The sequence below is a fragment of the Cibotium barometz genome, chromosome 44, assembly GCF_041138505.1.
Source record: "Cibotium barometz isolate CiBa-2024 chromosome 44, ASM4113850v1, whole genome shotgun sequence".
Lineage (NCBI taxonomy): Eukaryota > Viridiplantae > Streptophyta > Polypodiopsida > Cyatheales > Cibotiaceae > Cibotium > Cibotium barometz.
In genome coordinates, this window is record NC_141089.1 from 37343688 (window position 1) to 37487866 (window position 144179).

The 144179-nt window shown below is 42.9% G+C and overlaps 1 protein-coding gene across 1 annotated transcript; it reads right to left on the reverse strand.

Annotated features, from left to right (window-relative positions):
- Positions 1-15036: 15036 nt before the first annotated feature.
- Positions 15037-105990, reverse strand: LOC147613246 (uncharacterized). Its single transcript, XM_086782519.1, has 8 exons — positions 105405-105990; positions 57734-57808; positions 57110-57656; positions 56636-57021; positions 38866-39092; positions 38642-38780; positions 38335-38527; positions 15037-15202 (listed from the first exon to the last, which is right to left on the reverse strand). The coding sequence occupies exons 1-7, from the start codon at positions 105816-105818 to the stop codon at positions 38393-38395; spliced, it is 1923 nt and encodes a 640-aa protein (XP_086638645.1). The 5' UTR covers positions 105819-105990; the 3' UTR covers positions 15037-15202; positions 38335-38392.
- Between the last annotated feature and the right edge of the window lie 38189 nt (positions 105991-144179).

Genomic DNA, 144179 nt, shown 5'->3' on the forward strand with positions numbered 1-144179 from the left:
CATGGTTATGGAGTAGATCACTTCTACAAAGATTTCTCTTGTAAGCAATAGCCAACTCCATAATCGAAGGCTTGCCTATGAAGAACTTAATGTGTTAGGCAATCAATGTGTCCGGATAACCATTGTCTCTTTGAACCTACTCACACAAATTTAGGCCAAACAAAAGAAGATTGTGGTCAAAGAAGTTGTAAAGCTTCAACCTTTAACCTGGCTAAAGACCTATGTAAACAAACAACAAGCCCACCACAAATGGAAAAAAGAATCAACTCTCAAAACATATGGGAAAAGGGCAATGATAAACTTACCATGTAGAGCAAAGATCAGTCCTCTTTTGAGCAAATTTAAGCATGCTCTTCTCCAGAATGGGGTTTGGATACTCAACCAAGAATTTAAGCAAATTGTCTAGATCAATCTGAATTTTCTCCTCTTCATTTCTTTGGCTCTCTCGTCACATGAGTTTGGTATAAGAATGCCAAGTGCAAATGGAAAGTGTACCCTTACCAACTTCAATTATACGAGCACCTCTTGAAAAGGACACCACTCCTACTAGACTTAGTTGAACAACTTGGAGAAAGAACCAATCCTCTCCCAAGTAGGAGAAGAACCAAATGAAGACCACACAAGGTTCATGCAATCCAACAAGAGGAGTATACCTATGTTGGGTAAAGTCATGTTCCTAAATGGGAGCACGAGAGGTGTTACAACACCAGGGATCTCCTAAATGCAAGAGCACCACACAAGGTTCATGCAATCAAACAAGGAGAGTATCGACCATGCTTTACAAAAACTCTACCTCCTCTTTTAGATCCATCTAAGATGGGAGAAGGAATAGACATGTGACCTTGCCTATCAAATCCCAACTCGTGAAACCCCACCAAGCATTGCCACAAGTGTTTGAGGCCATTTATGAGGAACCCACAAGGACTCCAAAAATGAGTTCGGATTAAACGAATGCATACATACGCTTTGAAAGAGAGCATGACATCCCTTCCTACAAATAAGGATGAAATTGAGATTCCTAACTAGCCCAAACGCTTTGAAAAAGAGCATGACATCCCTTCCTACAAATAAGGATGAAATTGAGATTCCTAACTAGCCCAAATTATGCACCTAGTGAAGGAGAATACAAATGCAGAGACATTACTTGTCTTTTGTCTTTCATATCCTCTAAAATTAAACTTCCCATTGGTACATTGCTATGTGCAAGCTCAAGGCTTTGGAAGTCTTTTATCTTTCATATCCTCTAAATTCAAACTTCCCATTGGCACATTGCTATGTGTAAGCTCAAGGATTTGGAAGGATTTATACAACTAAATGGAAGAACAACTATGAGTAAACATAGAAGAGTCAAAAGAACATATGCCACATCATGGGGAAAATCCATAGTGCTGCATCAAGCACTGCAAAAAATGAACTATGCAAAATACCACTTTATAGGCACAAAGCACTATTTTGAAAGTGATGCCACAAATGCAATCTTACCTGTAGTTTATAAAGGCAAAGAAGGCCAAGCCATCTTGGATGGTGGTGCTAGAGTTAGCATCATAAGAAAGAATCATTTGGGAACAATGCGGTAAACTACTACCCTTTGGCCAAACCACCCTAATATTGAGGCTGGCAGATGGAGTAACCATAAAACCCTTGGGTCTTATCTGAGATTGGGGTTAAGTTTTAGATAAAATTTTATGGTAATTAACTTTGACCAATAGCCAACCATGAGTATATGACATGTGGCATCCCATGCACGAGTCTCTAATAATCCATGATTGGGGCACTAACCACATATATATTCGAAATAAGCACAAAACTCTACACCTAGAAAGCACACCCCATGGGTAAAAACTTTATATCCAATGAGTCTATCACACAACTGCAAAGATTTCGACTCTTAACATTGCAGACTTCTTGCCAAGACCTAGAGGATGAACAAGAGAAGGATCCACACCCCGGCTTGACAAAGATGAGCCCAATGGTTGGATGAGAATCCTAGCAATGATTGACACCTAGCCTATTACTAGAGCCATAGGCACACAATATCTGGATTCAAGCCACAACAACATGTTACCACACCTATACACATCACTCAACACCTCGACGACGAGTGTTAGAGAGATGACTCCTTGCCACTAGAAACATCACCTCTTAGAGTGTGGCTTAACTTTCCATTTGGAAAAAACATGAAAGAAAGGGAGCTCTGCTTAGATCAGAGGCTAGCCACAACCTCATGCTATGGGAAGCATGGTATGAGGTGGGTATCCCTAGGCCAACCCTCTCTGGGTGTTGTTGTACACATGAATATCTAAATGGTTGATAAACAAAACGTTCAAAGCTTGGGGTGCTTCACACAAATTGTTCATAATATAGCTAACTCCGTTTACAAATTTCACGTAGTCCCTAAAGGTGTAATCAAAGAGGAAGTCCTCCTGAGAAGCTGCTGTGTGGACAAAGTAGAATGCTCAATTTACTCTGTCCGCAACATGGTGACCCTAGAGCTACCCATCACAGGGAGGTGAGGGAACAACAACACCAATACTTGTAGGTCACTCAAGTACAAGTAAAGACACAGTATTGATAGCTGGTAAGGTCCCTACTACCCTCATAATAACAAAGAACAACAACACCAATACTTGTAGGTCACTCAAGTACAAGTAAAGACACAATATTGATAGCTGGTAAGGTCCCTACTGCCCTCATAATAACAAAGAACAACCAACAAAACATCACACCCATGCAAGTGTGGCTTGGCTTCCCATTCAATGACACCTTGCAAAGGTGGCAGACCCACCTACATCCATGAGTTAAGCCTAGCTTTCTGTTTTTGGGAAACGTAGAATTCACTAGGTCAACCAACACTTAACCTACACATTAATAAGGACTTTATGTAATGCAGTGTGTGGCTTAATAAATTTTCCTTTTAATCCTAGTTGCTCTGTTAGATGAATAGCTTGAATATCTTTCATCTTGGATACTGGAGGTGAATCCCTTAAAAGTCTTAGCTGTGATGAATTGAGTGGAGGACCAAATGTTGCACCACCTAAATCTCTCTTATTGGTTAGAGGCTTTCTTAGTTGGGATGCAATAGGAAGGATTCATGTTCTATACTATGATATTGACCATTGATGATTATGATTAACCCATTCCTCAACAATTTCTTTAACACTATCCCAATCAACATGGCCTTCAAACACAAGTAATTGTCCATATCGGTTGGTCTCTGTCGTCACACTGGGCACATCACAAATTCAGGTTTTCTAAGTTAGGGTTGGAGAATATTTACCAAGAAGCCACTTCAAGACTCCTAAAAACATGTCACATGATCTGTGTGAGGACGAGTACATTGATACTCTTGAACATGCTCATGTAGGACTCATTGTTTGTGAGGAACACTTCAAGAGTGAAATCATTACTTAAAAGGTTCTCTATGTCAGATTGTGGTGGCCAACATGCCAACACCCTTTGGAGATTCCATAGCAAATATCAAAAGATGTGACAAGTGTCAGCGCTTCACAATACACCAACACAAAGACCTTACAACTATAATCATGTCTGTCAGACCATTTGCTAAATGAGGAATGGATTTTGTTAGCCTTGTAGGACCTTGCTTTTCTAAATCCCTTAATTCTTTGAACCACTCACCTTGGTTGGTCATGTGGTTAGAGACACTCGAATCAACATACCATACATCTCCTATATTTGGTGCATTTGTAGTGAAAAAAAGCATATGACGCTCCGTCACAAATAGTTCCTCACTTATATCTTTAGCCTGCTTACTTGACAATGCATAGTTTCCTTACTGTAACTTCTCACTTTTTATGTCATTTTTCTTTTTATAGTAGTCTTTTGCTATATGTCTTGGTTTCCCACACTAATAGCACTTAACACTCTATGCTAATTTTACTCTAATTTCTTTGCCCTCCACCTCATCCTCTGTGGCTCCCCCTGCCTCTAGAGTGGTCTTTTTTGCCAATTGGAATCTTATTGTTATTGTCTATGATTACTATTTCCATATCAACTTGCACCTTGACCTCTAGATGAAGATTGGTAATGCCTATGACCCATAAGAAGATAAAACCCTATATGCTCCGGATGTGTTGTGGGGGTGAAATTTGGTAATGCACTATTTCCCACCTACCCTATATGCTTTGGGTGTGATTTGGGGGTGAAATTTGTTACTACCTATGACTCATAAAAGGAGATTAAACATTGTGTAAAGACGATCCCTTTTTTACCAGGCATAGAAAATTGAGCCCCCTTGAACAAAATGCATATTATCCAAAGACTTCCCTATCTTGTTTGGATCATAGCTTAGTATTTGTAGATTGGAAAGCTAATTGTTATCCTAAGCACTAAGGGCTCACTGGTTATGGTACTTTGGTATTTTCTTCAAGCTTTAGGTGTTTTTCATGGATTTTGATGCCCCAATCATTGAAAGCATATCAGGCTTTCATATGGCCAGTTAAAAGGGCTGGTATATCTCCCTCAAGCCTATGGGGGAGTCCATCCTAGTAGTGGTCGTGAACAACGCCAAATGCTGAGCCATGGGTTAAAGTACCATTTCTTTTATTTCAAGCAATGGTGATGCAAAGAAGTTGTCCGATGTCCTTTATGTTCTAGACATCAAGAGGAATCTAGTCTTTTTGCAGCCATAGTTGACTGCGACTTGAAGGTTCTCTTTTTTGATCAAGCTGGTGCAATCATTACAGATATCAACGGGCAATGTTGGGAAAGAAAGCCAATGCAACAACTTGTATGAGTTATCGACTTTTATAGCCCGAGTCGATAGTTATGGCATGAGAGATTTAGGCACCTGAGCTTTGTAGTCTTGAAAGAGATGTAAAGGTATGGGATTGTGGCACATCTACCAACATTTTCAAAGATGTCAGAGGTGTGTGAAGTTTGTTTGATGGGCAAGCAGCATCAGCATGCATTTCCACAGGAAAGAAAGAATCATGCAAAGGCTCTTGTATAGCTTCTACATGTAGATCTCTGTGGTAAAATGCCAACCATTACATTGGGTGGTTCTTTTTACTTCTTGGATTGATCGATGGGACTAGTAGGAAAATGTGGGTGTATTTTCTTTGGGATAAGGTTGAAGCTTTTAGAAAGTTCAGAGTATGGCATAACTTGTTAGAGAATGAGACATAAAATAGGGTAAAGAAATTTCAAACAGATTGAGGAGGAGAGAGAATTCACATCAAGTGAGTTCAATGTCTACTGTTTTGCAAGGAGCATGGGATCAAGAGAGATTTGAAAACTTTTCATACTTTGCAACAAAACAGTGTTGCAAAGTGCAAGAATCATACAGTTGGTGGTGAAGGCATGAATTATGCTCAAAGGTAAAGGATTACATAATTCTTTTTGGGCCAAGGCAGTTAACACTATAGTGCATATCCTTAACATGAGTTACACAAAGGAAGTGAAGGGCATGAAACCTCAAGAAGCTTATTTAATACCAAATCCACAAGAAGTGGATTCATTAGATGATGAAGAAGAGAAGCCTATAACACCTCATAAGGGTCCATGTCCTAACTGGGTGAAGTGTCTCTTAGATAGGAAAGCTTCTTCAGCAATTATAGAACAACCAACAACTGTTCATAGATCCAAGAAAATAGAGGAGTAGTAGAAGAGGTCCTTTGCTCACATTGTCAATATGGCCTTGATGGTGTGGCTGAGATAATGAAAGTATAGGAGCTAGCTAGCTTAGAGGAAGCATTAGAAAATCCAAATTAGAGGGGGGACATGGAGTCAGAGTTTGACTTAATTTTAAGAAACCACACTTGGGATCCTGTGGATCATAGCACCAAAAAGTGGGTTTAGAAGGCCAAGTACAAGTCTAATGGTACATTGGGCAAGGCTTGTTGGTTGAAAGGTTTTGTATAAGAGGTTGAAGGGTTTGACTTCTAGGAGACATTTGCCCCGATAGCTAGATTGGCCACTCTTAATACATAGTACTTGCCTTGGACACTCATGAAAAGTGGCCAATATTGCAAATGGATGTGAAGTTTGCAATACTAAATGGCCATCTCAAGGAGAAGGTTTATGTGGTGTAGCCATCCAGGTTTGAGATACTCGATTCTGAAAACAAAGTGTATAGACTCTGCAAGACATTATACGAGTGAAAAGGGACCCTTGGGCTATATATTTCTATTTGGGGATAGAGGTGTGGCAATAGTAAGATGAAATCTTCACTTCTATGCAAAAGTATGCAGGAGAAATTCTGAAGGCATTTGGCATGGCTAAATGTAAGCCAGTGGTTAGATGGAGGTTGATGCGAAGCTTTTTGCTCAAGATGCTTCTCCACTAGTGGATATTATGGCCTATTGCACCTCCCAAGAGAACTCCACACATTCAGCACAATGGAATAAGTAGCAGACAACAACCGTCTCATAGGGTACTTACCATGTTTTGAGCTCACGTCTCTTGAGGCTCTCCAAGTTTGGTGTAGAAGCTCCAATCCTTCGATCTCCACTCTGTCACCGTCGCAGAGTCGCTCACACCACAATGCAAGGCAACTGTCCTCTCACTCTTCCACACACAAGCATAGAAGAGGCACATGCACTAGAGTACACACTATCTCGCTCACACATACATAAGACAAGACAAGAGCTCTCATAACACAAAGGGGATTGTGTCTTTCCATTATGAGAAATTGCCTTATATACAACTCGCCCTTGTTCAAACTTGGGCACCCAAAACTTACTAACTAAAGTCTTTGTTGGTTGGCCAGTATCTCATAATGTACAAATTTATAATACCGTTACATAACACTTATTAATATCCTCAATGGGAGGAGCATCTTTGTTAATCCAAATGGGGATTCCCTACCTGATGTAGGTTATATCCTCATAACCTCTTACTTAGGTTGAAAGACTTGGTCTCACTGAACTCGTGCCTGTAGAGAAGTTACGGTGTGATTGAAGCTTTTTGAGGATGTGTAAGAACCTCCTCTTCTATCTCTTGTAATCATTCTTCCCTCAGAAATGAAAAAAGGTCTTGTTTCACCATGTTTTGGTCTAGAGAGAAAATTTCTAGAGAGAGAATTCAAAATTGAGATTTTTTTGAATACAAAAATTCTTCTAATATCTAAGATGAATTCTCCTTAAACAGAAGTTCAAAATGAACTTTCCAATGTACATTAGGCATTAATTGAATATGTGTATAAGGGACCATAGCCTAAGGACCCATATTTTCAAAAAAAATTGGATTAAGATCCAAATAAGGTTTCAGAGGACCAATAGGATTAATCCAAGTATTGGGATGAGATAAATACAATGAATAAAAGAAAATAGCCCAAAAATGAGTAAATGCTCACATAAGATGAAGAGTTGACTGAGTACAAGATTTATTAGTTAAAAACTAAGGTATATTAGTAAAAAAAATAAGATACTTAAGTACAATGATGCATTTTTGACATCTCAGGAAAATCCACTTGTGGTAGGTGTATTTTTTCTCATCATTACTTGGTTTTTTTAATTCAAAAAAATCAAGATATTTTATCTCTCCTCTCTTCTGGTGCAAACTGGATCAAAAAAGGGAGCCAAACTAATCCAAATCTTATCCGAATTACGTCAAACTAAAGCTGAAAGACTCTAGAGCCCAGTTGGAATTGGTTAGTGACCTCCCTCACCTATAAATAGATCCTCATTCCTTTGTATTTTCATATTGGAGCAATACCATACTAGTATTATCTCTAAATTAATATATTTCTATTTATCTCTCTAATTTACCTATACTCTTTAGAGCTTTGAAGCTTCTCTCTCCTCCATCCTCTCTTGGAGACTACTCTCTCTCTCTCTTGGTGACCAATGTCTTGCTTGGGGGCTTCTCTTCTAGCCAAAGAAACAAGCCCAAATCAAAGGTAAACCTAATTTAATGGTTTATTTTCAATTCTCTCAATGATAAGATTAGTCATTCCTATGGCTAAATCCTTGATAAAAGAATGATTCTTATTTATAATCTCTTTATCTTAAGCCAAACTCTATGCTTGACAAGCTAGAAAAAGACATTAGTTATTTTCATGATTTGTAATCTAGAAAAAAGAAAGATTAATTCTTTTAATCTTGTTTATGGTATAAAAAAATCATATAAATTCATCCTAAATTGAAAGGAGGTTATGCTAAATTTTTAAAAAATGAGGAATGAGTATTTTAGTCCAATCTAGAGAATTAATCATAATTATGCTTATAATTATGATTATAATTATGCTATGTATGCATAAATCTAATTTTAGTTTAAAAGATAAGTTTTTATTATATTTTCATTACAAGTTTTTATTTAAATAGAAAAATAAATATTCTTAGTAATTGCAATAAAACTATGATAAATTTATATATATATATATATATATATATCTTATTTTTATGCATAATTTCAAATAATACAAAAAGAGAAATTCTTATCATATTCTAGATATAGATATTATGCAAAAAGAATAATTTTTATCATTTTTATGAAAAATACTTTTATAGTAATTATGCATATTTATTTAATAAGAGAAAAGAGAAAATTTTGATATAATTATTTAAAAGAGAAATTTCCATGATATTCTAGATTCAAACATTTAAATGTTAAAAGAAATTTTTTTAATATATTTTAAAATATGAGTATTTTTATTTATTTATCAAAAGTATTATCATTTTATGAGGATAAATTTATACAAAATAAATTTTATGCAAAAAGAGGAGCTTTGAGCATTATTCAGTTGTTAGAAAAATAAAGAAAGGTATGCACAAATTTTCTAAAATCATTCAATTTATAAAAATTATAAAAATAATTTATTTGATTAGTGTTTATACTGAAAGAAGAAATATAGGTATAATTGATTTTGTAAATCCCATGAATCTCTTATTCAAAAGGAAGAATATTGAATATATCTTATTTTGAGAAATTTGAGAAAGAATGTAAAAATATCCATCGCGAAAACTTGGATAATTCTTAATCAAGAAAAGAGAATCTGGAATCCTTGAGAGGATCAAGGATCTAATACGTAAACGAAAATTTAGATTTAGTCTTCATTAATAAAGCTTAAGAAATGAAAACACAATACATAAATGCTCTTTTTGAATTTTTACTATAAATTTTTGATTAAGTTTATTTTTCCTTTTTAAACCTTCAACAACACTCTAATACTTAGATTTAATGGGATCGAAAAAAAGTTATCTTTAACTAAGTCAAACAATTGACAGAAACTTAAAAAAATTCTATCAGTAATATCGAAAATAGAGTAACCATACTAAATGGATTTGATGTGGATCCGGATGAATGTAAATGGATGTGATGTGATGTGGATCCAGATAGATGTGAATGGATGTGATGTGATGTGGATCTAGATAGATATAAATGGATGTGAAGTGATGTGATGTGAATCTTGATAGATGTAAATGGATATGATGTGATGTGATGTGGATCTGAATGGATATGATGTAATGTGAATGGATGCGATGAGATGTGGATGGATGTGAATGGATGTGACATGATGTGGATGGATGTGAATGGATGTGATGTGATGTGGATGGATGTGAATGGATGTGAGGTGAATGGATCTGAATGGATGTGATGTGGATCCAGATAGATGTGAATGGATGTGATGTGATGTGGATCTAGATAGATATAAATGGATGTGAAGTGATGTGATGTGGATCTTGATAGATGTAAATGGATATGATGTGATGTGATGTGATGTGGATGGATGTGAATGGATGTGATGTGATGTGGATGGATGTGATGTGAGGTGAATGGATCTGAATGAATGTGATGTGATGTGGATGGATGTGAATGGATGTGGATGGATGTGAATGGATGTGAGGTGAATGGATCTGAATGGATGTGATTTGAGGTGAATAGATGAAGTCAATCCTAAACATTTGACCATCCAAATGACATCAAAAAGGCTCTAGGTCACCGAGGATACCCACGCGTGTGTCGGGGAAGAAAATGAGTTGGAGTTGTTTTCTGAACATGGGCATGCATCTGGTTGATTGACCTTGCTAATCTCCAACGGATGAGTTCATGACCCTTTTATATGTATCTTGTTGGTTGATCTAGCTGATCTTCAACGGAGAGCCCATCTGGATTTTTATGTGATTATATTCCCGGATACTATGAGCTAGGAACTATTAAAAAGGCCTTGAGTGAGCAGGTGGTGAGCATTCTGGTTGCCAATGATGCCATAGGTACACCGATGAAGGAATGATTGAAAATTAGACTTCAAGCTAGATATTTTGAAGGATTATGATTAATGATACTATGGTTTTATTAAAAGTTTGCTTTAAAGATAACCGAATTTGTGAAAGGCAATTTTATATTGGGTGCGTAAGTGATGCCTGAAATGTATTTTGCATGAATCCGGCTAGGGGACTTGGAAACTCTTTAACCAAATTTTCATAATGGATCCTATCAATACAGTGGTTGGACGGTTGGCTAATCCATGGGACTGGATGGAGTAGGGCTAGACTGATGGATTCCTAAAATAAAATTCAATTCTGTTTAAGTTATGATAGTAGTTGAAGTAAATTACGGATAATTCTTGTTCTATGGAAAAGAATCAACGGGTGTGCCTCTTGACGGGCAAAAAAGCATTGGTCTCTATGATCCAAGTGTAAGTTCTTCCCTTGACCCGGCCATGTGACATGCAGGTTCGGTCGGAATGAAAAAGGATAATTTAAGGCTCTTGACTACGTTAGAATAATTTTTCATAAAGGAATCGCCTGTCTTCTGGATGAGGGAAGTTTTTTCAGGTTCGGTTTTAAAAGAACCTAGAGATTAGTCTCTTGTCCAGATATTCATGGGCGAGGCCTGAGTGGGAGACTTTGCCCTGCGCAAGAAGTACTACTTTTGCTGCTAGCACCCTAGAATCCGTTGCGCAGAGGGAGTAGGGATCTTTCAGCTGGTATTAGAGCGAATTGTCTAAAGTTGATAAAGCAAGAAGTAAGAAATGTCAAAAATTTATGAGTTACGAGTAAAAGATTGAAACCGTGTTGAAATTCATACAAATTGATATTCGGAATGAAGATTCATAAATTGGAAATTGAGTCTTCAGATGGAAGTACCGCAATTGTGTGGAATCCCTGACTTGCTTGAGGCCTAGATATGATGGTATTTACCCTATAGCTCTAAGGACCGTGACCACCCGTATTTACCGTGGATATACTGCAGCTCTTTATTAACAATATATACGAGTAAATCTAAGATCTTGAAGTTAAAAGCAAAAATGCTATCCTAGATGATGATTTCGGATGCTGGTTGATATGATTTTAGAATTCTGATTGAGAATTGATAAATTGATTTGGATTCTGACTGAAAGATTAGGATTTTTGATTTCTGGTTGAAAAAAGAAGATAAGTTGAATAAAGCTACAATGAGGATGAATGGAGAGAATCTTAGTAATGATGTTAATAACTTGAAAGACGATTATGACTTTCAAAAGATCACTATGAGATTAGTGGATTGTGCTGATAAATTGTTTGTCGTTCGCAGCTTGACCTTTGACCTAGTAGATCTAATTAAGGAATGACAAATTGAGAATATGTATAACTGAAATTCCCGTGAAAAATGTTCAGATGAAATTTTTGGTCTGATGGACCATTATTATATTAAGAATATAAATGAACTATTTTTTGATAATGAGTTCTGTATGTTCTTCTTATAGAAGGAATCTTTATCCCACGATTCTGTGAGGGTTGACTAGACCTTAAGGAACCCTAAAATCAGTTGGATCTAAAGTTAGATTCGAATTATAAATAAAGTGATCTTTTCACCGGAGTGTCTTGGTTAAATTGAAAAAAGGAACTTAACAAGAATTTTCGTATTGATAGGATCATGGATCGAGGTCATCGTGGTAGGAATATTAAACCCCCAACTCGATGAAGAAGAGCTCGACCCAGATGTTCGTAACTCTTCATAGATCGCAGCTTGGACCTTTCAAGGGTGAAGGAAAAAACTTAGACGAGCCTGTGGAGAAGTGGATCAAAGCAATGGAAGAATACTTCGATGTCACTGGATACAACGAGAAGAGTAAAATAACTCTTGCAAGGTTGAAGATAGTAGAAATAGTTAGAGTGGCACGGAGAAACCACTGCGAGACAAACCATCTGGATCAGAACATCCAGACATGAAATGATCTCAAGATTTACGTAAGGAAGAGATTCTGTCCTCCCGCTTTTTGAAAACCAAGATGAACGAATTCTTAGAGTTAACCTAGGGGAACAGAACTATTGAAGTGTATCACCAAGCATTCGCTCTCCTTCTTAAATACTCACCACCGTTGGATAAAGAACAGCTGATGACCAAGTTCATTCGGGAAATGAACGAACCTTTAGATATCCTGGTAAAGAATGCCAAGCCAGTTTCCATGGCTGAAGCAATGCGGATGGCGAAGGATTTTGCCAAGGCCTTTGTTGTCAAGTTTCCGCCAAAGCTAGCACCATCATCTTTCAACAGATTTCTAGCTCCGAAAGGTGATTCTAACTTTCCACCTCCTAAGAGACAACAAGGTCAAACTCAGGATGCGAGAAGTTCTAGAATGGAAGAAAGGTATTTTTTTCGAAACACAATCTCTTGAAATTTAACTTCAGAAGTTCGACCCATGAACAAAGAAGTTAAATGCTATATCTGTCAAGGATCGAACATCGCAGTGTAGATTACCCAACTCCTTTTGGATCAAGGTTTTCTGGGCAGAGAAGTCAGGAACCAAGATTTCAAACTCCAGCTCCTTTTCAGAGTAATCACGTTCCTTTCCGTCAAAATCAGGAAAACCTTAGAGATAGACCCTCTAACCAACCCTCAGCTTCAATGCAAAATAATGCAAGATCCCAGTCTAAGAATTGAAAGAATCAAAGAAAGAAGTTCTCCAACCAGCCATCCACTTTCAAGACAGTAACGCTGAAAGTGATTGAAGAAGAAGGTGATGAAAGAGATCATCCTTCAGTTACGAGATGAGGACATCTCACGTTTTTAAGTGAGGTAGGATGTAAGATTTATCTCCCCAGCTTTTGAGATATAAAGGTATAAGAACCTCTCCTTCTGTCTCTTATAATCATTCCCCCCTCAAAAACGAAAAAAAATCTTGTTTTATCTTATTTTCGTCTAGAGAGAATATCTAGAGGTAATTTAAAACTGAGATATTTTTGAATACAAAAATTCTTCTAATATCTAAGATGAATTCCCATAAAACAGAAGTTCAAAATGAACTTTCCAATGTGCATTAGACATTAATTGAATATATATATAAGGAACATTAACCTAAAGACCCACATTTTCAAATTTTTTTGAATTAAAGTCCAAATAAGATTCCAGAGCACTAATAGGATTAATCCAAGTATTGGGATAATAGAAGAGTGTTGAGCTCCCTTTATTAGAAAATAAAGTTAAGTTCTCCTAACATTTCATGTCAATCAGTGCTAGTTCCCATAGACTTACACTCATGCCTTATCCCAAAACAAGTTTTTCTCATCTCATTAGGTATAATATTTTTCACGTCTCAAAAATATTCATTTCAATCTTAACATTCAATTATATGAAAAAATACAATGTTTTTTAAAGTCTTGATAGTGGCAATATCAAAAGGATTGTAATACTCCAAAATTTTCCTCCAACAAGATAAATCCACACAGTGTATATCCATCCTATTACCAAACTAGTGTTAGTGTGCAATAAGTATTATTTTCTCGAAGTGAGGCTTTTGTGTGTGTGTGTGTATATATATATATATATATATATATATATATATATATATATATATATATATATATATATATAATATATATATATATATATATATATATATATTTTATATATATATATATATATATATATATATATATATAGAGAGAGAGAGAGAGAGAGAGAAAGGGGGGGACCAACAAAATGTAAAAATTAGTATATTCATTTCTCTTTGAACATTCCATTTACGAGGAAAAACATGATGTTTTTTGGCCTTAGCATTCCTTCAACGTTTAGAGTCTCACAGACTGCCTACAACCAGCCACTGGTGGAAAAACTACACTAGGAGGAATGATTGACCAAACTACATCATCTTTGTGAGAATACATAATGTAAAGTATATGACACATTTTAATACGGTTCGTAGCTAACTGGAAATGAGTAGAGTGATAGACCAGCTTTTGGATCTAAAAAACAAAAAATGTTGGAATATTAGTTTAGGATTGGATGGCTAAGAAAAACTAAAGTAGGGAATTAGATGGGTTCCTCATTCAAAAGAGGGGGCTATGACAAGTACTAAAAGCCTCATATCCAATATTCTGCAGTCACTAGCTGTGCGGTAACTCATCTCGTTGGAGTCAGTAGCTCTTGAGTGACAAGTGTACATGCAGAAGAGCTATTCTTTACTATCCTACATGCAGAAGATGGAAAATGAACATTTGCCCTTTCTATGAGTTTCTTTAGACTTGTGGGGGTCTTGAAAATAGGGGTGTACCTACAAAAGAGCTATTCTTTGCTATCCTATACGCCATTGATGGAGAATGCACATTTGCCCTTTCTGTGAGTTTCTCTAGCCTCGAGCCTCGAGCCTCTAGCACCCATGTTGTCTGAATTTTGTTTGGCACTTTGCAAAAGGGTATTTTCCATGTCTGGCATGCGTTATTTTGTTGGCATGAAGTATTTTTTTTGATATCGATACTATCAAGACTTTAGAACACATTTTTAATATTGATCACCCTAAAAAGAACAAAGTATCAAAGATATTGCAGTCACTTTTCTGTTTTCTTTTTCCCTTTTTTTTGGGGGCCTTTTTTTTTTTTGTGGGGAGGGGGGTTATTCTTTGGAGAAGTCACGTCTAAGGGACATCTGAGCCGTCAAAATCACCTGGAATTTACACCCAGCTTCAACCACACAACCACCGTGCAAATCAAACCCAAGATTGCAGTCACTATTCTACCACCTGGAGATACCTATCTCAGACCTCAACATAATAGGGAGGGGAGCTAGGAAGAGATTTTAGAGTAACTTCATATGCACACAGACATGGACATTGAGACGCATATAAATGGAAAGAAAAATACAGTGCCACAAAGATGAATAAATGAATCACTTTATTTTTTAAAAAAATGCAAATATTAAAATGGGACTAATGCAATGGTCATGCATAAAGCCAATGATCAATGCTGTGTTCTCCAATGACTGGTATAATCTTTTGGTTTTATGAAAATTCCTTTTGTAGCAAGCTCATGGGAAAAACCTCCGCCTGCAACCCATACAATCGGAAAAAACAAAGCTGTGTTAGAGAGGAGAATCTGACATGTTACATAATCATAAACTATGAGATGTGGAAAAGGAGGGTTGAAAACCTGCACAAGGTTCGAAACCTACATACGATCAGACCCAGGCACTATCCTCTTCTCCAGAGTTCCAATTGGTGATGCAAAATATGCAAAATGTGCAATGACATTAAGATGCTCATACATAGCGTCACATGGCCTAACTATAATGGAAGGAAGCACCCAGCAGACGAGAAAGCCGCCCAGGCCAAGCAAGCCAATGAAGAGTGGCATGGATACATCACCTGTATCTATGGGATTTGTAAGGATGGATAGGTAATAGGGAATAGCCAATTGGAGTAGGCATTAATTTGTGACTCATGGTTGAACCCGATTTCAGGCATTCACCTTAAAACGGACAAAATTAATGTTACCTCAGTCACTGGCATAGCCCTCTAAATTACCTATTACTTACCCGTCCTTGAGGAATCCCAAAGATTCAGGTGATGTAACAGGCACGTTCAGGCAGAGGTGTGGTAGTGCAAGCCACGAGGTGCAAGCCAACAGGTGATGCTCAAGTAACAAACTTCAGCTTGAAAAATCTGTGAAGCCACGAAACCACTTCATCAGCAACGCTCATTGCTTGCAAGAGAAGAAGCTGAAGCAGATTCTCATCAACATGGGAAGAAGACCAGAAGTGGGTCTAGAAGCCTCGGGTTATTTTCAACACGATGTCAACAGCAAGAGGACTTTTCCTGCCAGCAGACTAGCTTGCCCTTCCGAAGCACCTCAGAAGGTGGCCTTCACCTGTTTCTCTTTAAGCCAAGGAGCACAAAATGCCTCATCTCACCAGCTGTGGTAAACACACCAGATTGAAGATCACTCCAACATAGACATCCATCCACCTCCAGTCTCGTGCTGGGTGCTTTTCATTGAGAGGCTTAGCATGGGTGATATTACAAGGGAGCCACTGGAAATCTAGGTATCCTTCGATCCTTTGAAACAATTGCCATATCACACCTTGACTGGTATATGAATATTTGTTGTGATCCTGGTATTGCTACTGTGCTCATGGTGTCAGCCATTCAGCTCAGAGCAAGGTGATGCCCAAATTTACATGATGTGAACTCTCATTGGCCCCAACCGAGTTTCTTTGGCATACCGTGTGGTAGCACAATCTGTCACCACTCTCCTAAATTATGACGTGTGCTTAAATGTTAGAATTGGATTAGGGTTTCTTTCATAAAAGAATCCATGAGAAACTGACTTGGACGTGTGCATGGATTTCATGGATGGCATCCATAAACTAGGGCGTCCTTCGGCTTCATGGGCAGCTAACATGGAATACTGGTCTCGAGCCATTGTAAACGACGATGACCAGTTATGGAGCGTGGTGTACAGGATGATCTGATACGAAATTTTTCAAGACAACAACTGCATGTGCATGTTGCCTGGATATTGTTTTTGTTCATGTAAAACCGTCTCTTTGGTGTGGACATTGCCTAGTATTTATTGCCTGTGAATGTCCATGGAACTGGGGACGCCTAGATACTAGGCAATGTCCACACAAAACATATTTATCTTTATTAAACCTTTATTACTAATCACGTACGTATTACATTGCTGGAAAAGTGAAAAGTTTTTATAGCTTTTCACAAGGTGGGCAGACAGTTTAAAAACCGAGGACAGCAGAAGGAAAGGACACCTCACACCATGTATGTGTGTGTGTGTGCCAAAAGACTCTATACATCCCACACATGCAAGAAAAGCAGGTGAACGTCTAAATTTGGTGAATCTTTTTGGTGCGTTTTTTGCTCCTCAAGGCTCCATGACTTTACACCAGCTCCTCTACAGGCATACCCACTGTCTACTAGCTCTCCTGCACATTCTACAGCTGTTGGTTGCCCCTTTCCTGCATCTAGAGGTCGCTTTTATGCTCATTGTGCTGTACAAACAGCGATATAGGTTATGTGACATGTTTTGACTGCTTTGGGGCTGCATTTCCTTCACACGTGTGGCCCAAGGTGCTGTTTTTCAGAGCTAAACCTGTTGAACAAGGCAAAACAGGTTGGTTGAAGTTTTTTACACCCATCGAAGAGTGGACAAAACTGCCTTGACAGTCCACATTGGTCCAGGTGAACCCGGTGGTATATCAAGCAAACATGGGGACACCCGGAAGGTATTCCTACAGTATACAAGCAAGGCCGAAGTGTTGAAAGGTTGTGACCAGCCGTCATAATCTTTAGGCTGTACTTCAGTTTGTACTCCCTGTGACGGGCGGTCACATGTTTGTGTGTACTGCAACTGAAATCCCTGATTTTGCTCTATTTCATGTACTTAGAAATTCTCATGCACGCAGGCCCTTTGATAATAAAGATATGTATCTTAAGGGGGGGACTGGCCCATCTTCGGCCACTCGTGTGGTGCGATTGTGCATGTGTTGTAGCATGTACTTGTGTGGAATTTGTGTTGTTAATTAAGTTTACTGGTCAAGTGTTTGCAGAATCAAGCTCCTCATTACACATTCCCACAATGACAGGGAGCAGCCAGATTTGTAAATAATGAAGAATTTATGTTCTAGAGGAGAGCTTGTGCAAAAGTTCTGGAATGCCATCCAGACTGTACTAGATTGAGTAAAAACTGTTCCAACATAAGGAGGAGGTACGTTGGAGGGAAAGTCACATGCAGCATCCCCACACAAGGATGCATGTGCAATCCACATTGTCCTTGGGGAAAAGCCAGGTGCTAAAGGACGGTATTTGCAACCACTTTCGCACCTCTAATGTCAACTACAGTAAGCAATGCACCCCATCTCCTGCCTATTATGTTTGCAACAATGAAATTAAAGGTTTTTCCATTAGCTATAGTAAATGATAAAAAATAAGCTTAGTTATACAAATGTTTTTTTAATCATTATGGCTATAAAAAAAGCAACACAATGTAGCAAAACAAAAGCAACGTAACAATAAATAGAAGGCAACATGCAAAAGATAGCTCATATACTTGTAGAATGCAAGGGTAAACAATATGGCTGTGTAGCCTTGTGGTGGAGCTCATGTCACACTGACAAGAGGTAAAGGCTTCAAGTCCTCCCTTGCCCTTTTTGTGAGGGAAGGATGGGTCCCTTTGTAAGAAGAGCAGCTTGACTACAGTATACCCTTAGAAACGATTTGCCTTGACCAATTAATTAATTTGTAAAATTAAAAAAAGCCATTTAGATGGAGTACCATGAGAGATCAAGGTCAAACTTCAGCAGAATGCAATTTGCGACCCCTATTCTCTACAGAGGACACCAGCCTTGAGTGAAGGTGAGGTTACACGAGCAGACTATGTTCGCAAGTGTGACACCTTTCCAAGTCCCCAAGGCAGCTGGCCTATGAGAGATGAAAAGATGCAAGAGAGAAGAGAGCTTGAGCTCTTGCAAGCACACACACACTCACAAAACCCTAAAAGAGAACACACAAGGTGGGAGGCTGAAAATCTTCTTCTTCTTCACACAACACTCAACACACCATATACAAAGATAAGAGTACACACAATATGAAAAGGTACTCAACCAAATACATACTAGGGTTCTCTATAGTGTGAACCCAACTAAATGAGCTGGCGCTATAACTATGCCAGTCTCTAGAATGGCTGTCACACAGCCTGTCATCCCACTGGCCGCATATCACCCATGATCTCACCAACCATGCCAGTGGTGTAAGTGTGGGGCCTATCCCCCAGGCGGGTCATCAGTGTCCACCGCCTCACTAGATGAGCTCGATATCTCAACACTCCCCCTCGAGCTCAACTCCATCTCATCTACACCAAGCGAAGCCCAGAATCTGCGGAGCTTCTCTGTACCCAATGCTTTGGTGAAGATGTCAGCCACCTGATCCTGTGTTGACATAAACAAGGTCAATGTCTCTTGCCAAAACATTCTCTCTGACAAAATGGTAGTAGACCTCTATATGCTTCGTGCGAGCATGAAAAACAAGGTTCCTGGCCAACTGTATACTACTAATGTTGTCACAGAAAATGACAACTTGTCTATTCACTGATAGATCCAAATCTGCAAGTAGCTTTCTCAACCAAGCTACCTCACATGCTGCCATAGCAGCACCTCTGTACTCGGCCTCTGTACTGGATAGAGCAACCGTAGGCTGCTTCAAGTCACAGCAGCACTCCCCAAAGAAAACATGAAGCCACTAGTAGATCTTCTATCTGAGATACTACCAGCCCAATCAGCATCTGTGTACCCATGTACACATATCTCTCTCCCAGCTTCATAAAATAGTCCACAATGCAAAGTAGACCTTACATACCTCAGTATGCGTCTCAATGCATCCAAATGCGGCTTCCGAGAAACCTGCATAAATTGACTCACCAAACCAACAGCATAGCTCAAATCTGACCTGGTGATCGTCATGTAGATCAAGCTTCCCACTATGCGCCTATACATAGTAGGATCCTCCAAAATCTCTCCTGAATCTGCACTAAACTTACCATTCTGATCCAATGGCACTGAGATAGGCTTACAGCTTGTCATACCATACTTGGACAACATGTCCAAGCCATACTCTCTCTCCACTAATCCAATACCATGTGGTGACCTAATCACCTCAATGCCCAAGAAATATCTGAGCTCCCCCAGATCCTTCATCTCAAACTTCTATCTAAGCAAGATCTTTACATTAAAGATCTCTGCATCATGGTTCCCCGTAATGATCAGGTCATCTACATAGATGACAACAAGCATAACCCCTCTATCACTGTGTCTCACATACAGCGAGAAATCTGTATTGGCTACATGAAAGCCAATAGTGACAAGGTATTCAAAAATCTTGTCAAACCATGCTCTTGGTGCTTGTTTTAAGCCATACAAGACTTTCTTCAACCTGCAAACATGCTGGGGGTGACTCATATCCTCATAACCAGGTGGCTGCAACATATACACCTCTTCCTGCAAATCCCCATGCAAGAATACATTCTTTACATCCATTTGATGTAAAGACCATTGCTTTGACGCAGCCACTGCTATCACAACTCTCACTGTTGCCATCTTGGCAACTGGGCTAAAAGTTTCCTCATAATCAATGCCATATGTCTGCGCATATCCACTTTCTTTTTGCCTTTATGTGATGTACTAATCACATTTGCAGCATTGGTATTATGACGCAGCCTGCCTCTCCTGGTCCACTCAAAGACTGTGATTGGTGACTTGCATTCTGTGCAACCACATTTCCACTTACATCAGCCCCAACAGCTTCTTTTTCAGCAGTATACCAGCTGATCATCTCATCAAAAACAACATCCCTGCTTACCCTCAACTCACGTGTAGCAGGGTTATAACACCTGTATCCCTTTTGCTCAAGGGAATACGCAATAAACACACGGCATATTCTTCTCTCCCATCAATGCTCGCGCAATCTCAGCAATGTGCCTGTTTTTCCGCTCAGCAACTCCATTTTGTTGCGGAGTGTATCTGCATGTAAACTGTCTCTGAATACCATTCTTCTGCAAAAATTCAGAGAACTCATTGGAGAAGTACTCTCCCTCTCCATCTGACCTTAGGCACTTTACATGTTTCCCTGTTTGCTTTTCAACCATAACTCTGAAATTCTGAAAATGAGTGAATACCTCACTCTTCTCCTTCATGAAGTAAACCCACACTTTCCTTGTGTGGTCATCAATAAATGTCACATATTACCTGCTGCTGCAGTCTCCCATAGACATGGTCTTCGTAGGATCCCATACATCTGAATGCACAACATCTAGTGCATTTCTGCTCACATTTCTGTCACGTGGAAATACATGCTTTGTTTGCTTTCCAAATTGGCATGCTTTACATATTTTCTGCATACCTTCAACTTTAAACTTTGGCAGCCCTGTCACAATTCCTTTAGTCTACATAGACTTCATTCTCTGCACATTCACATGTCCAATTCTTTTATGTAAAATGTCTGTGTCTGCAACAATTCCTGAATCATTTGCAAACATCACAGTACTCACTTCAGGCATGTTTACATTCAATGTAAACATTCTGCCCACTCTATTGCCTTTTGTAACCAACCTGCACTTGTCTTTAAAGTCTTCAACATAACAACCATCAGGATTAAACCAAACCTGCAAACCCTGCTCAATCATCTGGCCAACTGAAATCAGATTCTTTGTTATGTTCGGAACATGAAGTACATCTGCAAGGTACTTCACTTTGACAATGGCACATCTCCAACATGGGCAATTGGATGAGTAGTGTCATCCCCTGTTTTCACAAAACCTGGTCTTTCAAGGTTTTTCATCTCCTTGAACCACTCCCCATGACTTGTCATGTGGTTCGAAGCACCTGAATAAATGTACCATACATCATCTTTATGTGCTGCTTCAACATTTTCAGACATGGCATTAACGACATGCTGCATAACAAAAACCTTTCATTATCCTCATTGTTTTTGCTCGAGGATGCATAGTTGTTGTGCTGCAATTTCCCATTTTGCATGTCAGCTTGCTTCTTATAACAATCTGCCTGCACATGTCCAAGCTTACCACAATAAAAGCATCCACGTGTATCATTATACTGCCTTTGCCAATTTCCACAACCTCTTTGACTCTCCCTGCCTTTGAATTGGCCTCTTCCACCTGCGTATTGTTGTTGTTGTGAATTCTGGGACTGTTGTTGCTGCTGCTGTTGGCCATAATTCTGATTACCTGTTCGGCCACCTCCTTGGCCGCGTCCACGGCCTCCTCTACCTCATCCTCTTCATGAACTTGTGTAGAAGGCCTATTGCTCTGAACTGTTTTTGTTTTGTGAAGATTGTTGGTCTTCACCCAAGCTCTTCTCTTCTATATCAACATAGACACCAAATCTGTGAAATTGGGAATGTTTTCCCGAGTCTGAATAGACGTCTTGAACGCCTTGTATTGTGGCCCGAGACCACGTAGACAAACTTCCACCGTATCATCATCATCTACTGAAATGCCAATAGATGCAAGGGATTCCACAATACCCTTGATCTTCAATGCATAGTCATTCACAGACATACTCTTTTTCTCCACAGTATGAAGTTCATTCTTTAACTCTATCTTTCGTGCCTTGGTATTCGTTTCATAGAGTTTTACCAAGGTGTCCCACACCTCCTTGGGAGACTTAGCATCCTGTATGTGCCCAACCGAAAAACGAAGGTCCTAACGCGCCCAAACGCGTTTTCGGTCCGAAAAATTCTGTCCGATAAGACTATATAGTTGCCCGATAGCTTTACTCCCGCAAAGAAAGCTCCTCAATCAGAGATCGTTTGCCGGTGCCTCCCATAGAGCTCCCAACAAGGGTGTAGTCGCCAACACAAATAGAGAAGAGTACATGAAGCTCTTACCCTCGTACCGCTTCCTGTGCTTCTCTTGCTTGCAACTCGAATACAATATCAAACAAGAGTTCTGATGTCGAGGTCAAGCTAAAGTCAATGTCAAGGCACAAGATATCTGATGCCGAGCTCACCACAAGGATGACCCACAAGAGTCTTACACCGGGCTAGTACCAAGATATGAACCAAGTCTTCGAGTTCACAAAAATCTCTCAAGGAACTCGTGGAAGAGATATTGAGAGAGGTGTATGGCTGTCCAAGACTTTTTCGCCAAAAGTGAGGCGGCAGTGGTTCTTCAAAGGGGGGCAGCCCTCCAAAGAAGGCAGCTAACAGGTGGTGGTGCTAGTGGTGGCATACGGCAACAGATAGGCGGCGGCAACAAAGTAAACAGCAACGAAATTCTACTACAGGCGGCGGAAAATGCCGGCGGAAGTGTCTAAGCAACCGGCGGAAGCGGCTGAGCCACCGACGGGGCGGGGCGGGGGCGGGGGCGGGGGGCGGGGGCGGGGGCGGTTCAGCCGGCGAAGGTGGCACTTAGCGGAATCAGCCCTGCAAAGGCAACAGTGGCTGAGTTGTAGGCGGGGTAGAGGCTAAGGGTCAAGAACATGATAATATGGATGATGTAGAGGGGAGGAGAAGATGATGACAAGGTTCATGCTCTCCCAAAGTGATTCTCCACGAGTTCTTCTTATATACTAGATGGGGGCTCCTCCTTTTGCCTTGCCTTACTTTTGCTTTGCCTCTTTGCTTTTGTTTTATTTTCTTGCTTTTGCTTTTGCTTTTTCTTTATTAAATATCATTAATAATAGCCAAAGTTCTTGATTTGTGTTTTTACAACTTCAGGGCCTGGAGTTGCTTTTTGAAAAAGTGGCTTTTAGCTTTTTGATCCAGGTCAATGTCTTCTGTCCAATGGTGCCCTCAGCTTTTGGTCAACATAGTTTGACTTTTTCCTTTTTCTTGCTTTTTGACCAATAATGATGCTTTTCCTTGCTTTCTGACCAAGAATGGTGCTTTCTCCTGTGCCAACCTAAGGATCCCTGCTCCCATGTGTCCATCAACTAGTCCAAGTGTCCGGGCATGAGTTCCATCATGTGAAAAGAGCTAGGAGGACGAAATAGTTACATTCCCTCCCTCTTATATCACAAATGTCCTCAACTGTGAGTGTACAAATATTCTATATAATTGTGGTACTAGCTCCATCTGGTGCTCTTGTGCATCTTGTCTTTCCTCATATATGTGGTGCCTTCTGCTCCATTGGCAACATCTTTATGCCTTTCTTTGAAGTTTGACTAATGTGCTTGTTCTTGATGGTACGTGTTCTTCATAGATTGTCACATGTGTTAGATATAATAAATGCATATTGTAACCTGGTTGAACACAATGCTAATCAATACACTTAAATACACTAAGATTTGATGGACACATGCTCAATACAAGAAGTAATTTGTTGAATAGACTTGAGACACAATGAGCCAGAACAACCAACCCCTCCCTCAAATAAAGTATATTAATCTTGGGAGAATCAAGCACATAGCGTCATGGGCATTTCTAACCACATTTCCATACCAATGCATATGAATACAGTATTGCAAACAAATGGTTGTCCTTGTAGACTTGCAACTCACACTACCCTCTCAAGTGCCCATGTTCCCTACTATCTGCTCTCTATTGTTCCACTAACACATGGTAGCAACAATCTGCAAGAAAGCACGTAGGACAAGAGAACACTACACAGGGTATGTAATCTTGTAATCCGGTTCCTCCCTCGTACTACTTGCTTCCATATTTAAGCATAAAAACTTACCAATTGCAAGTAGAGTCGATGACAGCGGAAGTCTTTGCATTGGAAGTGCTTCGCGTGATGAAATCTTCGATTTGTCGCAATTCTTCGCGACAAAGGTCTTCAAGAGGATGAAGGGAACCTTGGGAAAACTTTCCTTATGGTTTAACTTGAGAAAGGAGGGCTGAAATTAGGGTTTTCAGCAAAAACACCAAAAATTACAGTAAGAAAGAGCTATTTTGCTGAGTTTCAATCATTGGGAGTGTGTAAGAGAGTGCTTAGTACCCGGAAACACTCTTGGAAGCTTGGGAAACACCTTAGCAAGCTTGGATATGAAGTTGGGAAGAAAAAAGTGCAGAAAATACAGCCAAAATGGCCTCATGAAGGAGGCGCCTTCTTCTAGAGAGAGAGGGAAGAGTGAGGTGGTGAGTTGTCCACTCTAGGTGACAGGTAGGTGCTTTGTGAAGCAAGCTAGAACAGACACATGGCTGGTTACTCCCTTTGTACAAAGGGGATAAGGTCTGGGCGGTCGACATTGGGTTTTGTCCACCTTGGGACATCGGTGTGCGTGAACACCGGGTTGGTCATAATTTATAAGTGAGTTTTGGTCGCCCAAAGCTTAATGAAGTGTGTACACACTCATTTATAAATTAGTGCTAATTCCTAAGGCTAGGTTTATGACCAATACTTACTACCTCTCCATGCAACATAACCATGTCAGCACACAATTTCACACGCACGGTTTGGGGGTGGGCGTCTCCTTACCTGGAACTACACATTGGTCAAGTAAGCATGAAAACAACATGCAATTTCAGTTGCAAGCAAGCACATAAAGATGCTATGCAATGCAACATTGGTATGGACAATCCCTGTTCATGAGACTATACCAAAATAGACGTGCTCTAGGCAAGTACATGAGGTACCAGACCCAATGGAACACCAATCCACCAAGCATTTCCAAGCATGTACACAGACACAAGTCCCAACGGAAAGCCAAGTCCATAGTATCACATGAGTGGCATTAATCCCCAGCATATACAACTGCCATGGATACCAATCCAATGTACATACATGATGGGAAAGCACGGGTGGACCAATCGGATGGCCAAATGGTGACATCCCCCCTGGCTTCTAAACAGTTGTCTGCAACTGAAAAGCATCCAAATATGTCTGAAGCACATGCGGGCAATCTTTGAAGAACTCTTCATCTACCCATTTAGCATCAATGGGAGGATAGGCATCAATGGGAAGATAGTTCTTAAACTTCACAAGGTAACGCTTGACACCTTTGCCTGCAACAAGCTTGTGTTCCTTGTGATACACAATCTGCTCTGGCTGCAAGATCTCCTCAAGCTCATTCACTTCTGGTGGATCCTCAATAACCGTTTCAGTGGACTCCAGCCCTACATATGTGCCAATGACTAGGCAATGCCATGTGTATGTGCTAATGACTAAGTAATACCACTTTGAAAGCCACTTCATTGATCTTCTCAATCACTCGAAAAGACCCATAGTATCTAGTTGTAAGATTATAATATGCACTCTCTTTTCTTGGCCTCTTTGCAGGTCTTGCTTTCTCAAATTTCAGCACTTGTCCTGTGACCTTGCAATGGCTGTCCGCACCTGAGCAAAAGTAATATCCAAGTCTCTTACATACTCATCAGCTACAAATATCTCATCCTTTGTGCGAAGCATGGGTGGCCAAACCACCTTACCATAAACAATCTCAAACGAGGTCTTTCTCGTGGATGCATGCACCGTGTTGTTGTATGCAAATTCCACAAACGGTAAGTACTTCTCCCAAGAAGACTTCTGATCTGCCACATAACATTTCAAGAGATCCAACACGGCTAAATTTGCAGCCTCACTTTGCCCATCCGTTTGAGGGTGATAAGCTAATAAGAAGTCCAATTTGGTGTCCATGTTATTAAATAAGGCCCACCAAAAGAGACTTGTAGTCTTGGGATCTCTATCCCCCACAATGGACTTCGGCATTGATACAAATCACGCATGGCAGACAAGTCCGTATGAAAGGCAACCGAGATAGCTCCTAGATACGGCTTTCGTGACAATGCATCTGCCACTACATTCTTCTTTCCTGCGGTATGCAAGATATGAAAATGAAACATAGAGAGGAAATTGGCCATCCTCATATGCTTCTTTGACAATTTAGTTTGGGTAAGAAAAAACCTCAAACTCTGGTGATCTGTTTTCACAGTGAAATCAACCCCAAGAAGATAATGTTTCCATGTAGTAACACGTAAGTGCATGAATCACAAGCAAGAGCTCTTTCTCATAAATCCCAAGAGATAGCTCCGTATCATACAATCTATGGCTCTCATAAGCCACGGCATGTCCCTCTTGATTTAGGACAGCTCCTATGTAATTTCCAAATGCATCACATTCCACACTAAAAGGCTTTTGTAAATCTGGAATGATCAACATTGGACCATGAGCAGTTGCATCTTTCAATTTGAGGAATGCATCTCTCTACAATAGTCCATCTGAATGTGGCCTTCTTCTTTGTCAAATCATGGAAAAGAGAAGCAATTCATGCGAAGTGCTAAATGAACCTGCGGTAGTAAGAGCATAATCCAAGAAAACTATGGATCTCATGCACTGAACTCAATTCGGGCCAATTCCGAATTGCATCAATCTTTGCAGGATCCATCCGTACTCCATCTTTGGATACAATATGTCCAAGATAATGTATCTCTGACAAGAAGAACTCACTCTTCTTTGCATTTATGAAGAGTTTATGCTTACGGAGTTCTTCGAAAACAATAGCCAAATGAGCTCTATGCTCTTCTTCAGTCTTCGAGAAGACTAGGATGTCATCAAAGAAGACACCTGTAAATTTCCTGTACCCATGGAATATGCGATCCATCATTCTATTAAATGTAGCCGGGACATTCGTAAGACAAAAACACATAACAAGATACTCATAAAGTCCAAATGTTGTCTTGAAAGCAGTTTTGTGTACATCCTCAGACACAACAAGCACTTGATGATACCCACTCTTGAGATCAATAAGGCTAAAGCATGCCGATCCATCCAACTTGTCAAGGATGTCATCTATGCGTAGAATCGGAAACCGATTCTTGATGGTAAGCTTTTTTAAAGCTCTATAATCCACACACATACGAAAGGATCCATCCTTCTTTTGAACCAAGAGGACGGGTGAACAATATGGGGAAGAGCTTGGCTGAACCAAATCCTTCTCAAGAAGCTCATTCACCTACTTCATGATCTCTTCTTTTTGGCATGCACTTACACGATAGGCTGGCCTATTAGGTGGTGAGCTACTCGGCACAAGATCAATGCAATGATCTTTCGGTCGTACAGGTGGCAACTCATTTGGTAAGTCATCAGCAAAACAATCATTGTGCTCTTGCAAGAATTTCAGCCTATCATTACTAAGAGTGTTTACATGTACATTATTTTCCTCAACATGATCTCGTACAAAAATCAAGTATGCAAAAACACTATTTTTCATTACTTTCTTAATTTGTACATGAGATACAAGGGGAATGGTATCACCCTCTTCACTAGCATAAATTACATGCTCTTGGCCTTTATACATGAAGGTGATCTTGTTGGTCTTGTAAGCCTTGCACGGATCAATACGTGTATGCTAAGGCTTTCCAAGCAATACATCACAGCCATTCAAAGCCGCCACAAGAAAATCCTCATGATCCACATAGCCTTGAATGTGTATGCGCAACTTGCCAGAAATAGGCACGACTTGCACTTCTCTACCAACAAAGGCAACCCCTGCTTCAATTTGAGTATCCATGTCCTCCACGTAAATACCCAAAGCAGCTGCCATCGGTGTAGATATGAAATTCTCAGATGCACAATCATCAAACATGAACAAAGCGGGCTGATCATTGAGCAGTCCCCAAGCTTTACATACAACCCTGTCTTTGCTATCATGTGAAGTGTTGTACTGCATATCCGGAACCATATGCACATTAGGCTTTGATGCATTTGCATTATCACGCTGCTTCTTGTTTGTGCATGCCTTTGCAATATGCTCGGTGCTACCACAAGTAAAGCATTTTTCCTCGCTTATATATTCCTTTTTCTGCTTCGAAGTGAGACCATAGTCTCTAACTTTGAAGGGACGCTTCTTGGTAGAGTTATTTTCAGCCTTTGGACCATTTTTATCTTGGTTTTGGTCCTTTTTAGGTGGCTGTTCATTATTTTGCAGGTTTTGGACAGCCCTCTCTTTGCCTTGAAATGAGGGTTTAGCCTTATTGGATCGACTCAATTTGAGTTCCAATTGCTCCGTGGTAGTGGCAACTGCGATTAGTTAGTATAAGGTGTGACCAGGATACATTTGTAGTCCCGCTTTGTACACGGGTTGCAATCCGATTGAAACCTTCCCTTCCTTTCCGCCTTGGTGACATGCATAAATAGAGACACCTCCAAAAGCACTTTCCAAAACTTTTGTACATATGCATTCATTGTCCCTCATTTTGCTTCACCCAATCCCACTTCATTGTTATCTCATTCAATGCATTGGGAGATAAGAATTGGGCATAGAACCTCTCCTTGAACTCTTTCCATGATTTAACAGGATTTGGTGGGAGCTTCTCCGTGAGCCACCAATGGGCAGCAATGCCTTTCATGAACATGGTTACATGCCAGATCATGGATTTCTGAGTGAAATCCTCATCATTGAAAGCAATATCAAACTATGCAATAAAAGTAAGTACCTTTGATGCATCATATTCCCCATGATGTGTCAAACTTCACAGATTTGTCTCCGGCTTTGAAGTCATGAGACTTTCATGCATGTGTTTGCATCTCAACATGTTTTTCCCCATGTTTGTCCATTGGGACAGCCCCTGTGATTGGCATTATTTTAGGAGCAAAAGGTGATGCATAAGGCATAGATACATGTGCCCTGTAAGCATGAGGCATCAATGGCCCCTCAACATGCATTGGTGCATTTTCAGCCATAGCTTCTCCCTCCTCACGAGCACACTCGAAGGCATGCGTGGCATGAGAGATACGTGGAATACCTGCACCAATAAAAAAATTGTAGCCCATGTTGCATGTGTTGTGCATGTACGTTTTCAACCGGCAATGGCATTTGACATACATTTTGACCACTGTCATAAACATTGTATTCTTCACGGGCTACATATGGTACTCCTCCATGGCGTAAATTCGCCGATGGTTCCTCTCCCATAGCATGGAGATTCAACCTCTTAGACATAAGTTCTTGTTTGGGCACCTGTGGGGATTCCAAGACATGTGGGATGGTTGCCTTTTCTGCATATGCATCCTCGGTACGAGCCAAGTATGCATGTGTTGCATTCCTCAGTTGCATGTGCAACTCTTGAGCAATCATTGCCATTGCATGATCCATATAAGATTCAGCTTTCTTGGCTTTCAAACGGTCATGTATCAGTGGATCCTCGCAACGGTAGAGATTCAATTCTTCTTGTTGTGCACGGAAAAGAGCCTGCATACGAGTAAGTTCAGCCCTCAAGACTATGGACTATTCTTCGTGCATCTTCTCTTTGCCACGGGACGGCTGTCCCACGTATTCATGTTCCCTATTGTGCACCACATGAGTTTGTTCATCCTGTAAAGCATTGAAGGCATCAATTTCATTGTCCCCGCCTCTTGTGTTAGTATCTTCAACATTCACTGTATGCAAGGTTGTTTCTCATACTGGTACAAACCTATTCGTACGGAGCGGTACCATACGATATCGTGCGGTTCGTACGGTACGATTTTTATTTTTATTTTTAAATTTTTTATTCCCCCTCCCGTCCCAACCTCAAGAAAAAAATTCCAAATGCTAAAAGAAAAATAAAAATCCTGCTCAACGAAGATCCCAAATGCATGTAATACTTTGCAACTTTCGTGTCCACTCAGTATTCCATATGGAGTTGCTGAGAGATCTAAAAAATCTGGCAAGGTAGACTGGTCTTGATTGGTAGGATGTGAGAATCTTGCTACATCACTTGGAGAATCCCTGGTATAGGTAGGCTAGACAGTCAGATCCTCAAGTTATGTAGGAGGGAGAAGATTTAGACAGGGCCATTTTGATCTACAGAGGAGTCCCTAAACCTATCACCCTAGATGCACTGCCCGTATTTGTGCAAGGACTCTCCCTTAGTCATAAACGCTACAATGGGAGACCTTTGGTATCGCATTACCCATGCAGACTCTTTTTTGGAGACAATTGGGAGATCCAACAGGGAGAGACACATCTCCATGTTCTGGTTTCTCAAGCAGTGTAGACTCCTCGCCCCCAACATTTCCTCATTCTTTAAGTACTTAGAGACACGCTTTGGTTATAACTTTCTCATGATGAAGAGGTTATCCAAAGTACACTTGCCTTTGAAGCAGTTGGTTGTATGCAATGAGTGGATGGGATGGGCTCTTTCTCGGTCAAGAGCCGGCATAGAGGTTGTGAGAACCATACAAGACTTCACATTTTGGGATGAAGTCAACACTATCAATGATGTGATGAAGCTGATCATGCGCTTGATGCGGATTGCAGATGGACGAGAGCCATGCATTGGCCAGGTTTATGAGGGGGTTGACCGAATGATCGAGAAAATAGGAAAAATGGGCTTGTCTGATGAGAAATATACACATGTTCGAGAATTATGTGAAGCACAGTGGAATGGTTAACATTCTCTCATGCATGCTGCTGTGTATGTCTTGGATTTCGACCTCTGCTGTGTATGTCTTGGATTTCGACCTCCAAGGATGTGGACAAGAGGCCGATGATGAGGTGATGGATGGTTAGGAGACAGTGCTTTCTAGGCAAGTTCGTGATGCAAAAAAACGAAGGTTGGTGAAAGACCAACTTGGATTTTATCGTAGCAAGTTGGGAAGATTTGGATCGGCCGATGCACATAGAGACAGATTTAAGATAGGGGTTGCTTTATGGTGGAAGGATTATGGGGCTCGTACACCAAAGCTTCAATCATTGGCAGTAAGGATATTGTCTCAAGGTGCAAGCTCTTCTCCGATTGAGAAACTATGGAGTGTGTTCGGCCATGTTGCATCCAAGAAGAGAAACAAATTTGGGATAGAACAAGTCAATGCCTTGACTTTTTTAAGTGCTAATTTACGCTTGCTTGGTGATATGGCTTCTCCCAAACCAGATAAGTTTATATTGCTTAATGAGGAGTCCTCGGGTGATGAGGAGACACATGGAGGAGAATAGTAAGTGATCGAGATCCCAAATTCACGTCAAGATTCTGAACTGCATTCTTTGAAGCAGTAGGAGTAGATCCTGGTTAGAATGGGGTTGAAGTTTTGAATACTCCAGATGTTGGTCTTGATGATATGGCTTTCTTGGATGACATAGATGATAGTCTCCTTGAAGGCATCACTGGCAGGCCATGCATGATATCTCCTTACTATTTGCATGTCACCTTGAGGCTTGGACTCTGGACTTGCGTTGTTTCTTCTATCTAGGCCGTGGGTCACATTTTGTGTCTTTTGTCACTTACGTCATATATGATGTGGGCTAATTTATTTTGACTTCTGAGATCTGTTCGTATCCAGCCATGCAAACTATGTGGTGTTGTAACTTGGTTGAACACAATGCTAATCAATACACTTAAATACACTAAGATTTGATGGACACTTGCTCAAATACAAGAAGTAATTTGCTAAATTGACAAGACACACACAATGAGCTGGAACAGCCGACCCCTCCCTCAAATAAAGTATATTGATCTTGGGAGAATCAAGTACATAGTGTCATGGGCATTTCTGACCAAATTTCCATACCAATGCATATGAATACAGTATTGCAAACAAGTGGTTGTCGATGTAGACTTGCAACCCACACTACCCTCTCAAGTGCCCATGTTCCCTACCATCTCCTCTCTATTGTTCCACCAACACATGGTAGCAACAATCTACAAGAGAGCACGTAGGACAAGAGAACACTACACATGGTATGTGATCTTATAATCCGGTTCCTCCCTCGTGCTACATGCTTCCATTTTTAAGCATAATAGCTTACCAATTGCAAGTAGAGTCGATGACAGCGGAAGTCTTCGCCATGGAAGTCCTTGGAGTGATGAGATCTTTGCAAGTCTTGCTTTCTCAAATTTCAGCAATACCCAATCATTATCTAACATCCAATTGCCTTCTATGCTTGTGGCCAGCATTTTTATGCTTGTCTTGTGACCTTGCAATGGCTGTCCACACCTGAGCAGCAAAAACAATATCCAAGTCTCTTACATACTCATCAGCTGCTGCTGCAAATATCTCATCCTTTGTACGAATGGGTGGTAAAACCACCTTACCATAAACAATCTCAAATGGGGCCTTTCCCGTAGATGCATGAACCGTGTTGTTGTATACAAATTCCACAAGCGGTAAGTACTCCCAAGAAGACTTCTGATCCGCCACACAACATTTCAAGAGATCCAACACGGGTGAATTTGCAGCCTCACTTTGCCCATCCGTTTGAGGGTGATAAGCTTATGAGAAGTCCAATTTGGTGCCCATATTATCAAATAAGGCCCGCCAAAAGAGACTTGTTGTCCTGGGATCTCTATCCCCCACAATGGCTGTCCACACCTAAGGCATGGCTTGCCCCTGAACATGCATTGATAGATTTTCAGCCATAGCTTCTCCCTCACGAGCACACTCGAAAGCATGAGTGACATGAGAGAGATGCGGAATACCTGCACCAACAAAAAATTGTAGCCCATGTTGCATGTGTTGTGTATGCACATTTTCAGCCAGCAATGGCATTTGACATACATTTTGACCACTACCATAAACATTGTATCCTTCACGGGCTACAAAAGGTATTCCTGTTTTCATCCCCTTAGACATAAGTTCTTGTTCGAGCACTTGTGGGGATTCCTAGACATGTGGGATGGTTGCCTTTTTTGCATAGGCATCCTCGGTACGAGCCAAGTATGCACGTGCTGCATCCCTCGGTTGCATGTGCAACTCTTGAGCAATCATTGCCATTGCATGATCCATATAAGATTCAGCGTTCTTGGCCTTCAAACGGTCATGTACCAATGGATCCTCGCGGCGGTAGAGATTCAATTCTTCTTGTTGTGCATGGAGAAGAGCCTACATACGAGTAAGTTCAACCCTCAAGACTATGGACTCTTCTTCTTACACCTTCTCTTTGCCACGGGACGGCTGTCCCACATATTCATGTTTCCTATTGTGCACCACATGCGTTTGCTAATCCTGTAAAGCATTGGAGGTATGCATTTCATTGTCCCTGCCTCTTGTGTTAGCATCTCCAACATTCATTGTATGGCTGTCCATAATGTTCTAAGTGTAGAGATAGCTTGTGTTCACGGTGATCACCTCTCACGATAGAAGTGAAAGAGAACCGTATGCTCTGATACCAATTTAACTTGGTTGAACACAATGCTAATCAATACACTTAAATACGCTAAGATTTGATGGACACTTACTCAGATACAAGAGGTAATTTGCTGAATTGACAAGAGACATTTCTGAGACCAGATTTCCATACCAATGCATATGAATATAGTATTGCAAACAAGTGGTGGTTGATGTAGACTTGCAACTCACACTACCCTCTCAAGTGCCCATGTTCCCTACCATCTGCTCTCCATTGTTCCACCAACACATGGTAGCAACAATCTGCAAGAGAGCATGTAGGACAAGAAAACACTACACAGGGTATGTGATCTTGTAATCCGGTTCCTCCCTCCTGCTACTTGCTTCCATTTTTAAGCATAAAAGCTTACCAATTGCAAGTAGAGTTGATGATAGCGAAAATCTCGCGATGGAAGTCCTTGGAGTGATGAGATCTTCGATTTGTTGCATTTCTTCGCGACAAAAATCTTCAAGAGGATAAAGGGAACATTGGGAAAGCTTCCCCTATGAATCAACTTGAGAAAGGAGGGCTAAAATTAGGGTTTTCAGCAAAAAGACCAGAAATTACAGAACTAAAGAGAGTTGTTTTGCTGAATTTCAGTCATTGGGAGTGTGTAGGAGAGTGATTAGCACCCGGAAATACTCTTGGAAGCTTGAGAGACACCTTAGCAAGCTTGGATAAAAAGTGCAAAAAATGCAACCCAACAACCCTCATGAAGGAGGAACCAATCTCTAGAGAGTCCGAGGAGTCAGGTGGTGAGTTACCCAGTGTAGGTGGCAGGCAGGTGCTTTGTGGAGCAAGCTAGAGTGGACAAATGGCTGGTTACTCCCTTTGTACAAAGGGGATTCTGTCCTCAGAACCTGTGTCCACCATGTCTTCGAACGTTACGTGCATGTAAGCCGAAAGACACCTTAGACAATGGTAATAGAGCATGATGCCCCAGTCAGATGGCCCTTGATTAATGTCGAGCTTCAGTTGCTCAACTTCACTGCCATCATAGTGCTCTTTACGGTGATCAATCAGGACCACCAGCAATGTCAAAAATCTAACACTTGCCACGATTGCTGGGTCCGGAATTCGTTGCCATGCTTGTATCCATGTAAGAATTGGTTTCCTTTGCTCTTGTATGTCTAGAAATGTTACTGGCATGAAGATCGGAAAGTTGTAGCAGACATGGGAGTCACGCCGTTTGGCTTCCTGAAACTCCAATGGCGTCCATCTTCTCTTAATTGGCATGTATAATGGGTCAACCCGCTGTGTTGGTGGCGCGTCCATATAGACCTGGCTGTACTCTGGAATTGTTAAGTACTCTTTCCGCCAGTCTGGTTGTATTTCAAAATCCTCTAATTTGGGCTGCGCAACATCTGTGACAATGGTGGCATAGCCGTCCAGGTCGAGCTAAAGTCAATGTCGAGGCACAAGATATCTGATGCCAAGCTCACCACAAAGATGACCCACAAGAGTCTTACATCGGGCTAGTACCAAGATATGAACCAAGTCTCTGTGTTCACAAAAATCTCTTAAGGAACTCGTGGAAGAGATATTGAGAGTGGTATATGAATGTCCAAGACTTTTTCACCAAAAGAGAGGAGGCGGCAGTTCTTCAAAGGGAGACGGCCCTCCAAAGAAGGCAGCTAACAGGTGGTGCTGCTGGTGGTGGTAGACAACAACATACGAGTGGCGGTGGTGGAGCAAACAACAGTGAAATTATGCAAAACAGATGACGGAAATGCCGGTGGAAGTGGCTAAGCAATCGGCGGAAGCGGCTAAGTCACCGGCGGAAGCAGCTCTGGGGTGGGGGCAGGGGTTGGGGCTGGGGCTGGGGCGGTCCAGACGACGGAGGTGGCGCTCGGCAGAATCAGCCTTGCAAAGGTAGCGGTGGCTGAGTTGTAGGCGGGGCAGAGGCTAAGGGTGGAGCACATGATATATGGATGATGTAGAGGGGAGGAGAAGATGATGACAAGGTTCTTGCTCTCCCCAAGGTGATTCTCCACGAGTTCTTCCTCTATGCCTCTCCAAGAGGGTACAAGCTTCTTATATACTAGATGGGGACTCCTGCTTTTTGCCTTGACTTGCTTTTGAATTGCCTCTTTGCTTTTGTTTTATTTTCTTGCTTTTGCTTTTTCTTTATTAAATATCATTAATAATAGCCAAAGTTCTTGATTTGTGCTTTTGCAACTTCAAGGCCTTGCTTTTTGGCCTTGGAGCTGCTTTTTGAAAAAGTAGCTTTTAGCTTTTTGATCTAGGTCGATGTCCTCTTTCCAATGGTGCCCTCAGCTTTTGGTCAACATAGTTTGACTTTTTGCTTTTTCCTGCTTTTTGACCAAGAATGGTGCTTTTTCTTGTGCCAACCTAAGGATCCATGCTCCCGTGTGTCCATCAACCAGTCCATGTCCAGGCATGAGTTCCATTATGTGAAAAGAGCTAGGAGGACCAAATAGTAACAGTACAGTGGCTAGTACAAGGGTTAGTACAACAAGAACAATGGTTGGTACAATAGGTATAGTCCTCAAATCAGTCGATACAACCCTCCATTGAGCTAGTGAAGCATATAAATCAACCGGTACAGGGACGGTGCAGCCAACCCACTATTGAGGGGAGTGGATAAGTGTATAAACTCTCCATAAAGTGTTGTAGACAAGACCTCCATAAATGAAGAGAGAGGGCTTTAATTGATAGATTTGTGGCTCCCATGAGTGAAAATGAAAAAAGAAGACTATGATGACAAGTGGAAAGTGACACAAGAGCTGAAGTGACCAATGTGAGGTCACTTGTCTCACTTTAATCCACTTTCTAACAAGTGTGAGGCCACTTGTCTCACTTTGATCCACTTTCTTGCTGCATGTCCCAATCTAAGAGATGGGTCCTTATCTCTAAAAATATCCCAACCGGTATCCCATTTGTCATAGGTACTTTGGCAACTCTTGGTATTTGCTCAATTCCAGACGTAATGACGCGAATAGAATTTCCATCGGAGTCGGGCCAAAAATAGCAACTCTCCTAAATTTTAGGAGTGTGATCCTTTGTATTCTAAGATAATCCCCCATTCCCAGAGCTTGTACTTTCCAAATATTTAGATGTCCCGGACTCCACTAGACCCCTTTCCGGAAATGTCCAAGAAGATGATAGAGAGATTAAAGCTCTAGAAAGAATGTGTTGCATGACTCAATTATCTTGTTGATTAATTTGTTCAAGCTTACACCAAGTACATGCTTTTATAGGCTAAATGCCTTATCTTTCTCAACACTCTACTCATGTGGTAATGACACTTGGCTAAACCAATGACATCACTGCGTACACACACAAGCACTCTAGTGGCTAGAGAAGGTGGTTCACACACATATACTCACTTTATGAGTGAGTGTTCACACATACATATGACGGATGTTCATAAACAGGATACACATAGATGATGGATTCACACAATACCCAACATTTCCTGTATAGGTTTACTTGCTAAAGCAATTCCTTCCCTCTTTTCAGGGCACCTCAAAGCAAGATAGACCGGACTCAAAACATCTAGACATTCCCCTAATGAAAGAACCAAATATTTGAATCTCTTGGATTTCCCCTGCAAGGTTTCTTCTTGTTCCTTTTTTTTTAATCCTTTAAAAAACTTTCTCGACTTAGCTAAGCCTTGTCCAAAATCAACCTTGCCTTTCTTCATTGTATCATCAAAGTTATCAGCAAGTTTAATAGCTTCTTCCAATAGCTTGGGAGAGGCCACAACCTCCAAATTGTATTCAGGATCAAACCCCATACGGTACCCTGATTTCTGCAAGGCCCACCTATGTGTACCAAGTGGCCCCTCTAGACCTTAGTTTTCACAGCCCCTAGGCACTTCCTCAGGTAATTATGCCTAGCACCCAAACCATGACCACTTGCACACACATTGGCAAGCCATCTAGATTTCCTAATTATGTAACCACCTTCGGCCATAGGGAGATCCGGTCATTACATGGCATGTAACATAGCTTCCACATGTGGCCACTAGAGACACTTTTCACAGAAGCTCCGGTCATTACATGGCATGTAACATAGCTTCCACATGTGGCCACTAGAGACACTTTTCACAGAAGCTCCACGGCCATCTATTAAAGTAAAAATCACTTGGATTGTTACTGCTTCACCGCCTATACTAGATTCTAGAGGAGCTTACTGCTGAAGTTCATGACAAAGAGAAATCGAGGATGCATGGTTATATCTAAGAAGTACTTCCTTACCAAGCACACTGTCTAGGTCTCTAATGGCCCATTGTGATCATGATTTCATCCCCTCTCCTCGACACAAATCTTTTATGTTACATGTAACGTGTTGGATAAAATTAGATGAAATAACCATGTAATAGGAAGAAGGAAGGGGGAAAAGAGGGGGGAAAGGGTCGGAAGAAGGGGGGGGGGGGGGGGGGGGGGGCAGCACGAGAGTGAGCGATAGAGAGAGAAATGAAAGGAAATGTTATATTAACGTCTTCAAAAGGCCAAAGTGACCTATGAGACCAAAGTTACAACCATGTGACATCTGATACACTGTCTGGAAAAGAAAGAAAGAACTGAAGGTAAGTATCTAGCCCTACAATACATCAGTAAGGAGCATCGAGAGAGAGAGAGAGAGAGGAAGTTTCCAACTAACCGCTTGCCATCAGCACCTCTACACGAACTCCTTTTGCTCCACTCGTATGACTAAAATATCAGTCAGCTGTATGTTGCTTGCACTTACTCGTCCCAGAGCCATAGTGTTCAGAACTACGACGGACCATTTTTCTGCATAAAGCACAGAAGTGCTGCTGGCATGACCAACAGAATATGTGGTTGTTGTTGCCCTGCTGCTTTCAGTAAACATAGTAGTCAGAAAATAGCCTTCAAACTGAACTTGATGAAGAAAAGGACCTCCAAAAAAACAAGGAGGAAAGTATACCCCAGAAGGCTCTCTTCTTTACCTTGAAATGTCCCTGCCGACAATTCGGACAAGGCCGCCAATGGAGATCACCCCTTGCTTCAGGACCTGGACCCTGGCCAACATTCATTGCCATCTGCCACCGTTGGATTTCCTCATCATCAAAGAGAACACAACCCTCCCTGGACATCCGTACCATGTTGTTTTTAATATCCACACAACTATAGTTTACTGCAGGTTTTCGAGCAGATAAAAACTTCACAATACCGGAAATGCTCATAGCCTTTGATGGCCTTGTTGCATCGGTAGCAAAAATATTGGCCACAATTCCCACAAGTTACTTTATTACAACCTTCAACCTTGGATATGGCCATTTTGCAAGCAGGGCACTGCTTTGTCTCTTCTTTCATGTATTTCAAGTTCAAGAGCTCATTCAAATAGTCTTGCTCTTTCTTTCTCCTGTCTACCCCACTTTTTGTCCCTCGTTGGCGCTCCTTAAAATCCAACAAGTTTAGACAGATTAGAAGACATGTAAGGTAAAACTTCTTCCACCCTTCCCGCCCCCACCCCCCCCCCTTCTCTCTCTCTCTCTCTCTCTCTCTCTCTCTCTCTCTCTTCACACACACACACACCACGCGAGCCCTCCCGTGAGCTTGTTGAAAGGGGAGAGCAAGGAGATGCAGGCGCGGAAATAGCCCCGCCACCAGCAGATCGACGATCCTCTGCAGCACCTCCACAACATCACCCCCCCCCCCATTGCTCTCTCTCTCTCTCTCTCTCTCTCTCTCTCAACACCGTTGATAGAAAGGCCCTCAATATCAGGCAGCCCACAAGATTGTGTGAAGGAGCGCACAGGGTAAGGCAGTGAAGGCAGCGAGCAGGTGAAGGCAGTATTGTTTGAAGGTGGACAGCATTCGTGCACAGGCAGTCATGGGTATTAGTGTGCAGGTGGCTGACAGGTTCAGCTGTGCTCAGCAGCAGAGTTCGTGAGAAGCACTGCACAGCAGGTTGTTTGGCCCTGGCGGCACAGGTGTGTTCTGTACAGGAGACAAATCAGAGTTTCCATAGAGGTAGATACAGTGGGTGTTGGCTTCTTTGACTTGTCACATTGATTGACAACATGTCTCAATCCCGGGAGGGAGAACAGGATGGTGAAACCATCTTTCACACCCCCACGAAGGCACCAAATGCCTACCGTAGAAGACTGAGGGCAGGGATCATGTCCCCCAGCTCACGAAGGCTTGCAATGATGGCCCGACGAGATGAGGCCCTTTATGAGGAGATACATCTGCACATAAGGACAGAGATGAGCACCATGCGATAGGAGCTTGAAAAGGAATGGACTGGGCAGATGCATGCCCAAAAGAAAGTGATATACGAAACGCTGAAGGAAGAGATATATGGTCAAATTGAAGGGAGCCCAAGTACGGTTTGAGATGGAATTAGCCCAAGCTTTGATGCACACGGAAATGAAAAAAGAGATGCAAAAATGGAAGGATTACATGCTCCGAGAGATTGGCACAATGGTTGCATCGTACGAAGGCACCTTGAAGACATGTATGGCCGATCGCAAAAAAGACATCATAGAAATGCAAAACACTTTGGAATTATGTAAGGCAAAAGTGGTTGCCTTACATAATTATGTAAGGCAAAAGTGGTTGCACGTAAGAAGGAAATGCATTCATGGGCTGAAATTGCCAGTGCCACAAAGAAACAAATTGAGGAAGTAAGCCCATGGATTGAAGCAGTTAAGAAGCAGAAGAATACAACAATCAATAAAGTAGGGGTTATGAATGCTACATTGGAAGAGGAAGCCAAAAGACGAGCACGTGCCTTACATGTATGTGTAGTTGGTTGGGAAAATAAGGGGAATCCCCAAGAGGATGCAAAAGCTCTTGCAACAAAAATGGGAGCCATTAATGTACCCATTGCTGGAGCACGGCGAGTAGGCAGAGATGAAACCAGGGCGAAGATATTGATCATCAGGTTTGGTGACTTGGAGAAGAAAAAGGCCTTCCTCTCCAAAAGGATGGCCCTTAAGGGGGAAAAGATTTATTTGGATGAGGACCTTACACCGGCACAGATAGCACACCGGAAGGAACACATGCTACGTGTGCTTCAAGTAAGGAACGAGGGGAAATGGCGGTATACAAAGATGGCCAAGTCATGGAGACCCATCAATGCACAAACAAGAGGCTTCCTAACATGCAGGGTTATAGATGGGAATCAGTGTTCCGCCCTCAGCCATGCACAATGGGAGGTACCAAAGGATTTGGAGGAGTGGCAGTACTTTTCAGGGAGGAGCTTCGTGACAAAATACATGTGGTACATAGAGATGCACATGCGAGGTACATGTGGGTCCGAGTATGCAGAGAGGACCTCCGCGAGCTATATGTGGCGGTATGCTACTTTCCCCCAGCCAACTCCAGGTTTGCACCATCAAGAGAGTCGCCCTATACGCCACTATATAATGATATCATGAGGTTTGCCAGTATGGGAGACATATTACTATTGAGAGACTTTAATACACGTACAGGCACAGAGTAGACAGAGCTGTATGATACTCATGAGGCTATGTACCGAGAGATCACGGCAGAGGATGTAGGGTTGCAAAGATCAGCACAAGATGAGGGTGAGATTACAAAATATGGCAAGCATTTTCTCACACTCCGGACTGCTCATGGGTTGGTCATATACAATGGCCTATCGAGATGGCAGGGATCAAATGTTCTCACATGCTGGAACTCTATAGGGGGAGCGAGCATAGTGGACTACTTGATGGGATCTCCTTCATTGATACCTGATGTGCGGGATTTCGTGATTTCCAGATGGCCCATTGGCATAGCAGCTAATCATGCATACCTGAGTTTCACACTAGTAGGTAGATCCCCAAGAGATGGGCCAGCCACTTATCTACCTAGGTACCCGAGATATCAGTTTACATGTGGGGTTTACCGAGATGTAGTATCTGATGGCTTGTTTGCTTTAGACCCGCATAGTCCTCTGGACGAGATTATGAGAGGGTTGGCAGGTGTACTACATGCATCCGCCTCATATGCATTTCCCTGCACTATGATCCCTTCCAACACCCCCCCCCCCCCCAAGGCAGCACTGTCCCACAGAAAAGTTGGTATGATGATGAGTGTCGCGGCTCCCCGTGTAATGAAGTCAGCCACCTCATCAATGTATAACCCAAATAGCGTGGGGGAAAGTGGGCATCCTTGCTTCACACCAATGGTGCTAGCATTAGTCTCGGACATACCTCCTGGACATCTGACTCTCCCAAAAACATGCTCATATAATGCATAGATGCCCCATGTCATATCTATTGGTATGCCAAGAGACTGCAAGCGCTGAAAGAGCCTCTCTCGTGGTACTGTGTCAAATGCCTTGCGGAAATGCACAAAGCAGCAATAGAGCTTTCTCTTCCTCACTCTGGCCTTATCAATCATACATCTCAAAGTGAATACATGGTCAGTGGTAGAGAAAGCTCTCCTAAAGCCTGCCTGCCCTGATGAGCGTAAACCTGCTCGCTCAGCATATAAGCTAAGCTCTTGCTCCAACACTGCACCATAGAGTTTGGCCAGCACGTGGCCAACCATAACCGTCCTGTAGTTGCTCGGATCGAGCATATCCCCTGTTTTGTGAATCGGCACAATGGTGTGCATCGTCCACGTCGCAGGCAAACCCTCTACTAGTGCCCTGTTAAACAGGTGTGCAAGAAAAGGAGCCAAAGAATCTACTGCATATATGAGATGCTCACCCTGCTGCTGCAGGCCCATATGGTCGGCGGCCAGTCCATGCTGTAGGCGGCGGATAGCTTCCTGTACCATCGAGTGGGTAAAGAAGCTAGCTGTGGTAGGTCGAGGCTCCTGTGGCTGAGGTATAGGTGGTGGTTGTGGGGCGTGGTCTGCAATAGGTGTCGATGTCCGGGGCTCTTTGAAGTGCCGCCATGAGATAGAGCTATCTCTACTCATGAAGAAATGAAAGATCTCTAGCTCCTGTATCTCTGCGAAGGCCCGCCTTTTGCGGCGAGTTAGTCTCCTCATCTCTCTCCTCGACTCCTGCTCTGTGATGGCTCCCAAGGCTCTCTGTATGCGGAGCCGTGAGTATAGGACTCTGCACTCGTCATCATACCATCTGTTCTGGGACATAGTCCCAGATCTCACAGGCTCTCCTGAGTGGACACGATGTGGGAAGCTCTGTAGTGCAGCCGTGTGTAGGAGTGATGCCAGTTGGGCTGTAATGGTATTCATAGGTGCCAGGGGATCCATGAGTAGGAGCCCATCCTCTACTCTGCCAGTGTATATGTCTGCCATGTCATGTGTGAAGTAGATGGTAGTGTGGCGTCGGTATGTGGGGGGCTGGTGATACTGGTGATCCGGCTAGTGAAAATGCCAAGTATGTATGATCTGCCCCAATAGGACGAGGTGGAATGGAGAATGAGGTGTCTCCTCCTCCTGTGGCATGTCCTCTGTAATGACATAGGAGGATCCTGATGGAGGAAAGTAACATAGAGCTATGTATATAACCCTGTCCTGTGAGAGCTGTAAGCTGATCCACATGTATCTGGCCTCTGGGTCCTGTGCTACCACTCTCAGTCTCCCCTATAGCTCCCGTTTGAATAGAACTACTACTCTCCCCAACCCTCTCGAGGTACCCTGGCGTGTGGTCCTCCTGTATGCTGACTCCCACTGGAATCCCTCTACTCGAGGTAGCCCTCTCTCTAGGCTCTGATGTGTCTCTGTCAGAAGTATGATGTCTCTCGCCACCATAACATGCTCCAGTCGTCCAGGCTGCACCCATAGTGAACCATTACAGTTCCATACTGCCATGTGTATCTCTGTCAGTGGCCTGGTCTGTGTCCCATAGGCCCCAAACCGCTAATCCATGGGCTGGCTATCAATGATGACCCGACCATCTCGATAGAAGGCCTTCTTGCCTGCGTGTAAGACTCGTGGCATGCAAGCTCTCCTATGCTCAAGCTGCATCCTCGTGAGATCATCATCCAAGAAAATAGGAGCTCCCTCTAAACCTCGTAGTATGACCCTCTTCCTCATGAAGGTGACGCTCTCCGTCTCTCCTGCAAACTGTAGGATGAGGGCTCGCTTGCGTGTTGAGTCTTTCCCGGCTCTCCATGCTTTGGTGAAGGGGAGAGGGTGCTCTTCCCTGTAGCCGAGCTTCATGCATAGAAGCTGTCCATCTTTCGAGAGAGAGAGAGAGTGTGTTATTAACGTCTACGGAAGACCCCCAGGGCCTATGAGACTCCTAGATGATGCTGAGTAGAAAATACTAGAAAACGTATATCAAGTAGATCCACGTATGCTGATCAGTTGAAGTGCTACCCTCTCCTTAGATCAAATATCTCTGCCATGGGGCTATCTAGAATGGAGAGGTCGTAGAAGCGAGGTAGGCGCCTCCAATGCCGAGCAATAATGGCTCTGATCAGGCGATGATGAGGATGTCGTGGTCAGGATCCTAGTGGGCGTGGGCGTGGCCGACGAGCGCACGACACAAGATGACTGCTCTATCAATGGTGACTCCCTGGGAGCGTGGCTGACGAGCGCACGACATAAGATGACTGCTCTATCAATGGTGACTCCCTGGGAGCGTGGCCGGTGTCGTGATGTCCACTTTGACGATATCCATCCTAATCACGTGGTTCTGTTCTGAGCGGGTGAGATCCAAAGATGGACAATCCAAGCTGTACTGAAAGGGTGGGAGTGCCTCTATCCGCAAAGCATGTAGGTCAAAACATGATCTCATCTGAGCATGACAGCAATGAGTATCTCCATCCTCTGCCAACTATATGGATGAGGTCAATACCAATCGGGAGTACCTCTGTAAAGGGAGCTCCCATAGCTGCTGTGAAAAGGTAACTGCCTGGAATAGGGCCTTGGTCACTCCTGGTGCGGCACCCAACTTAGCCCGAACAATCTCATGTGGTACCGATGATTTGCTCTGAATCATGCGAGCAATCATCATAACCAGTGGTCTCTCTGTATGCCTCCATCCCTCATCCGTCCCTCTTTGAGATTTGTGATGTATGCACGTCCCCCAGATTAGAGCTCCGTACAGGAGGGTCGGTGTGACAAGTGTATCAAAAAGCCACAATTTGGTGCACGGCTCTTGAAATTGTATGTGTGCACACTGCCTCTCAAGTACCCCCAAGGTTGCATGCCCTCCAGCTAATCTAGCTACTGCCGCCTCCTTCAGGGCGAAATGTGGTCCTGTGAAAGTAACTTCCAAATAGACATATGACCTGACGTACTCAACCGGCTCCCCTCGGAAAGTGAACTAATATTCTAATCTCGTCACCCATGCCTGTGTCAGTGTGGTGTTAAACACCATAACCTTGGTTTTCCCAAGGTTCACTGTCAGATCTCTATCTGCATAGAATGCCTGTAATGCATCCAAATGTCTCTGTAATCCCTCCGGAGAGTCTGAGATTAGAACAATATCATCTACATATAACAAGATTGGTATCAACACCCCTGCCAGGCATGCCCCTTGGCCTCCCAATTTGTCTACATAATCATAGACCACATCCATGTACAGTCCAAAGAGGGTGGGTGATAGCGGGCATCCCTGCCTCACCCCTATCGTGCTGGTCACCATATCGGATAGTTCGCCTGGAGCTTGGACTCTGCTTGTCACAAACTCATACAAAGCATATATCCCCCACTGCATATCCTCCGGTACCTCAATGTCCTGCAATCTGTGCATAAGCCTGGCATGTGGAACGGTATCGAAGGCTTTGCGTAAGTCCACAAAGCAGCAGTATATCCTTCTCTTCTTTGCCATGCCCTCTTCAATAAGTGCTCGAAGTGTAAGTATGTGATCCAAGGTAGTAAATCCTCTCCTGAAGCCAGCCTGTCCTTGTGCTCGGTGACCATGCCTCTCTGCCCAGCGGCTAAGCTCAGACTCCAATATAGAGCCATATAGTTTGGCCAAGTAATGACCAATCATGATCGTCCTGTAGTTGCTTGGTACCATGGGGTCCCCAACTCTTAAAGAGTTGTACAATGGTATGCTCTGTCAAGCTTGGCGGGAAACCCTCACAAATGGCACGATTAAACACATATACAATCAGCAGAGCCAAAGTATCACACACATATGAGAAGTGCTCTCCAACTAGCCCATCATGATCATGTGCCTTTCCATTCTATAACCCCTCACAAATGGCACGATTAAACACATGTACAATCAGCAGAGCCAAAGTATCACACACATATGAGAAGTGCTCTCCAACTAGCCCATCATGATCATGTGCCTTTCCATTCTATAACTCGTCTATCGCATCTAGCACCATCCGCATAGTAAAAAAGGTGCTGCTAGCCGGTCTAGCTCCCAATGGAGGGGGGGTGGGGGGCTGTCCTGGTGCATCATACAGCTCTCTAGCATAAGCATGCCATGCCTCAGGTGGTGCAGTAATCGGAGTACCAGCCTGTCTCTCCTGAAACGTCTTCCATGCCCTCTTCCTGTCCTTCCCCAAGAAGAGTTGGTAGATCTCCTCGTCTAACTTAGCCAGGTAGGCTCGTTTCTTCCTCTGCACAAGGCACCGAAAGATCATCCCGGCCTGTCTATGTGTGAGTCCCAATGGCAATCTCACGTTGTAGTTGCTCTCTCTCTCTCTTACAAACAGCCGACAGGCTTTTTCTTCTTTTCTCTCTCTTTAAACTGTTCATATAGTTGCAAGAAACACATCTAGCCTTCTTCTTTGCAAGGCAAACAACCCAAACTAGACCAAAACCTTCTTCACGGGTTCCTACGATGAAAAAGCAACATGCTGAAATTGAAAAAACAGCAGTATGCACAAAAAAAAACAGCAAGCTTCTCGAACTCATACCTTTTCTTAGACCTCATCTTCTCTACCTACCGACTTGCTCGTTCACAAGGCTTGCTCTGATACCACTATCAAATCCTCATAGGATCTCCTCGTAGAACGCTCCTGAAACAAACCAAACAAACGTGAAGGGGGTGCAGGCCTGACTCACCTCCCAGCTTGACAGCCGTGGGCAAGCCCACAAGTCTTGGCTATCCCCACCGAGCCACGAGCTAAGCTAACTAGATGGACGTACCGACCAATCTCTACCTCGTGACGTCCCATACCGCCACGAAGCTACTCTCGCAGGCCTCGAGACTGCTGCCGGCCTCGGCTGCATGAAGCAAGTGCACGTCTGCACTAGATCCAGGCTCCTGACCATAGAGCTCTCACAAAGACACGCGAGACTCTATATGACTAATGACTAATCTTGGCCACCCTTTTATAGGCTCTTGGCCGGTCATCGGGCGTCCACACTTGGGTGTCCGCCCGTCCATACTTGGGTGCCCGCCCGTTAGTCTATCCCTAACTCAGCTCGTCAATCAGTCTGTCTAGCTCCAAGCTTCCCCAACCTCGAAGCTAGTCTTGTGTGCATGTAGCACACGGTAGATACACACTGTGCACATGACAGTGTGAACACTCTAGATGTGAACAACCTCTTAGTTAAGAGTCAAAAGATACAGTTTAATGCCTATAAAAGAGTATTATACTTGGTGGTTGATTCATCTCATATCTCATTCTCATTCATAATACAATCACCTTGTGTTGTGCCTAACTTGCTCTCTTTTCTCTCTTCTTCTTCCTCTTCAACCATGGAGACATTTTTTCTGTCAATAAGCAAGTAATTAGTGCTGATTATATTCATCAATTAGTGTCATTAAGGGTTCAATCATTGCATTGGGGACTTGCTATTGCTTCCCAAAGCTTCATATTGAGAAAGCCCCTTGATTTGCCCCTCCGATGGTGCTCTCCAAATCAAGGTATTTTCTGCTTAGTGATCAGAAAACTACTTTCACTAATTCCTTGATTAGTGCTAATCATATGAGGTTTTTGGGGCTATTAATGGTTCATATCTCACATTCAAGTGTTGCTTAACCTCTGTAAAGCATCAAATCAGATTTGCCCCTTGATTTGAGTGGTCAATTTGTTAATCCAAAATCAAGTATAAATTTGTATCAGCATTATTTGGGACAATGGGATTTCTGAGCTTATATGCTTCATGTACCGTATCTATCATGCTCATAAATCATTTGTACAAGGGCAAGACACTAGCCATTGATAAGGCTAAGACCTCCTTAAGCAGAAATTAAGGATGAAGAAGACCAAGGGCTACATCAACATCAAGATCTACATCGACATGAAGAAGATCAAGAGCTACATCGACATTACGAGCTAAATCAAGATCTTCATTGGCATATTGGCCATCAAGGGGGGACTCTCTCTTTATTTCTAAATTCCTATTTTATGTTGACATGGGTTCTCTGCCCGGGTCGTCCCCCAAAATCTAAATATTTTAGACTTTTTTGGGTTTCTTTATATAGCCTTGATGTTATAAAAGGCATAGGTGGCTTCCTAAACCAACCAAGGCCAACCCACCTCTGGTCACCCCTCTATCCTAAGTGAATTGTAATCATAACTAGATGTCTAGCATCTGCCATCATTGATTAGCATTGTAAACCACCATGAGTAAGACCTACGGATCCTTGGATGGTCATCATAAACAGCTTTGGAAGCAGTAACTAGACCTAGCATTGGCGTCATAGTAGCCATGGATATTTTGTTAAGGGAGGGTGTTAGAAATACACCAAAATATCATGTGACATTGGGGATACGGGCATCCAGTCATTAGGTTTATAGCCAACTTGGTGTGAACAGTCCTTTCTCTGAGCAACACCAGGAGGATATGGCATCGTGCATTAATGCTTTATGCCCTTTTCTGCCATATAAGCTTTGAAAGCATGGACATGTATTCCCCCCCCTCGATATGTACAAAAGGTTTGCACTTTGCAACCTATTTGACTTTCAGCATGTACCACAAAATGCTGAAAACATGCAAATACATCAGATTTTGCTTTCAAGAGACACACCCAAGCAAATCTGTAGTCATCGATAAAGGTTACAAAGTATACATGCTTTCCAATAGATGGAGTTCGCATAGGACCACACATCATTGTGCGCAAGCTGTAATTTCCAGACAGCCCTTGTTGATCCATCTTTTGGAAATGCATTTATGTGCATCTTATCCAACATGCACCCTTCACATACATGTTTTGGCAATTCTACATGAGGCATGTCCTGCACCATTTGATGCCTTTGCAATAGCATCAAACTGCCATAATTCACATGCCATATACCTGGAATGCCACAATTCTGCCTCTTGCATGGCAGGTGTAAGAGTGGTGACCACACGAGCATCATGCTCTCCTGTCAAACTTGTCAAGGTGGTATAACCCATGGTACAATGTGCCAATGTGAATAATGCATAGCCACCTTCACAGTCTTTGAGTGTGCACCTATCGTCCTCAAAGTTCACTGCATATCCTCTTTTAGCAAAAGAGGAGACGGACAGCAAGTTTTTCTTAATCCCAAGCACACACAATACATCTGGAAGATATAAGTCTGCACCATCTACTGTTGTGAGGATCACCTCAACAACACCCTAAACTAGATAAGAAGAATTGTTTACACATGTTACCGATTTGCCTTCAAGGGCAGCCATAAGCTTCTTAAACAAATTCCTCTACAAGGTAATGTGTTTAGAAGCACCACTGTCAAAGTACCATGTGTCATGTCTTTCATTGACACTGAGAGACATGCTCGAATGATGAATCACGACTGCAAGTAAGAAAAGTCCACTCATCTTGCACAAGATTTACTGATGAATCATCTTTCATTGCAAGTGATGAAGAAGAATCTACAACCATGTCGCTTCCCTTTTTCTTATCCTTTGCAAGCCGCTTTTTGTACTCATTCAAATAGTGACCTGGCTTTTTGCAGCAGTGACATTTGCGCCTTGTCTTAGGCTTGCATGCATCATTTTTAGCCTTTTGTGAAGGCGGTCCCAAATCAGCTTTTGGCTGAAAATTGATTTTGGCTTTTCCTTTGCCCTTGCCTTGGGCAACAAAAGCCCCATCATTCACACATGACGGAAGATTTGTTCTTCCGATTCGGCTAGCAACAAGCCAACCAACTCTTCAAACAAGATTGGTTCCACGTTCCCCCGCATAGAAAGAGTGAGCGATGTGTGGAAGTTCAAGTAAGTTTCTTGCAGTGATGATAATGTCCTGGAAACCAGCTCCTTTTCAAAAATGACCTCATCAATATTAAGTGACTACTCCCGAGGATCTTGGATCTTCGTAAGATGATCAGCCATACTGTCACCATCATTCATGTCCAAGTTCTCAAGTTCTTGATAAATGTAACCCTGGCCTCATTCTTTACCTGATACATGGTTTCAAGTACATCCCAAGCTCGTCGTGAGGTCTTGCAACACCTCATATGTGGTATGATTGATCACTTTACCAACAAAGCAATCAAAGCCATTGCTTGGACATCAAGAGTATCCCATCTGTTCTGCTCCTGTGAAGGAGGAGTAGGTACTGCAACTTGCTGAGTACCACGGCCAAGTATATTAGGTGCTATGTCTATCTGCAGAGCGTACATCTTCACCTGATACATAAACCCATAAACCTTTGGAAACAAGAAGGTTCTGGACCATGAAAACTCCAATTTGTCCTCTTGAGGAAAAACCCCGAATATATCGGTTGTATTTCCAACCATAATGATGAAATCTCTTTGCCAAGAGATATGCAAACACTTGCAACCAAGTATGCTGTAAAAAACACCTGCAGGTAAAAACCCAATGTACCGGAGTGCTATGCTAGGCAATCACAGTTTCCTCAGCAAACTTTTTGCCTCAATACAAGACTGTAGTAAATGTTTGAAGTGTCCTGATAACACAATCAATGCAAATCTCCGCACAGTGCATGAACATCCAATCAAGGCCTACATAGTGCATGAACATCCAATCAAGGCCTACACAATGGAAAGCCCCAAATTTTTATGCACTAGTGAGCTATATGATGTTCCAATTGCACACAAATGCAAAAAGCCCCAAATCTGTGTACCATGTAGCTGCAATTGTGCAATTAAGCACGAATTTTTGCAAAGCCTGCAGCTTTGATTTCTATGCAATTAAGTATGAATTTCAAAAAATCCTCAATTTGAATTGAACCTTGCACCTGCAATATTGCACTGTACTACTGCATGCACTTGGAATTTTGCAATGAAGCATGTAATTCACAAAAGCCCCAAGAATAGAACCCAAAAGCAAGTACCTGTATGTCTTGCGCCAGATCTACTTCTGCAGAGGTGTGGAGAGGGGCATGAGGCAAGCCGCCAAGGCTGAGAAGGTCACCTAATCCTAGGGTGGCTGCCCAACAGGTAAGCGCAAGTGTGGAGCACTTGCAGTGCCGGCTCGCACATGGACGGACAACAACAAACATGCACCGGAACGGAACCAGGTCGACGACAGTCGAGCAGGCAAGTGACAGACGGTGTCAGTAGGCATGCGGCCAAAGACGACGATGGCAACCAGAAACGGGGACAGTGAACATCTTAGATGGAGGCCGGTTGCCGGACATTGAAAATGCCGGACAAAAGGGGCTTCAAAGTCAAGTGCCACATCAGCCACATAATGGGCTGAGGGCCACCCACCACTGAGGTGAGAGCGCTGCCCGTCGGCTAGGCGGAGGTGGCCCTCTAAGCACTAGCGCCGTCATGACTGGAGGCAAGAATGGGTGGTTGTGGGCGGAAGATGGTAGAACGGGTGGCAAAAGACACGCGCACGGGAATGCCGGAACCATCGACAGATGTGAGTGCGCCGGACGGAAACCGCAGGCGGGAACGCGTCAGACAAAATCTGCAAGCAGTCCATGTCACAGCTCTGATACCACTATTGGCCCAAGAGGGGAGCCCCAAACTTACCCACCTCAAGCCCCTCCAGTTTGGAGGCCATTACCCCACTGAGATTCCTCTCCTGGTTCCCAGATTCCAGTGAGGCTTGTTGGCCCTACCGAACCTTTGACAGGCCTTTAATCGCACCCTTCCGCTTCCCTCTCCCTCCACACAGCCCAACCCCCCCCCACCCCCACCCCGGCCCCCCTCCCTCCCCAACCTTCGTCTTCGACTCTCCTCGCAGCAGCTCCCCCTTCCCCATCTCCTTCGGAGCCGCTCTCCCCCCTCCCTCTGCCTCACCGTCCTAGGTCTAGAATGAAGCTCTAGCATGGTACCTATACTCCACCCTCCTCTCCTCAATGGATCTAATCTCCGTCTGGGCAGAAGTAAGCTGACCCTCGATCCACAAGCTATCTGGGGAACTCTCCTGAAGCAGCGTTCACTTGAGGCCAGGCCGGTGTCTCATGTGAAGGGGCCAGTATTTTGCATAACATGGATGGGAGCCAGACTGGTGCCACCCGTGTGTTAGCAGGATGGTGTCGTATGGACGGAAGCCAAACTGGTGCCACCCGTGTATGACCTGGACTGTGTTCTATCCATGGGATTGTCACGCCATGGAAGAGCCAGTATTTGTGCCGTGTCTTGCCTATGGGACTGTCACTCCATAGGGAGGCTCGTGCCTGGATCTGTGTCTTACCTATGGGACTGTCACACCATAGGAAGACCGGGATTTATACTTTCTGTCGTGCCATCACTGTGCCCGACAGGAATGTTTAGTACTTGTTCCATGAACGGGAGATATGTCCATGATACTATTTGCACATGCATTCATGTTTTGCATGCTTGGAACTGTTTTCGTGTGACTTGTATTCTTGTGTTTGCCTGTTTGACGTGCCACTTACTGAGCGGGGACGCCTGCCAGTGAGTCGTGAAGTTTACTCTGTCTTCTAACGAGTTTTGTTGCATGTGAACAGGTGGTAAGTGTATTCCATTTGTTTATTTTATGGCATTATTTCTAACCTTTGTTTTTTTTTAAGGTTGCAGGTCCACACTCATTAATGAGTGGGCGGCCTCCCCAATATCTCATGGTGCCCTTTTCTAGGGTGGGCACTCATTATGGGCACCCACTCTTGGACCATGGTGGGGAGGGGAGCCCTCGGTGGGTGCATGGTCACATGGCCGCCTCCCATGCAAGGGGTGAGTCGGCCAGCTGTACGTGGTCGGCCACCTTTGCTCGCAAGCGACCCTCTCCACTTTTGCGTGCAGGCAACCTTCCCTTCGCTTGCCCACAGGCGGCTGCGCACAAGTCATTCTTCTATTGCCCGCACGCGACTGCAACGAAATGACTGCAACCCAACGACTCGTCTTTACTCTTGCCCCCAGGCGGCTGTGCCCAGGCGCCGACCATCTCTCTTGCCTTGCAGGCGGCTACGCACAGGTTCCCCCATCTCTTACCTTGCAGGCGGCTGCACACAGGTCTTCTCTCTCTTGCCACAGGCGGCTGTACTCACAGGCGACCTTCTCTCCTACTTGCGCACAGGCAGACTACACAACAGGCGACTCTAGCTCCCCATACTATCGCGTAGATGCTGGCAATCCATCCTCTATCCCTCAAGCTAGCAGCAACAGCAGTAATTGAGACTTCTCCTTTCATACGGGGGTGCCTAGTACTACTGAAGGCCATATTCATTGTTTTACAAGGTACATCGATTGAGACTCAAGCAAAGGTCTTTGGTGTAAATCTTACAAGGGATATTCACTGCTGCTAACACTCGTTCGGTGCCGGGTAGTCCAAGCTTTTGGAGAACCACCGTCCATGGGTGCTGAGATCGAGAGAGCCATGCGTTAGTACGAGAGCGCCTGTTTGTGCGTGGTCCTAGAACACCAGTGGGGCGCGCGGAGGAGAGACTACTGAGAAGTAAGGGGGAGACACGGGAGGAAGGGGGGGGGGGGAGAGAGAGAGAGAGAGAGAGAGAGAGAGAGAGAGAGAGAGAGAGAGAGAGAGAGAGAGAGAGAGGAAGAAAGAAAGAAAGAAAAAGATATATTAAGCGTCTACTAAAGACCCGATGGGCCTATGAGACCAAAGTGATACAATAATGGCCATGGCATATCTCATCATGGAATGGAAAATAAAACAAAAAGAAAACATAAACATAGCTATCTCACTGGGGTGATACAAAACTGTCCATGGAAACTCATCATGGAATACTAAGAACATAGAAACATGAGAGCAACATCAGCTCCGAGTAGATGGTATACCACTCTCCAAAATATCAGATATGGCCAAGAGGTCTCCCTCAGCTATGTCACGAGGAAAGGTAGCTCGATGGCAGTGGAGCATGTCCTGGATCTGGAGTTGATGAGGTGATCGTGGCCAGACAGGCGGGCCGAGGGCGTCGAGCACGCTGGAGTGCAAAGGCTCGGTCCGAGGTAGCTCCTCTCAAAGGCGAGGTAGGTCCAGAGCAGTTCGTGGAGGGTCCACAAGATCCACTATGTCGGTGTCCTTCACCTCTTGGGTCCGGAAGAAACTGGTGATGGTTGGCTGGCAAGGGAGGGGGCAGGGTGGCTAGGCCCGAAGCTCTCTCAAGAAGGTGTCCCTGTGTCTGCGGAGCTCAAGCAAGAAGAGGCCTAGGCAATGCTGGTCCTGGAAGTCAATGATCCTGGAGAGTGGACCAAATCCCTCACGAAATAGACAGTGAAACCTCCCACGGATCTCATAGTATACTGGGCAGTGGCATATGTAATGCTCTTCCGTCTCAACCTCTGTGTGGCATAGTCGGCAAATCCTCTCCTCTCTGGGTCTCCGTATGAGCTTCCCGGCTCTAAGGATGCGCTCAGCTCTACCTGTCTCGACTCTGAGGCGGTGGGGTGAAACCCGTATCTGGCCAATCGCAATCCGCATGGCATGGGACATGTGAACACTCAAGTAGCTCGACTGCTGGGATGAATCCATCCTCAGTGAGTGTGAGGAAGTGATCTCTGTAGAAGTGCATCTTCGTGGGGAGCTCTAGAGGTGTGATCCATGTGCAATGTGTGTAGAGACTGAGAAGATCTAACTAGATAACTCGGTTGGTATCCTCGTGAGACAGCCGGAGAAAAGGGGAGTCCAAATTGTACTGAAGGGGGGTAGGCGGTCCATGCGGAGCCCATATAATGAGAACCAAGTGGAAACTAGTGCATACTATACTCCAGAGTGGCCCTCAAGTGCTAGCTATCTGGAGGACTCCAGGGCAAGCCTCGGGTACCTATGGGGATCCATGTGATTGATGCGATGGAGGTATGTGGCTGTCTGGAAGAGTGCATCCACTACCATCGGGGCTGCAGCAAACTCTGACTGGATAATCTGGTGTGGGACTGATGGTTTACTGCGGATCATACGGGAGATCATCATGACCTGGGGCCTCTCAACTCGCCGCCAATCCTGGCCCCCAGAAGGCTGCTCCATACATCAAGGCTAGTGTGATGAGGGTGTCAAAAAGCCAGCCCTTCATCTTGGGCTCCTAGAGTGTGCCTGGAAGCACTGCCGCTCAAGTAAGCTCAAGGTTGCATATCCCCGCATCACTCTGGCATGTGCTGCAGGGACCATGGTAAAGCGTTAGCCACTGAAAGTGACACCAAGGTAGACATAGGATGAGACAATCTCCACATGATCCCCTCTATATGTGAAGCTCAATCTGGATGTGAAGGGCCGAAAGGTATTGAAGACCATTACCTTGGTTTTACCAAGCTTAACAGAGAGGTCCCGCTGAGTGCAAAAGTCATGTAAGGCATCCAATTGTCTCTGAAGTCCTTCGGCTGAGTCTGAGAGGAGGACGATGTCATCTACATATAGTAGTATGGGGATCAATATGCCTGCCAGTGTGGGACCAGCCCCACCTAATCCGTCAATGAAGCTCAAGATCTCATCAATGTAGAGGCCGAAAAGAGTGGATGATAGAGGGCAGCCATGTTTCACCCCAATGGTGCTAGAAATCTCCTGTGATGTAAGTCTTGGGGCTCTCACTCCTCCGGTGACGGACTCATGGAGGGCGATGATGCTCCAAACCATGTTAGATGGGACTCCGATCTTTTGTAGATGGTGTAGGAGGCAGGCTCGGGGTACAATATAAAAGGCTTTGCGGAAATCCAAAAAGCAGCAGTAAATCCTCTGATGTCGTGCTCTACCCTCCTTGATGATGGCACGGAGGGTGAAGATGTGGTCAAGGGTAGAATAGCTCCTCCGAAAGCCAGCCTGTCCTAAGGCTCTGCATCCCTGGCTCTCTGCAAATGAACTGAGCTCTGCCTCTAGCACTGATCCATAGAGTGCAGAAACAGAGGAGGGGGGGAGAACAGGTCATGCTACGCTTTTTTGTAGTATATGATTATCTCCTACTTGGATTCACGAGGACATAATCTAATAGAAGGGCCAGATATGTTACATCCCAAACTGGGCTAGACCAGTGTTAACCAAAGGTTGTAGACCTATGGTTAAAGGGGATGTGCTAATCCAAATTAGGGTTGGAGCTTAGCTGGGTGTAGGTGTTGATAGGACCCGCCCAAGATGCTAAAGGCTAGCAAGGATGAGACCTAGATTGACCTTCGGTCAATCAAAAACTATCATGAGGCTAATAATGGCTAAAAGCTTAATAATAAAAGTAGAACGTCAATAATAGCCTGGTTATTACTATATACCTATGCCTCGGGCTCACTTGTGATTATTATTAGGGATCCTCATAGTGGAGATGTCTACCAAGGTGAGAGACCTGAGGACCAAGTGTAGTTGTAGGTGGGTAGGTGGTCTCGTGGTATGGGACGCCAAGGCGTGCTGCTGACTCATGGAAATCTAGAAGACCTCAGGCTCGGGATGGTTCCGGAATGGAACCAATGGCTAGGAGATGAGTTACTAGAAAAATTCTATGGCAGTCATCGACTTCAGATTCAATGCGGGTCTAACCCTTATACGGTTTCCAAGTATGTGAAGCTAACATCATGGACATCCTCCAACAGCCTATATATGATGATGACATATGACTCCCCATCAGAATGGCTTTGAGGCCTTTTGCACATGCAGAGCCAATGTAATGCGTGCCATATTTTGTTATGCTTAAAAGTGTCACGTTTAGTTAGGAGCTTTTTCTTTCCACATCCCTACTTTCAGTCTCTCATGGGTTACATGTACTTTGGTCTCATAGAGAGTCAATTGTAGACATATCTTTCTTTCTTTCTTTCTAGAGCCCTGTTTAACTACAAATAAAACCAACCCAGGTAGTTTTGCACCTGAATAATTTGTAGCCTCGCCTCTGCTGAAATGCATTCTTGCCCAACATGCCGTGGCCCCCTACAAAGGCTACAAAAATTGAAGAGGCAACCTGCACACTGCGCATAGTGATCTTCATCCTCAATGCACACAACCTCACAGCGAGGGCAATAAACAACATCCACCATTGAGTTGAGTGTTTTCTGCAGAAGCAAGGTCTCCCACCGTATGAACTCGTTGTCTTCAAGAAGTTGCCTCAATATGGAGGGAGGTATAGAGCCCTTACACATATTGTCTGGACATTGCAACCTCTCAACTGTCCCTTCTTTCACATTGATGCTTGCGTACTGTTTCATGCACCCACCACAAAAGATGTGCTTGCACGGAAGTCTTACAAAATCCTTACCTGTAAAACACACAAAAAGCTTCGACACTTAGGACTCATTCTTTTAGCTTTTCTCTATGAGAAAAGAAAGGCAAGAAAGCCCTAATACCTAGTTGCTCGGTAAAGCAGATAAAGCAAGTGTGAAGTGACTTTAAGAAGGAGTCAAGCTTCCGGTCCTCGTTATAATGAATCAACAACGGAATGCCCGTTTCAGGAGTGAAACGGCAAGAAAGAACCCGACCATCTCGACTTTTGCTTTCATGTCCACTGTCCAACTCCAGCTCACTTGTGATCCCCAAATGTGAAAAGCAACTGGTCCACAGCCACTCAGCCCACGAATAGATCACAACATTTCCAACTTGCTCTTCCCACAATGCATCCAGACACTGACATAGGTTTGAAAGCGCATCCTCGCTCAACCAGCAGGCAGACAAAATAAAATTGGGGGGACAATGAGAAGGATAAGCTGGCGGCAGCCTGTATATCAAGTGAACCGGAGGCAGAAATTGTAGTGAACATGCCCGAATCTTCAAGTTAGCATTGCTAGCTTCCTCTTGAACATCACTATTGGGACCATCTTTTGGCAGCAAGTTTGAATCTTTAGGTAGTTTCATCATAACATCTAAACTGGTTGGAACTTCCACATGAATGGATACCTACACCATTGCAACAACACTGAGCCAAAAGAACTGACCGAATACCAGTTGCAGGCAGTATAATGTAGAGCATATACCATGAATGCAGCAGCACCCTCATTTGCTTCCAACATGACGAAATCTTCTCCAAATATTGCTTGTAAAGCAAGCACCTATGTAACACAAATTCATTTCAATGTCTTGCATACTAAAACCAATACCTCTCTCTCTCTCTCTCTCTCTCTTCTTCCGATGACCGGGAGAACACAATTGTATTATTTTTTTTGTCTCATAGGCCGACTTTGGCCTCTCGTAGACGTTAATATATCTTTCTTTCTTTCTTTCTTTCTCTCTCTCTCACACACACACACATCATCGACACATGTTCATAATATAGGTAGCTAGTTTCAGTTTTCAATTTTCCCATAAATCAGTGTCTTCATGGAGAAATTGTAACTTTGTTTGGTCTCATAGACCCATTGAGTCTTTTGACGTTAATCTCTCTCTCTCTTGCTCTCTTGGGGAAGTGCTTGAGGACATAATCAGCTCTGTGGCATGGTATTTGGGTTAAAGGGAGTCGATAATTTTAGGGTTAGGGTTAGCACAAATGAGAGAGAGAGAGGCTATGGAGGCTCAAAGAACACCATGGTGACTGTATGTGTATCCCCGCCCATTATTAGCCTACATCCACACATCACTACCATATGGCTACAGTATCCTCTTTGTAAATAGTGATATAAGTCATGCTTATCATGGTCGACCTCTCCCAAAGTTTACATTGAGAGTTCAAATCCTTGAGTCAAGAGACATAACCTCTCATTGATTCATGCTCTTTCTGCTTGATATTGTAGTGATGTGCCATTGGGCTCCACTTATCACTAATTCTTACAAAAAACTTGGTACGAACACATTCTTAAGCTGAGTGAACTTAGCTTTATCCTCAAGCTTCAAAGTAGTATTGCTGACTCAATGATGACTTCATTAGATTGATGTGATAATCAAGCTTTACAAAGTGCAATGCTTTTATAGCCTTAAGAGGCTCATCTGAATGACATCATTGCTTATGTCAAACACGTGTAATATCTAGATATTTATTATAACCACTTTAAGAGTGGGTTCACACAGACTTACTCACCTACACACAAGAGCTCCACAACGTTCTTGGATGTGGAACCAATTTGGGCTGCGATGTTGGGCCGAGTGCACGCACCTGGCGGTCTCTCAAGAGAGAGATGTAGCACTATTTGAATTCAGCAAGGTTGTCCACTCTCACTGAGACTATTAGCGCTATATATTGATGAGAAAGCATTCTTTGTGGACAGCTTTGGATGTCACCAACCTGGACATTTCCCAGTCTGAAAGGAGTCTGGTGGACTCCAGGATGTTTAAATATTTGAAAAGTACAAGCTTTGGGAATGGGGGATTATCCTAGAATACAAAGGACCACACTCCTAAAATTTAGGAGTTGCTATTTTTGGCCCGACTCCGATGGAAATTCTGTTCGCGTCATTACATCTGGAATTGAGCAGATACCAAGAGTTGGCAAAGTGCCTATGACAGAATGTCTACCAGTTGGGATATTTTTAGAGGTAAAGATTATGGAAGGACCCATCTCTTAGATTGGGACATGTGGCAAGAAAGTGGACCAAAGTGAGACAAGTGGCCTGACACTTGTTATAAAGTGGATCAAAGTGAGACAAGTGGCCTCACACTTGTCACTTCAGCTATTGTGTGGCTCTCCACTTGTCATTGTAGCCTTCTCTTGCCATTTCCCGGGCACCCGCTGCGAGTTACATTGGAGGTAGAGGATCACCTTTGGCCCAAACAGTGGTGCCTATATTGCTATATGTCAATGACATTGTCTTCATCTCACATTCAGAGGCACTGCCAAAACACTTAGATGCTTTGGACAGATTCAACAAGGAGAGAGACCTTATGCTCAATTTAGGCAAAACCAACGTGATGGTATTTGACACCAACCGTCCGAACACCTCACGGCTATCTTCCTAGTCAGAGGGGCGCGGTGGAGATTGTGCTATGACCCTTACATGTGGGACGTGTACACACTGATATGTGGGATTTACACACTAATAATGCATGGGACACACGGGTGTTGCGTGGGAAAACCAATGGCGGCATACTATTGCACGTCACTGCTTATATTAATAAGTGTGAACGGGTAATGTTCAGGGGTGACACTTGTAGGCCAAAGACCCAGTGATGTGTAGCATGGAGGTTTGACAAATTGTGCCAAGATATGTATACCTTGGATTCACATTCACAGGCCCCATGTTCGGTATGATTATTGCTGCCACTAACATATTAGCACGAGGGCATGCCTCCCAAACCCATTTGGAGAGAGAGTGCTTCCAGGCGCACTACATGTTGTGCCTTTGACACCTTAGTATGCCCAACAACTATGTATGGAGCGGTCATTTGGGAACCAAGATTGGAATGTTAGCATTCATCTCATGTCTGTACCATACTATACCGTAGGGACTGAGGGCCTCAAGTGTGGGCATGGTGGTTGCAGAGTCAGAATATTTTATGATTCACATGGGGGGTGCCCGGACAGCGTTTAAGATGTGTGGACATCCCTAGGTGTGAAGGGGGGGAACTAGGAACATTAAACTTTAATGTTTATTAAAGTTTGCCCCTAGGCCTTAGTGGCCCTAGGAACTTATTAAAGTTTGGGGCCCTAGGGATTAATTTGGGGAAGAGGGCCACTTTTGGAGTGTTTCTCTCTCTTCTCTCTCTCTCTCTAGCTTTTGGAAAAGAGGGAATCGTGGAGTTTCTCTAGCGCATGTACACAAGCGTGGAAAAGCACAAGAGGAAGAAGGCGGCTGCTGTTTTCTGTGTACTGCTGCTGTTTTCTTCTGCATAAACAGCTGCACTTCCCACGTGTGCAGTCCGTACAGTGCAAGTACAAGCGGCTGCTAAAATCTGCTGCAAGCGCTGTGTTCTCTCTGCTGGATACTCTGCGCACAGGCCCTGTACAGGCTGTACCAGCAAGTACACAGCCCGTACCATACTGTACGACTGCCGTACAGTGTACGGACAGTCAGGTACAGCAAGTACAACTGCTGTAGGCGGCATAAACAGGTGCTGGACAGGACTGTGTACTCAGATTCAGGCAGGTACAAGAGTGGACAGCGGACTGTGTGCGCAAGTACAACTCCTGGCACGTATCCTGAGGTGGTACAGACGGGTACAGTGCTGATTTTCAGATCTGTATTTTCAAGGACAGCATAAGAGTGAACATCAGGAGGAGGATACAGGCAAGTACAAGCACATGTGTGAAGCAGCGTTGTGGATACAAGTGCCTGCAAGTACAGATTGGTGTTGTTGCTTCCTCCAGTGCTGTTTCACGAGCTGAACTTGGTAAGCTCCGTTTCTATTCATCTATCTCTCTTTCTACTGCTTGATGTCTGTTGCAGATATGAGTTATCTGGCCCCTTGTGAGAGGAGGGGTATGGCAGATTGACAAGGGTTGAGACAGAGTTTGGACAGCACACGTATGTTTGAGCTGAGATGATGTATCATGCACTTGAGTTATGCCAGATGTATGCCCCGCTGGCCTGCTTAGTGATCTTGGCTGATCAGAGGGAGGCACAGTGTGCGCCCCTTGCGGTATTTCTTTATTCAATTATAATAAAATGAATGGCTGAGTACAACACAAAGATCAGCCAAGAGTTTACACCTGTAAGTCCAATCTGACGGCCCACAAATCCTTCTCAGCACAAAGGATCTATGCACACAGATCTGTGTCTCCAAATAAAAGAGGATCTATGCACACAGATCTGTGTCTCCAAATAACACACTGTGCCTCCCTCTGATCAGCCAAGATCACTAAGCAGGCCAGCCATGGGCATACATCTGGCATAACTCAAGTGCATGATACATCATCTCAGCTCAAACATACATGTGCTGTCCAAACTCTGTCTCAACCCTTGTCAATCTGCCATACCCCTCCTCTCACAAGGGGCCAGATAACTCATATCTGCAACAGACATCAAGCAGTAGAAAGAGAGATAGATGAACAGAAACGGAGCTTACCAAGTTCAGCTCGTGAAACAGCACTGGAGGAAGCAACAGCACCAATCTGTACTTGCAGGCACTTGTATCCACAACCCTGCTTCACACATGTGCTTGTACTTGCCTGTATCCTCCTCCTGATGTTCACTCTTATGCTGTCCTTGAAAATACAGATCTGAAAATCAGCACTGTACCCGTCTGTACCACCTCGGGATACGTGCCAGGAGTTGTACTTGCACACACAGTCCGCTGTCCACTCTTGTACCTGCCTGAATCTGAGTACACAGTCCTGTCCAGCACCTGTTTACGCCGCCTACAGCAGTTGTACTTGCTGTACCTGACTGTCCGTACAGTATGGTATGGGCTGTGTACTTGCTGGTACAACCTGTACAGGGCCTGTGCGCAGAGTATCCAGCAGAGAGAACACAGCGCTTGCAGCAGATTTTAGCAGCCGCCTGTACTTGCACTGTACGGACTGCACACGTGGGAAGTGCAGCTGTTTATGCAGAAGAAAACAGCAGCAGTACACAGAAAACAGCAGCCGTCTTCTTCCTCTTGTGCTTTTCCACGCTTTGTGTACATGCGCTAGAGAAACTCCACGATTCCCTCTTTTCCAAAAGCTAGAGAGAGGGAGAGAAGAGAGAGAAACACTCCAAAAGTGGCCCTCTTCCCCAAATTAATCCCTAGGGCCCCAAACTTTAATAAGTTCCTAGGGCCACTAAGGCCTAGGGGCAAACTTTAATAAACATTAAAGTTTAATGTTCCTAGTTCCCCCCCTTCACACCTAGGGATGTCCACACATCTTAAACGCTGTCCGGGCACCCCCCATGTGAATCATAAAATATTCTCACTCTGCAACCACCATGCCCACACTTGTACTGCTCCATTTTCACAGGGCCATGACAGCCTATGATGTGGGTGTGCCCACCCGCAAGAGTCGTCCCCGATTTTGTCCATATTTATCCCAGTTTTGTAGGCGGGGGGGGGGGGGGGGTTCTTTCTCTAGCCGCATTGCTGGACAGCCACCTTGCAAGAAAGTGCAGCCTCTCCTTCAATTTTTTTTCCCACCCACCCTCCCTTCACACGACCACGTGAACCCCCGAGATGGCAAATTTGCTCGAGATGGCGGATAAACCTATAAAGATCCCCACCCTCCCGACGTTCCCGGTGGACCGCCAGTTGGACAGGAACAACTATGGCATTTGGAAGGTGATGATGGAGTCTGTTTTAGAATCTTATGATTTGGCTGACTTCATCACGGTTGGAGTTCCAAGGTCAGATCAAGAGGAGGAAATTTCACTATCAGTCAAGAAAGAGCGAGAGGCCGAGGCACAGTTGTGGGATCGTGTCAATGCCCGTGTGCGTTCTTTCATCTTCCTCAACTGCACACCCCAAGTGATCAATCCAAGCACATCACAGTGGCTCGAGGGATTTGGCAGCACTTGGCCTCTCTATACAATCGGGTATCACCCATGAAGAGAGTTTCCTTGGAAGTGCAAATGCGAGTGATGAATCCTGCAAAGTCTTCGACGATGCAGGATAACATCAACAAACTCTAGGCTCTTCAACAGGAGGTTCTTCAGGATGGGAAGGAGATGTCATCATAGGACATGGCCATCACCATGTTGTCTCATCTATCCTCTCAGTACTCAGCTTTCTATTCCTCTTTGATCACCAACGGGAGGCTCAACACCATTGCTTGGGAGGAGCTTGTGCCGATGGACTTGGACCACGAGGAGCACCCTCCACAGGGCGTAGGTTCTGAGGCTTTGACTGGCCAACAGTCGAAAGGCCGCAACAACAACAAGGGCAAAGGGAAGTCTTCACAGTCGAAGTCTTCTAAGAAGAAGCCCGACACAGATTGTGATGCCTTGAAGGCCGGGCGGACCTGTAACCATTGTGGTCAAAAGGGTTACTACCCGAGGAAATGTCCTCAACGGAGCACCGAGAAAGGTGCAGATTCCTTAGCTGCAACCACAAAGACTCCAGCTTTTGTGCACTTGGAGATTATGGACACCAGAGCTTCAACTTCTTTGAGCAAGGAGGCGGTTGGTCTCATCGTTGGGGATACTCGGGAGTGGATTCTGGACAGTGGTGCTTCCAGGCACATGACTCCTTCCCAAGAGTTCTTACAGAACCTTCGGAGGCAAACAGGTCACATCTTTATTGGTGACAAGTCCACAATCCTAATTCACAATGAGGGCAGGTTGGAGATTGTTCCCGATGGTAGGGGGGAGAAGCATTCCTCACAAGTTCTTTATGTCCCATCTCTTGGCTTTCATCTTTTGTCAGTGCATGAGGTTTGCAAGACTGGCATGCAGGTGGAGTTTGATGAGCATTCACTTGCTATCCGGGACAAAGCAACAAGCCAAGTTGTTTGGGAAGGCGGAGTGGAGAATGGGATTTACAAACTCTCAGCACTATCGACTGTTAGCACATTCATCCCCAGTTTGTGCCCATGTCTGGTGTCCTTTTGGTCCCTTTTGCATGGCCCTTGATTGTGGGCTTGCCACCCTTATTTTATATATTTTTATGGGATTTTTTCCCAGCCTGGATGCCTTTTTTCCAGTCCGCCAGCTTCAAATGCCCAGTCGGCCAGCTCTGCCCACCTATAAATAGGTGGGCTGGCCTCTCAGTTTTGTATCTTGTCTTGTATCTTTTGCTCCCTCACTTATGAGACTACTTGTGTCTCTTGCTTGGGACTGTTTTGCTTCAGTATATTCAGCATAGTTGATCCATATATCTTTCTCTCTTGCACTCTCTATTCAGCACACTCTATTGCCCTTTTGCTTCCGCTCTGTGCACTCTTTCATGGTATCATCGCTCCCGGTTCAGCGATTCCATCTGCTGCCCCAGATTTAGCCCTATTTACAGCCCCTTAACCTCTGCGTTTTTCTCAGATTTGCAGCCCTCTTCTTGCTGTGTTTTCTGGACAGCTTCTGCTGGTTATTTCTACTTGGAGTTTGGATCTAGGCGGCCTGTTTTTTCAAGACAGCAGCCCCTCTTTGGCTGCGTTTTCCTCTCCGGTGGACATTCCCTTTTGTAGAGGGGGGTTGTGGTGGTTCGGGCTTTGGTGGCAACCTTGGTACCTGTGGTGGTGAAACCGGCCTCTAGTAGAAACCAAAGTGTGGTAGACTAGCAGTCACCCTTCCACTTGTAGTCTAGATATAAAAACAAATTTGATTGGAGCTAGAGTGCGAAATGAGAACGACACCTGTTGGCCCCAACGCTTGGCACCCCTTGCGGTATTTCTTTATTCAATTTCAAAACGATGTACAGCTGAATACAACAAAACCAGCCAGGAGAATACACCTATATGTCCAATCTGGCAGCCCACAAGACCTCTTAGCACATAGGATTCACACACAGATCTGTGTCCCACAAAAGCAACACTATGTGTTTCCCTCTGATTAGCCAAGACCATTCAGCAGGGCAACCTTGAGCATACATCTGGCATATCCCATGTACATGGTTCCACAACTCAGCACAAACATACATTCACTGTCCAATCTCTGTTTCCACCCTTTCAATCTGCCATACCCCTCCTCTCACAAGGGGCCAGATAGCTCAACTTTGCAGCAGACATAAGCCAATGGAAAGAAAGATAGATGAACAGGTTCAGAGCTTACCAAATCAACACGTGGTTCTGCACTCGTGAGGCCAATCATACCAGTCTGTACATGCCTTCTTGCAACCACCTGTCTGATGCACCAATTAAGCTCTGATACAGCACTGCCTGCAACTGTCTATACAGTCTCTACGCCTGCAGCTGCTGCCACCTGTACCTGCTGGACAGTACAGTTCTTGACACTCTGCACCCGTCCGTACAGGACCATAGCACCTGACTGAATCTGTCCGTATAGAACTGTACGGACTGTGCTGCGCACGCCAGAGTCTGCTTGTTCGCCTGCTGTACCCGATTGTACCAGCTGGTACAGTTCCTCCGTACCGGCAAACCAACCGCCTGTCAGCAGTCGTACAGCCGCCTGTACCTGCTGTACGGTTCCCTGATGGTTTCACTTGTACCAGCCAACAGCAAAGCAGCAGCCGCCTGACCTGCGCCGCCTGTACCTGCAACAGCCGTACTGTACCCTGTACTTGCAACAGTCCGTACACCTGTACTTGCTGTCGTACAACTCTGGACGGCATGTCTAAACAGCTTGTTCTTCTCACACACATCAGCAAGCATATGCAGTCGACCAGCTTCTCCACCACGCATGAGAACTTGCACGCTTTTCCAAAAAGCTAGAGAGAGAGAGATGAGAGAGGCGTGTAACTCCAAAAGTGGAGTGGCCTCTCTCCAAAATTGTCCTAGGGCCCCAACTTTAATAAACATTAAAGTTCCCTAGGGGCCACTAAGGCCTAGGGGCAACCCATGAATAAAACATTAAAACATTAAAACATTAATGTTCTTGTTTCCCCCTTCACACCTGGAGATGTCCACACATCATTATCTCTGTCCGGGCACCCCAAATGTGAATCATTTAATATTTTTGCTCAGCAACCACCATGCCCACACTTGTGCTGTTCCATTTTCACAGGGTCATGACATACCCTCCTCTTGAAAAATGGCAAGCGTCCTCGATTGCATTCTGGTGATACAGCAAAATATCCAAAGTGAAATATACAATATGGCAAGATCAGCGTCCCAATCTCTCTAAGCCATGCAATGTAACATCATTCACTGCAAACCAATGGCGTAGTAGTAGTCCAAGTTGTATACCACTGTGAACCATACACAACCACAACATCCAATGTGACTAGTACACATATATCATAGAAGTCTCATAAACAGATGTACTGTGAGCCATCAGTACCTTCGGGTGAGACAAAAACTGCACCAAGCGACCTCTAGATGTCATCTGAGCCTGTCTGTATCAAGGGAGTGGAGGTGCTACCCCCCTCTTGAGCATCAGGCAATGCTCCAGACCCATGCTCTGCTAAACCTGAATGAGCCACAACAAGAGTCGGCTCTAACTCAAAGGCATCGAGATAAAGCTGCAAGACCTGAGGTGAATCTGTTAAGTCACCTTCCTCCATCCACTTCGCATCCATCGGTGAATAGTTCTTGAACTTCACAAGATAGCGACGGGAAACTTTACCTCGTACCTTTCTTTCCTTATGTGCCAGTATCTGCTCTGGAATAAGAACCTCATCAAGTTCCTCAACTTCCGGCTGAGCCTCATCTGATACATCCTCAAGCACATCCCCATGGAAAGGTCTAAGGAGACTCACGTGAAAAGCATTGTGAATCTTCCAGTGATCTGGTAGCTTCAAGCAATAGGCCACCTCACTAATCTTTTCCAATACTTGAAAAGGCCCATAATAACGCATGCTCAATGTAGGGTATAAGCGCTCTTTACCCTTCATCTTCTTGAGTCTAGCCTTTTCAAAGCGCAAAAGGACCCAATCACCCAATGCAAACTCTAATGCACGTCTGTGACGGTCTGCTGATTTCTTTTGCTTCTGCTGAGTTTTCTGGAGTGCCAACTTAACTCTCCGATAAGCTTCATCCATACTCTCCACATACTGATCAACCTCAAAGATCTTATCCTTTGTATGCAAAATGGGTGGTACCTTCTTCTCTCCTTCCACAATCTCAAAAGGCCCTTGCCTGTCGAGGTATGAACAGTGTTGTTATATGCAAACTCCACCAAAGGAAGATACTTTTCCCATTGTTGCTTGTACTCTGACACATAACACTTAAGAAGATCACTATGGGGTGTAGGGGCATTCTGTCATGGTTATGAACCCCAACAAAATGTTGACATTCATGGGGCAACCTTTTATAAATTCTGTTGTATCTCCAAATAAGGTAAGCCACCACAAGCCTACTAATAAGACCTCAATAAGACCTTCTTTGCACTAGTATATCCTCCAGCAACACCGGAGAGTGGGCTTGCTTAAGGATGTCACGACATACTTGAACTCTTGAGGACGTCGCCTCATGATTCCATTTGGCCTAGCTTGTGTAATTGTCCCACAATCAACTGGCAGGGGGGATGCCTTTTTAATAAGGCATCATGCTCTATCTTGATTAAGGGGTCTATCTTGGGGAAGATTGTTAGTCCAAAAGTGGACTAAATAGTGGATGATCTCTTTAGTCCATTCTGGAATAATGCAAAGTTTAAATAGTGGGGTGTCTCTGGTAGTTCATCCTCCACTCTAACTAGCAATGGTGCGTGACAAGTGGCCAGCACGCACATGCTATGAGCCCTTCTGCACAATCACAATGATGAAATCAAAATCTAACAAGATCAAAAGACATCGAGTTATTATTTTTTACAATGTAGACCATTGTGAATCCTTCTCTTTCTGAGGTGGTGTAGGTCTTTTCCGTGACATTCAATTAGTGGGTTGGCAAAGTTAATAGGGAAATCTATGTTATGATCTTGGTTGTGCTAATACATAACATAACTGATGAACCAATGTGCACATGGAAGATGATCTTTTGGGTCAGGGCTTATGAGGAGGATGGTAGGGGCTAGCCCTTCAGGTTTCTCACCTTTACATTTCAGCAATACCCCTTTTCTCACTGATAGAGGTGGTGATCCCATTTGGCACTACAGACCACCTATCTTAGAATTGGTAGACTTGTTAAGGCTTTCTTGAGAATGTCATAGGCCTTTTGACACTCATCTGTCCACTCAAAGATGATAAGTAGTCTTTACTAGAGTCTTGCTATGTTGGCGTATAAGATTATGAATCTTTTATAGTATCTGATGTGTCCCATGAATCATTGGATATCCTTGAAGTTTATGGGTGGAAAAAACTCAAGGATCAACTTCACCTTGCTACAATCATTTGAGAAATGGGGTATTGACTTTGTCATACCAATTAGTCTAGCTGCTCGAGGTACTCAGCCTCTTCCGATTGACCATCTGTTTGTGGATGAAATGAAGATGAAAACTTGAGAGTTGTACCCATGTTGTCAAACAACCCTCTCCAGAACAAACTCGTCATCCGTGGATCACGGTCACTAATGATAGACGTACGCAAGCCATGATACTTGAAGATGTTCGCCATGAACAACTTTACCATACGATCCACTTTGATCGTCTTACGCACGGGAATGAAATGAGCCTTCTTACTGAACCTGCATATGATAGTCCAAATGCCATCATATTACCCGTTTGTGTCCGTGGAAGATCAAATATAAAATCCATGGCAATGCTCTCCCAAGGTCTATCTGGAATAGGTAAAGGCTGTAGTAACCCTGGTGTCTTTTGACGGTCAAACTTTACCTTCTGACATACAATGCATTGCCTAACAAAGGCATCAACATCTCTTCTCAAAGTTGGCCAATAAAAGAAAGTCTCCACTGCTTTTACCGTGGCGTCAATACCTCTATGACCTGCATACGGTGGAGCATGACTTTCAATCATAACCTTGAGTCGCAATGGCCTGGTAACACACAGTCTGCCATGCATCAACAACAACCCATCTCTGAGAGTATAGTGCTCATGCCGCTGACCCTCAGACATCTGCTCATACAACCTTTCAAAGTCCTCATCATGGGCATACTGCTCTTTCATTTCATCAAGCTCATTATGATAAGCAAGTGAAACTGCTGAGACCTGTGGCTTGCGTGACAAAGCATCTGCCACTACATTCTTTTTGCCTTCCACATGCACAATCTGGAAGTGAAACATAGACAAAAAGTTTGCCCATCGCATATGCTTCTCTGAAAGCTTAGTTTGCGTGAGGAAATAACGCAAGGTCTGATGATCTGTCTGCACAGTGAAATCAGCCCCAAGCAAATAGTGTTTCCATGTAGAAAGAGCATGAATTACAGCCAACATCTCTTTCTCATAAACCTGTAAATGCTTCTCGGCATCTTGCAATATTCTACTCTCATAGGCTATCACATGTCCTTCCTGCATGAGAACTGCCCCAATGCTACTTCCACATGCATCACACTGGACAACAAAAGCCTTTCGGAGGTCCGGTAACACCAATACTGGATCCGAAGTAAGCTTTTCTTTGAGCTTTTTGAAGGCTGTAATTTCCCGATCAGCCCATCTAAACGGGGTTGCCTTCCTTGTTAAGGCATGAAGAGGCGAAGCAATTTCAGCAAAATACCGTATGTACCGCCTGTAATAGGAACACAATCCTAGAAAGCTGCGTACATCATGCACGGTTCTCAAATCTGGCCAATTAAGAATTGCTTCCACCTTCGCTGGATCCATACGGACTCCATGCTTAGACACAATATGCCCCAAGAAATGTATCTCTTGTTGCAAAAAGAACTCACTCTTCTTGCCATTAATAACCAGCCTATGGTTCCTGAGTTCTGCAAACACAATGGCCAAATGCCTTCTATGTATGCTCCTCCTCAGTTTGTGAATGCACAATCATATCATCAAAGAATGTGCCCACAAACGCTCTCTGAGGCCGGAAAATCCTGTCCATCATTCTGTTAAATGTGGCAGGTGCATTTGTCAAACCAAAGGGCATAACCAAAAACTCATACAACCCAAACGTGGTTCGAAATGCTGTCTTATGCACATCCTCGGGTCTAATACGTATCTGATGATACCCGCTTTTCAAGTCAATGCGACTAAAGACTGTGGAGCCCTGTAAGCGGTCCAAAATGTCATCGATCCTCGGAATGGGGAATTGATTCTTGATGGTATTCTTGTTCAGCGCCCTGTAATCAATACACATGCGCCAAGAACCATCCTTCTTTTGCACTAAGAGTACAGGTGAGCAAAAGGGTGATGAGCTAGACTGTATCAACCCTTTATTCAAACGCTCCTGTACCTGACTCATAATTTCCTCTTGTTGGGCTGCACTAACATGGTACGGCGGTCTATTTGGTGGAGTACTACCAGGAATTAGATCAATGGCATGATCTTCTGGCCTCTCCGGAGAAAGTTCCCCTGGCAATGACTCGGAAAAACAATCTTGGAACCCACATAAGAAATCAGTCCTGTCCTTATCTAACATAGACAAATTAGACTTAGACTCATCATCTTGTGCATCCTTTACATAAATCAAGTACGCGGAAAGATGCTTTTTCATTACTGATGAAATTGCCGAAGCTGATACAATAGGAACAAATTCCCCTTTAAGTTTTACATCTAAAACATGTTCTTTCCCTCTATGAGTCAGAGTGATCTTCCTATTGTATGTATCCACCACCGCATGTACTCTGTGGCACCATGGCATACCCAACAAAACATCACATCCATCAAGTGGCATGATGAAAAACTCTTCGCTGTCCACATAACCCTGCAAATGAAGCCTGAGCTTCCCAATGATAGGAGTAACAGGTTCTGCATACCCTGGACAAGCCATGTTAGCCTCATATAACGGCCCCATCTCCTCTGAACGAATCCCCAATCGGCCAGCCAAATCCGGTGAAATAAAGTTGACTCTAGCACCTGTGTCAAAGAATATCAAGACATTTTGATCTCACTTTGCCCCATGCCCTGCACAACTCTGTCTCTTCACCACCTAGTTGACTCTAGCACCTGTGTCAAAGAATATCAAGACATTTTGATCTCACTTTGCCCCATGCCCTGCACAACTTTGTCTCTTCACCACCTAGTTGTTCCCCAACAAGATCAAGAACTAACCCTGCAGAAGGTTTTGGTTTCTTTGACCTGGGCTCTCCTTTATTGTCAGAGTCCTTTTGGGACTTTCTCTTGGGACAATTAAATGACATATGTCCCTCTTCTGTACAGTAAAAACATTTCCGAGCATCCCTCAAAGCCTGTCTTTCCTCATAAGTTCTCTTGGGCGTTGGCAACTTCTTATACCGCGTCTCTGTGAACCCTTTTGCATCACGCGAAGCATGCCCTGATTTTTCAGCTTTCTTGCTCGAGTTCTTATTGCCTTTAAACCCAGATGAGACTCCAGTGAGTAACGCATTAGCTGTCATAGCATTCTCTATCATCTGTGACATAATTGTTACTCGAGTCTTGATACAATAGTCACGCACTTCCTTGGGCAGTCCACAACAATACTTCTCTACCTGCTCAGACAAAGGCACTGCACGGTAAGAAGTAACTGGGAGTAAAGCTTCCCAAAACTTCTTGTTATAATCTTCCAAATTTTCACACTTTGAAGCATCCAACTTGTGCCATGCAGTCATAACATCCACCTCAAATGTAGATGTGAGCCATACGGAAGAGAACACTTGTTTAAATTGTACCCAAGTAGTTGGTGCTATGCCCTGTAGAAGAAGGGTAGACCACCACTGCAATGCATTGCCTTTGAGAAAAGTCGCAGCTTTTCTCACCTTTGAGGACTCCGTGTAATTACCACCAGAAAAAGCAGCATCAAACTGCTGTAAAAAGGTAAGTGCTTTTAATTTATCTTTGGCTCCACTGAATGTATCAAATTTCACAGCAGCTCCTCCTTCCTTATAATCCTTCGCCCTTCCCATAGGCGTTAGATTGTCGTATGGAAGTGACTTTGCAAGATTGCTGCCCCCAGCATTCATGCCCATCATAGGGTCAACATTACCAATTTCCACACCTGGCATGCCATACATTCCAGCCATGTTTCCAAACATACCATTATGCATACCGGGCTGCATGCCACCATACATATTTGCTTGCATTCCAGGTTGCATGCTCCCAAACATGTTTCCTTGCATTCCGGACTGCATACCACCATACATATTCCCTTGCATTCCAGGCTGAAAATTTGCTCCAAAAGTCCCTGGCATACCCATGCCTCCCTGAGGGTAACCCCCAGTCATAGATTGGAACACCGAGCCACCACCAAAATAACCTGGATGCATAGTCTACTGAGGAATAGATGGTTGTCCAAAGAAGGAACTCTGAGAGTTAGCACCATAAGCATGCTGCATGTTCGGAAACTGTCCAAAAGATGGATCCTGTGGGAAGGCACCACTATGACCATGAGGAAGATTCTTAGAACGCACCTTCTTCTTCTTCTTTTCAGGCTCTGTACGGGATCTCATAAATTCAGCAAACTTCTCACTTTGTGTGAGCTGCATAAACACGTCCATAACACCAGCCAAACAGTTTTTAAACTGAGCATCATCTTCCTCTTTACTAGACACATCTTCTGGTTGTGTTACATCCTCATATTGCTCATCATCTGTAGCCTGTTCTCCTGCAAGAATATCCTCGCATTCATTTCTCTCAGGAGAGGTCTCTTGCTCTTCCTCTTCATGATAAAAAAGTTGATGATAGGTCCCGGGGAAACCGGCCTCTAGTAGAAACCAAAGTGCGGTAGACTAGCAATCACCCTTCCATTTGTAGTCTAGATATAAAAACAAATTTGATTGGAGCTAGAGTGCCCCAAATCTGAAATGAGAACGACACCTATTGGCCCCAAAGCTTGGCGCCCCTTGCGGTATTTCTTTATTCAATTTCAAAAAGATGTACAGCTGAATACAACAAAACCAACCAGGAGAATACACCTGTATGTCCAATCTGGCAGCCCACACAAGACCTCTTAGCACAGAGGATTCACACACAGATCTGTGTCCCACAAAAGCAACACTCTGTGTTTCCCTCTGATCAGCCAAGACCATTCAGCAGGGCAGCCTTGAGTGAAGAGAGAGCTAAAGAAGCTCAGCTGAAACAGTGAGGGTTTCATGTGGGAGACACACACAGAGAAGAAGGGAGAGAGAGAGAGAGAGACATGTGGGGATAAGTCAACTCACAAAGTATGAGTGTGTGACTCCCCTATCACACATGTATATTTGCTCTGGTACACATAGTACACTTAGTACATTAAAAGTACTAAGTGTACTATGTACTATAAAACTTATGGGCTAGTACACACTATAAGGGTGGACATAATGCCTTTACCCCAACAACCTCCCACTTAAAGGCAAAGTGCCCTTAAATGAAGGAAAAAGAAAAAATCAGCATGTATATGATAATATACAAGGCCATATCAAGGCTGAAACTGGCCTCATCCAATGCCCATCAAGTGTCTGCAATGAGCAAACCGCTCTGGAGGCAAACTCTTTGTCAACAGATCAGCCGGGTTGTCATCCATATGAATCTTGACAAGCTGAATCAGCTTGTTCTCTATCACCTCTCTGATGAAGTGATACTTCACATCCACATGCTTCGTCTTTGCATGAAAAACAAGGTTCTTTGCCAACTGGATGGCACTCTGACTGTCACAATGCAACAATGGAATATCCCCTGTATAACCCAAATCAACCACTAACCAAGATAGCCATAATGCCTCCTTGCAAGCCTCTGTGGCTGCAATATACTCGGCCTCTGTAGTAGATAAGGCAGTGCACTTCTGCATCCTGGATATCCATGACACAGCACCTCCTGTGAATGTAAACACATAACCGGTAGTAGACTTCCGGTTATCTGGATGACCGGCATAATCCGAATCCGTGTAACCATGCACTAATGCATCCTGTTTGCCAAAACAGATGCACATATCCTGTGTGCCCTTCAGGTATCTCATGACACCTTTCACTGCTTCCCAATGCTTCTTGGCACGGTTGGCCATGTATCTAGTAACCACTCCCACTGCAAATGCAATGTCCGGCCTGGTAGCAACCATGGCATACATGAGACTGCCACAAGCTGAAGCATACGGAATCTTGGCCATATCAGCCCTGTCACTATCCAACTGTGGGCTGTCCATAGCACTGAGTTTCACATATGGAGGCAAAGGAGTACTAGTCTTGTTCCCCCCCTCCATATTGGACCTCTGCAAAACGTTGCCAATGTATTCCTTTTGAGACAAATACAACACATGCTGATTTTTGTCCTGAAGTATCCGCATACCCAAAATGTGATTTGCATCACCCAAATCCTTCATATCAAAGGTCTGATGCAGCTTCTTCTTCAAGGCATCCATCTCTTTACGAGATTTCCCGGCAATCAACATATCATCAACATACAAGATGAGGATCAATAGACTGCCATCCAAAGCTTTCTTGGTGTATAAGCAGTGATCTATGTCACTCCTCCTGAAATCCTGGGATTTCATGAATGTATCAAATTTATGATACCATTCCCTTGGTGCCTGTTTGAGCCCATAAAGACTCTTTTTCAGCTTGCATACAAGCTTCTCCTTTCCATTCACTGCATAACCCTCTGGCTGTTGCATATATATCTCCTCATGGAGATCACCGTGAAGAAAAGCAGTCTTCACATCCATCTGAATCAAATCCAGATCATCATGAGCAACCAAAGCTAATACAGCTCTAAGTGTGGTCATTTTGACCACTGGAGAGAAGATCTCATCAAAGTCCACACCATATTCTTGCTTGAAGCCCTTAGCCACTAACCTGGCTTTGTATCTTAGGCTTTGCATCAACTGCAACTTTGAGCCTGTAAACCCACTTGCATGGCAAAACCTTCTTGCCTGTAGGCAAATGCACCAACTTCCATGTTCCATTTTTGTGCAGAGAATCCATCTCTAACTTCATAGCACGCTCCCAAAGAGCCTTGTCTGCCCTCTGTAAAGCCTCCTTATAACATGAGGGCTCCCCACAGTCAGTGAGCATCAAGTACTCAACCCCTGGAACAAACCTGTCAGGGGGTCTGGAGGGTCTTGTGGACCTCCGTACCCAATGACCATCATTTGCAGGTTGCTGTCCAGCCTACATATCACCTATTGGTGGCTCCTATTCCATGCCATAAGGTTGAAAGATCATGCCCGGTATCTCCTCTCTAACTGTGGGATATCCATAGGGATATCTTCTGCCATCTCTGGCTGTCCATTTGGACCATTTTCAGCACCATTTAAGGACTGGTTTTGTTGCTGTAATGGCTGATTTACAGCCCTTGGTTGTTGTCCATGATGTCCATCACATCAAAGATGACTCTGTTAGGCTCCTGTTGCCTTGCAGTATCCTTATACATGCATGTTTCATCAAAAATGACATCATTGCTGCATATAATCTTTCTATTCACTGGATCCCAAAGTCTATACCCCATTTCACCTCTGTCACCATATCCTAGGAATATGCATTTGTGAGACTTAGGATCAAGTTTGGTGCATATTTCCCTGCATATGTGCACGTACGTAACGCAACCAAACACTCTCAAGTGCTTGTAGGACGGAGGCTTCCTTGTCCATACTTCCTCTGGCACTTTCCCACCAAGCCTCGTGTTAGGTGACCTGTTTATAAGATGAACGGCTGTCATAACAGCTTCAGCCTAAAAACCATGAGGTAACGCAGCATGTGACAACATAGAACGGAACTTCTCCTGAATGGTCGTGTTCATCCTCTCTGCTGTCCCGTTTTGTGGAGGATCATAAGGAGCAGAGAGCTCCCTCTTGATGCCTTTAGCATCACAAAAGTCCTGAAACTGTTTGGACATATACTCTCCACCATTGTCAGAACGCAAAGCCTTCAATGTTTTGCCAGTTTGATTCTCAACATGAGCAACAAACTTCTCAAACACTGAGAATGTATCACTCTTCAAACGAAGAGGATAAACCCACACCTTGCGTGTGGCATCATCAATAAAAGACACAAAATATTTTGCCCCTCCCAAAGAAAGCTGAGACATCTCACATACATCTGTATGCACAAGCTCTAACTGAGCATCTTTCTGTCCAAGAGCTTTCTTGTGGGGGCACTGGAGTTGTCTGCCATATATACAATGCTCACAAAACTGAAAACTTGAGAACTTTAGAGAAGGCAAGTAACCAAAACGAGACAATTGCTCCATTCCTTTGACACTCATGTGTCCCAACCGGCTATGCCACATAGAGATTTCCGGCAGCTCGGTTGCATTTACATTAGCATGGTGACAAACAATAGCATGCATCAAGTAAAGAGTGTTCACCTTAGAGCCTCTGGCAACAACCAGTGAGCCCTTACTAATCTTCCACTTTCCACTACCAAATGTGGTAGCATAACCAGCATCATCAAGCTGTCCAGTAGAAAACAGGTTCTTCTTGATCTCAGACACATGCCTGACATCATGGAGCATAAGCTGTGAGCCATCTGAAAACACAAGCCTCACATCACCTCTGCCAAGAATCTGGCATGCATGGTTGTCACCCAAATTAACTACTCCTTCATTGCCAGCAGTATACCTGACAAACAAGTCTCTGCAACCAGTGACATGAAAGGAGGCACCTGAATCAATGATCCATGAGTACATACCATGACCATCTCCTGCATGGAGTGAATGGGCATCAAGTGAAGACATGAATAGGACTTCAGCCTCACTGTCACCTGCATGTGACACATTGACTTCTTCAATCTTGACTCCACTTTTGCCCTTTGGGTTTGCATCTTTGGCTTCATCTTTGTCTTTGTCTTTTCCTTTGACCTTTTCCTTTTGATCATTCTTCCATTTGTAGCATTGCTTTTTGAAATGTCCCTTCTTGCCACAATAATGGCATTCCAAGTCCTTTTTGGAGCGGGACTTGCTCCTTCCCCATTCTTGGCTTTTACCCCTTTGCTGGGATCTCCCACGTGCATTCATTGCATTGGACTTTCCAACAGAGTTGTTCTTCCTGTTCATCTCCTCTTGAAGGAGAGCACCCTCCACATCTACATATCACAGCATAGCATTTGAATTGCTAGTGGCTATCCCCACCACTGCATACAACAGTCCCGGACAGAAATTGAGCAAAAGCCCCTTGACTGCAAGTGGATTTCTGAGGGTTCAAGGCATAAAAGTCTTCCCTGCTGCTTTGCCAAGCTCAACAAGCACAAAATCTTGAAAAGCCCCTTGATTCAAGATCAATTTCTGATCATGAATGGTACATTAATGCACATGAAGGCATCCAGAGTCTTCATAATGCTTCCCCCTGGCCACATATACATCCAATACATAAAAGCCCCTAATGTTGACACCCAATTTCCTGCCAATTGACCCGGAATGTGACAAATGTCACCCAATGTTGCCAATTGTGCTCAAAATCTGAGCCATTTGGACCTGTACCTGCTCAATTGATGAAAATGGACATGCACATCCCAAAAAATTGAAGCAAATACCTCGTACAAATTTAGTAGGAGGGATTTGCTGACGGGCTTTGCAGGCTGCACTCCAGAGTCTAGGTGCTGCTAGTTGTTGACGTGGCGGGAGCAGGATTGAAGGGCAGCAAACGACGGGCTCCTCAGGCGAGCTGCAGAAAGACTGTGCAGAAGTAGGGCTCCTCAGGCAGGAGTATGGTTGAAGGGCAGCCACTGTGCAGACGCTGTAATACGCTCAATGCATACACTGCATCAAGCGAGATCGCTGACGAGTCCTATCAGCCAAGCGTACCATATGACCATACATGCGCGCAAGAGCGTCAATGAAGCATCCTATCACTTAGAACACACACGAACTCCTACTGTCCGAGCAACTGATGCTTCAACAGCCGTAAAGAAGAAAAGCGGCGAGAAAACTGTTCTCACACGCCTTTACGGCTTTCCCACAGCTCTTCACACTGTCCCGCCGACGACTCCACTGCTCACGCGGCTCCTCACGGCGGTCCTCAAGCTCCTCACGCTATCCCGGCTCGCTCACAAACTCTCCATAGCTTGTCGGCTCTGCGCACGATTTTCCTCTCTGCACGCTTCACAGCTCTGCCGGCTGTACATAGCACCCCTCCAGGCTCTGATACCAGTTGAAGAGAGAGCTAAAGAAGCTCAGCTGAAACAGTTAGGGTTTCATGTGGGAGACACACACAGAGAAGAAGGGAGAGAGAGAGAGAGAGAGACATGTGGGGATAAGTCAACTCACAAAGTATGAGTGTGTGACTCCCCTATCACACATGTATATTTGCTCTAGTACACATAGTGCACTTAGTACATTAAAAGTACTAAGTGTACTATGTACTATAAAACTTATGGGCTAGTACACACTATAAGGGTGGGCATAATGCCTTTACCCCAACATTGAGCATACATCTAGCATATCCCGTGTACATGGTTCCACAACTCAGCACAAACATACATTCACTGTCCAATCTCTGTTTCCACCCTTTCAATCTGCCATACCCCTCCTCTGACAAGGGGCCAGATAGCTCAACTCTGCAGCAGACATAAGCCAATGGAAAGAAAGATAGATGAACAAGTTCAGAGCTTACCAAATCAGCACGTGGTTCTACACTCGTGAGGCCAATCGTACCAGTCTGTACATGCCTTCTTGCAACCACCTGTCTGATGCACCAATTAAGCTCTGATACAGCACTGCCTGCAACTGTCTATACAGTCTCTACGCCTGCAGAGCTGCTGCCACCTGTACCTGCTGGACAGTACAGTTCTTGACACTCTGCACCCGTCCGTACAGGACCACAGCACCTGACTGAATCTGTCCGTATAGAACTGTACGGACTGTGTTGCGCACGCCAGAGCCTGCCTGTTCGCCTGCTGTACCCGACTGTACCAGCTGGTGCAGTTCCTCCGTACCTGCAACCAGCCGCCTGTCAGCAGTCGTACAGCCGCCTGTACTTGCTGTACGGTTCCCTGATGGCTTCACCTGTACCAGCCAACAGCAAAGCAGCAACCGCCTGACCTGCGCCGCCTGTACCTGCAGCAGCCGTACTGTACCCTGTACTTGCAGCAGTCCGTACACCTGTACTTGCTGTCGTACAGCTCTGTACGGCCTGTCTAAACAGCTTGTTCTTCTCACACACAGCAGCAAGCATATGCAGTCGACCAGCTTCTCCCCCACGCATGAGAACTTGCACGCCTTTCCAAAAAGCTAGAGAGAGAGAGATGAGAGAGGCGTGTAACTCCAAAAGTGGAGTGGCCTCTCTCCAAAATTGTCCTAGGGCTCCAACTTTAATAAACATTAAAGTTCCCTAGGGGCCACTAAGGCCTAGGGGCAACACATGAATAAAACATTAAAACATTAATGTTCTTGTTCCCCCCTTCACACCCGGAGATGTCCACACATCATTATCTCTGTCCGGGCACCCCAAATGTGAATCATTTAATATTTTTGCTGAGCAACCACCATGCCCACACTTGTGCTGTTCCATTTTCACAGGGTCATGACAGGTGGACACTTCTGCTTCTGAGATTGTGCGTTTTTTTTCCTGAGGAGAGCCCAAGCTACAGTCCTCATTGATGCCTTTCCCTCTTGCACCCTCTTACAGCATATTCCCAAGCCTTGTGTGGCTGCCCTTTTCTCTCTATATCAAATCTACATTTTTTGCTTCCCTCTTTTGGTGGCCTCAAGGTTGGAGGTACAGTCGACAGAAGCTTATGCGTTTTTTGCTACTGGACAATTTTCGGGTGCTGTCGTCCAACCTCTTAGGGCTACGTTTTGGTGGGAGGAAGGGACCTACATCAGCGTTTTCTGTTTTGGACAGTTTTTCTTGTGAGGTTTGGTCCTATTGGTTGGATCAATGATGACAGCTTCAAATTAGGCTCCCATACCACTTTCTTGTTATTTCCTAGATGAGGCAAACAAGTTGGATGGTGGTAACTTTCAATCATGGAAGTTGCAGGTTACTTCTATTCTCAGGGAGTATGGTTTGATGGAGTCTCTCTCGTACAAGAATCAGTGCTTGCCGGACCTTGCCTCTGCGGAGGATGTGTGTCGGTGGAGGAAGACTGACGGACAGATCTATGGTTTTCTCCTCCTGAATTGTCAGGATTCGGTTCTTCGACACTTCATCTATGCTCCTAATGATGCTTATACTTTCTATGTGTGGCAGTTGCTTTGTGACTTGTATAGTGATGCCAGTGATCGGCAGATGGTTTCTACTTCTAGGTGCTATGCAGCCAGTGATCTTTCGTGCCTTCAGTTTCTGTGCATACTTCTCCTTCCTAGGCTGATTTCTCTGGTAATGTTTTCGAGGAAGACAGTGGGCTATCTTTGCTCACAACTTCTGAGGGGGATTTGTCTCCTATTGCTTCGCCTCCGACTCTTTCTTCGACAACCAGTGACCAGGATGTGTTGATGGTCCCTTTGCCTTCTATGGAGGAGCCTCTTTCTACGCTGTGTGATGCTATTGAGGAGGCTACTACTACTTCAGTTACCACTATTGTGAATGTTCCTATTTCCCTTACTCTGTGTGAGGATTCTAGTTTGTGGTCAGGTGTGTCCGTGACCGTGCTGGGGCACAGTGGTACTTCCAAGGATTGAAGGATTGGGATTTGGATTTGGTTGGGGTCCCGACATCAATTTTCAGAGGGGGCAGTTGAATTCTTACATCTGGCGAAGCCGACCTTCGAGGAGGATGTTATTGTACAGCATTTGGCTACTCTTGGTATAGAGTTGGTGCAGATGGACTCTATTTCTTTCGAGGGTATTATCTTCTTGGAGCTACAAGCTTCTAGGGATTTCTGTCGCACTGTGTTTACATTTGGGTTTGGCACCGATATTTGGAGCAGCACGACGCAGCCTACATGGTTGTTTTCTTCTAGAGGAGCAGTGTACCTGGCAGCTTGTTCTGTTGCTTTTGTAGCTGAGTTGCTGTGGAGATTGCTTGTGGAGCTTTCCTGGTACCTGTTGTTGCTGCATTCTTTTGTCTTTGACAAAGGACGACATCTTCGGCTTCTCGGAGTTTGTTCAGCATATGGTGCTGAGAGGGGGTGTTAGCACATTCATCCCCAGTTTCTGCCCATGTTTGGTGTTCTTTTGGGCTCTTTTGCATGGCCCTCGATTGTGAACTGGCCACCCTTATTTTATATATTTTTCTGGGATTTTTCCCAGCCTAGATGCCTTTTTTCCAGACGGCCAGGTTCAGCATTTCCAGTCGGCCAGCTCTCCCCACCTATAAATAGGTAGGCTGGCCTCTCAGTTTTGTATCTTGTCTTGTATCTTTTGCTCCCTCACTTATGAGACTACTTGTGTCTCTTGCTTGGGACTGTTTTGCTTCAATATATTCAGCATAGTTGCTACATATCTCTCTCTCTCTCTTGCACTCTCTATTCAGCACACTCTAGTACTCTTTTGCTTCCGCTCTGTGCACTCTCTTTCATCAACAAGCCAGGTTGTTTGGGAAGGCGGAGTGGAGAATGGAATTTACAAACTCTCAGCACTCTCTTCTCTTACAGGCACTCACAGCTCGGTGATTTGTGGCATTTTTCGTTTTGGCCACTTGAATGTGGACGCGCTGTGGCGAGCTTTCGAGGACCAGATGGTGGATGGCTTGCTAGATGTTGGCAGCAAGGACATTGCAGTTCTTGCATTCGTGGGAAGTAGCATAAGGAGTCTTTGAAGCAGGCTACCAAGCGGGCTTCGAAACCATCGGAGTTGGTTCACACTAACTTATGTGGGCCTATGCAAACCCCATCTTTGATTGTGGATGATTGTAGCAGGTTCACATGGGTGTACTTTCTGCCACATAAAGACCAAGCCTTTGCTCGATTCAAGGACTGGTATGCTTTGGTGGAAAAGGAGTCTAAATTGCAAGTGAAGACTGTTTAGGTTGACAAAGGAGGGGAGTTTTCTTTAAGAAACCAGATGTGTCCCATTTCTATGTTTTTGGGGATGATGCCTATGTTCACAAACCGAAGAAGCAGAGAGGGAAGCTTGACTCCACGTCCCAGAAGCTTGTTTTGTGGGATATAACTCTCTTTCCAAAGGCTACAGGTTATATGACCTGGAGCGGAATGAGGTTGTTGTCAGCATAGATGTTGTCTTTGATAAGCATGTTCCAGCTTCCACCATCGAGGAGCCACTGCTTCTTGGAGAGCCAAATGAGTATGAGGATGAGTCTTGGGCTATTGTTCCAGCTAGAAAGCCTCAATCATCAAGAGAGGTTGATCCCGAGGTTGGAGAATTGCCATAGCAGCAACAGGCCGCTCAGCGTTTTGTTCGGGTACAAAAGTGGTTGTTGGATACCATTCGAGAGTTTGGTGTGATGGAGTATCCCTTCGAGTGGACCACAGAGGATGGACCTCAAAGATCGTTGTAGGCATATGCTCACTTACAGTAGTGCTACGTGTGAAAAAGGCTTAACCAAGGGCACTTTTCCCATGTGGTTTTTCCCCTTGAATATCAAGTGTGAAAGGACACTCTATCCATATAACTTTTGTACTTCTATATTATATGGATGTGACTCACATGCAAGGGTTGACTTGCATTTGTGATCACCACACATTTTGTGTCTTGCTCTCTCTCTCTCTCTCTCTCTCTCTCTCTCTTTTTGTGTGAGCTTCTTGTTTCTGTAGGAAACCTACTGTTGTGTGTGAGTGAGTGAGTCCCAACATTTGGTATCAGAGCGAGGTTCCCCTTCTCCTGCAAGCGTAGGTCCGTACCTCTCGGCAGTTCTATCCGCGAGGAGCAACTCCGTTGACTGTACAATTCCGTCACCTTTCGCATTCTGTCCGCGCGCGCTGCCACTCCCACCGCCCATAAGGCGTTGCTCAGCTCGTTCCAGCCTCCATTGCAAGCAGCGCTAGTGGGAGGGCTCCACCACCGCCCCAGAGCTCGCACCACAGTGGGCAGTGCTCGGCTGAGCTCCGCCACACTTGTGGCTTACGTGGCACATGCCACTTTTGGGCGAAAATCAAGGCCTTGGCTCCGTCGTCGTTTCTGTTCTGTCCAGCTCCGACACCGACGCCATTCCAGATCCGTCCAACAGGCTCTTCTCGCCGTCGCATTGGCCTATCAAGGTTGTGCTCGCCTGCGACTGGCCCGTTATCGTCGCTGCCTTCTGTACTCACGCCATTAGAGCCCCGCTCCCAACGTCTACTGCAGGTGCAGTCCCGTTGCCTACAGTTGTCGGGTCCTACACAGTTAACGCCGCCAGCTCCAAGTTGCAGTCCCCCTACTCACCTGCACGCTACCGGCTCTCCCACACCGCATGTTTGTCATTAGCCCCCGCGTGCGCAGCTCAAGGTTCGCTCATTGCTACCCGTGCATCTCTCGCAAGTTCCGCCTCAAAGGACACAAACACCTGCAAAATCAGGGTTCTATACAATCACGTAATTGATTTTTATTTTTGGGGTTCCCTTCAAGGGGCTTTTGTGCATAGCTTGCTTTATGAGGTGCAAGACAGCATTAACTTGCAAGACACAGAAAATTTGGGGATTTTTGTGAGCTTCCCTATGGAATTTGGGGGATTCCTCAATTTCATGCAAAATTGGTAAAATTGAACATATTGCCTTGCTTGTAATTTGGGGGTTTTTCAAATTGAGGCCAAAATCAGTCAATTGAGTCTCTTTCGGTTGCAGAAATTTGGGCCTTTTGTGAAAATCGGGCAATTGACTGCACATTGAAGCAATTGCAGTGCATAAAGCAAACGCGAATGTTATGAACTATGGTTTGGAGCATATAATAGGGGATTACAGCAGTGATTTGTCACATATGTATACACATTGAGTGTACTTGGACAATTTGGTGCAGGTTTATACTTGCTTCAAGTTGCAGGCAAAATTTTGCACAAGACATTTGGTTGCCTGGCAGTGCACATTGATGCTTGGTTTACTTGCAGGTGTATTTTGTCTACATGGCTCAAAATGCTACAAATGTATTTGGTGTGCTCACCCAGGAGGACAAGTTGGATGGATCAAACTACTCCCTCTGGAGTTTCATGATCCGTAATTTGCTGGTAGCTAAAGGGCTTTGGGGCATCATGTGTGGTGACGACACACGCCCACTTACCATACAGCCAACAACGCCTCAAAGGGGAGGTGCTCAAAGAGCTTCTGAAGTAGAACCTACTTCCACACAAGAGCAGAAGAGATGGGACTCCAGGGATGCATAGGCCATGTCCTTAATAGCCCTTTCAGTGAAAAGGTCTATTATTCCACACATTCGGTCTTGCAAGACATCGAAGCTTGCATGGGACACATTGGAAGCAATGTATCAAGTACACAACAAAGCAAGAGTTGCCTACTTGAAGAGGCAATTGGATCTTCTTTCTATGGATGAGGGTGACTCCATGTTATAGATCATCTCACCAAAGTGAAAGATTTGCAGAACAATTGCTCAACATTGATGAGGTTATCCCATTCAGACAGTTAGTCACCAACACTCTTTATTCTTTACCACCTTCCTATTTGGGCTTTCACACCTCTCTCAACCTCTCTATGAGAGGAGGTGCTAATCCTATCACTTTTGAAGAGCTGGTGGGTTTACTCTTGCAGGAAGAGCAAACAAGAGCAAACCTATCTAGCAACTGTGGTGGAGACAAGGCATTTACAGCCAAGGATAAGGGTAAAGCAAAGAGCTTTAAGCATGGGGGACACCAATCTAGTAAGGCTGGTCATGGACAGCCCTCTTCTGGTGGTGAAAAGTCTTGACAAACGAGATGCAAACAAGCCTAAAAAGAAGGGAAAATATCACTACTGCCATAAGCCTAGCCACTACATCAATGAATGTAGAAAGCGGATTGCAAAAGAGAAAAAGAAAGATGCAAGCAATGCAGTAGCACTATAGCAGACTCTTCTGATGACAAAGCAGAGCAATTGGGGCTAATGTAATTCAGGAAGAGTACACTTTGTTGGTCACATGGACTAGTGACACACCAAGTGCTTCAGACAATGATATGTCTTGCATTGCATCTGACAGACAAGATGTATCATGGTATTTTGATAGTGATGCTTCGAGCCACATCACTTCATGCAAAGATGTATTTCAGCACTTCGTTTATGCTTCTCTGTATCATGTGTAGATCATACCACTTATCCAATAAAGGGAATTGGCAATGTCATACTTGTTGCAGCCAATGGTGCCAATATATGTATGACAAAAGTGTTGTATGTTCCAAGGATAAAGAAAAATCTGCTCTTCGTCAGCCATAAACGGCCAAGGTTTAAAGGTTGAATTTGAAGATGGGAAGTGTTTGGTGAAAGACCCATCAAAGGGTTATGAAATTGTCACTTCCGAAACACGATACAAAGGCTTGTATAAGCTGGATAGCTATGACAAGCATACTTATGATGCACATAGAGTGGCTGCCCACACTCCTGCTATGCATGATGCAGAGCTTTGGCATGCTCGTTGATGCTTTTGCAGAAGCATCATATGGTTGATAATATGCCACTTCTTGAGTCTCCAACAAGACATGTATGTGAGGGGTGTATTTTGGGAAGGATGCAACGAAAACCATTCCCCAAGGATGGAGCTGCTAGAGCTGAAAGTAAATTATAGCTCATACACAGTGATGTATGTGGTCCAATGCGGACACCATCCATAGGGGAAAACCATAACACCATTTGAGGCTTGGTATAGCCGAAAGCCAAAAGTGAATTTTATGCGTACATTTGGGTGTTTGGCATATGCACATGTGCCAAAACAACTCAGAACAAAGCTAGATCATAAAGCAATAAAATGCATTTTTGTGGGCTACAGCAATGAGAGCAAAGGATACCGTCTTTATAATCTAGCAACATGCCAGATTTTTGTCAGTAGAGATGTGGTATTTGCTGAAAATTCAGTTCAGTCCATGTACAGCTTGTATAAAAGTAATGATACAGGCATACAAGACATGTTTGATGGGCTATTACCCATTGCAATTAGGGGGGGATTCAGATCAGCCAGCCCCTACACAAGAAAATCCTCATGCAAAACATGTGGAACAGCCAGCCATTCAACCCCCTTCTATGGAAGAAGTTGAAGATCTTGTCACGGAAGAGCAAACAGCCATAGACACAACCAAGTCAATGCCAAGATGGTTGCTGAAAACTTTGCAAGATAGCAAACTTGCAGCTCCACTGACAGGCAGAACAAGGACTAGTTCCAGCCATGCATTGAATATGCATCATGGGGAGTCTGCATTAGCCATGGTTAATCTTTTTGATTCAAAAGAGCCTTCTTCTTGAGCCCTCGGTGCAAGCCATGCAGGATCAAATCTCTACTATCATGAAGAACAATACTTGGGATCTTATGGACTTGCCGAAAGGCAAGAATGTCATTGGAACAAAGTGGGTGTACAAAGTCAAAAGGAAGTTTGATGGTATCGTTGACAGGTACAAAACAAGACTTGTGGCTAAACGCTGTTCTCATAAAAAGGGAATAGATTATGAGGAGACTTTTGCTCCTACTTCAAGAATGACTACAATCCGATTAGTGATTGCCTTGGTTGCACATAAAGGAAGGAGAGTGCATCAATTGGACATCAAAACTGCATTCTTAAATGGGGATTTACAGGAGGAAGTATATGTAAATCAGCCCATTGGTTTTGTAGTTCCTGGTGAGGAACATGAAGTATGTAAGTTACACAAAGCATTGTATGGGTTAAAGCAAGCTCCAAGAGCTTGGTATGATAAAATACATGCACATCTAACCAGCCAAGGTTATGTGAATAGTCCACCTGAAAGCACATTGTATGTCAAGAAAATTGGTGCCCATATTCTCTCAGTCATCTTGTATGTAGATGACATGCTCATAATAGAAACTAGAAAAGAACAAATTTCAGATTTCAAGGCTGATTTGAAAGCTGAATTTGATATGTCAGATTTGGGGCCTTTACACTACTATCTTGGCATACAATTTATGCATAGAGATGATGGCATTGTTATGCAGCAAACTAAGTACATAAAAAGTTTGCTAAAAAGGCTTAACATGGAAGAATGTAAGCCAATTTCTACTCCAGTAGACTATGGGCCTCACCATAGCATCTGTGGTCTTCACACGCTCCCACCAAGAGGCGTCATCCGCCCGTAGCCTACACTCTTGGCCAGTGTTTGTATGGGACTCTTTGCATGGCGACAAACTCGTCGCTAAGGAAAAGCCCCCTCAAAGCACCGCTACAATCCTTCAACCGGCCCAACATGAGAAAGTTGTAGGCAAACCGGGTGTCGGAATATTTGAGGAGAGAGAGACAGGACCTCTTGTTGAACTCATGCCGAAGTCTTTGGTGGTTGAGGACAAAGGAGACCATGGTGTTGGCCTCCTCAATGAGCGGGCTGATCCATGGTAATGCCCCGATGTCCTTGAGGAGGTTGTTTAGGCAATGAGCCATACAAAAGGACACCGTGACATGTCCATACATACTTTGGAGAATAGCTCCCGCCGCCCTATTGGAAGGCTCCCCATCCGCAACAAAGCCCACTACATGCTCGGGGCCAACGATCTCCATGGTGGTAGCCCACTCCGCCGCAAGCACATCAGCGCTCTTCCCAGTGCCAGATGCATCATGAGATGAGATGAAGGCTTACTATGCATGATATTGGTGAGCCTTTTGAGGCCGGTATTTACAGCCAATCAGTGGGATGCCTCATTTACTTGTGTAACACGAGGCCTGACATATCTTTTGGGGTGTCTTTGTTGAGCAAATTTATGCACAGCCCAGACACAAAGCATTGGCAAGCAGTCAAACGCATTTTCCATTATCTTCAGGATACCCTGGATCTTGGTTTGTTCTATCCCAGGGGGCAACTTGCAGCTTTATGCATACAGTGATTTAGATTGGGCTGGTGATTATGATACCACGCAATCCACTAGTGGAAATTGTTTCTTTCTTGGCAATTCATGCATATCTTGGTTGAGCAAAAAGCAACCCAGTGTTGCCACATCTACTTGCGAGGTTGAGTACATGGCAGTCTTCACAGCTACAGTAGATTGTGTATGGTTGAGGAGATTAGTGGCTGATCTTCATGAGTGTCAGCAAACACCCACCACCATTCTCACTAATAGCCAAAGTGCTATGGCCGTGGCACAAAATTCCGTATTTCATGCACGTACCAAGCACATTGAGATTCATTATCACTATGTGAGAGAGAGGTTACATGCAAGGGAGATCAATTTATCTTACTGCCCTACACAAGATAATGGTGTAGATCTGTTCACAAAGGCTTTACCTCGAGAGAAGTTGGAAGCTTTCCGCAAAGCTTTGGGCTTACTCCCATACAGAGAGTGATCTGCTACCTTATACAGGTTCACACTTTCACTCCATGGGGGATTTGTAGGCATATGCTTATTTATAGTAGTGCTACATGTGAACAGGGCTTAACCAAGGGTACTTTTTTCCATGTGGTTTTTCCCCTTGGATATCAACTGTGAAAGGACACTCTGGATGTGACTCACATGCAAGGGTTGACTTGCATTTGTGATCACCACACATTTTGTGTCTTGCTCTCTCTCTCTCTCTCTCTCTCTCTCTCTCTCTCTCTCTCTTTTTGTGTGAGCTTCTTGTTTCTGCAGCTAACCCTAATCTGCAGGAAACCCTATTGTGTGGTGTGAGTGAGTGAGTCCCAACAATTGCACAGAGTTTGTGACAAAAGTCAGTAAGAGGAGCATTTTCAGGTAAATTATGCATTGATGTCTCGTATCATTCGTCGGGACAAAGAGCCTACTTCGGTTAAGGAAGCTCTTTCCCAAGATACTTGGAGGAAAGCAATGCAAGTGGAACTTGAGGCCATAGAGAAGAATGGGACTTGGGTGTTGGTTCCGAGGCCATCAAAACGGTCATTCATTGGTGTCAAGTGGGTCTACAAGACAAAATATAAGTTCGATGGGTGTGTGGACCGTTTTGATGGCCAAACTTGTGGCTAAGGACTATGCTCAGCGGCCAGGCATTGACTATGAGGACACTTTTGCACTGACAGCTAGGATGGCCATGATTCGGACAGTTCTTACCCTTGCCTCTCATCAAAAGTGGCCGATGTATCAGATGGATGTTAAATCTGAGTCCCTGAACGATGACTTGCAGGAGGAGGTGTATGTTGAGCAATTGTCACAAACCTAGACATTTCCCGATATGAAAGGGGTCTGGTGGACTCCAAGACATCCAAATATTCGGAAAGAACAAGCTTAGGGAATAGGGGATTATCTAGAATACAAAGGATCACACTCCTAAAATTTAGGAGAGTTGCTATTTTTGGCCTGACTCCAATGGAAATTCTGTTCGTGTCATTACGTCTCGAATTGAGCAGATACCAAGAGTTGCCAAAGTACCTATGACAAATGAACTACCAGTTGGGATATTTTTAGAGATAAAGATTATGGGAGAACCCATCTCTTAGATTGCGACATGTGGCAAGAAAGTGGATCAAAGTGAGACAAGTGGCCTCACACTTGTCATTATAGCCTTCTCTTGCCATTTTAGCTCATGGAAGGCCCAAATCTATAAATTGGAGCCCTCTCTCTTCATTAAGGGAGGCTCTCTGGCTGCACACTAGCCTCTACCACCATTACAGGCTGCCCTAATGATGGCTACTCTCTTTCTCTCTCTCTTGAAGGCTACCCATGAAGAATACCAGCTGTTGGAGACTGTTTTGGAGGTTTCCATCACAACGAAATACTGAAGGCAAGGGTATTTAATCATTTTATTATGATTTCTGGCAACTATACTTGTTGTACCAGCCCTTGTACTTGTTGTACCTGCTGTACCAGCCACTGTACCTACTGTGCAAACCCTTGTACTTGCTGTACCAGCCACTATACTTGTTGTACCTACCCTTGTACTTGCTGTACCAACCACTACCTGCTGTACCAGCCATTGTACATGTGCCGGCTGAGTGGAGGGTGTACCTACTGTTTCAGATTCCGTAGCTGCTGTACCAGCTCTATTGGTGCTGCCCTAACTTGTTTTGGTTGCCCATGGTGCTGCCCGACTTGTTCATGGTGATGTATATGGTATATTATTTGCTGCAGCTGAGTTTTTCACATATGGCATCTTCAAGACCCGTGGTGATGGGGGGGGTTTCAGTACCCTCACGGGAAGAGGTAGTTTACACACATTCATGGTATTTAGGGGCTTCTTTTGATGATAGCCCGTGTGTTTGATCCGACGATGGTTGTATATGGATAATCCGGCATCTCTCGTGGGGAGAGTAAGGCCCTCAAACCTTGTACATGATATTATTCTCCTTGGGTAATAAAATACTCCAAGGGGGGGGGGGGGGGGGCAAGGGGATCGGCCCATTCCGGCCTCTATGTGGTGTCACATGTGCAAGCTCCACTTTCAGCATTTGTGGATGTTTTGTCCACCTTTTATTACAGATTTAGGCTTACTCCATTTCTTTTTGGGATTGGAGATTTGGCAAACCCAAAGGGAGTTCTTTGTTTCTCAGCAGCGGTATGTTCATGAGTTGTTGAAAGACTTTGGGATGGAGAACTACAAGCCTATTTCATCTCCAATGGACCCGAATACCAAACTTATTGTACATGATCCTTGTGAGCAAGTTGATGCCTCTTTATATCGGAAACTTGCCGGTTCATTGATTTGGTTGCTCAACACCAAATTGGACTTGAGCTTTCTAGTGAGGCTATTGAGCTCATTCATGCAGACACCTTTGAAGACTCATTGGGACACAGGATCGTGGATCGTGCAGTATCTGCAAGGTACGAAGGATCTTGGACTCTTTTATGACACTGGAGGGGGATCGAAGGACCCAGTCAGTCTCCGAGGTTGGAGTGACTCTAATTGGGGAGGAGATCCAGACACGAGGAGATCTAATTTAGGGCACGGCTTTACCCTTGGCTCGGAAGCAATTTCTTGGAGTAGCAAGAAGCAGCCAGCTATTGCCTTGTAGTCCAAGAAGGCAAAGTATCGGGCTACTTGTGGTGCTGCTTGCGATGTGGTGTGGTTGAGGAGGAAGTTACTTGGCGAGATCGGGTTTCCACGAAATGAACCCACGGTCATCCAGTGCGACAACCAAAGCTATATAGCTATTGCTCTCGGAACCCGGTCTTCCATGCCCATGTCAAATCCCCACCGGATCTCCTCGTGATCGTTCCTGGTACGAGACTCGAAACCTGCAAACAAACAAACGAACAAACAACAAGGGGGTGTAGGCCTGACTCACCTCCCAACCATGACAGCCGTGGGCAAGCCCACAGTCTTGGTTGTCCCCATCGAGCCACGAGCTGAGCTAACTAGGTTGACATACCGACCAATCTCCTCCTCGCGACGTCCCATACCACCACGAAGCTGCCCTCGCGGGCCTTGAGATTGCTGCCGGCCTCGACTACGTAAAGCAGGTGCACGTCTGCACTAGATCCAAGCTCCAAGACCATAGAGCTCTCACAAACTTGCGAGACTCTCTATATCTCAATAACTAACCTTGGCCACCCTTTTATAGGCTCTTGGCCGGTCATCGGGCGCCCGCCCGTCCATACTTGGGTGTCCGCCCATTAGTTTATCCCTAACTCAGCTCGCCAATCAGCCTGCCTAGCTCCAAGCTTCCCCAAACCTCGAAGCTAGTCTTGCGTGCGTGTAGCACACGGTAGATACACACTGTGCACATGACATACTCCCCTTCCTCTAAGAGCTCACTCCTGAGCTCACTAAAAAGCCAAGGTAATCTCTCTGAAGAGTAGTCAATGTCTCCCATGTCTCAACACAATCCTTCCACTTGATCTTGTATTCCGTGATAAGCATATTATGCAATCTTCTTTCACGAAATCCAAGAATCTTTTCAGGTTCGTGCAGAACAAATGTCATGTCCTCGACATCTATAATTTCTTGAGGAGTAACTAACTGATCTGTTCCACCCAATACTTCCTTAAGTCTACTGACATGAAATACAGGATAAACTTTCACATGAGAAGACAAATCCAATTCATATGCAACTGAACCAATCCATCGTGTAATACGAAATGGTCCACAATATCTAGGGGATAATTTCGGAGATCGACCTGCCCGTAAAGTCTCGGAATCTTTCGGAACTCGCAAATACACCATCGTTCCTTCGGAGAACTCTCTGGGTGAACGATGTCTATTAGAATAAATTCTGTCTCGGTCTTGAGCACTTCTAATAGATTCCTTCGCAACTTGTAACATTTCCTGCATATCTTGCAAAAAATTACGTGCTGCATCATGCTGAAGTCCTGAGAATCCTACTGTAACAGGTGATCTAGGTTGAAAACCATACATAAGCATGAAAGGACTAAAACCTGTACTCGTATGCTTAGTACTGTTATATGCAAATCGTGAGATGTCTAACATGATCCTCAAGAGTACGACTATATATCAAAATATTATCCAGGAACACCACCACAAATTTCCCCAAATGTTCACGAAAAAGATCGTTCATCATTTGCTGGAAAGTGGCTGGAGCATTGGTTAACCCAAAAGGTAATACGAGAAACTCGTAATGGCCATACCTAGTCCAAAAGGCGATTCTTTCGACATGCCTTTCATGAATACGTATCTGGTGATAGCCAGTACGTAAATCTCTCTTCGTGAAATATTTCGCTCCCCGGTCAATCAGGTCATCTGATCTAGGGAGAGGATAACGGTTCTTAATGGTCAGCTTGTTCAATCTCTTGTAATCTATACACATTCTCCAGGTGTTGTCCTTCTTTCTCCTCAGCAACACAGGTGCACTGACAGGATGAGCACCAGGGATCAAGTCAATACGATGATCTACTACCCGTTCAGGTGGTAAACCCGATGACAGTTCCTTAGGAAATACGTCTTGAAACGAATCAAGTATCTTTTGTAATTCTTTGCTTTCAAACACACTTAAGTCATTGACATCCATGGAAGGGATGAGAAATGAAGAAAGTGGAATCAATACACAATGGAAAGCCGTATACAAAGAAGAATCCATTATATTTCCAAAATCTCTTCACCTTTCGATCCCATACTTGCCTTCCCGCAAGTAGACGTACCTTATAGGTATGATCGCTGGTGTTGGGGTAAAGGCGTTATGCCCACCCTTATAGTGTGTACAAGCCCATAAGTTATAGTACATAGTACACTTAGTACTTTTAATGTACTAAGTGCACTATGTGTACTAGTGCAATATACATGTGTGATAGGGGAGTCACACACTCATGCCTCATGAGTTGACTTATCCCCACAACTCTCTCTCTCTCTCCCTTGTTGCTTCTCTGTGTATGTCTCCCATGAATGAACTCTAACCCTAATTCTATTTTCTCCCCATCAACTGGTATCAGAGCAGGTTATTTTTTCTAGGGTTTTGTCGCTGCAGAGAACAGGCGTGTGCTGCTGTACGGATCTGTGTGCTGCATCAAAATTTGTCTCTGGTCGCCTTTGTGCAGTGCTGGTTACTGGTCGACTGTGTGACCAGTCGCAGGCAGGTGGGTTGAGAGAGCAGCCAGCAGCGTGGACTGCCCCAGCTGCCCAGCAGCCAAGCGAGGGCTGCCCAGCAGCCAGGCGGGCTGCCCACTAGCGCTAAGCGAAGACATCAGCAGCCAGGCGAAGCGTGAGCGAGCGCTAGGCGTAGATGCGCTAGGCGAAAGCAACACAGGCGAAGGCGGAGGTCGAGTGTGAGCAGTCGAGCGAATACGTCAGGCGAACGTGAAGCGAAGGCTATCACGTCATCTGCAGTTCAGCACTACTAGGCGAAGCAAAGTTGGCGCTCAGCAGCGAGTAAACCAGGCGAAGCGGGTGGCCCTTCAGCGTGAGTAGGAGGCGGCACTCAACAGGCGAACACGCCTATGACATACCCGTAGCGCGAAGAGGAGTCGGGTCAGCGTTTTTTTGGTGCTGCGCTCCATTGCAGCTCGCCATCACCTTCTGATCTCCCACTAGTGAAGCGGCCGATTCTTGCATCAAATGATTCTTGCTACAAGCAACCATCTTCTTCTGGCCGCTCTGCACTCCTTTGCAATCACGCAGGCCCTCAAGGTTCTCACCACTTGAGCACCTGGATCATATTGCCCATTTCTGCACAACAGCAGCAAAAATTCATCAAACACAATTTTCCTGCAACAAAAAGAAAAATCAGAAAATTACAAGGTATTTTCCTCAATTTTTTTTTGGGATTTGCAATTGAGCAAGTACAATCAACAATTGAGCAGGTATAGGTGCCCAATTGCTCAATTTTTGAGCAAAATTGGCAAAATCGGGTGATATTGGTCACAATCAGGGTCAATTTGCAGGAAATTGGATGTCGAAATTTGGGGCTTTTGATGTAATTGTGCAATTAAGCACTCATACATGCTGTATGATGTGAAAAATCGCACATTTGGGCAAAATTGCAGCAAATTGCAGTGCAAATCAAGGGGCTTTTGTGCCGATTTGGTTGATTTGCATGCAGGCAATCGCATTTGATGCTGTGGATAATGTGTTGATGCCTTACAAGCACTCAATGTGCCTGTAAATCAAGGGGCATTCATGTATTGGATGTATATGTGGCCAGGGGAAGCATCGTGAACACTCTGGATGCCTTCATGTGCGTCAATGTACCATGTATGATCAGCAATTGATCTTAAATCAAGGGGCTTTTCAAGTTCGTATGCTTGTTGAGCTTGGCAAAGCAGCAGGCAAGACATTTATGCCTTGAATCCTCAAAAATCAGCTTGCAGTCAAGGGGCTTTTGCCCAATTTCTGTTCGGGACTGTTTTATGCAGTGTACGGGACTGTAAAAGTCTGATTTTTACTCGTTTGGACAGCCAGGAGAGCATTTATTGCTATTGTACCTGCTGGTACAGATTTGGCACAGCTTTGTGCAAGTTTTGGCATGGCTGTACACTGTTTTGAGTGACCAAAAGGTTCAATTTCAGCTGCTGTACTTGCCGGTACAGGTTTGGTACATCATTGGTGAGCACTTGGTACTGCTGTACAGTACTTTGGAAGGGCAAAAGAGCACATTTAAGGTGCTGTCCAAAATCTGCAGCAACCAGATTTTGGTGTTTTCATCACATAAAGTGGGAGAAAAGTTGCATTCTTGCTTCCGCAGTGGGAGATAAAGCTTGGGAGAATAACTGTGAGCACTTTGTGTGCTTTTGGTGCAGCGTTTGCACACTTGCAGGGAGTCAGGCATTGACAGGTTGCATATTGCTATGGCAACCACAGGTGAGAGCTCTTCATTGCTTCACATCAAGAAGCTTGAAGGCTCGCATAATTATGATATTTGGCAAACCCAGTGCTACAATGTGTTGCTCCAGAAAAAGCAGCACAATGTACGCAGCTTTTTAGGATTGTGTTCCTATTACAGGCGTTACATACGGCACTTTGCTGAAATTGCTTCGCCTCTTCATGCTTTGACGAAGAAAGCAACTCCGTTTAGATGGGCTGATCGGGAAATTACAGCATTCAAAAAGCTCAAAGAAAAGCTTACTTCGGACCCAGTATTGGTGTTACCGGACCTCCGAAAGGCTTTTGTTGTCCAGTGTGATGCATGTGGAAGTAGCATTGGTGCAGTTCTCATGCAAGAGGGACATGTGATAGCCTATGAGAGTAGAGTTTTGCAAGATGCCGAGAAGCATTTACAGGTGTATGAGAAAGAGATGTTGGCTGTAATTCACGCTCTTTCTACATGGAAACACTACTTGCTTGGGGCTGATTTTACTGTACAGACAGATCATCAGACCATGCGTTATTTCCTCACGCAGACTAAGCTTTCAGAGAAGCATATGCGTTGGGCAAACTTTTTGTCAATGTTTCACTTCCAGATTGTGCATGTGGAGGGCAAAAAGAATGTAGTGGCAGATGCTTTGTCACGCAAGCCACAGGTCTCTGCAGTTTCACTTGCTTATCATCATGAGCTTGATGAAATGAAAGAGCAGTATGCCCATGATGAGGATTTTGAAAGATTGTATGATCAGATGTCTGAGGGTCAGCGGCATGAACATTACACTCTCAGAGATGGGTTTTTATTTATGCATGGCAGACTGTGTGTTACCAGGCCATTGCGCCTCAAGGTTATGATTGAAAGTCATGCTCCACCGTATGCAGGTCATAGAGGTATTGACGCCACGGTCAAAGCAGTGGAGACTTTCTTTTATTGGCCAACCTTGAGAAGAGATGTTGATGCCTTTGTGAGGCAATGCATCGTATGTCAGAAGGTAAAGTTTGACCGTCAGAAGACACCAGGGTTATTACAGCCTTTACCTATTCCGGATAGACCTTGGGAGAGGAATGCCATGGATTTTGTATTTGATCTTCCACGGACACAAACGGGAAATGATGGCATCTGGACTATCATATGCAGGTTCAGTAAGCAGGCTCATTTCATTCCCGTGAGGAAGACAATTAAAGTGGATCATATGGTGAAGTTGTTCATGGCGAACATCTTCAAGTATCATGGCTTGCCTACGTCTATCATAAGTGACCGTGATCCACGGATGACGAGTTTGTTTTGGAGAGGGTTGTTTGACAACATGGGTACAACTCTCAAGTTTTCATCGTCATTTCATCCACAGACAGATGGTCAGTCAGAAGAGGCTAACTCTACAGTGTTGGATCTTCTCAAGTGTTATGTGTCAGAGCACAAGCAACGACAGGCAAGGCGCCTTTTGAGATTGTAGAAGGAGGGAAGAAGGTTCCACCCATTTTGCATACAAAGGATAAGATCTTTGAGGCTGATCAGTATGTGGAGAGCTTGGATGAAGCTTATCGGAGAGTTAAGTTGGCCCTCCAGAAAACTCAGCAGAAGCAAAAGAAAGCCGCAGACCGTCACAGACGTGATTTACAGTTTGCATTGGGTGATTGGGTTCTTTTGCGCTTTGAAAAGGCTAGACTCAAGAAGATGAAGGGTAAAGAGCGCTTATTCCCTAAGTTGAGTATGCGATATTATGGGCCTTTTCAGGTTTTGGAAAAGATTGGTGAGGTAACCTATCGTTTGAAGTTACCAGATCACTGGAGGATTCACAATGCTTTTCACGTGAGTCTTCTTAGACCTTTCCGTGGGGATGTGCCTGGGGATGTATCAGATGAGGCTCAGCCGGAAGTTGAGGAACTTGATGAGGTTCTGATTCCAGAGCAGATACTGGCACATAAAGAAAGGAAGGTACGAGGTAAAGTTTCGCGTCGCTATCTTGTGAAGTTCAAGAACTATTCACCGATGGATGCGAAGTGGATGGAGGAAGGTGACATAACAGATTCACCTCAGGTTTTGCAGCTTTATCTCGATGCCTTTGAGTTAGAGCCGACTCTTATTGTGGCTCATTCAGGTTCAGCAGAGCATGGGTCTGGAGCATTACCTGATGCTCAAGAGGGGGGTAGCACCTCCACTCCCTTGATACAGACAGGCTCAGATGACATCTAGAGGTCGCTTGGTGCAGATTTTATCTCATCCGAAGGTACTGAGGCTGACAATACATCTGTTTATGGGACTTCTATGATATATGTGTACTAGTCACATGGAGATTTTTGTGGATATGTATGGTTCACAGTGGTATACAACTTGGACTATTACTATGCCATTGGTTTGCAGTGAATATTGATACATGTGTATGGCTCAGAGAGATTGGGACGCTGATCTTGCCATATTGTATATTTCACTTTGGATATTTTGATGCATCACCAGAATGCAATCGAGGACGCTTGCCATCTTTCAAGAGGGGGGTATGTCATGGCCCTGTGAAAATGGAGCAGGACAAGTGTGGGCATGGTGGTTGCAGAGTCAGAATATTTTATGATTCACATGGGGGGTGCCCGGACAGTGTTTAAGATGTGTGGACATCCCTAGGTGTGAAGGGGGAAACTAAAAACATTAAGTTTTAATGTTTATTGAAGTTTGCCCCTAGGCCTTAGTGGCCCTAGGAACTTATTTAAGTTGGGGCCCTAGGGATTAAATTGGGGAGGAGTTTTCTCTCTCTCCTCTCTCTCTCTTCCCTTTTTGGGGAATCGTGTAGCAAAAGGAGAAGTTCCTTCATGCGCTTGAATACTAGCGTGGAAAAGCTCAAGAGGAGGAAGGCGGCTGTTTTTCTGTGTGCTGCTGCTGATTTTCTGAGTGTAGATCAGCCGTACAGCACTGTACGGCCAGATCTGTGTGAGCACTCTCTTTCTCTCTCTAGCACAGGCAGCGGGTCTTCTTCTCTCTGCTGGTTTCTCTGCGCCCAGGGACTGGACAGACTGTACCAGCAGGTACAACAGCCCATACCCTACTGTACGACTGCCGTACAGTGTACGGGCAGTCAGATACAGCAAGTACTGGTGCAGGCGGCGCTTTTCAGGGTGCTGGACAGAACTGTGTATGCTGATTCAGGCAGGTACAAGAGTGGACAGCAGGCTGATTGTGCAAGTACCAATTCCTGGCACGTATCCCGAGGCGGTACAGACGGGTACTGTGCTGATTTTCAGATCTGTACTTTCAAGGACAGCATAGGAGTGAGCATCAGGAGGAGGATACAGGCAAGTGCAAGCACACGTGTGAAGCAGGGTTGTGGATATAAGTGCCTGCAAGGCACAGATTGGTGCTGTTGCTTCCTCCAGTGTTGTTTCACGAGCTGAACTTGGTAAGCTCTGTTTCTGTTCATCCATCTCTCTTTCTATTGCTTGATGTCTGCTCTGCAGGTATGTGTTATCTGGCTCCTTGTGAGAGGAGGGGTATGGCAGATTGACAAGGGATTAAGACAGAGATTGAACAGCATATGTATGTTTGAGCTGAGAAGATGTATCATGCTCTTGAGTTATGCCAGATGTATGCCCATGGCTGGCCTGCTTTGTGAACTTGGCTGATCAGAGGGAGGCACAGTGTGTTGCTTGAGGACACAGATCTGTGTGCATAGATCCTCTGTGCTGAGAAGGATTTGTGGGCAGTCAGATTGGACTTACAGGTGTAAACTCTTGGCTGGTTTTTGTGTTGTACTCAGCCATACATATTATTTTAATTGAATAAAGAAATACCGCAAGGGGCGCCAAGCTTTGGGGCCAACAGGTGTCGCTGTGTTTTCAGATTTGGGCACTCTAGCCCCAATCTGTGTTTTGTTTCTCATCTAGACTACAAGTGGACAGGTGATTGCTCCTACCGCACTCTGGTTTCTATCGGAGGCCGGTTTCATGCACTGTCAACATCTGGTTGGCTCTCAACTCTAGTCCTCTTTGAAGAGGCCACTTGGCTCGAGGATGCTTCACCTGTTGCATGTGCTGCCATATGTTGCTCACCAACATCCAAACCAAGGCGTTGCTTTCTCCAACCCTCAAGTGATGCCAATACATCGGGCGGCACATTTTGACATAAAGCGACATCTCTGCCCGGGACATGCCCCAAATGGTCTTTTACCCGGGTCACTGAACCTGTTTTTTCATATCCACAAAAATTACATTTCCACTTGCGGGAACCCCCACCTCCGACATATCCATCCCCTTTTGTTGCATACTGCCAATAGGGATCTGTAGGCATAGTGAGACTTGAAGTTGAAAGCACTTACCCTCGAGAACACTTGCCCTTGGAGGCTTGGAAGTTGGGCTTGAGCCTTGGCCCTTGAAGCCTTGAAGAATGGGCTGCCCGGCAGCCACCTGTGAGATTGGAGAGCAGGCTGCCTGCAGAGTACAGGCCTTGGGGCCTTGTGGGGGGCACTCGGGGCAAAGGCTTGAGCCTTAGGGCCTTGGCCTTGAGCCTTGGGCCCTTGTGGTGCTAGGCGCAAGGTTCGAAGAAGCGCAGGAAAGGAGAGCGAAATGGAAAAAACGCACGCCCCCCCCCCCCCCCCCCCGTTAAACCTGAAAAAAAATAATGTACGAAAACGGCGTTTCCGCCGGCCTGCCGTTTCCGAAAACGCCCGAACCGTTTCCAGGGGGCGGAAACGCCGTTTCTTGTTACTATATATGTAAGCCTTAAAGGCCGCATCGTTGATTCTGGGTTATTTGGTTTTTATGTAGGCCTTAAAGATCCCATCCTTGTCAAAAAGTCCTCTCCTTTTGTATGTGTCGGAGCTTGCATACGGTGATCTACCACTACTTGGAGATGCCGAGTGCATAGCGATAGCCACCGACTACATTGCTATAGGCCGCGATTTCGCATCCGGCGTGAGAAACCTTGGGTGGGCGCCAGTACATGAGCATATGATCAAAACTAAGCCAGAGGACAGAGAGTACATTAGGAAGGAGAGGCCAGTGGGTTGGGCTGTAGATTTAACGTTCTTGGACCTCCCGTTTGGAGGGATGCACCATGCACCAACCACACACCCTGTTTGGAATGTGTGTACAGAGGACCATGTGCATTATGGTGTGGCTCTTTCTGCTTCAACACTATCAGACTTCAGTTGGTTGCTTATTATGGCATCATTGGGAGGTACGTCTACAACTTTTATTTGGAAATTGAGTGTATTTGATATTGTGTCCGCATGAATCATCGCTCCTCTCACTTTGCCGCAGGAGATTCAATTGAGTGGGTGGAGAGGTTTTGTCGAGTTTCAAACTTGGTGATAGTACGTCATGTTGTTGTGCTTCCCCACAGCGCATATGGCTACCTTGAGATTGTTGGGGCTACGTACCGAGGTAAGATTGGTGTGTGCTTGTTCGCATGTTTTGTTAAAAATGTGTTAGTTGTAGTCATGCTAATATTCATTATATTGCTTGACGTTTCAGTGTGACACTTCTGTGCTTTTGATGGTGCATCATCGTGGGATGCATCCACCATCTTACATTGGTGATAGTCTGCCCTACTTTGATTGCTTACGAATGTAGCCTGCAGACTTGGTGTTGCGTCACTACATGCCGAATGTATATATGGCATTGGCCCCCTTAGAAGAGGCATGGCGAGGGAGTCTTGAGAGGAGCTAGAGCTTTCTTGGTTGTTTCTGGAGTTGTTGTGCCGACGAGGAGGTATTTGCCTTGAGTTGGGATGTGGCACAGCTCCCATCCTCAAGGCATATTTGCTTACAGGACGTGTTTGTGCATCCATTGACATGGATGAGAGACTTATGACTTCTTATATATACCTAGATGAATCCAGAAACATGTCCAAATTCACCTTTTAGGAACGTGCATGTTATATACTCATGGTCGTTAACCCACAAGACTATATAACTATCAACTTCATTATGCATAGTATGGACTAGATACTACGACATCCCCACTAACGTCATTAGTGCCCAATAGTGGGTGTAGAACTCTGTATCAAGATATGCTCTCACACACGCACTCCACACACACACACATAAGAGCATATATTCACACAAAGCCATTCATATTGAGTTTCTGTCAAACCTCCGGAGATGTAGGGCAGACTCAACCATAATGAAGCCTAGCACTAAGGGAAGTGGCCAATAGAAAGAATTAGTATAGCAAATACGTAGTTGATAGGACAAATGCACCGCTAAAGATAGAAAGAATGTTCAGCCTTTGCTTCGCACTAGGAAGCGGCCTAGGGAGGATGATTCTACATCTTTTGGAGATGAGGATGTGGATAAAAATGCAGGTGCAAACCTGTTCGATCATTAGTGAGCCTTGCATCTTCACTAGCTACACGTTTCTTGCTACTTATGGATATTTATGATAGGATTTTGATTGCTAGGAGTTTTTGATGTGGTGTATGTTTTGACATATCATGGACATACATGGCACGGTTCTGGTTTTGCTGCTATCAGTTTGTCTTCTGAGTGGTGATTTTTGAAAGTAAACGTTATCTTTTGGTTTCTTGGAAAAGTGTGTTGCCGACGTATGCTGAAGCAATGGCAAAATCAATGGCAGATGATGAACGGTGCGAGAAGGATTTCCAACAATGGCGATCTTTTTGCCTAGTATCTTGTTTGATTGTTAGTCTTTTGATATTAAACTCACATAAGCTCCAAATATACCAAGGGTCTTTTGAGTACAATGCATTCAAAAACAAGAAACTAAATTGTTTACTGTAATCTTTTGTTGTGGATACAAAATCTTCATTGGCGATGGGTGCAACTTGTCTTTGTCTTTGTTTTTCGGTTTTGTTACATAGCGATAAAGTACCATCGTATCTTGGTTGATCGTGTGTCGTTTTGATGGGTTCCGCTCAGTTATTTTGGTTCACTCAGAAAATCTCACTCGGTATTCGGTAGAACTCCATTAGTGCGAGTTGTTGATGACTCGGCTCCAGGTTTGCACATCACAGGGAAGTGGATATATGAGCACATTCGACAAGCTATAGAGGAGATTGGGCCACGACATGTAGTCCAAATCATCACCGACGATGGTTCGAATTATGCAAAGATGGGAGAGTTTGTAGAAAGGGATTTTCCTACCATTGTATGGACACCATGTGCCTCCCACTCCCTTGAATTGATGATGGAGAATATTACCAAGCTTGAGTGCACTGACCCGACGTTAGAAAAGGCTTTGCGCATCATCACATTCATCACTCGAAAGCCTCAAGCTTTGTCACTATTTAGAGGCGTGTGTCTATGACCTCGTGAAGCCGGCAAAGACACGGTTTGGGTATCTTTTTCTAGTGCTTCAAAGGTATGTAACATTTAGACATGTCACGTTTCTAATTTGTACATAGTTACTTACAAGCATGATGCATCCTAAATTCGTATGCTCATTGCTCATATGACAATGGACATAGCGGCATAGCCTCAATGCTCATCCAGATTTAATGTTCATGTACAATGCCTTTCAAGATGGTGCAAAGTAAAGACTCTCTTCGCCGATTGGTATGTAGCAAAGAGTGGAGTAGGTGGGCCGGAAGCCGAAACCCGGAGGGCCAAAATATCACGACTTATATTTTAAGTAATGATTTTTGGGACGAGGCGGAAACCATAAACCATTTCACCCCTCTACTTCATCTTGCATCTTTTTTATCACGAGGGGTGTACGATGAGCTTGGTATACCACTACATGCAACGCCTGGGGCAATGCATGACCACGTGCAGAGCTTTGTCACTTGAGAGGTATGTACTTTTTACTTAGAAGTTAGTACTTACTACAATGATCTATCATGTAATCATACGTCTTGATGAGCATTAAAACATAAATTGGGTAATTGCTAATGCATGACTACATACAGGGTTTCGGATCTCTCTCGGATTTGGAACAAGAGGTGGTATTGGTTTCATAAACCAATCCACATGGTTGCTTACATGCTTCATTGTCTTTTCAAGGATGCAAATCATTGGCATGATAGAAAGCTGGTTTGTTGGTGGACATCTTATTTGGATAGAGTATATGCTACAGAGGAGCAGTGTAGTAAGTATTAAGTATAAGCTTGTTACTTATAGGACTTGTCTCTTGAGCGTGCAAAGTAACAAGTACTAATAACTATTCACTTATATGTTTGGTTTGTGCTCTTTGAATAGCATTGAGGAAGAGTCACTTCTCTTCTCTCAAGATCGTGACCAATTCGCACGGGAGATCGCCATGAGAGAGAAGCAAAGACGTCAAGTTGTCTCGTGGTGGGAAACCAATGGGCAATTGACTCCCACTTTGTAGACCTTGGCTCTTCGCACTCTCTCCCTGCTGATTGTGTTATGTGTAGTACGTAGTATGTACATAAATTTATTTAAGTGCTTGAATCTTGATGTTGCAGATTAGACACATCCCAAGTAGATAAGTTGGTGTACGTAAACGCAAATCTTCACCTATTTGAGAAGCTCAAGGAAAAAAATGGGAGCATTGAGAAAGAAGGAGTTCTCAAGTAGGTTCATGACATTCTTTCCCCCTTTTAAGAATCATCGTCCTCGATAACAAACTGAAGATAACGCTTACTAAACTAAAACTCCGTTTCCCAAAGTTGCTTCTGTCAAGAGATGTCCTTTCCATTTTACAAGGAACTCTCGAAGAATACGATTTCGTAATCGTCTTTCTCTTCATTCCAGGATATGTTCCGGTCCATGATCTTCTTGATCAGGTTTCTACAAGGCAAACATACCCTCAACTAAATTATCATCGTCGTGAAGATAACGCTTCAATCGACTCACATGAAATACTGGGTGGACACGACAGTCTTGTGATAAGTCTAACTTATAAGCCACATCTCTAACTCGTTTCAAAATCGCAAACGGCCCATAATATTTAGACGATAACTTAGTAGATTTACCCGCACGAAATATCTCAGTTCTCCAAGGAACAAGTAGAAACACATTCTTCCCTGCTTTAAAAGAACAACCTGTGCTCTTGGGATTAGCATACTTAACTGCTCGATCCGTAGCCCGACCGGATATAATCTCAAGCTCTAGCTAAATTTAACTACATCTGAGACAGAAATTCAACTATACTAGGTGTCTTCTGAGGTAATCCAATTGTGCCTAGCATCAATGGATTATACCCATAATTCAATTCAAATGGAGAAAAGTTTGTAGAGGAATGCTTGCGCAAATTATACGTAAACTCCAATAGAAGCAAATACTTTTCCCAATCACTCTGTCGTTGAGCTCTCGACATATCCTCCAAGACTTGTTGACTCGCTCAGCCTGACTATCAGTGATGATCATCGCTACTTATGCAAAGTTGCGTGCCAAATTTACTAAAAACATGCTGCCAAAAATTACCTGCAAACCGCAAATCTCTATCTAACACAATGGATTCCGGCATGTAAGTCCCACGTGTAAGGGCAAGAAGCACATGATGGACCATTTAACACACACATAGCCCAAGATATTAGTACATGGATCCTAAATCCATAGACCCAAGGGGTGTTAAGTCTTTAGAAGAAACCCTAAAACCACCAAAAGACAACAAATAAAACTCACCCTTCTTTTGCACACTCATTTGTGGAAAACCCTATGATGTCCGTATAACTTCTTTGTGTACATTTTTTATTGCCTGTAGGGTATTGTAGTGTGCACCACTTAAAAAGAGCGCACACACCATTAGATTCTGTTGTTTTTAAACATAGGTCGCATGCCCCCTATTGTCAGCTCCTAGATCTGCAGTTTTCTAGTGCACAACCTACTCAAAGGCCTATCCTTTTATAGTCATAAACTATGTGGAAGTTGTAACCTATTAGGCAAGAGCTCACGTCTGGTAGCTTCTATGGCACAACCATGCTCATCTTGAGGACCCAAAGAAGGACGCATTGAGTCCTTGTTGCTTTAAGGGAACAACGATAGAGGAAGGATAAAAGGAGCTCGGCAAGCAGCAATGGTCAAGGGCAAGCCCGTTGTGGTAAGCGAAGCACTATCGTCCCCCTTAACTGATTGTGTTGCTATCATCTCTGCTTGCCACCTAACCGCCGTTCCCTACTACTCGATTTTTAACCTGCATGTGTAACCCTTCTCATCAATAAGGTCAACCACGATGATTCCCCTCACATGCATCACCCTTCTCATCAGTCTGCAAATATTCATAATTGAAAACCACAAAGATTAATTGTGTATAATTATGCAAAGAGACCCACATGCAAGAAGTTGGGCTTACCTCATCTGACTGTGCCTCCCTGTTGGTGTTCTGTTGCAGGTCTGATAGGTGGAAATCTGTTGCTGAAAGATCAAGTGCATCAAGCCTTTTCATGACCAAGTCCTCCTCGACCTCCCCTGTTTCTCTGTGCCCACTTCCAGACGCAGCACCATGGCTGGTCTCTGCAAGGACTCTGCCAGCACAAGTATCTGTAATTGAATCAACTTCTTCTGCATCACCTTGATTAGTGGTATGAGGGAGCTGCTCTGCTGGTTCTGGCGATGGAGGAGCATCACTAAGAGGTGGGGTTTGTTCAGGACTGGGAGGGGCCTTCTTCCACACATTCTTTCTCCTCCTGCGATCACCTCTCCTACCTTGATTAACCTCTGAACTTGCACCTGTTGCTGTATCAGAGAGAAGCTTCGCCTTCCGCATCACTCTGAATTTACAAACCCTAAAAACTGATCGTGAAACACAAACCCTTGCAGAGTTGAATCCTAAACGCCAAGTAAAGATTAAACCCTAATCGCCTAACACTCGGTAACAAAGATAGAGCAGAGATCCACTGAACCACCTTCAGTTGATCATTTTTATGTTAGAACATCGTGGCTGTCCATCAGGACGTATTGAAATAACTAATGGTGTGTGGCACTGTAATTCAAAAAAAAAATCACCCAGCCAGATTTTGTAATGTTTCTCTTAATTAATGTTTGTCTCTCTTAGTTAATTCTTGCCCTTGTTGGTAAAAAACTCACAAGCCAGATTTTGTAATGTTTGTCTCTCTTAATTAATTCTTGCCCTTGTTGGTAAATTTTTTTTAAAAAAAAACTCACCAGCACTGCTGTAGAGCAATTGGTGAAGCGTGTGTGTGTTTGGGGTAAGGTCTCGTCTGATCGAGTGGTAAGGTCTCATGATCGAGTCTTACTTCCAGCTCTCATCTGTAAGGGTACTGCTTGGTACAAATAAAAATCTCGCATTACAAAAAATTAAAATTAAAAAGAAAGTGGAGTCAAATTTGGTTTCATAAATGTTCACTTGGCGTTTGCTAATCTGCCAAGGTAGAGGGGCCACCATTAGGCACCCCAAAAAGAATGAAGAAAAAAAAGCACGTAATTTTTCTTCCGCCTATATTTTTCCACTGCTAAGGAACCAATAAAGTAGGACTAGCGCCATAAAACTTCAACTTGCTATCCATGAAAAGGTGCAAAAATAAACAAATAAGAGTTAGACAACTTACCTTGAGATTTGAAAAAGGGGAGAAAACATGTGCTGGTTGTTCTGCTTACTGTTGTTCTATGCTTAATATAAGCAGAACGCATCTAGAACAAGAAAGCAATCTTGAACAGAATGGATCTATTCACCTAAATGAGCATACTCCTTCCATGAGAGAGAAAGAAGAGAAAAGAAAAGAGACACTACAAGGGTCAGTTCAGGAACAAACACTTAGTCAGCCGGTTAACTCCTCAATGTGAAGTCATTAGGGGCTCACTCCACCACCAATTATGTCACCCAAGTGGAGCTTTCCTTGAGCTAGGTAGGGAGCCATGAGAGAAGGAGCTATGGAGAGCTCAATGCCTTGGTGTGTGCAAGAGTGAAAGAGAAGGAGAGTAAGGAGTAGAGGCAAGCCAAGAGAGTGAAAGAGAAGGAGAGTAAGAAGGAGTAGAGGCAAGCCAAGAGAGCATTACCTACAAGCACACACATACAATCAAGCAAGCAAGCAGGCATACACACAAGCTCATCACCATAGACACGAGAGAGAGAGAGAGAGAGAGAGAGAGAGAGAAAGAGAGAGAGGAAGACTCAATTGTGATAATGAGATTGTATATTCTTTTCATATTTCACAAGTCACTTATATACATGAGCTCTCTTTTTATAATGGGCAGTCGCCCATTTAACAATTGGAGGCCCAAAATTGGTTCTCTATCTTTATGTACACCTAGGCTTATTACTCATAGCCAATGTTACACATGTTGTAAGCTCGATCATCCCATATATCTTTTACATAAAGCGCTTTAGCATGGTTTTGCATAAAAATGGATTACATGAAGCGTAACCACGCTTTAAAATAATGTCAACCATTGTGGTTTACCCCCCTCAAGTCCGTCCTCAAAATTGGCAAAAAGACTCAATGGATGTGCAGACAAAATCATACCGCGATTTGGGATACTGGGGAGATCGGTGGGGAAAGCTTTGTAGTTTGGGCGGTTTCCATCATACCTTCAAAGGTTTGGAGACACAAAAGCGGGCATCTACGGGATGCATTCATAGTAGTCGAAAAGCTACTTAAGTGTAGGGCCTTTGTTGATGTCGAAGGCAAGTGCTGTCGCTTCCATGCATCCTGCTTGGCGTCGATGTAGAGCTGGAGAACATAAATGTCCATGTAGACTGTGATCATTTTGAGTGGCGCTTGTTGTAGAAGCTGGCGCGACCGAGCAGGATGTGGATTGCCTGCTTGAACTTGATGCGGTCCAAAGCAGGATGCGGATTGCCTGCTCGAGCTCAGAAGATCATGCCAGTTGAGGGGATTGATGGGGGGATCCACCTCATCTTGCTCCTATGGATCCTCATAGGAGAGGGCGCGGGCGAGCATGACCAGCTCTTGCCTTGTGATGTTATGCCACTCCACACCGTCTTTGTTGGTGGTGAGGCCCTAGAAAGTGTTGCGCGCATGGTGCATGACATTGTTGTGGCGCACATAAGGCTGCTCGAGGCGGGGAGGTGGAGCGCATCCCAAACCAGGTCGAGATTGAGGTGGATTGCACGTGGGGCACCTTCCAAGTCCAACACCTGCCCTGTAGTCTCGCTGCTGGCATTATATGTCTTGATGAAATAAAGGCAGTTGAGGTGGATTGCATGTGGGGCACCTTCCAAGTCCAACACCTGTCATGTAGTCTCGCTGCTGGCATTATATGTCTTGATGAAATAAAGGCAGTTGAGGAGGTCAAGTCCCTAGGGTTGCATGGTGGAACCACCGAGTCCAATTTGCTCCAAGCAGGTGACGACGGTGGCTGGGTCGGCGATGGGTTGGTAGCATTGTTCGTTGTAGTAGTGAAGCTTGTGCTCTACCTTTTGGGTGTTTTTGTTCATGCTGTGGTGGATGGCGTGGCAATCAAAATGCTTCATCAAGGCTTCACCCATATGGGAAACCTGGATGGGGTGCTTTCCGTACTCCTCGAACCGGTGGCCAACATGTCGTCTCTTCGTCTAGGGAGTGTGAGTGACCACCTCGAGGGAGGAGTGGGAGTGCTCTAGATTAGCCATGTGAGCAGCAGGTTGGCAAGTGGGCAAAAAGCTATGAAAATTCGAGAAAAAACTTCAAGTGTTTGGCTAGGGGGCAAGAGGAAAAGTGAGAAAAATGAATGGTGGTAGGTCCTTATTTAGATTTGCTGGGGAGGTACCGTCGTGGCTTCATAGATGTATGTATGTGGCTTCACAAAGGAATCGTCATGGCTTCATAAGTGAATGGTTGTGGATTGACAAGTGAACCGCCGTTCTCTTTGACTTAGAGAGTTTTTTTTTTACACCCTGTGAATAGGTTTTATACCCTAAAACCATGTGGTCAGCACCCCGTTTTGCGAGTTTTGAACTTAGCCCTTGCCCAATTGGCAATGGTGAGAAGTCGGGTCAAAATAGGTTTGGGCAAGGATGGTAGCTCTTCTTGAAGGCTTGGTGCCTCTTGCAGGGAGCTGTGTGATAGTGAGGAGTTGGGGAGATAGGAGGTTGAGTAGGGGTGTAACGGGGGAGTCACATGATAAGGGCAGGTGGGGTGGCCGAGGTTAAGGGGATATCATTGGTAGAGACAATGAGTAGGGGGGACATGGCCTTGTCTTCCTCCTGGATCTTGCCCTTGCCCTTATCCGATAGAGTACTAGTGGTGGCAACTGAGGCCAGCTTGGGCCTCCATTGGAATTGTTTGCGATGCAGGGAGCTTGGGGGGGCCAGGAAATGGTGCATCGACGGTCCTGGTAGCCAGATTTGCCAATTGCCTTCATAGAACTTTTGGGCTTTGAGAAGATTTTGAGGGATCCACCTATTAGTAGTGGTTGTGTGAGGACGAGGTGGGCTTTGTCGACAGCGTCGCTATGATGGTGGCTTTCGCCGAGTGTTCTCCTTGCTGACCCTACGAGGTTGTAGTTGCGTTGGCGGAGGTCGACGTGAGGTTCTGGAAGTATGTTGATGTGTCGGAACATGTGAGGTTGCCAAGGTTTGAGGGGAACCTCCAGAATTGTTGTGTGTAGAAGCATGGGCTGCACCATTTACATTTACCAAAATGTTTCCTTTTTCTTTGAGGTTTCAGAGATCTTGAACGTTTTATCTTGAGTGAAGGCACCTTGCCTTGTGTGGTTGATCTCACAAATTGGCCGGATCTATACTAGTGAATATTCATGCACGTGTGCTCCTCTCCATCTGGCCATCCTCTCTACATGTAAGCTGTGCCTCTGGGGGATCCATAGGATGGTAACACCCTCATAACCTTGGGCGACAAGGTTTGAGGGGAAAGGTTGGATCTTCGGGGGATCCATATGGTGGTAGCACCCTCATAATAACATTGGGCGACCAAGGATCTTCTTGGGCACCCAACAGTGAGTGTCGATGGTTCGGGTGGAATAGGGGCGAGAGCTGATACTTGGCTGGAAATTAGTCTTTTAATGGGGAAAATATTCATGATTACCTTGCTATAATTTTTTGTAAATGTGGCCAACACCCTCATTTAGGAGGTATTCCTTTTGAATCCCCTTAATCCAATCACTAAAAACCTTCATAATTGATGCCATAGTGCAAGCCCACATCTTGACAATGCCTTCTTTGCATGTATAGGGTAAAAGTGATTGGGAAAATGTGTGGGAATGATAAAGAGAAAGTACAGGTTCAAGGAAATGCAAGAAATATGCAAAGGAATGATGAAAATCCCTTTATATGTGAGAATTTTACCCTAAACCTTATTTTCTCCCAAAACCCTAATTCCCATGGCCAAATTGATCAAGCAATGCATGATTATGTAGAGGATATTAAAGGAAGAAGTATTATGGATTGAAACTCAAGAAATCCCAAAAGAAACCCTAATCTTGAAGAGAATTCCCAAAACCTTGTTTCTCCTAAGAAACCCTAAAATTATGATCATTATTGCAAATCAATGATATGACAGGGTAGAGAATAGATAAGGGAAGATAACTAACACCTTGGATCTCAAAAATTTTAAGTGAAAACCCTAATTTTGACAAGAAACCCCAAATCCCTAAAGTAGCCACAAGAAACCCTAATTTCTTATTAAGAATGCAACAAGGGTGGCATCTATCGGTAGAGGAGAGTGTGGGGAAAAGCAAGGCAATGCCAATTTCATGAAAGTGTGTGAAGAAACCCTAATTTTGAAAATAATCCCCAAATTGAAGAAAAATTTCAAGAAACCCATTTTTGAAAGTCAACCAAAAGCATGAATGGGTAGGGAAGAGCACGGGGAACAAGATTATGGTGTTAATTTATGCATAATCCATGCAAAGTCCTAATTTTTAGGAAATCTTCAAATCTTGAAAATGTCTTGAAATCTCACCCAAGAAGCTTGCAAACTCTTCCAAAGTCTCCAATGAATTGATTAGTAGTAACATTGACTTGTTATGGAGCATAAAAATCACCAAAATGGTTTCTCTCCTCCACGAATGCAAAGCCCTAATTTTCAGGAAATCTTCAAATCTTGAAAATGTCTTGAAATCTCACCCAAGAAGCTTGCAAACTCTTCCAAAGTCTCCAATGAATTGATTAGTAGTAACATTGACTTGTTATGGAGCATAAAAATCACCAAAATGGTTTCTCTCCTCCACGAATTCATGCATAGCCAAACGCGACCTCATGGGGTGAAAATTGGCACCTTCTCCATACCTAATAGCTAGTCTATATTTAACTCTTCAATTCCCCAACCCTTTCCCTAAGTAATGGCAAGCTATAGAGGCAAGAATAGTGAGGAATAGGCATGGGAAACTTCAAACAAAAGGAAAAAGAAGAGGAAAAAGGTGGTAGCAAAATTTTTCCCAAAATTAGTCTAATGCCCCAAAAATTTGGTCCAATGCCCAAAGTTTGCTCCAAAACCTTTGAAAATGGCTCAAATGAACAAAAATATTGCAATTCCACCATCTTCCCCATCCACATCAAGAAATCCAAGGAAAATGTAGGAAATAACATGTAGAAATCAGGAACAATTGCCAATATCACATGTAATTTCCCATTTACTTACAATTTTTTTTCCCAAAATGCATGAAAGAAACTCCCAAAATAAAAATCCATGCCAATTGAAATGAAGAATCACTGATACAAGATTAAGGAAAAATTAAGTAAGATTAACAAGCCAAGGTATGGAATGAATCATCATGTAGATTAGCATATAGTTAGCAAGATTCACACACATAGCATATATAATACCTAAGTGGTTTATGAAGATAAGAATATGCACAGCATGAGTGTGATGCGGGAGTTCGATGAGGGAAGAGCACTGTGTTGCTCTATCTCTTCTTTTTTAGAACAAGATAATGAAAAGTACAAGTGACTAACATAAGAGGTTAGTCATATAAAAGGTAGTATTTGCTCTATCTCTTCTTTTTTAGAACAAGATAATGAAAAGTACAAGTGACTAACATAAGAGGTTAGTCATATAAAAGGTAGTATTTGCTCTATCTCTTCTTTTCTAGAATAGGATAATGAAAATTACAAGTGACTAACATAAGAGGTTAGTCATATAAAAGGTAGGATTTGATAATAGCTTCAATCCCCCCTAGCTAGCAAATACTACCAATCTACTGGAGCTAAAAGAAATAGTAGGTAGCTAATCTAGTCAAGCAGCCATGTACTATAGTAGGGCTACTTGATATTTGCCATGTCTCTCATCCCAATGGCAAACTTAAATGTGTCAAACTTGTCCTTTGGGAGATACTTTGTGAGTGAAGAGATCTGCCACATTCTCTGATGTGTGCACGTACATCGTATCCACTTGTCTTGTATTAATCATCTCTTGCACATAATGATAACGGATATCAATGTGCTTGGTCATGCCATGTAGCACTGGATTATGTGCTACTACAATAGCACTCTGACTATCGTATAAAAGATGCATGTCACTCCATCTTGCTCATGAAGCATGCTGCCAACAAGACTCCTGAGCCATATACACTCCTGTGTGGCCGTGAATCATTAATGCTTTTTGTACTCTGCTTCACATGATGACATGGATATCGTAACTTGCTTCTTACTGCCCCATGATACTACTGAAGAACCAAGCAAGAAACAATACCTTGTTATAGATTTTCTATCCTTCTTGACACCGTCCTAGTCTGAGTCACTAAAGCCCGCTAAATGTGGCTCATCCTCTCTGCCATACTGCATGCTCAACTGTAGTGTCCCTTGAGATAACAGAACACTCTCTTCATAGCTATCCAATGTGATTGCTTTGGGCTAGCCATGTATCTGCTGAAGTATGTTAGGTGTGATATGTATGATGCTGCATACTGTATGTTAGGCCTGTCTATAGAGGGCAGGATTTACATCCTCCTCCTCATCACACAACTTCAATGTGTGTCCCACCTCCATCGGTGTCTTCAGAGGTTTACACTCCAGCATGTTAAACCTCTTTAGAAACCCCTATGCATACTTATGCTATGACATGAATATCCCCTCATCTGTGTGCATAAACTGTATGCCTAAAAAGTAGTGAAGCAATCCCATATCCGTAATGTCAAAAGACTTCTGTAAATCCCTCTTGACTGCTTCCACGCTTTCTCATCATTGTTGCCAGTGAGACAATGCATTAGGGGAAATTCAGGCTCCAAATGGGCTCTGTTAGAGCCCATTCAAATAATATAAGGCCAGCCAATGAGAGTACTTGGATTCTAGATCCATGTAGCATGGATCTTTTTGCCAGAGTGGTCCCCAAAATTTTGAGCTCAAAAAAGAGGAATAAATATATTGGCATAAAACTCAAAAATAGAAGAATGTCAGGCTTGAATACACACCTACCAAAACGTATGTTAGAAAGAATATCAAGAAAACAGGCTAGAGTGATTGAAAGCTAGTTTTATTGAAGACTTTCTCCATAATTTGAACTTAGTTCTCTTCGTTTCCTGCCTCTCTTACAGCGTCACTTATTTCCACCATATCTGCTTCATCTCTTCTTCTTCTTCTTCTCTCAGCCTCTTTTTTATCTCATCTTAATAGTCTGGTAAACTTTATTAAGCTAGGTTTTCTAATCATGATTTCTATTTTGTTTGTTATGTTCATTAATTGTCATGACCATGATGTCATTTTTGCAAAAACTTACAGGGTTATTTGTCAACTCGATTGCAAGGAAAATGGAGTGCAATGTTCACAACATTTCTTTAAAGTTTTATTTTTTGTTATTTAGATTATTGAGCTCAATGAAATGGTAATAATGTTCTCTTTTCCCTTTGTAGATGAGATCTAGGAGAAAACACATCCACGGCGTTGAAAGTGTGGAGATTTGCAACAGGAAGGATACTGATGGTAGCTAGATCCCTCAATGGTTCAGGAAGTCAGATTGGATCACGAGCGATGAGACCCAACAATCAAGGAGCATTCAAGGTAAAACGAAAAGAAATTGGTGATCCTGAGACAAGCATTAGAAAGGTAGGATCGCGGAGTTCTGCAGGAAACCAAATGGTGTAGTCAAGGTCCTTATGCAGCATGTTTATATGCTCACGGACATAATGCTACATCACCACGATCAAAGTACAAGATCTAAGACAAATAGTAATATTCAATGAGAGTAGTCTTTGTTTTCTGTATTCAATACCTAATTGTTTTGTGCTCTATAGCTAAGCATTAAAATTTTCTTGTAGCTTTATATCCATCAAATGTGGAGGAGTGGCAGAATGTAGAGTGCATCAGTGGGAGAATCAATGTCTTACATAAAGAGATAGACACAGTGCTATATGATAACCCACCCAATCATTTATCAGCATAGGGAATCTTCTTTCCATATATGTTTTGGCTAATGCAAACGATAATGTTGGTAGATTGGAGTCTATCCCATTACCACCATTGTCTAGCCAAGAATGGGTTTGTTCTTGCACAGACATCATTGCATCATACAAGAATAAGATAAGAACAGATATGCATGCAGCAATGAAACCATCAACACGTTCTAAGGATGTCCATTTCAGTTGGTTTATACCATTTAACACCTTTGCACAGATGTTTGCATCATGTGAGGGTGTCAAGAAAACAAAGCATATCAAGTGAGGTCCCTTGATAATGATTGGATGAACCAATTTTTGGGGGAGGGATGGGATGTAAAGAGGACCTCTATAGAAGATGCCATTGAATGCAAAGTAACAATACCAGATGTTACATTCAGGTGAAATCAAAACATAAAGTTTGTTTTTGTGTTTGTAATAAATTATGTTAGGGTGACATCCGTTACTTTTAAACATTGATTGTTTTTATGACCAGGTATTTTATTGGGAGGCAAACATTATGCATGCAATTTTGTTATAGAAGATGGCGACTATGGAGAGGCGTCTAGCAAATCTTGGATCAAGACATGCGTGATGGAACTCACTCTTCCATCATCGATGTTGTAATCCAATTACAAGGTCGAGACCTGTTAGTGGTCAATCTAGAAAGCCATTGGCCATTGGCCTTTCTTAGACGATATCCAATTGATGTGTAGTGATGCACCGAGGGATTTCTATTTTAAGCTAGATGGTAGGAAAATTGGAAGCAGGAGTGAAGCTTGCAAAACCTGCTTTGTTTGTATCAAACCACATATCCTAGAGGTTGTGGAAACCTTGAGATTGTAACCTTTCCATCTATAATAAAATTTCAAGAGTTATCTTTGGTCTATATGTTTTTGTATAAATGTTACTTCTTTCTTCTTTTTGCATTTTTTCTTTCTATGGCAACCACATGTCTTGGGTATCCTACTCCCCTACCTTGAAAACGTCTAGATTTCAATATTAAGCCATAGAGGGCTATTATTTACATACATTACTTTGAATCCTACATATAAGCCCGTTTGTTGCGTATTAGTGAAATATAGACCTTGTATAGTGCAAGTTAGTACAACGTGATATAAGGCTTCCCCTCGCCAACATCCACAACGTAAATCGCGTTGTACACTGACATGCAATATAGAAGGTCTTTTTAGCTCAAATATGGAACGCTATTCCATATCTTTGTCTCATAGTCATGTTTGTTGAAATTTTAATAATGCAAACTTAGTATAGCATGAATGCAACATGGAGATACAAAAATGCCTTGTTAGAATTTAGCATGCAAATTTTTTATACATGTTGAGAGCAGTTAATACAAAGAATTTACACATTGCATCAAAGGTGAGTGTGCTGATACAGAATATTATCGTTGAGTAGGGGAAGCTTGCTCTCTTGCTATGGGGGGGAGTGCTCTTCTTGTTGGGGAGAGTCAGTAGCTTGATCTTACTATGCTTGCTCCCACTGAGGGGATGGCGAATCTCCAAGGTGGATCCACTCCCTGTAGTTGGTGTTTATAGAGTTTTGAGTGTCATTATTTAGCGAGTCTTTATTTTTGAGTTTTTTAGACGATGAAAAAAATTTAGAGTTTTTTTTTGGATTTTGTGTAAACAACTTATTATTTGATGATGACTCACTAAAATTGATGCAATCCAAAAATACATCCCAATCCAAAAACAATGCAATCCATAAATACTTAAGTGCAATGAACTTGTGATGCACTCCATAAATACTTCACTTGTGATGCACAAAGAGCTCAAGAGCTCAAGAGCTCAAGAGAGAGAGAGATTCATAAAGCTTGCAAAAACTGTTGGCTAATAAACTCCAAATTGAACACTGGTCTTTTTACAAATTTGTTGGCTAATAACCGAGGTGTCTTCAAATTTAATCCTTGGTAGAAAAGGGATAACATAGCTATGGAATGTTTCATTTCAACATGGAACTTACATATTTCCATGTCCAAAAAATTACATATATCCATGCCTAAAAATTTACAAAACTTACAAAATATTTTTTTTACTAGGGTCATATCTAAGGGACTGGCTTAATCAGCCTTGGCTCACTAAGAATGAATGAAACATCTCTTGCCAACAATGTTGGTTGATGAATCATCATGTTATGTTGTTTGTTTAATCCTAGCACCCTAAGATACACAAAGTAAAGGTGCTTACAACCCAAGTAAGGCTTGTGAGTTTGTTCCCTTTGCTAAAAGTTTGGACATGAGCACACTAGTTCTGCCTTTATATGGACCTCATAACATTTCTCTATTAAAATGCTAAAAACAATGTGTGCACTAGGTAAAACCCCCCTCTCTTCTGCTAAAAGTACAGCATCCATTGTTTCAGAAAAAGTGATATCTTCTTCTCAACATCTCTTGATATTCCATGTCTCCATTTCTTGTTTCGTTTACTTGATGGCCACGATTCTTCTATCCCAAGATTACCCTCTCCTTGCTGCCTATTGTGAGGTGTGATTTGGCGATCCAATATTCTTCAACTTAAAACCAATATTCCTATAATGTGATGCTAGTTCCTATATCAACTGGCATTATAGGCGGCAATTGTGGCACACGTTTTACTAATTTGTCCACAGCCCATGTGTGCTCGACACATCATGAGCACAAAAACAAATCCATTGTGGTATTTATTTACCTTGGTGCATTCTCTCTAACTAAAAGCATGGTGCCACTATGCCTAGAGATTTGCTCACAACCACCATATTTGTGTAATTCTTCCTAGCAGCCATACTAAAACATTTTCTCTTTGTGTGAGCAGGCATTCTTTTGATTGCCTATGAAGATAAGTTGATGCTTTCTTCAGAGATTAGCATTGAGCTATTTATGTCAATGGCTTCGTTTTCTTGAAGGGAATGGTTTGTTTCCTCTGGAAATGCTCTATTTGGTGACTTGTCTAATTCATCTCATGATGAGTAGTTGCAGTTGGAAGTCTAGTTTCAAATCCAATTTTTTGTGGACGTCCTTGATGTTTGCGTTGTCTTGACTCCATTACATATCCTGGTTTATGGGATCTTGTTGCTGTAAAACATACTTCTTTTTTCAAATCCAATTTTTCGTGGACGTCCTTAATGTTTGCGTTGTCTTGGCTCCATTACATATCCTGGTTTATGGGATCTTGTTGCTATAAAACATACTTCTTTTTTCTTTGAACGGTCTCCCTATCACCATACACAACTTGCTCCTCATACAAGGGAGTACCAGACAGCGCATCCTACATTACCCGAGAAATAAAAGTGGGTCCTAGCATGCTACCACTTGCAACTTTGTGTTGCAAATGTCTCCATGTTAGGGCCTGTGCCTTTGTAACATCTTGTCATGAACCCTAGCTATTTTGTGCATTGGATATACACATTTATTACATCAGTGGCGCATGCATCATACAAAGAGATCTTTCTTTTACCTCCCTCTCTAGCTAGACAACTTGCATGAATACTTTTCGACATGTTTATGCTTGGTATCTGGGCTCTTTCCCAAGGACTCAGAGAATCCTGCAAAAAAGCAATGCACGTTCATATATTTCCAAGTATAACAACCCAAAAGAACAACCTAGTTAATTTCCCCAATGAGAGAACATTTAATAATTCATACATGTAGTTGATTTCCCCAATGAGAGATCCTATCTTCCCACCATTTGAACCACCTTTGCAATGCCTTTATATTCTCCTTTGGTACAAGTCCATTCCACCATTTTTTAATACAAGTAGCTTTCTCTGCCGCTCTCGCAAATGTCGAAGTCCACCGACTCAAGCGCCATTCCTCACACATCTCCAGATGTTTTTGTTTATTCATTGTTGCTGGTACTAGTTTTGTTGTGTGCTTATGCAAGATCTACTCCCAAAACATGAAAAATATAGGAGTGTTCTCTCCCTTCCAAAACATTGTATAGCCCTCCATTGTACATTGTTCTTATTGCAATCCAATTGGCTCCCGCTTCGTTTGCCATGAATCCAGCAAAATCTGTGGGCGAAAAGCCATTCCAAGTCAGCACATTATTAAGTGATTCCCAAAATATGATCTGGCTTTCTGCATCTTCTTCTTTGGTTTCACCTATTGCTATCACCATTAATCCTTACATCTGGGAAAAAAGTGATATGTTACTCTCTGATGTACAAATGAAAAAACCTTGTTGCCATTTTGGACACGTACCCAGGGTTGTATATTGAGAATGACATTGTTTCCCATCCATCCACTCTACGAGTGTGGTCAAAATGCACCCATGAATTACACAGTTCACCTTCTCCCGTACGCCCCATATGGTTCACAAGGTCAACTCTTGAACCAGGGCCTATATTCAAAATTTTAAAGACAACATTTCTCGTTGGGTCCTCCTTAGCCTGGAAACTGGCTTCCATGGAAAAACAAAAAGATGCACTTTTTTTTAAAGTTGTAAAATGTTATCATACCCATCACCCACCAATGCTATTTCTTGTTTTCTCTTTGCTGCAATACTTTTGAATCTAATCATACAAACAAATAGAATATGTCAGCATCGCACAAACTTATACAATAAGGAGAAGAAGTTTAAAGTTTCACCTTTGGTTCTACACAATGTGCATGAACTCCTCCAGATTATCGTTCATCACCTCATTGTCACCTTTTTTTTTTGTGTTCTCAAGAGTTAGAGAGTCAATGATTAATTGTCTTGTTACTATCATTTGGATACGTTTTGGACCACTTCTTTTGTCTATTTTAAGTAGAGTTTTGACCAGCTTCCTAACCTTCTCAATGGCCGCTAGTGATGTTTTCGGGTTGCACATTGTGCAAATGCTCCCCAACATGAAGCATTAATCTTGTCATGTCATGTCCTCTTGGCAAGACATAATAGACCATGCAAGAACAAGTGTCAACACATGAAACCACTTTCTTATAGTAATGGCAAGTAATACTTGTCATATCCTCCACTACAAGAGTGCCCTTTGAAACAAGATAATATAAATAACCATGAAAGTATGTATCATTCTACCTTTTATTGTTCAAATAGTATAAACAATTAAGTCTCTTACACTTTAAAGAACCAAGGCATTGGCTTTTATGAACTATGCAGTCTATTGCCATGCAGGTGACCTTGGGCCTCGTCCACAAATGACCATCAAACCTTTGTTGCATTCCATCCATAGTTGAAATCTTTTCTGAATATGGAGGCAATACGAATGCAATATTTCCATTGTATTCATAAGGAAGCTCAGTTTCACAACCATAGGTCCATTTGAGTTCTACAATAGCTTCTTCAGGCGCTGTGCCTAATCATTCCCCATTATCTAAGAAACAATCTGCTTGATTTCCTCCTCTCCCTCCAAATCTACTTCAATTATGTCTTGTTTATAATCCTCATCTAGTTCACAATCCTCTCTTGTTTTGGGCAGAGTGTCTTCAACATCTATTGTCGATAACACTGGACATTAACAAAACTTGGTTTGTCAAACTCCAGACTCTCATCATGTCACTGATGTAGCAAGAAGCTTGGCTATGAACAATTCTTTAGGGAAACTAAGTGATGAATCCAAGTAAAACATTTTATTACTATCTACATTCCATTGATATGGAGTCTCCACTTTAGTTAAGTCTGTACCAAAGTGCAAAATAGCATGCAGAGAATTAAAACAGAACTTGGGGGTAACAATGATTGAAGATAGTACGAGCTCAGAAGGAGCTTGCCATCCCTAAGCTGAAGATTGCGAGTCAATTTCTCTATGCCCACAGACCATGACATAGTTGCTTCAACAATGCCATTGTAAGCCTAAACAATGAGTTATCTAGGCCAGAACAATGAGTTATTTAAGAAATGAGTTATCTAAGCTTTAACACAAAGGTACTATCACCAACTTGAATACCTCCGCAAATAGTATTCACTCAGAATAAGTATAACAAAATACTATCACCAACTTGAATACCTCTACAGACAGTATTCACTTAGAATAAGTATAACAAAATACCTCTCAATTAAAGTACAAAGTACTTCTTGGAAAAATATATAATAAAATCTTATGGTAAATCAGGGATTGAACCTATCATGAAGATGTGCATCAAATCAAATACACCATGATGACTTATACTGCATTATGATTAGTCTTTATACCAAATATTATAGGGAAAACGTTCATCATTACATGCTTGCATTTATTTAGCATTCCTTTTTCATAGGTTGCCCCTATAACCCTCCTCATTTGGACATGTAGAGGAGGCTACACCTGTAATAATAGGTCATAAGGAACTAAGAGGGTAGAGGGTGGTTTGCAAACCCTCTAAATTATCTAGAGAGGTTTTCAACCACTTAAAGCTGAAGACCAACTTCTTCTTTGGAGGGTCTTCAGAGCTGTAAATGCACATAATGAAGACCCTAATCACCCTCCAAAGTGGCCTTAAATACACAATCCTACCTAGGTCACAACGACCACTTTATATAATACTCTTTAATACTACACCTATACTCAATCATGCACTCTGTATAATACTATATTATACTACACTAAATATACTATATATACATACTAAAAATATACAATAATTAATACACTATAATACTATAATATAAGTAATACTCTTTACTATACTAAGTAATACACTCTATAATATTATACGTAATCTTTATAATACACTACAGAGATAATACACTATATAATACTATATTATACTACACTAAATATACTATATATACATACTAAAAATATACAATAATTAATACACTATAATACTATAATATAAGTAATACTCTTTACTATACTAAGTAATACACTCTATAATATTATACGTAATCTTTATAATACACTACAGAGATAATACACTATATAATACTATATTATACTATACTAAATATACTTTACTATACTAAAATATAATATATATAATACACTATATTACTATACTATAAGTAATATAATACACTACAGAGATAATACACTATATAATACTATATTATACTATACTAAATATACTTTACTATACTAAAATAACCTAAGCACTTAACAAAATGCGAAGCGACGATAGTGACAGTGGTCGGGGTGTGGAGTAAGGTTGCGGGGTCCCGAGAGAGCTTCATGTATTATAGGACATCAAGTTATGCTTAGCACCTGTATAAGTAAGTGCTAACTTTTGGGTGAAACTTATCAAAGTGGTCATTCCTAACCACAAACCGTAGGTTTCACTTCCTAGTCCTCTTCCTCAAGGTTGACTACCTGAGTCATGTTTATTGTGATTTGTTGGTCTCTAAGTTTCACTTGCCGTTCTTTGGCTTCTTGTTGTGCTGTCTTTTTCATCTCATTTTATTTTTATTTCTCCTCCTGTTGGGGCGAATCGCCTTCAAGGTGTTCTACATCTTTTGCAAGACTTGGTAGGAGAAGTCGGAATGTGTGTTAATAGCCTCCATATACCTCAGCCAATGTTCTTTGTATTCTATTGGGAAGATGTGAGCTTCCTTTCTTGGGATGCCGTTTATGTTAAGGGCCTTGCGGGGTTGAGTTTTTCTCGTAATGGTCTTTCCTCTTTGATGCTCACAGGTTTATGGCTCGTAGCATCGGGCATACACGTGGCACGGAGTATGTAGAGGGATGTGATTTTTTGCCCGTAAGCTGGCAAATGTTGTACCCATGCATTTTGGAAGTATGTCCATGGTAGCAAGGATATGCATTTAGCTCTCAGAGTCTTTTGGTTCCAGGAGAGATGCAAATCCCATGCTATCCCATTTATCATCCAATGTTTTATGGCATGTTTGGCATAAGTGTATTGCCGTGGATCTCGTAGGTAGTCACTGAATACTCTACCAAGGGTTCCAAGTGCGTAGGCTAACCTTTAGTGTATTGCCGTGGATCTCATAGGTAGTCACTGAATACTCTACCAAGGGTTCCAAGTGCGTAGGCTAACCTTTAGTGTTCAGTCTTTTTTTGAAATGTAAATGTGATCTATGTCCCATTCATGGATCACCCTAATTTATCTCATAAAGGGTTGTCCTAAGATGCAATCATAGGAAACCTTGACTGCTTGGCCAAAGCTCATCACCATAAAGGTGTGTCAGAAATTGGTACCGAGAATCTTAATTTTTAAATCCTATAGAAGACCTATGGGCTTCACGATGGCTCTGTCAGCTAGTTTCACGATCAATGTGGTGTCATCCATAAGAGGGTTTTTCCATTTTTCCCAGCATTGTTTGGTAATAATGCTCGCTCCTAGCCCGTCGTTCCTAGCCCGCCCTGTCTAAGATGGCAGTGACTTGAAGCTCATCAAAAGTTAGGGGCAGTGCTGTGTTGAGTTCGTCTCCTTCAAAATACTGCCCGTTTGGACCATAGGAACACAAGTAATTCCGTCTAGTTCTATGGATCCTAACACATCGGTCTCGTTGGAACTTCCTAGTTCCACATGTTCTTCCATTCCTACTTCAAGCCTTCCTTTCATAATCCTTCAAGTCCTTCCACCATAGACTCGGGCTACCTTGAAGTAAGGTGCCAATGGGAATCTAGACTTGTGAAGACAGTAAGGAGGAAAGACTTGCAATATCTCTCAGAATGGGTGTAGGTTCATAGATCTAGTTTCCCCTATTCATGCTTAGGCTTTTCAAGGTGTAGAGTAACATGGATATGAACTTCAGTGTCTGTTCTTCTTGGGTAGTTGTCCCTCATATTCTTAAGATACGTAGCAACAAGGTCTACTTGTTCAGGGATTGTCGAGGATTTTGGATCTACCTCTTGGGAGAGGTTCTCAAGGAGTGCTTGGTGGTAGAGATCTCTATTAAGTTCATGGGTTTCCTTGGTTGGGCATAGAGCAACTTCCCGTAGCTCGAAGTGCCTGAGGTTTCTCTTCCAATCGAGCTTAACAATCCTTGACGAACTCCTTGTTGAAATATATGATGTACAAGTGAAAGGGTGAGAGAAAGAGGTCATGTAAGTGTGAACACACCTCAAATAAAGTGGGCATGTGGGTGGAAAAGGGATCTAGGGTTGGCCCAACCCTAGTCCTTGGTGAACCCTATATAAAGGGTAGGATGCCTTACTTTTTGTAACATAGGTACACCCAACACATGAAGGTGAAGATTAAGCCAACTTTGGAGTAGTTGAAATAGAAGGTAATATAGAAGCTTTCTATACATCTTGTGTTCTTGCTTTCTCTCATATATGTTGCTCTATCTTGCCATCAACTATTGCTTTTGTAGTGCATACTCCCCATAATTTTGACATGGTATCAAAGCCTTGTGTAAGACTAAGTTTCCCTTCAATCCCCTTTTCTTTCTCTCTCACTATCTATCATAAGCCACATCCTCATCAAGAAGGACGGTGGTAGAAGAAGGTGAGAAGCAAAAAGGCATCAAGAAGAAAGACCACAAAAGAGCTTCATCAAAGAGGAGATTCCATCATCAAATTCAAGATTTTTAGCACTGTAGGAAGCCAGCAAATCTAGAAAGTGGGAAGAGAAGAATGAAAAAAAAAACACAAAAAAATTGGTAAAATTCTGGTTTTTTCCGTCAAGATATTTAGTTAGTTTTTTCCGTCAATCTGGTTCTGTCCTCATCAACATCTCTCTTTGAAGCCTTGGAGTTTTGAAGAGGAAGTATTGGAGCTTCCTTGTAAAGCTTTGGATATGAGACTCACAATCAAAGAGGTGGAAGACAAAAGCGCAAGGGTTAAAAAAACGTAGCATAAAAAAAAAGCAGCCGGCGTCGTCCATCTCTACGTTTTTCCTGCCCGCTGTCCGTCTTGCCGTCATCTGTCACCGAGTTTCCGTCACAGTCTATTGACCGGACTGGTGCACCTGCCGCCGCCTTGTATGGTGGTTAAGCAAAGCCTTATAAGCTTGGCAAGAAGCAACACCTTGGCAAGCTAAGCGCAACATCAAGCACAGCCGGCAGAGCGACGCAACATCGCGGCGCAACAGAGCACATCACAAAAGGCGTGTCCAAAAAAAATGCACCCCTGGTGTTCGTTGTCCGTCAGTCTGCATTCCATCCATCGTCAACGTTGTCGTCCGTCGCATATTCATCGCGGCGCAACAGAGCACATCACAAAAGGCGCATCCAAAAAAAATGCAGCCCTGGTTTTCATTGTCCGTCAGTCTGCATTCCATCCATCGTCAACGTTGTCGTCCGTCGGATATTCTATCGCCGTCCAGTTCTACCGTTGGCTGCCGCCTTGTATGGTGGCTGTGCAAGAGTGTTGAAAGCCTTGCTACACTCAGGCTGCTACAGCACAAGGCAAAGAGCAAGCGCTTCACCCAACAGCGCGCGGCGCATCATCAGCGGGGATCGCACAGCAGCGTATTTTTTGAACAGAAAAAAAATGCACTCCCAAAGGTTACAAACCTTTGTGTTAAAAGTCCATCAATTTTTTTAAATTTTTTTAAAGAAAAAAAAACCAAACTCTCTAACCTTTCAAAGCTCTCTTTTAAACCTTTCCACATTCTCTCAACCCTTTTTTTCTCTAAGGTTGTACAAAGGTTTTTTCCTCATTTCTCTCAAGCTGGAGGGCAAGTTGGAAAAGGGATCTAGGGTTGGCCCAAACCTAGCCCTTGATGAACCCTATATAAAGGGCAGGAGGCCTCACTTTTTGTAATACAAGTACAACCAACACATGAAGGTGAAGGTTAATCTAACTTTGGAGTAACTGAAATAGAAGGTAATATAGAAGCTTTCTATACATCTTGTGTTCTTGCCCTCTCTCATATACGTTGCTCTATCTTGCCATCAACTATTGCTTCTGTTGTGCATACTCCCCATAATTATGACACTCCTAAGAGGCCTTTAGCCTTTCCTTCTCCTTGATTGGGTTTGGATATTCGGCTAACTTCTTGGGTAGTCAATTGGGGGCTGATGGTAGTATCTTTTCTTTGTCAGATGAGGAAGACGACACATTGGTAGTTGTCCCCTCGTCGGACGCACTTTTTATGATCACGCGGCTATATCTTTTGCCGATATTTATGGCCTTTTTCTTTTGAGAGCACCTAGTTGCTTGTGCTTGTTCAGGAACCTCTTTGAAGATAAGATCCTCGCATGTCCCAAGTTTTCCTTCTTGTGTGAAGTAGACACTTCACTTTCCTTCTACTTTGCATTTGAGTGACTGCATTCACAAGCATTGTGTGGATGAAGTTGTCCGGTATACTTAGCAAATTAATGTTGGTACTGGGTTTAGCTTCATTTCCCTTCCCCATTGTACTTGTTCTTAATGGACAATCCTTGTACATATGGTCTATCCCACAGCTTGTCCATAAGGGAGTTAAGGTGGGAGTAGGAGTATTAGCCATCCCTTTCTTGACTAGACATTCAGCTATTTGATTAGGTCCATAGCTTTGCATATGCAATCGTTTAGACATGCTATTTAGGTCTCGTCCCCATGGTCTTGCAGCTGTTAGGTATACGAGGTACATATGCTCATCCTCCATCATGTAGTGACTTAGGATTTGTGGGGGTGGCCTGCTTAGCTATGTGGGTTCCAAGATGGTGTTGTTGATCGCTTCTCCCTCCTCACCTTCTTCAAAGATTTTTGTTAGGGTTAACTGGTGAACAGGGGTCACTCGAGATAATGGTGGTTCTGGTGGAAGAACGGGGGGTGGTGAGGGTACCTTGGGTACCGTGAGGATTCCTCGCTATCGCGGGGCCACTTCATGGCCAAGTTGAGGTGCATTATGTTGCGTTGGGGCTAGCAATGCTAGCAGTTGTGGGTTAGTGGTCAAGGCTTGCGGTAGAGCCCTTGCTTTGATGAGTAACTCTTTGGTGGTAGTAGTTTTAGGTTTCGTGATTTCCCCACCTTTGGTAAGCATAGTAGAGAGTGGATTGGGGTCTCAAATGTGGGCACTTCATACTAGTGTGGTTTGCTTGACAAATTGGGCACCATAATAGTTTTCTCTCTTAGGTTAAATATGAGGTTGCCCAACTTGATCACAGCTTTGGCCTACTCTCCATTGTTGCTCATGTATCCGAGATACACTCTACAAGGTGGGTAGTGGTTGTATATGTGTACAGTGTGCTGGCTGGAGTGTTCTGGGTGGGCTCTTTCTCTTTTGTAAGAGGTTTATGGACCATGGTGAGCTGGTTCTTGACCTAGGCCTGGTGCTAGCCTACGATCCTAGAATGAATATATTGACGCAGTAGGTCGGCATGGCTCCCTAGACTGTTAGATCAGTTTGGATTGGGTTATCTGGGCCCTACCCTACCTCCGGTCTAGAATCTAGCAAAGGTGTGATAGTTCTCTCTATTTAATGATCCATGCTCATGTCCCCAGGATGAGGCGCTTCTGATTATGTGTTACACAGGATAAAGTTTTTCAATCTTGACGCAAGACTCCTTTGGGAATGTGCAAGGGATCTTGGGTCTTGCTCTTGAGTCAATGGTTGTCCATACATTGGGTAGCCAATCCTCCTATCTCTAAGTTGGGGGTGGTTCGTCCCGTTGCTTGGATGTTCTTCTTTTTCACTGGTGCTATTAAGGATCAACATCGTTTGACTCCATGCTATGTTGACCAAAGGGTTAGATCTAGTGAGTGATTGTGCGTAGGATGGTTCAATGTCGTTAAAACAAGGGGTTGCTTTGACGTAGGATCAACATCGTTTTACTCCACGCTATGTTGACCAAAGGGTTGGATCTAGTGAGTGATTGTGCGTAGGATGGTTCAATGTCATCAAAACAAGGGGTTGTTTTGCACCAATTTTCCTAAGCGTAGGTGTAGAAATGTCTCGAGTGATGGTGCAGAATCACACTTTGGACAGGGAAATTTTTGCCCTTTGGGAGCTTACGAACGGTCGTCCGTTCACAGAGGGTGGGCATTCGCCTGATGAAGGTACGATCGTGGCTTGTGAAGGTACGATCATGGACTTGTAAAGGTATGATTGTGGGCTTGTGAAGTTATGTCGTGGGCTTGTGAAGCTACGACCTTTGGGCCAATATTAGGAAAAAGACTTTCACTAGTGGGGGGAAACATGCGTTTGTTTGTGAAGGTACGGACATACATCTATAAAGGAATGGACGTACATCTGTGAAGGTACAGACGTACACTCACAAACTCACAGGCATGCATCTTAACCGTGCCAAAATAGTGTATCTTCTAACAGCCGCCTTCAAATCTTCTCCGGACAATTCACCTATACCACTTGTATGTCCTTTTTAATGCACACTACTCACATTTATGAGGCAAATCTAGAAAGATTCTACCACAAGAAGTGAACAAATATGGCTAAGGAAGGTACGACCGTACCTCTATGAAGTAAACTGCCTTTTCCTTCTTAGAGATGCAACCCAAGACTGAACTACACCCAATTTTTCTCTAGTCTTTTCCTGATTTCTCCCCCTCAATGATGATTTTTTGGGTTTTCTTTTCATGGATAACTTAGGCTAGTCCTAAGCTACCCAATGATGCATAGAATACCTAATTAAACCTAATATTCTAAGATTAATCATGGGATTAAGCTAAAATGCACTTTTTAACTAGTTGAAAAAAAATTAATGGAATCAAGAGCAAGATTAGGGAACTTACTTGTAGCTCCCGCTTTTGGTGTAGCCTTTGAAGCTCCTCATACTCCAATTACTCCATTGTACTCCATTATATGATGAAAAGAAAAATCAAACAAACATCTCATAACCAACTCCTATCGATGGATTTGCATTCCATATGGGCAAATCAAGACTCTATCTTAGGAATAGAGTGTGGATGACCCTAAGCTAAGTGCTATCCCTGACAGCAGTGGCACCAAAGATGTTCACCTAAATGAGCATACTCCTTGTATGAGAGAGGAAGAAGAGAAGAGAAAAGAGACAATGCAAGGGTCAATTTGGGAGCAAGCAATTAGCCAACCCTTATAAGGGTTGACTCCTCGATGTGAAGCTGCTAGGGACTCACTTCACCACCACTTGTGTCACCCAAGTGGTGCTTTCCTTGAGCTAGGTAGGGAGCGATGAGATGGAGAGCTTAAGTCCTACCTCAATGCCTTGATGTGTGCAAGAGTGAAAGAGAAGGAAAGCAAGAAGAGAGGCAAGCTAAGAGAGCATCACCTACAAGCGCACACATACAATCAAGTAAGCAAGCATGTATACACACAAGCTCACCACCATAGCCACAAGAGAGTGAGAGAGATAGGAAGACTCAATTGTGATAATGGGATTATATATTCTTTTCATATTTCATAAGTCACTTATATAAATGAGCTCTCTTTTTACAATGATTGGCTGCCCATTTATTTAGGGGCCCAAAATTGGTTCTCTATCTCTATGTACACCTAGGCTTATTGCTCGTGGGGCCGGCGTTACACATGTCGTAAACTTGACCATCCTATATATCTTTTACATGAAGCACTTAGCACGGTTTTACATAAAAATAGATTACGTGAAACGTAACCACGCTTTAAAATAATGTTAACCATTGTGGTTAACAAGATCAAGAAACAAAAAGAGAAGAGCGAGCACGAGCTCTAAGGCAAGGAGAAGTCGTGGAAGAGGACAAAGGAGACAATATGACACAAGCTTAGAGGAGGAATAAGAAGGATCTGGATCTGTGGTGAGAGCCACTAGAGGACAACGATCACATCACTCACACAGAGTCAGTTTACCACAAGTGGAAAGAATGAGAGTAGTGCGAAGCAGGGTCATGAATAAGGTAAAGATAGATTTACCAATCTTTGATTGTCTCTCTGAGATTGAGCTATCCTCTTAGGTGGAGAAGGTATACCATATAGTGTTTTGTTAACTACGCTACCATCTATGTTAATAAATTTTTTGCATGTTTTAGAGCATTTTGGGCACATTTCGGATGCTATAAGCTTTCCACATGCATATTTGGGGAGTGTAAGTTCGAATTGTGTTTGTCTGATTTTGGGTTTTCTGCACAACATTTGGTGTGTCAACAGTGCTATTGTCATCTTCAACATCATATCTTTGAGCTCATTTTCAACAAGTTTCAACATCATTGTCAACATTATCATCGATCATTTCCATACTCTACACTCTGTAATTTTTCATACACATTGTAGGTTTTCATCATTGTCATTGTTCTACTGGCAAACCATTTTAGTTGCATTCAATGGGCATTGATAGGACCCGCACAAGTAGTTCGGATATTTGCATTCTATGTTAGAGATTGTTTATTTGCAGGTAGAATGGCAGCAGACAGTGATGTATTTGGGATGCTTTCCATTGAGGATAAGCTTCACAGGACCAACTACCCTTTGTGGTTCTATATGATGTGCCATGTATTGGTTGCTAAAGGGCTTGAGAGTGTTGTTATTAGCATTGAGGCATGCCCTATCTCCCCAAAGCAATAGCATAGTACAAGTACTTTGGATGGTGATACAAGTTCTAATGTAATTGTGACATCCACCTTTGCACCGCCCACAAAAGAACAAGCCAGGGGGGATGGCAGGGATGTATAAGTTTTGATGTAATTATGATATCCACCTCTACAATGCCCACAATAGAACAAGCTAAGGGGTGGAAGGGATGCACATGCACATTAGTGGCACTTTCAGTGAAAAGAACCATTATTCCTCATATTCACTCATGTAAAACTTTGAAGCATGCTTGGGATATGCTTGTTGATGTGCTTTACCAGGTGCATAATGAGGCATGGGTGGCCTATTTACGTAAGTAATTAGATTCCAAGCATGAAAATGAGGGAGATTTAATGGATGAGTTCCTTACAAGAATTCAAGATCTCAGGGAGAGCAATTGGCATATGTTAATGAATTCTATTTGGACAATTCTTTGGTATTTAATATTCTCATAGCTCTATCAGATTCATACCAAAGTTTTGCATTTACACTGGCTTATGATGAAGGATAATCCCAATGCTTTACTTTTGATGAGTTGGTTATAGTACAAGAAGAGCAAGAGCAATCTCGACAAAATTGAACCAGTATGTGTGTGGGAGATTAGGCATTTGCTACCAAACAAAAAGGAAAGGCAAAGCCTTTTCTCAGGACTGCTATAAGCCAAAGGCAGAATCAGCCTCACCTTTTCTCAAGGTGGCTATAAACCAAAGGCAGAATTAGTCGCCTTTTCTTAGGGCTGCTATAAGACAAAAGGCAAAATTAGCCCAATCTTCTAGAAAGGAAGCCGAGAAGGGAGGTGATAATCCTAAGAAGAATGGTAAATGCAACTACTATTAGAAAATCCAAGCCATTACATCAATAAATGTAGAAAAAGGCTAGAGAAGGAGAGGAAGAAAGACTCATGCATGGTTGTGTGTGGATGATGCCTCAGCATCAAGTGCTGAAAAGAAAGAGTCAGCGAACTATGCACATGATGACATTCATTGTGCACTGTAGTTATGATCCTTCTGTCTACTCATAATGTGGTGCTAGCAAAAGCACATTACTTTTCAATGTGATTTATTTTCCTCACTTGAGTTTGCTTCTTAAGGAGGAATAATCATATGTGCAAATAACTCCTCGTATATGCAGTAAAAGGAGTTGATAAGGTTATCCTCTCATCGCTATGCTATAAATGATGGGACAATCACTCTCTCAGAAGTCTTGTTTGTGCCATGCATTAAAAAGAACTTGTTGTCAATCTTTGTCATTTCTAGGGCAAGCCTAGTCAGATTTGTTAATAATGTGTTCATGATCAGAGTGACGGAGACATCACTATGGTATCTAGTACTCTAAGCCATGTGCTTTACAGATTAGATAGGTATGAGAGATTGGCACATAATGCTTGTTCAATTACTAGCACACATGCTATAAGTGATGCATAGCTATGGCATGCCCACTTTGGTCACTTGAATTTTGGTAGTTTGTTATACCTTAAAGGATAAGAGATGGTGTTAGTGTAATGAAGCGACAACTTTAGATTAGGTCTAGGACCATGGTCATGGGCTCACATATAAAAGGAGGCCCATGGACCACTATTGTATCTTTTGACATCTTTTGATATTTGGTCATCTGGACTCTTGGAGCCACATGGCTTTCATACCTTGGCTTATGGAAGGCTATTTCCATACTTTGGTGAAAGGCTAAATCACTTAGGTTTCATGGTCATTTATTTGTATGAGATTATCTCTTTAATCTTATATTAATCCATGATGATTGCCCCAAATCTCAACTATATGACCAATCCATTCCAATTGGTATGAGAGCTCTTGGCTTCAATCCTTATTTAAGAAGTCATTAAAAGATTAATCATTTTTGGATTATTCTTAATTCAATCTTCAAAATGCATTTTCTTGATCATGATTAATAATAATCATTTTTAGATTACTATTAATCTAAATTTTCAAAATGTATTTTCTTGATCATGTCTTAGTGTTAATAATTTTGAGATTAGAGATTTTCACAATTTTAAGATGCAGTGATTAGAGAGTGATTTGAGCCTTAATCATTTTTAAAATTGATTTTTACATAATTTTTAGATTTGTTAATTTCTTGATTTAAGAAGATTAGTAACAAAATTTATGTTAATTATTTTTGAATTTATATTAATCACTATTTTGAAAAACCTTAATCCACTTTACATATTGATTTCTTAAATTTCTTGATTCGGTTTACAAAAACTTTAGCATCAACCAAGTTTGAGTGATTTCTTGCATTATCTTGTTTAGGGAGTTTACTTTTTTTAAAAATAATTATTAGAGCCCTTATTTCTTCAAGATTGAACCCTAGATTATCAAATCTTTGAGTTCTTGAAAGACTACTATAAAAGGAGAAGGTTGTTGTGCATGATCTTGGTGCAAATTTAAGAAAGTGTATTGAATACATCTGCAGAATATAGTTTGCTGTGCAATTTCAAGTCCAGAGTTAAAAAACAATGAAGATCTATCAAGATCAATGCATAATTGAAGGTTATAGTGCAAAGTACTACTATGTTTTGCAATTCTACAGTGCAAAATAGAGCATTTTACAAAATTTGCAAAGTTTATTGTGCTAAAATCAAATCTTGATGTAGAACATAACAATGAGTGATTGCTAATCAAAATCTTTCTAATCTTATCACTTTTTTGCAAAGAAGTTGAACAAAGATTACACTTCTATTGGGTTTGTATAAATCTATAGAGATTAGTATAAATCTTGATGTTCTGCAAGTAAAGATAGCAAGAAAAGTGTTGAGAAAACATTGTTTGCAAGCACACATTGTGGATTACAATATCTTAGTATATTTTTTTTCAAGAAAATGTATAGCATGATGTTTTATTATAGATCTAGGCATCAATGTTATGTAGAGAGCATGTTGATGAATAATTGATGCAAAGTGTGCAAGCTTAACAATTTTAAGTACAAAAACTCAAAAAGTTAGCTAACGGTTGTGTTTGCGACTATAGCCCTGTTGGGAATTGAACCAAGTCCACTGGAGTGAGCCAATGTGCACCATACACCCCAAGGTTTCCTAACCTATAAACACATGATGCAAATGCAATTCGTACAGTACAAGTAGTGTGATTAACCCAGTGCAAGTCAAATGCAATTCATATAGAACAAGTGATGTGATTAACCCAGTGCAACTTTTGCAAGTCATTTCAGAGTTTCAAGCCATTTTGGGGAGTTTAGCTCAACCAATTTGATCCTACCAATGTGATTCACAAGCTCAGCTAAGTGCAATGGTGGCATTTCTAGTATAGCAATGCTCATGGGAGGATCCTATACTCTTAAGTGAGTATGCAGTGGCTTACATGGCAGGTCTGCAAGGTCAAAAGTATGATGAAGAATCAAGGCAGGTAGGCCTTTTGGAAAAAAAGGACAATGTCAGATTACTATTGTAAGTAAATTGTAGCGCACACGACAGGCATTGTTCGAGCTGAGTAAGCATAGGGCATCATTTTTAGTTGAGCAGCATCATTAAACAAGCTGTAGCGTATCATTTTCAGTTGAGTAGCATCATTAAACAAGTTGCATTATTTCGAGCTCCGCAAGCAAGCTCAACAATGGCTAGCCTCAATAACTTCATGGGAAAATGAAAAGTGATTAACTCAGTGTGAGAGAGCAACGCACAGAGAGGCATGATTCAGATTTTTTAAAAACATAGTAATAAGCTCATTATCAGAACAAGCAATTTCATCTTCTTCTTCTCAGCAAAATGAAGTAAGACAATGTATCATTTATTCAATGTCTGCAGCACTCAGGAAAGGAAAACAACCAGTTCACCTTCTCCAGGCTCAGGCGTATCTTGTGGAGGCGCAATAGCAAATGATATCAATATTATAACTTTAGGTTTTACCCACTATCCTTCACACGGTTGCGCCATTCACACTCGGACCTTGTTCATTCACATGGCAGGTCGCCACTCTGTCTTGTGTCCATTCACATTGCATCTTGTGGCCATTCACATTGCATTTCACTTGAGCCATTCACATTATAGGTAGCCACTCCATCTTGTGGGGGTTATCGTACTTACAAGGGAGAGTTTGCATGCATTATGATGTCGGTGTATGTTTGTTGATTTGTTTGGGCTTGTTCACACTTCACGTCGGTTACATGTCGTATATGCCTTGTGTTTGGGAGATGTGTTCATAATTGTTGTTATGGCTCACCTAAAACCCCCTTGAAACACATCAAACTTGGTGAACTACAACTGTCGTGTAAAGATCATTCCAATGGCCAAGCTCGTAACTCTTGAGGTCTCTAAGCTCTACAACTCTTTGAAGCGATTTCACTCTACCTCCTCGAGCGTGGTCAAACCACCGCGTTGCACTACATGTATTCATCCCTCTTCTCACCTCACTTCACTCACATACACTCACTAGTATGAATTAAAGAGAGATTAGCAAGAGCAAGACTCTATTGTACTATGGGAGAGTTTTTTCTATTATGAGAGATATTCACTTATATACATGGCTATAAGTGTTCACACTCACTTAAACTATGACCGGCTGGGCTCTTTAGGCTCATAAAAGGCCCAATGCTATTACAATGACTACTCTCATAATATATCCATGAAGTATATCACTTGGGACTTCATCCTAACTTAGTACCACATATTCTTGAAGTGGAAATGCCATAAGCATTCCATAGGACCATTACGGGTGCCCATCCAAGCTGTAATTTGGATGCCATTACTTCATATTTTGAATGTATGACTTTTTGATATATCTACCTTGACTCCTTGATGTAAGATAATGGTGGTGGCTTTTGTTAGCTCTAGGAATGGGTTAACATTCCCCCCTTCCTAATGCTGATCACAACCTCGTGATCGCGTTGAAGACCTTTGTGTGTGGAGAATTGTCAAGTTTTGTTGATGGCTTTTGATGTTGAACGATGCTCAATGGTCTTTGTTCCTCCGGAAGGAATAAGAAGAGCTAGCTAGTAAATGAAAAGGTTAGAGATTAATGGGAATTCCTAATGGGATGGGGGGTTTTTGCGAGTGATTACATTTTTATAATTATATGAGCTTTTAAAAAAAATATTTTTTGCTCACTTTGTTTTTGGCAATCATAATCAAGGTTACATGTTATTTTTGTTAGTTGGGAATCTAAGAGCTGTTAATAAACGAGGGAGGAGAAAGAAGGATCCGGAGGAATGTAGACAAAATCATCAGAATGAGATTGTGATTCTTAGTTCCTCATCTAATTCATTGAAATGACATTCATCACTTGAAGAATTGGACTTCGATGATGTCCTATTTGTGACAGGATTCTTGCCAAATTTTGTTGAGTAGGATTTGTTCCTGCATGCTTCTTTCCATGTGCTTTTTATGCTTTTACATATATTTAAGTGCTCTATGAAGTAGATGTACATGAAGTACAAGAATTGAGTCAAATAGACTCTTATTGAGTTGCTCTTGTTGAAGTAGTCACTTGTTGGTGAGGCTTGAAAGAATTATGTCGACTTGCGAGGCTAATATAGACATCTTTACAAAGAATTAGGATTAGAGATCAATGTGTTGTGAAGACTTTGGAGAGGTTTGTAATTTGAAGAAAATTTCAGACGATGGGTTGTACCATTGACCACGCTTTTGCCCACCATGTCCCCTTTATCCAGAGATATAGAAGGTTTTCGATGGTGAGGCTCTAGTGTAAATGTTCTCCATTGCATGAGTATGGATATGTACTTATGAAGCAGCTACTATATTACTTAGCCAAAAGAATAGTAAGCTATAACCTTAACAAAAATGTATTGGCTCTATTGAAGATCGTTGTTGGGAGGTTCTTGTGATATTCTACTATTTTTAGGTAGACCGTTTGTGTGACTCCCTTGTATTTTTGTTTTTTTTCTTTTCTTTTCTTTTTCTTTTTATTTTTTTGTTTTGTTTTCTTTTTTATTTTTTAAAATTTTTTAAAACCACCTTGCAAGCAACAGGTTCTTGTGGCTACTCTCTTTTTTGAGAGAATAGGTTCTTATGTCTGTCGTGTAGCTTCTGCACTCATGCTTTTTCTCCCCCGGAGGGGTGAAAATAGCATTGTGAGTTTTCCTTAATGCGCTTATACATCTCCGTTGTAGACGTGGGTATTGATTCTTGAATTTGTGGCTCAATTATTGTCAAGGCACATAACTAATGGTTGGTTGCCATTAGGGTTGACTATAAACACACAAGCTCTTATATGTAGGTATTGCATGCACACGAGAGAGGTTGAGTGGCTTGCTTGGTGTTTCATGGGCCTCCATTCTTGTCGAACTTTAGGTGAAGCTTTGGGGTTGAAGGTGTTGGTGAAGCGTTCTTCCCTTCGTTTGATCTTGGCAACCATATGATGGGATTTTCATCATAGTACCCTTGTTGTTGAAGCACATTCACAGGCACCCATCTTTGATAAACATTATGAATTTGTATTTGATGCCTTTGGTGCTTAGGTTTATTTCTTTATGCAGGCTTGGGTGACTTCTTGATGTGCTTGGGAACCCAAGCTTTGGTATTACCTCGGTAGTATCCTTATGCTTGTAGTAATTTTTTTGGTACCCACACTTGTTGAGTGGTTGGAGTGCTTTGGTATTACCTCGGTAGTATCCTTATGCTTGTAGTAATTTTTTTGGTACCCACACTTGTTGAGTGGTTGGAGTGCTTTGAGGAACTCACATAGGCTTTTGTGGACGATGTTGTGGAGTACTTTTATTCTTCCTTGGCCTTTGAGTTTTATGTTGAGGAAGAGGCTGTGATTGTTGAGGCACCCAGATCGGATTGGCACCTTCGTAGTAGCCTTGAGCTACAAGTAGTTGCTTTTCTACCCACATTTTGATACCATTAAGATACCTTGATTTTGGTTGTCTTGGTGGAGTTTTCTTTTTGGATGAAGTGGAAGATTTGTGGCCCCCTATGTCACATTGGTTGGTGCTGAGGTTGCAGGTTTGAGACTCATGGGCATTGTTGTTGTTGATGAGACTTGAGTCTCTTACCAAGTGGCTTTCGAAGATGAGGCTTTTGAGCATGCACCTGCATCTCCTTTGGTGAGGTTGGTTGATGAAGAGGCATTGGTTCCAAGGCTTTTCCCTTGGGTTCCTTTTTAGAGAGAGATGGTTGCGTTTGGAAAACTTCTTCAGGAATAGCTATTGATTACAAGGTTTTGGCATTGGACTTTGTTGGTGAGGATGCATTTGAAGGGGTAGATGCTTTATCGGATAGTCAGTCATTGATGTAGATCGTAGGTCTTTGTGTAGAGGGGCTTCCAAGGAAGAGGCTTGTATCTTTTTGCGTTCAGCATCATAGAAATCCATTAGGGTTGGATCCTCTTCCTTGCAGTATAGTAGTGTGTCAACTTTGTGGCATTGACTATCATGATGACCCTATCGTTAGCAAAGCACAGTGGTGCTTGGGCAGCAATAGTCCATTTATGTCCCAAGATCAAATCTACTTCCAACACATACTCAACCATAAAAAATTTCAAGTAGTTTCAATATACATTGCATGTTCAAAGTACCTCAAACTTGGCATGTTCAAGTCTTGTGTGAATGGGATTCTATCAGTAGGATGAGCTGTGAGTGTTGGTTTACCTTAAAAATCCCATAACTCGAGGCTCATGAGATTGTTCTCTTGTTGTGGATAAAGATGTGCTTGGATTGTGGTGATTTTATTGAAAAATTTCAATCCAATCATAACTCTTGGGATATTATGAGTAAGATATGTTGGAAGTTCTAGCTCTTCTAAGGTTTCTTCCTCCCATTATAGCAATTGCACAATGCTTGCAGGAGTGTTCAAGGTGACTGTTTGCATGGATTTGTCAATTGAATACCATGAGTCACTTACCCAAGTGCCATCAAGAATGACATCATACTCGAGGGAATCTGGGCTAACATGGAATCTAAATTCCACATTTCCACTAATTGTTTGAGTAGCATAGCTAAAGCATCCTAGAACTTCAATGTTTTGTTCATTGGCACCTCTTACAAGATCATTGTCTTTAGGGATGATTTTAGGTTGTTCCAATGACACCCAAGTCTCTATTGTCATGATGTTATGACTAACTCGAGGGCTAATCAATGTGCATTTACGCGTAACATCATTGCTCGTAGGAAAATCTAACCATACCATGATAAAATCTTCAAGAGGAACCATGTATGTTTTAGTTTTGTTTCAGTTTCAGATCCCGTTTCGGTTTCATATTCCCATTCACTTTCATTCTCTTCTTGGCTTTCAGCTTTTTCAATAGTACCCAATGCGTACAATGGCACACTCAGTCCTTTGACAATTTTAATTGAGGTCTATTGTTGGAAACTTGTGAATCCTTTACAGTCTTATTCTATATGCAGCCCTTGATGTGTTGGTATAACTCATGTGTTTAGCCTTTAAAGGTGCAAGTGCTGATGCTATGCTAGCTTCACCCCCACGAGAGAAGAGCACTCCTCCAAAAGAGGATTGGAGAGACTGCTTTAATTTTGTAAGGGATTCATCAAATTCCTTACATGCTTTTTTAACTGCATCATTCTTGCGGTCTACCTTTAATGACTCTTCTGTAGAGATTACGTCTTCCTCTTGAAAGGGGAAGCAATACTCCTCCGGTTTTTCTATTTTGGTTTTTTTTTTAAGTTTGGCATTATTGAGGTTCAATCACAACTGGTGATCCTGTATTACACTCAACAATGCTAAGCATGCTCTCTTGAGCTCGCTCTTTGTGTTCTACATATGTGATGTGATCATGTTTTTCAGTTTGGGGTGGTTGGGCGGGTTCTAGTTTCTTGATTGGTCTGTGAGGTGCACTGCGTGATGAATCATAACTTGTTTCATCCTCACTGAGTGACATACTAGAATTTGTATTGTTTTCTGACTCTCCTTGGATCGTCAGGTTTTCATTATGTTTGCCCATGCAACGAGGACGAACTCTCTTTTTTGCTTTTTTGTTCTCTGTCTTACCTATGGCTTTTGTGGTTTGAGTGGTAGCCTTTGAGGTGGATGCTTCTGCATTATGTGTAGCTTTTAGCTCTTTTGGGGTTAGGTCCTCTCTAGAGGCTCCTTTCCCCTACCCTTTATTTCAACTTTGGTGTCAAAAATTTGTTATTCCTTGTTTTTCTTGAGTTTAGAAGGTTTTGCTTCCTCTTTTGGTTTCTGCTTTAAAACATGCTCTTCTACCCATTTCGAAGTGTTTTCTTTTGCATTATTTTTTACTGTTTCTTGTGCCTTAGCCTGTAACCGTGTAAGAACATTCAAGGGCAATGTGGACAATTTCCCGTTTTGCACATTCAAGATGTTAAGAGTTGTATTCTATGAGACAGGTTGTTAGTGAAGTAACTTGCCTTGGGCAATCTTGGAATATGTGATCGATGCCACATCATTCACATATGGGTTGCAAGGTGTCAGTGAGACTGTGGGCATGGAAGTATTTCAAACTGTGCATTCTACCACTTTGTGCGGTCCACAACAATAGAAACATTGATGTGTTTGCTTAACTACTTCCTAAGCAGTTTCTACCCTTTGAACTATTTCTACCTTGAGGGCACAAGAGATATAGGTGAATTAGGACATTGGGATGTGTCGTGACCAAAGGTTTTACAATATATGTAGTACAGAAAGATAGGCCTATTGTATGCACATTGGGGATTAGGATGAACATAGTTATGGCATTGAACATAAGGCATTTTGCCCATCACTTTGAGAGGCATTAAGTATGTTTGGTTTTGAGAGGGCTCATCCTCTTTTGGAGATTCTGGTTCAATCAAAGATTTTAAGAAAGGCTGTATAGAATTCAGGGAATAAAAATTGTGAGATCAATTTTTCTTTAGCCATTGCTTCACTTGGTTTAGATGAGGAACATCTCTTTAGATTTGTTGTTGCAGGATGGATTTGAAAATATGGTAAGACTATCCTTATTTGGGACACTCTGGTACCCCAAGGAGTGAGAAGAACAGAAAAACCTTTTTGGTATCTTTTTAGCATCTTCAAATAAGATGATTTTTGAAAGTCACTGGATACTTAACGTAAGTGGTGCACATGCATGTAGTGGTGGTCTCATGGTTAATGATAGACTCAGGTACAAGATGTTCTTCTTCATCTACCAACTTGAGAGGTTCTTCTCATAATGCGAAGGTAGAGGTCCTCAAAATGGTCTCAAAAAAGACTAATGTAAAAAGAATTATGAATAAGCTTATTGGAGGGTGGCTCCAACTTAAATGCAATGTCAGTTATTTGTGCAATAATCTTGAAAGGTCCATAAAATCTAGAAGCTAACTTAACTAGAAGATTGGTCTCTACACGGACTTAAGTCTCCTTTGTTTATAATAGGTTTCGGCATACCTGGATGATCGAAAATATTATCATGTTTGAAATTACCCTCTTGATCGAGAGAGGTCAAGAATGACCTTTTTGTTAACAGTTATAGCATGTCACTTTTCTAGGTACAAAATCTAGATTTGTTACTCTTGGTTTAATGTAATTTCTGGTGATTTTATGCTGATAAATCTGTTGTAATCATCACCTGATTGAGTTGTAAAAGGGTAGACATTGCCCTTGAATCTTGAAATTGGATCAAGAGGTAAGACCCCCTTCACATCATCATGAGTACGGCACAAGAGATAGCCAAGCCAACTTTAATGGGGAGCAGTTTTACACATGGCAGACAAAAACCATGTATCTGCTCATGAGGAAAAATCTATGGGGGCTAGTTGAGGGAAGAGATGAATGCCTAGAGGTGAGAGGGAAAAATGAGTGGAAGATCGGGATTTAAAAAGCATTGGGACTTATCGCACTCAGTTTAAATGATGAAATCATTCATCACATCACAGGGATACAATGGGCAAAAGATGCATGGGATGAACTCAATAAATTATTTGGCACACAAGCTAAAAATTCAAAGATAAATATGTTAATGCAATTCTACAAATTGGATATGAAGGAAAGTGAACCTTTAATCACACACTTGAACAGATATAAAAGCATTAAGCAACAATTGGCAGCTATTGGCAAAAAGGTAGAAGATGATGAAGTTTGCTGATGTCGTTCCTTCTCCACTGGGTTTGTTGTAGCAATCTCTTGCCATGTGTCCTCGCTTTCTACAGTTGTTGCTTAATGCCTCATCATCTTTTTTTCACTGTGGAAAGCGAGGACACATGGCAAGAGATTGCTACAACAAACCCAGTGGAGAAGGAATGACATCAGCAAACTTCATGGAGGCTCCTAAGGAAGTGGAGTCAGATCATCTTTTTTGAGAGAGAGAGAGAGAGAGAGAGTGAAACCCCACAACCTAATGTAACCTGCCCCAATAGAGTAAAACCACCTCTGAGCCACCGATGATGTAGGCCATGTGGTAGATGTATGTGTGAGCACTTTAGTCAAGGTCATGGGCACTTGTAGTAGCCTTGGACACATAGAGAGAGAGTGTGTCAAGGACTATGAGTTTAGGGACTTGAGGCACTGGCCACGGACTATCAAGTAAGAGGGAAACTTAGTATAGGGTCTAGGTGTGCTAGGAGTATTCACTTGAGGGGAGGTGTTGAAATATACAAGTGAATAGGGTGTGTGCGAGAACAAGCCCTTAGCAAGAGGCTGTAAAAGAGAATCTGTAAATGTGAGAGAAGCTGTGAAAAGGTGAGAAGTATCTATTGGGAGAGAATAAAGGGTAGCATGATGAGATTTAGGAGGTGTGGAGATATTCTGGGAGAGGTGGAGAGAATCAAGCAAAAGAGGTTGAGTGAATCAAGGAGAAATCAGTGGGATTGGATGCTTGGATGTAAACTCTATAAATTGAGGATTTGGCCTAATGAGAATTTGCTGGTTTTTGATTACCTATGCCTACATTAAGCTATCAGTTAACCACTAATCACATGTTAATTATTATCTAATCTCTTTGTTAATGATGTTGATTCTAGCATTTGATCCACCATAGCTCATCACATTGCTACAAATTCAACAGTTAGAAATAAACCTTTGGTATCATTGGTGTGCCTGTCAAACTTACAAAAAGGATGAAACTTTTTAAATTTGTTAGCTTGAGAATCCTAAGGTAGATTGTTATCCCTTGGAACTCTATGCTTTCGCTCACAATAAAGAGATTGTCATGGATATAGAATAAGGTTGAAACATATTGATCTCCAGTCTAAGAGTCGGTTTCAATCCAGTAATAAATTTGTGCTTTTTGTCCAGTAATATTGATCTTTCAATGGCTTCTAGGTTGGATGAGAACTTGCCAAAATTTGGCCACATATACCTGCACAGTTTCTTTATCAAGTTGTCGAAGCATGTCCCATTGTTAACATGCTCTTGCTTTATATTAAGGTGGTAAGAAATTGTTTTTGATGAGGTTTTGGAACTCCTTCCAAGTTTTTGGCCTTTCTTGACCTTGTTTGATTGTATTCTGCCCATAATGATATACTCTAGACCAAATGATTTGTAGCACGCAACCTTATCTTTCTCAAAAAAAAAATTTCCCATTAAAATAATCATAAAGTTAGCTTATCCATGACAACACTATTTTTTCATATTTCTTACCATCAAAATTCCCAAATGTTAAAGCTTTGCAACTGATTTTCTTTCCTTTTTGTTGCTCTTGTTGTCAGAAAGTCTCCTTGATGGTACGTCAAATGTCAAGTTCAATACTTTGAGCTTGTTTCTTGCTAGAGATGAGTTCTTCCAATTCTATTCTCTTAGCTCGTTCCTTATTTAATTGAGCTTGAATAGATAGGAGTTCCTCCAAAATAGAAGGTGGTTATAGGTTTGTCATGATGAAGAATATAGAAGGAAAAGTAAAATTAATCGCCACCACCGTCAGCAACACAAAGGAGAAAACATACCATATTTTTAAAAAAAAAATTCATGGAGAAGAGAGGTGCCCCACACCGTTGGTTTACCAAAATTCTCAATTGTTGTGAAGCTCTTCCAAGTCTGATAAGAGAAAGATGATATGATGATTATATCCATATAGCGCCCGATTTTGGAGAGGTGGAGGGAAATGAAAAGTGGTTTTGGATTGGAAGGTGGTTTTGATGAGGTGGTGAAGAAGAAACTTTGCCCAATGGTCAAAGACCCTTTTGCTATTGTCCACAAGTCCCCAAAAACATGTGATTAACCTTTCCCACTTCACAAGTACTTTTGGCAGTGCCTTGCAGCCTTTGTCTCTTCCCGTGTAATAATTCCTTGATTTGTTGAAGCCTTAATATTTTCCAAAAATAAATTCTATGGTCTCCTTTGCTCCAAAAACTTGAGTAAAAAATTGCTTTTGAATTTTTCTCTAAAAATTCTTCTCCTTGGTCCCCAAAGCTTTGATACCACTATTAGGACCTTTATGACACTTGGAGAAGAATTTTATTTCTCAACATTAAAATTAGAGCAAACCATAGACTCCAAATAAATTGAAAGCATTAACCTTACATAAACAAAATTTAAAAAACAAAAGAGCTTGAAAATAAGAAAGGATCACTATTCGACACAAGATTGGGTTGAATCTCCCTTAGATAAGTGTTTTCTATCATACCACTCATCCATATTTATATATATTAAAACATTGCTTTTCAAAATACAACTCCAAAAACAAAGCATAATAGCTTTTAAGTTTTTGAGTGTAAAAGCTATTCCAAAAAATATAGTAAGCTACAATTATCCAAGTCTTAGGCCTACCAAAAATATAAATACTAATTGGTATGTACAAAGGTTTGGGGCCTTAGCCTTCCAAAAATATTAATGCCAAAATATGTAACCATAGTAGGTGTTCACATGTCTTCCAAAATATCTCATTGTGATCCAACAAATGTACCACCCGTGATTAACAAATAATTTGCCACTCGTCTGTATTCAAAATAATATTAGTTAGTGCATACAACTGATTAAACACATTAATATCGACTATATCATACCAGCGCTACACACAACCGATTAAACACATTAATCTTGACTATATCATACTAGTGTACATCGCTAATTAATCACATTAATCCTAGAAGATGATATAAAATATTAGGTGCATCCAAAAATGAAATATCCCTGTAAATAATGGGTGTCCCCACGCCATAGAGGTTATGACTAACATTTCTTGCTTCTCATGATTTATTAACACCTCCAAACCTAATCACAAGATTGGACAATAAAAAGTTGGCAAGGACACACTCAATCCCACCCATCTTTTTTCTAACATAGAGTGTGAAATATAATGATCAATGGGAAGTCACCCCTTTTCGATAACCTGCAAAGCTCCTTAAAAATGTTATGCTGAATTGACATCTAACGGTGGATGGGAAGTCACCCCTTTTCGATAACCTACAACGCTCCTTAAAAATGGTTCGCTAAATTGATGTGGATTGTAGTTAAATTACATCATGTTTGATCATGATAAGAGGAGAAACTATTACCTTTTTGGCAAGGTTTGATTGAGAAGAGATAAGATACTAATTCCTTTCTTGAATACAGACATCAAAATGTTCTAAGCTATCAATGGGCTTTGGAGGTCAAAGTGGTTAGCCCACTTCCCATGGGCCTTAAAACCAACATCTCCTTGAATAAGGAAAATGTAGAAGTTGATATAAACAAAAAGAAATTGAAGCTTGCAAATTCCT

Bases quoted from the DNA above. Each gene is read 5' to 3' on its own strand.
- LOC147613246 (XM_086782519.1), bottom strand. From the start codon at position 105,818: ATGCGGAAGGCGAAGCTTCTCTCTGATACAGCAACAGGTGCAAGTTCA. The intron at 57,657-57,733 runs GTATATGCTCTA...GCAATGGTGTAG, and splicing joins AGGGTGCTGCTGCATTCATG to GTATCCATTCATGTGGAAGT. The intron at 38,781-38,865 runs GTATTGTGAAGT...ACGGATGTCCAG, and splicing joins AAAGGCTATGAGCATTTCCG to GGAGGGTTGTGTTCTCTTTG.